This window comes from Ahaetulla prasina, chromosome 1 (genome assembly GCF_028640845.1).
Source record: "Ahaetulla prasina isolate Xishuangbanna chromosome 1, ASM2864084v1, whole genome shotgun sequence".
NCBI lineage: Eukaryota > Metazoa > Chordata > Lepidosauria > Squamata > Colubridae > Ahaetulla > Ahaetulla prasina.
In genome coordinates, this window is record NC_080539.1 from 334,569,872 (window position 1) to 334,714,050 (window position 144,179).

Here is a 144,179-nt window from a genome sequence, read left to right on the forward strand (position 1 = left end):
TTTAATCTGACTTAACTGATAACTTTTCATTCTTTCATTAAATAATAGTGTATATTGTCAGTTCTTAATGTAGTCTGGTGATGTATTCTGGACTGAGCTGTGAGGAACTAAGTTTAGTGCACAGCTGATGCATGGATTTGATGCTTAATTGCAGCTTGGATCAATCATTCACCCTAAAACACAATCCCTTATCTGAAAAATGAGCATATTAATAATCAACTTGATAGAATTAATGTGCAAACAAATGAGATGAGGATGCATTGTTGCCTATCCAGAAACTAGGGCTAACTCAAAGAATACATCAAGAGTAGAACTTAGCTATAACAGCTCTCCAATAGTTCTTAAACCTGCTTCCATTTGTTGAATTATCTATGAAAATGTTTGCATATTTATATCAAATCCCTAATTTTCTCTCCCAATATCATATGTCAGGGACATAAAGCTGTTGTACAAAATTGTTGCGAAATGGCAGGGTGAAGATATGTACAATGAATTGTATTCATATTTGTTTCTATCCCAATAAAGGAATTTTGTTCCGATAACTAAGCACGTAGGTTAATTTTTGTTCACGTTTTGATATTTGGACATACAAACTGTTCTGAAAGAAAGACATATATGTGTTTATGGTAGAAATGCACTTAATTCTGCTTATTTTTTTCATGATCATTTGTATCACAATGGAGCATTTTATTTTAGGACTTAAATTCTAATTGGACAAAAAGCATTTCAATGGGACAAAAAGCAATACAAGCACTTGTGGGTGGTTCAAAGGCCCTTTTTTATTTAAGAAAGTATATTTTATAGAAATCTAAATTTGCCTACTTGGCTCAGTTTTGTTTTTTAATCTCAGTGCGTTTCATTGGTTGGCACAAAAGACACTCTGTCTATATAAATAGCAAATGATTTCTAATGTTTATTTTCTACGATAAAGTAAAGAAGTGAAGCATCTTGGGTACTTTTTGTGTACAAAAAAGAATCCACAAATATTAATAGCTGAATTTTGTTGAACTTACTGGCAAACTTTACAAAATTAGAATCCTCTGGAGAAGTTGGAATCTCAATTCTCAAATATCTGGATGTTGGAGTAGACCTATCCTGAAGTTTATATACATTTTACACCTATGATAAAGTTTTCATAATATTAATATGTTGTATTTTTATTGCTGAGTTGCACATGTTGAGTTATTTTGCTGGATAACATTTTACACAGAACTAATGAAGTAAGTTATGTGAGGTAAATCCTTGTTGAGACATCCTCTGGTTTCTAGAAACAAGCAGGTTTTTTTTTAATTTCTTTTTGTCACAACAGTATACATAAACAATTGTCATAGATAAAACAACATATCCTGAAGAATATATATATATATATATATATATATATATATATATATATATATATATATATATATATATATATATATATATATATATGTAAAAAAATATGCATCAACTATATTAATTTGATATAATGAAGAGAACAATAGGACAGGAACGGTAGGCACTTTTGTGCTCTTATGCACGCCCCTTATAGTCCTCTTAGGAATGGGGTGAGGTCAATAGTAGACAGTTTTTAGTTGAAGATTTTGGGATTTTGAGTAGAGACTATGAGTCAGGTAATGAGTTCCAAGCATTAATAACTCTGTTACAGAAGTCATATTTTCTGCAATCAAGTTTGAAGCGGTTGACATTTAGCTTGAATCTATTTTTTGCTCTTGTAATATTGCGATTGAAGCTGAAGTAGTCTTTCACAGGAAGGACATTGCAATAGATGATTTTGTGTGTTAAACACACAGTTCCCCCATTCTCTATCTTCTCTGCTACATCTGCAGTGCTGTAAGACTTTCATCACTGTTGCAATTATCATGGTGACTTGAAACCACCAGTCCCAGAAAGAAGGCTGAGACTTGAGAATTGAAGGTGATTGCCTCTGGCCTGTTGTTCCAGTCCATTGACATTCTAACTAGACAGCTTTAATTTCCATATAGAATCCATATTCCAAGCCTTATGGGAAAAAGAAATGTCTTCCTTCTATGGAAAATTCTCTTGCACTTACACAAAATCTCCGAGATTAAATAATCTATCTTTTCCTCAATTGTCTTTTTCACAATTCCTCTTTTCATAGCTGCCTTTTTTTCTCTTTTAATAAAATATACGCATTCTAAAAAGCTTTATTTATTCGATAGTGATACAGTGTAGTGAAGAAGCAAAATCATCATGCTGTCCTAAGTCAAGTCTGCAATTTAAATGCAATTTGATCATGACATAGTGAGCTGGGCACAGCAGCACCCTTCTGAGCTTTGAACATTGTTTCTTCGAAGGCATAAATCTGTTTTGCAAGGTCTAGCGTTTCTCAGGCATCTGCTACATGGTGACAAAACCTAAAGAGGGAGTCAGATGTGTGCAGATACCGTGCTGGAGAATTTAGTTCAATCTGTAGTTTTCTTCTCTTTCCCCCATCCCTCACCCACCCACCCCCATTTCCTTAGAGAAATTAGCTATTCTATTCACTGCATAAATTTTCAGGTTTTGCTAGCACGACACTCAGGGTGTTGAATTTTTTATGACAAAAATGCTGTAATAATTGTTGAACAGATGTAAGTGTTGAAAAGTGGGCTTTGGCAGACCTCATGAAACCTCTATTAGCAATTTAACCCTGTCACTGCAACAGCACATAAGAGGGAAAAAAGAAGAGGCGGCCTTCGTTCAATGCCAATGAGGACAAATGGAAGACACTCCCAGTTAGTAAAAACTCATTTGAGCTTCTTCAGACGTGAGAAGAACCAAGATTCAGGAGCCACAAAATGCCAGTGTTTATGTTAACTTCAAAGAGAAATGTGTGCTGTTGGAAATAAGTCATTTATATAAGTCACTCCAACACCATCATTTGTGCTGAAACATACTGCTAAGGTGTATCACTAGTACAATGTAGATAAAAGAAGAGAGCTGCTTTGAAACTGAATATGTACCTTCAAAGATCAGAGGTTCAATATTATATTTATCATGGGTGAAAACACAACAATTTAGCCAACTTTACAGTGTTGCCTCATCTTTCCTCATGATTTAGTAAGTATTTCAAAAAGTTGTTTGTCCATATATAGAGAGAGTCACTGAGAAGTTGCCACCATCAGATACTTTCTAGCAAAAATGTCTACATATACATGGGTGTTAAACATATATTTCTCACATTCACATTTGCTCAACACTTTTTCTTCTAACACGAGGATCCAGTTTAATCCTATCAGAGGAAACTTGAAAACAAATCAGGACCAAATAATAACATGGATCCAAGCAAAAATTATGTAGAAGGGTTAAAAGAACAACCCAGACTCAGGATTGCAATATCATTAGGATGCAGAATCATAGGATTTGATATTAACCAAGGCATAAATCAGGATTTAAAATAAAAGAATAAAACTAAAGTTACAAAGTGGTAAAAATAAAATATTTCTTAGCATTATTTGGGACTGCTTTTAGTAGAAAGAATGCAAAACAATGGTGTAAAGGAAAAACAAACAAATAGTGTAAGAGATAAGGACTGTTGCTTGAAAAAGATTTTGAACATGATGGACAAAAATCAGTTCATAGCAGCAGTAGACATTTCTGAATTTATGTTTCATAATACCTGGGATTATGAGAAGTTAAGGCAAAAATGTTACAGGTTATAAAAATTATAGACCAAAACATCTGGAGGATACCTAGGTTGTTTTGTTTTATACATACATTCCTACCAGGGGTGAAATCCAGCAGGCTCTGGAGAACCGGTAGCGGAAATTTTGAGCAGTTCGGAGAAGCGGCAAATACCACCTCTGGCTGGTCCCAGAGTGGGGTGGGAATGGAGATTTTGCAGTATCCTTCCCCTGCCGCGCCGACCAAGCCACACCCACCAAGCCATGCCCACAGAACCGGTATTAAAAAAATTCGGATTTCATCACTGATTCATACATAGCTATGTTTATGCTATTGGCATTTGAGATATGCAACATTATGCAGAATGTAGAAAAAAGGTGAAAAAGTGTAATCTAAAATAAATAAAGGCATAAAAAAGGGAATCCAAGTGTATTTATAGATCTCCATACCTTTCTATCATTGCAAATCCTTATTTCTTCCACTGTGTCCATATGCCACTTTCTACATCATTGCTTGTTCTTTAAATTTCTTCCTTTTCTCTTTTTGAGGCCCTCATCACTCTATCTCCAAACAAATTTCTAGGTCTCCCTCTCCACTCAGGCCATTTACTCTTTCTTCATATATTTATTTTGCAATTTGTTTGTCATTCATTATTTGACCAAGTCATATCAATATTTTCTTTCATATTGGTCAATCATTGGTGTTTTCAATCTGCACTCATTCAACATTTTTAACAATTCTTCTCTTACCACACACTTATTTTTCTATTTTCATAGCCATCCCTCATTTTCATTTGGTAGAGGCATGCTCTTATAGATTAATATTTCCCCTTTTTGGAACAGATATTTACTCCTTGCAACACAATACACATTATATTTCTACTAGTATTCACACAACGTTTCTACCAGTATTTTTCTAGCCATTTTCCACATCTTGAGTGAGCATTTTATTAAGATACTCATATGCATGCACTTACTCTGTTTTTTTTACCATTTAAGCGCAACTTACAATCGCTCACTCCATTTTCCCTGTCAAAAACAGCTACTTGGTCTTTGACACTTTAATGTTCAGATCTATGTTCCTAATTGCACTATATGTATAATCTATCTAGCATTTGATGCAGATTATGTGGGTTCTCAGTCAGCAATATGGCACCATCTGCATAAAAAACACATATACTTTCATATCCTGAATCAAGACACCTTAATATTATCACATGCATCTTTAGACGCAAATGCTTTAAACATTTAAACCAGGAGAGCACAGTTATTAGATGCTGTGAGAAGAAAGTGGAGAAAAGTTCTGTTTATGTGAGAAGATTCATGACAGTCCACATGCGAAAGACATGAGAAGAAAGGTTTGAAGGTGTCAGCCTTTGACCTAAGCATGGTCAAATTACAGGCATGGCAGAGATTCTAGGAATGTTCTTTATTGTGATAGGGTAGTATACAAAATCTGGACAGCCTGTCTGTGTTTCTCTCTGTCCAATTCTACACCAAACCAAATTGAGGTAGGATTTTTATTTTATTTTAGGATTTTTCTCATGATATCATTATTCCCTGAACTAAGTAATCTCCTAAAAGCCCCCTTTAACCACTTGCTCATTTTCTTTATGCCAAATCAGGTCTAAATGCCTTTACACCAATTCCTCGTCATAATAGGAGCCATGGTAGCCCAGTGGTTAGAATGCAGGTATTGCAGGTAACCTCGGCTCATAGTCTGAGTTCGATCCTGATGGGGCTCAAGGTTGATTAAGCATTCCATCTTTCGAGATTGGTAAAATGAGGACCCAGATTGTTGGGGGCAATATGCTGACGTCATAAATTGCCCTGCTGTAAAGCACTACGGGGCATTATATAAGTCTAAGCGTTATTGCTATAATCATTCCCCTACTTTCTTGTGTGAATTCACACCAGGCAATTCATCAGTAACAATAATGAGATAATCATGTCTCCAGTAGTGGGTTTCAAATTTTTTTACTACCGGTTCTGTGGGCATGGCTTGGTGGTGTGGCATGCTTGGTGGGCATGGCAGGGAAAAGATACCGTCAAATCTCCATTCCATCCCACTCCAGGGGAAGGATACTGTAAAATCTCCATTCCCTCTCCAATCCAGGGCGAGGTTACTGCAAAATCCCCATTTCCTCCTGATCAGCTGGGACTTGGGAGGCAGAGAATAGATGGGGGCAGAGCCAATCAGAATTTTAACTACCTGTTCTCTGAACTACTCAAAATTTCTGCTACTGGTTCTCCAGAACTGGTCAGAACCTGCTGAAACCCACCTTTGCATGTCTCCCTCTCTCACTTAAAGATAGTCCATGTACTAACAAACTCAACAACTTTCTTGCTTAAGCTTGAAAATCTGCAAAGTAAAGAAACAGGCGGCGGAGATTCCATTGATGTTTTTCATTATTATAGAACCTTGAAGCCAGTCAGAATTTCTCTTTCTCCCATTTTATGCCACACAAAATCAAGATAGGAAGATTCTGAGTTTCTTTCTCATGCTTTCTCTTTCCCAGGATAGACTCCTCCTTTCTAAAAGTTTGTTTTAATGGCTCACTTATTTCTTCGCCATTCTCAAGGTCAGAGAATCTGCCTTAAGTAAGTCACTGCAATTCTGCTGGGAATTCCTCTTCTAGTTTTGAAGACTACTATTAAAGATGAAACATATCTTCCTGAAATCTATAGGGTTCTTGTTTTCCTGGTTTGCTAGCTATGAGGAACTTAACAATCATAAACATTTCTTACATTTATGCATGTTTAATGATCCAGCAGAATGCAGTTATCTGCTCTGCACATTCCCTCCCTAGAATAAGCTGCACATCACAAAATATTGTTTTGTGACTTTCATATTACGTGAAAGAAATGGCAGACTGAAGATGACTCTGTGAAAAATGGAGCTGACAACTGTAGGTAGAATGTAGAGGTGGCAAGTGGACTAATTTTACTCCAGAAAGGGAGAAGAGCTGCTCCTTGCAAGGAAGCTACATCGAACCATTTATTAAAAAAAAACAAAAAACAGGCTTAAGATCATAGGGAAAAACTACCTATTTATAACTGGTCTAGCTTTATCAACGTTCAGAAGATCAGATATGCATGTAGTGGATAAAGCTGAAACAATGGCATATTTTCTGTATTTCCACCATTATTCTCAGGATACCTGTTATATGAATAAGTATAATCTATCACGGTATTATCTTATACTTACTGTATTATCCTACACTTATTCTTCTATACATGTAATATTCATGAGAAATCATTTTTACGATTGTTCCTTGGAGCTCCAAGGTACCATTATGGTGGGAAGTAAGAGTGCTCTGTGACATTATGCTGGCCACATGACTGCAGAAAATGTCTTTAGATTGTGCTGGCTCAATGGCCTTGGAATGAAGATGCACACCGCTTCCTATGGTTGACAATGTGGACTAGTGGAACAAAATCCACAGGGATTCCTTTTTTTACTGGAGCTCCAGCCAGAGCCTGAGCCACAGAATGAGAAGGTTAGTTGGTGATAATATTGATACTGATTATATGCAACAGGGCCTTCTCTGTGGGGGCTCCCACACTCTGGAACGAGCTTCCCCCAGGTTTACGCCAAATACCTGACCTTCGGACATTCCGTCGCGAACTGAAGACACATCTCTTTATCCGCGCGGGGCTGGCTTAAATTGGAATTTTTAATGCTAAATTTTATTAATTTTTTAAACGGGGTTTTTAGTTTATGGCAAATTTTAATTTTCAGGCTAATTTAAATAAGTTTTTTAAATTGTATTTTAACCTGTATATTGTATTGTTGGTTTTATCTTGCCTGTACACCGCCCTGAGTCCTTCGGGAGAAGGGCGGTATAAAAATCAAATAAATAATAATAATAATAATAATAACCTCATCAGAGGTGGGTTTCAGCAGGTTCTGAACAGTTCTGGAGAACCCGTAGTGGAAATTTTGAGTAGTTCGGAGAACTGGTAGTAAAAATTCTGACTGGCCCCACCCCCATCTATTCTCTGCCTCTTGAGTCGCAGCTGACTGGGAGGAAATGGAGATTGTACCATATCCTTCCCCTGGAGTGAGAAGGGAATGGAGATTTTACAGTATTCTTTCCCCTGCCATGCCCACCAAGCCATGCCACGCCCATCAAGCCACACCCACAGAACCGGTAGTAAAAAAATTTGAAACCCAACACTGAACCTCATATAATATTGTATACAACAAAAGTCTAAAAATGACATACTGATATTTTTATTTTTTATTTAACTCTGATGAATAAATTAGGTTGGTTTTTTGGGGATCTGTAACATTGTTTAGAACTTATTATTTTAGTATTTTCATAATTTGCGTTTTTTTTCCTTTATAGTATTTGTACTGTTTGTCATATGATTTTCAGTGGTTTTAATGAGTTATTAAAAAGCTATCAATTATGAACACAAATCATAAAGCAGAAGCAGGAATGCAAGGATCATAGTACCAAGAGTCAAAAGTATTTTACCTTGTAATATTACAAAATTCATTTTAATAGATCTCTATGCCTAGATGTTGGCCATCAGATAATCACTGCATTGTTTACTTTGTTATATGAATATCTACCTATATCTACTTATTTATTTCTCTAGAAAAAAGGAATTATTAATTTCAAGGTGATTGCCTAATGGCAAATAATTTACCAGTATGGTTATGCAGAATTTCTCCAGTTCTTGAAAACGTTCTTGAAAAGAGATTAACAATTAAAAGATAAAGTGACCAGAATTGTAACAAGGATGCAAATTTTGAGGAGGGGTTTGAAGTGCTTCTATCAAGATTATATAGTGATGCTTGGTCAGGATTTGAGCCTTTGATTTAGTGGTGAATTTGAAAGCGCTTTTCTTTTATTCTTGATTTCATGAGAAGATATAATATAATAATATAATATAATATAATATAATATAATATAATATAATATAATATAATATAATATAATATAATATAATATAATATAATATAATATAATATAATAGAATATAATATAATATAATATAATATAATATAAAATAATTTAATATAATATAATATAATATAATATAATATAATATAATATAATATAATATAATATAATATAATATAATAATATAACAACAGAGTTGGAAGGGACCTTGGAGGCCTTCTAGTCCAACCCCCTGCCCAGGCAGGAAACCCTACACCATCTCAGTCAGATGGTTATCCAACATTTTCTTAAAAATTTCCAATGTTGGAGCATTCACAACTTCTGCAGGCAAGTCGTTCCACTTATTAATTGTTCTAACTGTCAGGAAATTTCTCCTTAGTTCTAAGTTGCTTCTTTCCTTGATCAGTTTCCACCCATTGCTTCTTGTTCTACCCTCAGGTGCTTTGGAGAACAGACCGACTCCCACTTCTTTGTGGCAGCCCCTGAGATATTGGAACACTGCTATCATGTCTCCCCTAGTCCTTCTTTTTATTAAACTAGACATACCCAGTTCCTGCAACCGTTCTTCATATGTTTTAGCCTCCAGTCCCTTAATCCTCTTTGTTGCTCTTCTCTGCACTCTTTCTAGAGTCTCAACATTTGTTTTACATCGTGGCGACCAAAACTGGATGCAATATTCCTTGGTAAGGCATTATAAAGTGGCACTAACACTTCACGTGATCTTGATTCTATCCCTCTGTTTATGCAGCCCAGAACTGTGTTGGCTTTTTAGCAGCTGCTGCACACTGTTGGCTCATATCTAAATGGTTATCCACTAAGACTCCAAGATCCCTCTCACAGGTACTACTATTGAGCAAGGTACCACATATACGGTACCTGTGCATTTTGTTTTTTTGGCCTAACTGTAGAACTTTACTTCTTTCACTGTTGAATTTCATTTTGTTAGATAGTGCCCAATGTTCAAGTCTGTCAAGATCTTTCTGTAACTTGAGCCTATCTTCTGGAGTGTTGGCTATTCCTGCCAGCTTGGTGTCATCTGCAAATTTGATGAGTTCCCCATCTATCCCCTCGTCCAAGTCATTGATGAAGATGTTGAAGAGTACTGGGCCTAAAACAGAGCCTTGGGGTACTCCACTGCATACTTCCCTCCATGTGGATGTAGTTCCGTTGAGGACTACACGTTGAGTGCAGTTGGTCAGCCAGTTATGAATCCATCTGGTGGTGGTGCTGTCTAACCCACATTTTTCTACTTTATCTAGATGATTAAGAAACTTTTTTGATGCCATATGGGAATGGGTTTCTCAGAAGTAAATACCCATTGAGAAGCCTGTCATGTTTGGCATTTCTGTTTTGGGCATGCTGAGTTGAATATCCTTGTAGAGCAGGAATGGAGTTGCTGCAGCAAACAGTAACCAGAAGGTGTCATTTTGTCCACTTTTGATATCTCTGGAAAAAGGGGACATCAAATATACTGCAGGAACTGAGGTTTTTGTGGTTGGCTTGTGACTGGGCATTAAGGGAATTCCATCAAACTCACAATCATTAATATAGCTTGTATGGATAAAAAGCTCAGTCAAGCCTCATTTTTTTATTCACTTTTGGAATTGCTTTTTAATTGCTTTTCAACTATTAAGAAAATTCAGATTGACAGGCTTTATATTTACTGGTGAGTCTCCTTCAATCCTTGGAGAAGAATAGCACTGACTGTGTGGCAAATGACCTCTATTGGAGCTGGGATGGGACTGATGCCTCTGATTTGGTTTTCCTTGAACTTCCAGCAGCTTTTATACCATTGATCAAGAAATCCTCTGGGCAACCTATGGAGTTAGAGCATCCTATGTTGGTTCTCCTCCTTTGTCTGAGGGCATGTTTTCATGTAGGCTTACTGAGTCATTACAATACACAATTAGTCCCCCCAAAAAAACAATCTTATTGTAACAGCTGAGAATTACATTCATTCCTAGCTGAATCCCAATTAGTTGCAAAAAAAAAAAGTCCTTCGGAAGAAGTCCTTCGGGGTAATCACCAACCTTTATCTTCTTTGACACCCTGCCAAAGGCCTTACTTGGCAAAGCCCCACGTTCAGAAACAAACAAGAGATGCCGACTGGAAACAGAGTTAGCAACGTTGCTTTCCTGCAAAAGGCTCAAGTGTCTTTGTTTCTCTTTTAAGCCTTAGGGGAGGGGCCAATCATGTCCTGGCCTTATTCCCAAGTTATCCCTTTTGCTTTAAGCTGCTCTTGCCTTCTGGCAGCTCTGATCATGCGTGCACTAGGAACAGGCTCCTCCTGTTCCTCTGCCTCTCTGTTGTCTGACTCAGGGGGCTCCGGAGTCCGCACATCACTCCCAGATGGCCCTGGCCCCATCTCTGCCTCTGATGCAGAGCCCTCGTACGGGCCTTCCCCAGACTCCAGAACTGGCCCATGTTCCTTCCCAGCATCCTCACTGTCTGACTCTGCTGCCAGCTCCACAGGATGCTGGCAGACCACAACAGGGTAGTTCCATTTGGAGTTGGCTGTGAGAAGAGATCACAGCTGAAATTCCTAATCTGTGAGATGATTTAGCACAGGGGCTACTATTATCCTGTGGGTGGAGTACTGTAATGTGTTATACCTGGAGCTGCCCTTGAAGACTATTTGGAGATTGTAGAAGATGACTTGGAAGCTAGGAGGCACAGAAAGTAATGGACATACCATTGCTGCTCCAGAGACTCTACTGACTGATAGTTACCTTCTGGGTATAATGTAAGGTGCACTGAGTCTGTCTGAATGACCATTTTTGTCCAATAGCTTCTGCTCAGCCATGCATTCTTCTGTCATGATGAGTGATCTGTGGAATAGCAGCCCCCAGATATCTTCTATATCCATGATGGCGAACGTATGGCATGCACGCCACAAGTGGCATGCGTAGCCATATTGGTGGGGACATGAGCTCAGCTCCAGGTATGCATGCATGCACTGGCCAGCTGATTTTTGGGCCTTCTGGACCCACTGGTAGTAGGGAAACAGGTTGTTTTCTGCCTCCGGAGGGCCTCAGGGTGATGGTGGGGAAGGCCCATTTTTCTCTGCCCCAGGCTCCAGAGCCTTTCTAGGAGCTTGGGGAGGGGGAAAACGGCCATCCTCACCACCAGAGGACCTCCGGACGCTGGAAATGGCCTGTTTGTCAAATTCCGGTGGGAATTTGTTTTTTTGCTCTCCCAAGCCTCCAGAGCCTTTCTAGGAGCCTGGGGAGGGTGAAAACAGCTCCTCACCCCCCCCCCCCCGGAGGCTGGAAACGGCCCATTTTCACCCTCCGGAGGGCCTCCAGTGAGGGTGGGAAAGGCTGTTTTTGCTCTCCCCAAGCTCCTAGAAAGGCTCTGGAGCCTGAGGAGAGAGAAAAACAGGCCTACTAGGCCCACCATGCCATCACATGCCAGGAGTGGGGAAGGGGTCATGGGGGGTCACGTGCACATGCACGGGGGTGGGCACATAGAATTATGGGTTTGGGCATGCAATGGCAAAAAGGTTAGCCATCACTGTTCTATATGATCCCTAGGTATTTTTACAAAATTTTTGAAAACATATTTTTCCTCCTAGGCTTTGGGTTAGGGTAGGTAGTGATCTTCTTTTAGGGGTTTATATGTTTGTTGAATGTTTAGCTCTGACCTAGGCTTCCTGAGTCAGTAAGATGCATGCATAGTCCCAAAAACCTCCTTTATTGCAACAGCTGTGAATTCTGTTCATTCACAGATGAGTCCCAGATAGCTATAAACAGTCCTTCGGGATAAGGCTGATAATCATCCACCTTTATGTCCCTTGACACGCTGCCAAAGACCTAATTGGCAAAGCCACTTGAGTCCAGAATCAAACAGAGCTTCAGATTTGAACTGAACAGAATTAACAGTGTTGCTTCCTGCAAAGCCCATGTGCTTTTGCTCCTCTTTTAAGTCATCTCCAAACCCTACTCCCGAGTTGTCCCTTTTGTTTTAACTGTTCATGTCTTCTGCCAGCTCTGTGCATGCATGCACTGGGAACAGGCTCCCCCTGTTCTTCTGCCTCGCTGAGGTCCAACTCTGGAGGCTCTGGAGGCAGTACATACCTACCAGATGGCCCTTTCTCTGCCTCCGATGCAGAGCCCTTGTCCAAGCCTTTCCCAGACTCCAGGACTGGGGCCCATGTTCCTCCCCAACCTCCTCACTGTCTGACTCTGCTGCCAGCTCCACAGGCTGCCAGCAGACCACAACAGGGTAGTTCCATTTGGAGTTGGCTGTGAGAAGAGATCACAGCTGAAATTCCTAATCTGTGAGATGATTTAGCACAGGGGCTACTATTATCCTGTGGGTGGAGTACTGTAATGTGTTATACCTGGAGCTGCCCTTGAAGACTATTTGGAGATTGTAGAAGATGACTTGGAAGCTAGGAGGCACAGAAAGTAATGGACATACCATTGCTGCTCCAGAGACTCTACTGACTGATAGTTACCTTCTGGGTATAATGTAAGGTGCACTGAGTCTGTCTGAATGACCATTTTTGTCCAATAGCTTCTGCTCAGCCATGCATTCTTCTGTCATGATGAGTGATCTGTGGAATAGCAGCCCCCAGATATCTTCTATATCCATGATGGCGAACGTATGGCATGCACGCCACAAGTGGCATGCGTAGCCATATTGGTGGGGACATGAGCTCAGCTCCAGGTATGCATGCATGCACTGGCCAGCTGATTTTTGGGCCTTCTGGACCCACTGGTAGTAGGGAAACAGGTTGTTTTCTGCCTCCGGAGGGCCTCAGGGTGATGGTGGGGAAGGCCCATTTTTCTCTGCCCCAGGCTCCAGAGCCTTTCTAGGAGCTTGGGGAGGGGGAAAACGGCCATCCTCACCACCAGAGGACCCCCGGACGCTGGAAATGGCCTGTTTGTCAAATTCCGGTGGGAATTTGTTTTTTTGCTCTCCCAAGCCTCCAGAGCCTTTCTAGGAGCCTGGGGAGGGTGAAAACAGCTCCTCACCCCCCCCCCCCCGGAGGCTGGAAACGGCCCATTTTCACCCTCCGGGGGGCCTCCAGTGGGGGTGGGGAAGGCTGTTTTTGCTCTCCCCAAGCTCCTTGAAAGGCTCTGGAGCCTGGGGGGAGAGAAAAACAGGCCTACTAGGCCCACCATGCCATCACATGCCAGGAGTGGGGAAGGGGTCATGGGGGGTCACGTGCACATGCACGGGGGTGGGCACATAGAATTATGGGTTTGGGCATGCAATGGCAAAAAGGTTAGCCATCACTGTTCTATATGATCCCTAGGTATTTTTACAAAATTTTTGAAAACATATTTTTCCTCCTAGGCTTTGGGTTAGGGTAGGTAGTGATCTTCTTTTAGGGGTTTATATGTTTGTTGAATGTTTAGCTCTGACCTAGGCTTCCTGAGTCAGTAAGATGCATGCATAGTCCCAAAAACCTCCTTTATTGCAACAGCTGTGAATTCTGTTCATTCACAGATGAGTCCCAGATAGCTATAAACAGTCCTTCGGGATAAGGCTGATAATCATCCACCTTTATGTCCCTTGACACGCTGCCAAAGACCTAATTGGCAAAGCCACTTGAGTCCAGAATCAAACAGAGCTTCAGATTTGAACTGAACAGAATTAACAGTGTTGCTTCCTGCAAAGCCCATGTGCTTTTGCTCCTCTTTTAAGTCATCTCCAAACCCTACTCCCGAGTCATCCCTTTTGTTTTAACTGTTCTTGCCTTCTGGAAGCTCTGTGCATGCATGCACTGGGACTCCTCTGCCTCGCTGAGGTCCGATTCTGGAGGCTCCAGAGGCAGCACGTATTTCCCAGATGGCCCTTTTTCTGCCTCCGATGCAGAGCCCTCATCCAAGCCTTCCCCAGATTCCAGGACTGGCCCATGTTCCTCCCCAACCTCCTCACTGTCTGACTGTCACAAGTTCCGCAGGCTGCCATCAGACCACAACATGTTTTCTACAATGATGTACACTGTTCTTCTATCATAGATTTGGTTTTTATTGTTTATAAACAAACAAATAATTTATTTATACACACACACATACACACACACACACACACACACACACACAATTCAATTGAAAATAAATTTTTGAAATACCAACCACATGCCTTGGAATGGAATGCAGATACCTTGTATTTCCTGGCACAAACTAAAAGAGCTGCTGACCTTTCGATCTACAAGCTCAATGTCCTAGCCCCTGAGCCAGCTTATAAATCCCAGTATAATAATAGTTAAGAATTTTGACTGCTCCATTTTGAAGTCACAATTTGGCCCAATGCTTTTCCAGATTTGAGCCTTAGTTCATTCTATGGTCAGGAAGAGAGTGTGTTTTTCCCCTGTCTATGTAAGGACTTTGTTTATAGTATTGTCCTTTCAATCTATCCTTCTTTCCTCTCAGTGGAAGAAAATACACCTTTAAATTCACTTCCTCTTTCTGTCTGACTTACGATTGATAGTACTCACTGTAAAGCATTTTGTGATAGTTTGTATGAAAGATGTTACATAAAATGAAATGGTATTGTATTTATGACCAGCACTATAATAACCGTCTATCAGCATTTCCATTATAAACCCTCTATTGTTGAAGGTTTTAAAACTCACCCATAAAAATTCACTTCAGACTGGAGCCCAGTGCACAAAAGCATAAACAAATCAGTTTTGCCATTTTTGAGTTACTGTTGTGCGTAAGAATGAATGTTGGGTACTTAAGACTGTTCTTGGCTACTGACGTTTGTAAGTGGCATTTTCAGAATATTCAAAGTCCTGTTTACAAAATGGGGTATACCTTGTGAAAGCTAGCACTTACACACTCAGTGGGTGACTGCACACCCCAGCAACCATTTGCACATGCAATTAACCAGTCTGATTGTATATGCTAGGATTCCTCTCCTGGTACATTTGAGTGCTGGAGACACATGGAAAATACTGAGTATTTTTTTTTCTCTTCGTTCCGAAGCCAAAGGGAAAGCAGAGACTGACACTGATGATCTGCAGTCCATCAGCTTTTGAAAATTAGACAACCATCAATTTGAAATATCTCACCATTTTATTTATTTATGTGGCTATGTGCGTGCATATGTGTGTGCGTATGTGTGTGTGTGTGTCACACAAAACATACCTTAAAAGAGAATATATTAAAGAAAGCTTTTGAAGTGGGCTGAATCTGTCAAGAAAATGACAGAGAAATCTCTCATTAAACTCTCCTTTTTGCTGATCAACCTGATCATTTCCTGGTCAAAACATCAGCACAGAGGCTCTTTTAAAATTTCATTTTATTCTTCTTCTGTTGCTATGTCAGATAATCCTTTTGTTCCATCTGCAAACACTAGGGGGTAAATTTTTATCACGTTGCTCAGGGATTTAGCCATAGGACTCCCATTAACGTTAATGGGAATCACGTAGCTCAAGTGCTCTGTGTTGCAATGAATATTTTACCCCTTCATTCAGAGCACTCAGTGGTTGAATTTTTAATTATATTTACAGATAAATTCCATAACCAAATAGTAGCTCCTGGTGCAAATTGTGTTATAAAAGGGAGTGGATCTCAAACTTCATTTTAATGGCAACCATAAGCAATTAGTTTTTCACTTCTGGCTGAAACTGTGTGGGTTTTTAAAAAGCAACCTATTTTTTTTTCTTTTAAAGGAAAAGGACCCATTTAAGTTTGTCAGTTTCCATGAGAGCTCCTGAGATTTGTAGATGTCAGTCTGTAGAAGCATATGCAAGCATGTTTAAGTATGATTTTTTTTAAAAATACAAATAGTTATGGTTTTGCTTGAAATCATATTACAACTCTCATACTTTACTACTCATGATTATTTTCTACAAAATACAGTACTCTACACTGTACAAAATATTCAAAGTGCATTAAGCTTCAATAATACAAGGTAAAGCATGACCTATGAAAGAGCCATCAATACATATATATATAAATCATAGCACCCAAAAGGCATCATCAGGTAAAATTAAATGCAAACTTCTGTAACCAAATTTTAGCCACCCTGTGAGATGCTTGAAGAGTTGGGCAGTTAGAAATTCAAAGCTGCTGAGTCTGAGTTCCCAATGATATTTGTGAGGTACTAAATGGACTGAATAGTCTTATGGAAGCTACAGATTCTATTGAGAAACCCGTGTAACTGCTGTGTTTGAGGTACTGCCTATAGTTTCATAAGCAAACATATATTTTCTGCTGAAGCAGCCACACCAGACCATCAGAGACAATTTGCGGGTGATCAGAGGACCTGTGTCAAAAAAAAAATAAAAAAAATTGTGAGTGCTTTGATATGAGCTGGTAGTGATAAAGTGGAAGAAGAGGTCACTGCTGAAGGATGGTATAAAGCAGAGGTGGGTTTCAGCAGGTTCTGACCAGTTCTGGAGAACCAGTATTGGAAATTTTGAGTAGTTCGGAGAACTGGTAAATACCACCTCTGACTAGCCCTGCCCCCATCTATTCTCTGCCTCCCGAGTCCCAGCTGATCGTGACGAAATGGGGATTTTGCAGTAGCCTTCCCCTGGAGTGGGGTGGGAATGGAGATTTTATAGCATCCTTCCTCTGCCACGCCCACCAAGCCACGCCCACCAAACCATGCCACACCCACCCAGACAACTGGTAGTAAAACATTTTGAAACCCACCACTGGTATAAAGCAAGTATAATTGAACATGGTAGGGCCCTTCATTAAGAACTACAGTGAGACAGTAAGGCCAGCAAAACAGACATGTTTTTTTCAGATTCTCTCTTTAAGAAGGTATCCCAGGATCTAACAGTATTAATTAATTTTGGCTTTGATTCCAAACTCTTTTGGGGGAAGGTTGTTGAGAAGATAGTCTTTGATAATTTCAGAGTCTGGAGGAAATGGGTTATTTGGGCTTGTAGTTCAGCTCTAGGCACAGCACCAAACTGACACAGATTATGCTTGTGGATCATTTCTGGCATCACTTTGAATTGGGATATTCTTTTGCAACTGCTCACAGCATTTACTTCTTTCAATCTGTGCTCTTAATATTGGTCCCATCAGAATTACTTACCCAAGCAGTACAACACTGAAAACTGAACCAGTTCATAAACAACATGCAAAGTTCCCTCTCTGTAGTAGTTTGCCGAAAAGATATAATGAAGCCTTAAACAAGAAATAGCAGGAAGAATGAGTGTAAGACTTACAGTCTTGTTACTGTGCCTCTTTTGTTACATGCCAAACAATTTATTTGGATGTGCTATGTTTAATACTGCATATATTTGTAAAGTGCCTTGGATCATTTGTTTGCATTTAGTTTCTCAGAAAAAAAAAAGATTCAGTTGGCTTTAATGTGTGTTGGATTTTATGTGTAGATGTGGAATATTTGGATCATTAGATCATTCCAAATTAATTCCATTTTAAGTGTCCTAAATGCATCTATGTTATCCTAGCCTGTCAATTAAAATGTTTTTTTCTTTAAAAGGCCTGATATCCATAGCCACTGTCACCAAACAATTAACAATGTACTCTAAAAAAACTAATTTTTATAAAGAGCCCATAATGTTTTTTGTATACATATAGCCCTTATTCATATTTATTTCTATCAGTTATGTGTGCACTTTCTTAGACAATTTTATCCAGTCATGGGAACCATTTAACAGTGATAAAATCCTGATGTATATTAACTTTCAGTGAATTTTTTTCTTTAAAATATGCTGAAGTGATATAATTCTATCCCAAATATACTAACTTGTGCAAACTTTTGTATTGAAGAATAACAGATGGCAGAATAAATAAATAAATATTCCTAATATTTATGCCATGGTGGAGTCATGTTTGGCTGACTGAGAAATCTCTGATAAATTTCTTTACATTTTTTTATTTAGGCCTTGTTTGATTGAGAGGGAGAAAAAATATGCATATTATTATGGGATCATATAGAGACAGGAATCAGTATACTTCCATGTTTGTGTGTGCATGCGCGCAAACTAAAAAAAAAATCTATTTATGTATGTCACATATTACTCATCAAATTAACTTTAATATTCATTTTGCTTTGTTTTATTGCTTCCTGGCCTTTGGGCTAAGATTATGTAGTGTTTTTTCCCCTGATGTACCACCCTATTGTTCCAAAAGAGCAGAAAAAGTGGGGAAGTGCTCTTACCTATTAGACTCAAAAAACATTTGGCACATACAGCCAATCTCTTAAAGAAAAGAATACCAGTTATTTCATCTTCCATCTTTCCTGAGGTAATCCATGAGATGCTACTGTTAAAATATAAATCGAACAAGAATGTCTCTTCTTCTCAAAATGTGGAGAGATGATTTTGCTGCTGGTTTGGACATAACTTTGAACATCATTTACTCCCCTAGCTAAGAAATATAAGTGTGGGAGAGAATCCCAATCTGATATAGCTTTTAAAGTACCTCATAAGAGTACATACTTCTGGATATCTTACTTTTGCAGTAGTATGCTGAATTTAAGATAGACGCAGTGGTTGTAAAATCCCTTATTATGAGATGTTTGGGATTAGTGTGAATTTACCGGTTCCTGTCCATTTTATAGTAAACTGGGGTGAAACAGAGTTTGAGTGAGGGTTAAAATGACCTTTTGCTTTAATGTGTGAACAGTATTTTTTCTTAAAGGAAAGGACTTATCTCCCAGATTTTAGGCCAATAAACATTCAGTGACTCATCATTGTATCAGGTGATGAGTTTGGACTAATTCCGTGGAAGGATTTTTAACAGTTCGAATTTAAGAAACTCAACTATAGGAGAAAGGCTAAACCATATATTATACATATATAATTCTACATTCACACACACACACACACACACACACACACACACACACAGAGAGAGAGAGAGAGAGAGAGAGAGAGAGAGAGAGAGAGAGAGAGAGAGAGACTCACACATGTATAATAATGCTAAACTAACTCAGGGAAGAAAAAAAGGAATTCATAGAACAATAGGAATTATATATTCAAAAGTAGCAGTTATGATAACATTAAAAGAAGAAAAGATGGAAAAATGCTTGAAATACTTGAAGGCAATACAATTAAGGGTTAAATAGGATTTGAGAAACACTCATACCTACAAATGACAACTGACAGTGGGCTTTTTAAACAAGTTTTAAGTCACTGATGATTTTACGGATCTGCCTCAGTCTTTTTTTTTTTTTAAAGCATTTGATGTTCTCAATATATATTATTTTCTCATGCTCATTTTTCACATGTTCAACTGAATTGCATTCAACATTTATAAACAAAAAGAATTCTTATGAGGCAGTCCAATGCTTTCACTAAAGGAATTTTTGTTGTTTTGTTAAAAATATTCTTCTTCTATGGAAAATCAAGCACTAAATATTGTTTGTGCATGATATTAATGGAAAGTGCCCAACAGGAAGATTTTTTAATTAATTTGGCACCTTAGATGAAATAGTGTGGCATAGCCATCCACTTGGAACAGTGTTTCCCAAACTTGGCAAGTTTAAGATGCGTGGACTTCAACCCCTAGAATTCCCTAGCCAGCTGACTTGAGTTTTCTTTTTTTTTAAATTCAAAAAGTTTTACAAAAATTCCCCCCCCTTTCCCCCCCTCCTCTCCCCCTCCCTTCACAACCCCCCTCCCCCCCCCCGACTTCCCGGAACGAACACAAGGTATAGTTAAAAATAAAACAAACATATGCTAAAAAATTTTCATCCCAACTTAATTATACCCCTACAATCATCAATTCCTAACTTCCCCCGAGTGACTTGAGTTTTCTGAAAGTTGAAGTCCTCACATCTTAAAGTTGCTGAACCTTTTGAGAGATTGATAGAAGAGAAACGCTTTTGAGAAATGCTGAGCTAGGGACAGGTGGCTCTGTCTTTTCTCTTGTATTTCCATTGTATAGATTTCCTTTCCTCAAATCTATTCCATCCCATTTGTGTAGAGATGTAAAATTCTGCTTTTAAAGTCTGCCTGTTGGTTGCTTGCTTTCTGGCCCACTCTCTCTCTGTCTCCCCCTCCCCCTCTCCCTCCCCCACTCTGTCTCCCATACTCAACGAGTAGCCCTTAATGGTACTACAACCACATGGAGAGAAGTAAGTAGCGGGGTACCACAAGGCTCCGTCTTAGGCCCAGTACTCTTCAATATCTTCATAAATGACTTAGATGAGGGAATATTTATTTGATGGTTATCACTCCTTTCTATTTTGCTTAATACTCAAGGCAACTAACAATAACTAAATAGATACCACATTGAGTACAAACCATTCATTTATAAGGAGACAAAGTGGTGATGTTGCTTCTTACTACTCTTTTTAGTGAAACAAGATCCTTCTTTCATGCTAACTGATGTTCTTAACAGAGGATATGTTCCCAAACAAAGCATTAGACTTCAGTGGGTAATGTTGCTACTATGCCCTTGCACATAAAATACACAGAAAGTATGATGGATGTCACCTTTGTGTGACAATATCATAATGCACATGTTGTCTTTTGTGCACCTTGTCCCCATCCCGTGGATGCCCATGTTGCAGCCTCTCTACCACTTCCATATTCTGAGAAAGTATATAAAGTTCTATTTGGGACCCATTAGCACCCTTGCAGATTACAAGAAGTTGGCAAATACCAAGCCAGATGCCTCTGGGCAACTGGTGCTCACAAGCACTGCACTGACAACATTGACCTATGAAAACAGTGAAGTAGGGAATGGAGAAAACCAGTAAACTATGACCAGTAAACTATGACCTAAACATATGCAGCTGATTATGTGATATTTAGTGATTTTTAAATATCATTGTTAAATCTTGTTAAGATAGTATTTACTTAACATTGTTAAGATAGTATTTACTAAGAAACAAGGGAAGGTTTATTTGTTTATAAGCAATTGCAGTGAAAATGGCTTGAAAACATCTCTTTGCATGTTCATTTATAAAGCACAGAAATTCTCTTCTTTGCTTTCAAGAAGAATAAAACATTCAGTCTCATGAATGGAACAGGCTTCTTCATGAGTTTAAACTTCATTAGCTTGGTTTAGGGCAGTGGTTCTCAACCTGTGGGTCGGGACCCCGTTGGGGGTCGAATGAGGATTTGCCAGGGGCCGCCTAAGACCATCGGAAATATGGGAAGTATACTTGCGAGTCAAAGAATCGCGCTCCAATGGTTGACTCCACAAGCCAGCTGCAGGTTCTTCAAATCGCTAGCCGAATTCGGCTTCAGGCGCAATGAATTAAAAAAGAGAGAAATCTTTGCTCTGATGTCTCCCTCTCAAGCCAGCTGCAATCACTCCCAATCGCTAGCCTAATCTGGCTTCAGGCGCGATAAACTTAATAGGGGAGGAGACTCCGCTTTAATGCCTCCGTCCTCAAGGCAATTGCAAGCAGTTCAGATCGCTAGCCAATACGGCTTCAGGCGCGATAAATTCAAAACGAAAATAATTTTACGGTTGGGGTCGCCACATCATGGGGAATTGTATTAAAGGGGTCGCCACATTGTGGGGAATTGTATTAAAGGGGTCACAGCACTATAAAGGTTGAGAACCACTGGTTTAGGGGAACTAGACTGCATGTTGTACAGCTCTCATCAGATTGACCCTTATCCCCAATGCTTTCCTTCCCTTTCCATCATTTCACAGGCATCTGTAGCACAGCAGCCTCCCATTCTTGAACAGAGAGCTGATAGAACTCATTGAAGGGCATAGATTGAACTAAGGAAAAAAAAATAAAGACGTGCTTTTATCTAAATGTTTGAAAGTAGGATGGTAGGGGTTAACTGTAAAGAAATTATTCCAACTTCTTCCTTTCCTTTCCTTTCCTTTCCTTTCCTTTCCTTTCCTTTCCCCTCTCCTCCCCTCTCCTCCCCTTCCCTGATATGTTGTTTATTGTGTGTGTGTGTGTGTGTGTATGTGTGTGTGTGTCTTTGTGTGTGTGTGTGAGAGAGAGGGAGTGAGAGAGAGAGAGACAGAAACAGAGACAGAGGGAGAGAGGAAGGGAGGGAGAGAGAGAGAAAATTTATTAAGTCATATTAAATAGCATGATTTACTTGTATAAATAGTATGCATCAAAACAAAAATAATAGTAATTCCTCATATTATTAGGTCTTATCTAGCACTCTGTAATATGAAAAAAGAACAAAAGCCATTCTGGATGCAGAAGAATAATATTCTTAAGTCAGATAATAAAATGATTCTAATTCACATATCAGCTTTTTGAATGATGCTTGAGCTTTCAAACAATTTCTGAATCTTTTTAAAATGCAGACCAATTCTGGGCTCTCAAATCATTATGGTTACATTGGATATTTTTGTTGTTGCTGTTGCTACTGACAATTTTCCTGAATTTGGATTTTAATTTTGCAGCTTCGAGCTGGAAAAATATGGTCAGATTTCAAAATCTGTCGAATTCCTGTTTCAACTTTACAAACAAGGTTTGTGTTGAGCACCAGCTGTCAATTATAGACATACCCTCTGGTATGCATAAAGCAGTTTAATTATAACTGATGCCTGTCATATAGTCCATTTTCATTACAAATTTTTGCAAAGTATGGTGCAATTTTCAGGAGAACAAACAACTGACTATTATTAAATGCAAGTTCTTAGTCCTGGCTGCTGGCATAGATGTTAATTTATAAACTTTCTCTCTTTCTCTCTCTCTCACTCTCTTTTCCATCTAGTTACCATAAAGCAAATAACCATCTATCTCTTTAATTAATTAAATGCAAAATGTCTGGATCAGAAAATGAACATTTCAATACTTTCAGACACACAATGGCATCATATCAATATTTAAAATCGTTTTATGCATGTATTCCAGGTTGTCCAACTTCATTAGGGGCATTCATCAACCTTCTGACTACAGTATATTCCCAATAGAGTTGTAGAGTTGTAGGCCTCAGGCCCTACCAAACAGAAATTTTAACTAACTTAACTTTTTAATTCATGTTATTCTGAAGTAATGTGAATATTATCTCTCTCTTTTTTTAACCTCTTGCCTGACTAAGACATTTAGCATGCAAACATTTAAATGTTCCCTAATTATGTCAGAATGTGTGTTAAAGATTATAACACAGGTTCTTCCTTTACTTTTCTCTATTACTGTTTCTTCTATTCACTCTACTCTTGTTTCTTTTTAAAATAATATTACAAAATAATAAAGTAATCATCTCAGGATTTCCTGTAAATATTTGATAATTGTTTTTGTAGCCCTCAAAAGTGTCTCTTTATTGCAAAGCAATTATATTTGATTCTGTTGCATTAATCCTTTGCTTTTCAATACAGTCCCCTTCATAATCATGTGTATGTGTGTATCTATAAATATGCATCTCTCTCTCTGTGTGTGTATATATGCGCTCCTTATACACATAGTGTGGTATCACCCTCATTTTATCATTTGTCCACCCATCCCACTCTCCCTGCAAATGCCTATGTCTATATATATAGACATGAATATGTAGAATATATATTTCAGTATACCAAAGTTATGAAAAGTACAACCAGAGGAGTTATGGGAAAAGTTAAGAAACATTGCAAAAAACAAAGCAGAAAATATATATATCCAAAATTTTAAAGAAAAAAATAGAAATTCAAAAGAAATTATCTTGATTGCCAGTGAAAAACAGAGAATAAAACCCTTAGACATAAGAACATATGATAACTAATGCAGACTTTCAATGCCAATGTCAAATAAGGAAGAGCAGAAAAAAGAAATAGAGGCAAAAAGAAAAAATGTTTTTAAGAAGAGGTAGATTACTAGACAGTTCAGCTACAGATAAGGTAAAACAGATGGAAAAAGTTATATGAAGATCAAAATAATTATATTGAAATTTTACATATGGGGTTATAAAATAACTGATACATCTAGAAAAATGATAGGTTCAGGAACTTAATTTCAAAGTGAGATACAGAACCCTATCTATTGGACCTGATGGACTATGTGCATACTTCTTAAAAAAACTTTCCATTAATATAGCAGAACGCCTGCTCTATCAAATCCTGTCAAGAGTGGCGTTCCTCAAGGCAGCATTCTTGGACCAACACTCTTCATACTATACATAAATGATCTTTGTGACCATATCTCAAGTAATTGTGTTTTCTTTGCTGACGATGTCAAACTATTTAACACCACCGACAATACAACTACCCTTCAAAAAGACCTTGACTTTGTATCTGAATGTCTAAAACTTGGCAACTCCAAATCTTAACCAGCAAATGCTCAGTCTTACATATTGGAAAAAAGAACCTAAACACTAAGTACAAGCTTTTTTGTTTTGTTTTTTTGTTTACATTTATATCCTGCCCTTCTCCGAAGACTCAGGGCGGCTTACAGTGTATAAGGCAATAAAAGCTTGATGGACATTACCTTACAGATGACCCCCACCCTGTTAAAGACCTTGGAGTTTTCATATCAAATGATCTAAGTGCCAAAGCCCACTGCAACTACATCACAAAAAAGGCTTTAAGAGTTGTAAACCTAATCTTGCGTAGCTTCTTCTTCAAAAACACTACACTACTAACCAGAGCATATAAAACATTTGCTAGACCAATTTTGAATACAGCTCGACTGTCTGGAACCCATACCACATTTCTGACATCAATACAATTGAACATGTCCAGAAATATTTTACAAGAAGAGTTCTCCACTCCTCTGAAAACAACAAAATACCTTATGCCACCAGATTTGAAATCCTGGGCTTAGAAAATTTAGAACTACGCCACCTTCGACATGATCTGAGTTTAACTCATAAAATCATCTATTACAATGTCCTTCCTGTCGAAGACTACTTCAGCTTCAATTGCAACAATACACGAGCACACAATAGATTTAAGCTTAATGTTAACCGCTCCAATCTTGATTGCAGAAAATATGACTTCAGTAACAGAGTTGTTAATGCTTGGAATAAACTACTTGACTTTGTGGTCTCTTCCCAAAATCCCCAAAGCTTCAACCAAAAACTCTCTACTATTGACCTCACCCCATTTCTAAGAGGTCTGTAAGGGGCATGCATAAGAGCACAAGCGTGCCTACCGTTCCTGTCCTATTGTTTCCTTTCATTATATCCAATTAATATAGCTATTACATACTCATACTTATATATATGCTTACATATTGTATAGTTATTACAAGCTTATGCTTATGTATACTGTGTGACAAAAATAAAAAAAATATGCTACCTGTTGAATAGAAAAGCTATAAGCAGAGATAAAGCACCTGTTTCACTGTTTACAATTACAGAAAAGATATTTAAAATGCTAATAGCCCTAAAACAACATATACAGAAGTAAAGTAAATAGACTAGAGATTGAACATTTTCAGTGTGTAAAATGATGTTAGAGAAAGAAGGTGCAAGAGAAAATGCAACTGTCAAACTTTAACTCCATTATTTTCTCATGCAACCAATTTTGCTTAATAACTGATAAAGAACATAACCATACACGAAGAGAGAAAAGCCAAAAGCCACTTGGAATAGGAAGGCAACCAAAGCTTTGGACTGGACTGTGGCTAAGTGTTCTCTGCCCTCTCGTGGATCCTGTCACTACCTGTAGTTCATGTAGGAGGTGAGGGAAATGAAAAGAGAGAAATCTAGAGTGCTGCTGAAGCTCAACAAAGGGCTTGACTGAACATTAGACAGACTGTTACTAAGGCCTATGTTGTGGTGGTAAGGATGGTGAAGTATCAGTACTTTTCTACCCTTATTGCGTCCCAGACTGGCATCACACAACCTTCTTTAGGGTGGGACATGCCCCCTTGGATAGAGAGGGCTTGAAGAACTTCTTGCAGAGATGTGTGGAAGAATTTGTGCAGCATCTGTTGGACAAAGTTGCTCAAATTCGTTCAGAGTTAGACACCAACCTCATTGCAGGTCCAGAGGAATAATAATAATAATAATAATAATAATAATAATAATAATAATAATAATAATAATAATAATAATAATAATAATAATAATTTTGTCAACAAATACAAGAAAACAAGTAACAGACATGAACACATGAAAAAAAAATGGCACACACACACACACACACACACACACACACACACACACACACACAGGATACAATTTGCTAAAAAATAGCCATAAACACATAGAATGATTACATATAATTGGGAACAGTAGGGCAGGGACAGTAGGCATGCCGGTGTGCTTATGCATGCCCCCTTATAGACCTCTTAAGAAACATGAAAGGTCCACAGTAGACAGTTTACAGTAAAAGTTTTAGAGAGACTAACAACAGGATCAGGTAGATTGTTCCAGACATTTACTACTCTATTGCAAAAGTCATATTTCCTACAATTAAGATTAGAGCAAACTGCATTGAGTTTAAATCTATTGATGGCCCTTGTATTATTATGGTTGAAATTAAAGTATTCATTTACAGGTAGAACATTTTAGTAAATAATCTTATGAACTAAGCATAGGTTGAAATGTAGACGATGTAGTTCGAGGCTTTCTAGACCTAAGATTTCAAGCCTGGTGGTATAGGGAATTTTATTTTGAGTAGAAGATTTGAGAACTCTCCTAGTAAAATATCTCTGGACCCTCTCTAATGTAATGATTTCTGAAATACAGTGATATTATCTGAGGAGGAGTCTTGCCCAGATTTTTTGGAATCAGTTTGAACCTCTTAGGCCTGAGGAAAAGGATAGATCCACAGGACTGTGAACTCAGCCAACGGCTCTTTAGAGACATTCTGCTTCTGGCTTGTTATGAGTAGGTTCTAGTGGTGAATTCTTCATTGAATGGGTGTGTGTGTGTTCCTTTACCTCTAAAAGGGGCCTTGGTTCAGTCTCTTCTCAAAAACCTATCACTGGATCCCACTATACTTGGATTTTATCCAGCATCTAACTTCCCTTTTCTGGGAAGTGGTTGCTTGGTAAGCTTCATAGGACATAGGACTTCATAGGCAAACCTGTTGCACAATTTTGGGGTCCTCCTGAACTTATAACTGCTTAAGAGTTGATAGCAGTCATGACTAGGAAATCCTTTGCACAGTTTGGGGTTGTGGTGCCAGTTACACTTGTTCCTGGATTGGGGGTTCTACTCACAGATACTCATGCTCTAGTCACCTCCTGATTAGGTTATTGAAATGCACTCTACATGGGCTTCAGCAGCAGCTCAGGTAACTATATATACTGGTACTTCTAAAACAGCACATATTATTCCTCTGCTCCACAAGCTTCATTGAGTGCCAGTGGCTTCTGTGTCCAAACGAAGGTGCTGGTTACTATCCTTCATGGCAAAAGAGTTGGGTTATTTGAGGAACTGCCTTTTTTCAACTCATATCTACTCATCTCATAAAATCCAGCAAGAGAGGCATACTGTGGATCCCAGGGAACTACACTTAGAGTATCTAAGGAACTGCACCTTTTTTGCCATGGCACATGAAAATCTCCCCTCTGAACTGAGGTCAGCTCCATTACTCTTTATTTTCTGAAAGTCCATCCAGAACTAGCTTTGTCATTAGACTTAGAGGGGGACTTTTCAGGGGACCAGTGACACCTTGAGATGGCTCTGTTGCTAATCAAATCTCTTGTGTGCCTATATGGATATTTGTATATGTTTCTTAATGACTGTGTTTATTGTTTTTATAGTTTGCTGTATGCTGCTCACAAGAGTCACTTCTTGTGAGAGGGATACCCCAGGGGTGAAATGCTCCCGCTTTGGATCAGATTGGCCAATCCAATAGTGATGTCGGCATGTGGCTAGAGAACTGGTAGCAAAAATCCCTACCCACCTGCCCATGCCCGCCCAATCGCCTGGTCGCCTGCTTCCCTGCTTGCCACTTAAAATGCTTTTAAAGGGTAAAAAAAGGCTCTGATGATTACAGCTGAGCCACCTGATCATCAGAACCTTTTTTTTTACTTTTAAAAGCATTTTTTTACAACCTATTCGGCTAAATAGGTTGTAAAAAATGCTTTTAAAAGGTAAAAAAAGGGTTCTGACAATCCCAGCTGAGCCGCCTGATCATCAGAGCCTTTTTTTACTTTTAAAAGCATTTTTACAACCTAATAAGTTGTAAAAAATGCTTTTAAAAGAAAAAAAAGATCATGTGCCACAGCTGATCACCCCCATGCACTGTTCTACTTACCCTATGCCTCCTTTTAGCGTGCACTGTGTGCATGTGTGCACACTTCACATTTGGTGCATGGTGCTCACTGCGCATGCGCAGCCAATGAACCAGTTCAGATTTCACCACTGGAATACCCACATAAATTTGATAAATAAATGGACAGACAGACAGACTTGAGAAAAGGCGGATAGGTTACTTAGGAAGGATATTAAGAAAGAACAAAATAATTTAAAAACTTGTTTGTGTAGGTCAAGCTAGATTTTTTTTAAATTATTTTGAGGAATCTTTAAAATAAACCAGATATTGCAGTAAGAATTGAATTTGGAGAAAGAGGGAGGTGTAGACTAAAGATTCAGACAAAGATACATACACACTTCATATCTGTTTAACTTTAACAATGAATATATTATAAGAATGGCAGGATTGGAAGAGATGAGAGCTCAAATCAAAACTGGATGTCAAAACACTAACAATTTGAGCTACAAAAATGACACTACTTGGTTGGCTGAATGTAGATTTAGAAGAGTTCATTAGAAAAGTAAAGAATAGTAAGTGAAAAAATCTGGTTGATGTTGAATGTGAAGAAGACAAAGATAACATCAACCATCAGGCCTAATGAATTCAGTTGATTGCAAAGATGTAAAAAAATAACTACATTAATTTTGTTAAGTGATGAATAGATAAAACTGGATGATGTGCTAGAGAAATAAAGAGGAGATTAATTCTGAGAAGGAACACAGTGACAGATTTGCCCAAGTTAATGAAAGATCAGAATATTTATATGATTTTTTTTTAAAAAAACCATATATTTGAAGCAGTGCTTTTCCCAGTGATAATTAGCAATAGCATGTAGACTTATATGCAGCTTCATAGTGATTTACAGCTCTCTCTAAGCAGTTTACAAAGTCAGCATATTGCCCCCAACAATCTGGGTCCTCAGTTTACCCATCTCGGAAGGCAGGGGTGAAGTGTAAAAATGTTTGCTACCGGTTCTGTGGGCGTGGCTTGATGGGCATGGCTTGATGGTGATGTGACCCGGTGGGCATGACCAACTTGACGTCACTCACTGTTAGAGCCAGGAGCTGCACATTTTGAAATACATTTTGCCCTTCTGAAGCCCCCAACCCTTTGAGTTTCCCTCTGCCACCCAAGTGAACATCGAAGCCTTCTCCTGCAGAAGCAGAATCCAGGCACAGAAATGGAAAAATTGGGGGGGGGGAATGGGGAGGAGAAGGTGTAAGAAGCAGAATCCAGGCATAGAAATGGAAAAACGGGGTGGGGGATGTGGAGGAGAAGGTGTAAGAAGCAGAATCCAGGCATAGAAATGGAAAAATGAGGGGAGAATGGGGAGGAGAAAGTGTAAGAAGGCATTTCCTTAGATTGCTGATGTTTGGTGTTCTAAGGAAATGTCTTCCAGCTCTTCAAGATTGACTTTAAGAAGCTGACAGCAAAAGTAGTGGCAGCGGGGGTGGGGGGGACAGGTGTGTGTGTGTGTGTGTGTGTGTGTGTGTGTGTGTGTCCCTCTGCAAGGACTTGGAGGCAGACACCGCCCCTCTTAGGAAAAGAGAAGGTGGCGAAGCCCTGGCTGTCACCAGGGAGAGAAGGACCGAGGAGGGACACACACACACACACACACATACACACACACACACACCTGTCACCCCCGCTGCCACTACTTTTGCTGTAAGCTTCTCGGAGCTCTTGAAGAATTGGAAGATATTTCTTTAGATGCTCCGAACAATGAGTTTGGCAGTGTGGAAGGCATTGCAGGGCTGAAGACCTTGGACCGGTTTGAGGGTGTGGCCAGCCAGCAATTGCTACCGGTATGGCGAACCATCCCCAATCTCCGCTACTGATTCTCCTGATCTGGTCTGAACTGGTAGCATTTCACCCCTGTTGGAAGGATGGAAGGCTGAATCGACTTGAGTTGGTGAGATTTGAACTGCTGAACTATAGCTAGCAGTCAGCTGAAGTAGCCTGCAGTACTGCACTCTAACCACTGCACCATCTTGGCTCTGTAATAGAGAATTGATATCTATTTGAGGATACATCCAAGAATATGGAATGAAAAAAAATTCTGCTGTCCTTTTTGATATACTAAACTGACTATAAGTAGGGTATACTTATCTTGACTAGAAAACACTGATAGTATTGATGTTCAGGTGACAGTTGGGTTATCATCTCATTGCAGAAACCTATGAAAACATTTTGTGACTTGTTCATTGATACTTTGAATAATATTCAGAATATGCTATTTTTTTTCAGATCTGGTATAACTTTTTATTGCTGCCTCTTTCTTTTCATTAATATTACTAATAATCTTCATCTTCCTAATCACTAAATAGCAGAACCAAGATGACATTAAAGATGAGGTCAGGGTAGAAAAAGATCCTTCAAGTCTTGTTTTCTGTTATTCCAAAATGCTTTTCATTTTGAAAATGATTGGGAAGTGTAAGCCTATGGATTAATAAAATATCCTGGAATTGTTTTATTAATTTGAAAAATAATCAAGAAATTATATTCCCCTTCCATGCATGGAAGGATGACTTCCTCGTTTGTTCTCTAGACCTTTGCAAGACCCCACTTGGTTTTGTTCTTGGTGACTGAGGGTGGTTGAATGAACCTGGTTGACTGAAAGATGTAGAACATGTCTCAACATCCTGGTAATATCTAGGCATTAAGACTTTTTCAATAGCAATGCTACTTTTTCCTACAATGTGGAATTAATTCTTTAAGAAACTGCCTTCATTGCTGGAGAAGCTGTCAAAATTGTCCACCCAATGTAGCTGCTATATTTTAATTCAAGTTTACTTTTTTTTCTCCTGGCCATTGTGGTTCTACAGACTCCCAGTGGTTTAAAATATATTAAAATCAAACAGAATATAACAATTAAAACAAATCAAAATCTACAATACAATAAAATATTACTTGGCAGTCCTCCACTGGCAATAATAAAATAAATCTCTGTAAAATATCACCAATAAATTCACAGCTATGTAGTTTTCTTGGCAAAAATTTACAAATGGTTAACATTGCCAAAATGCTTTCTTAGATTTTTTATTATTAATAATATTTTAGCCTTGGTATTCCCTAGCATTTTCCTTTCCAGGTACAGTACTATTATAATCAGACCTGACTCTGCTTTGCTTCAAACAAAAATCCCAAATAACAGCAGCTTTATTTTGAATCCACAGTCCTATAAATTACAACAGTCACATATATGGCTCGCATGTAGAGGTGCTACTTTTCACAAATTACATTTATCAGTGGTGAATCTCAGCTGTGAAGAGTAAAACACACTAATTAATCCTTGTTGGTTTCATGTATAATCTTTATTTCAATAATCCCTTCCAATTTCTCAAGAAATAGCATATTCACCATGATTACAATCTTAGAGAACTAGAGGATGGCTGATTATGTACTGTTGCAGAATCCTTTGTAACAGACAATAATCGTATTATTCTTTTTTTCACCATCCTGTTATTTCTCTTTGACTGCTCTGGGGAATAAATGAAATTGGTATATATCCCGTGTTTTCATTTAAGATCTCAGATATAAATGGAATTCTTTGCTAATGAGATGAGTGATTATGATTCATTCTTCTATCTGTCCAGTTAGCCATGGGTTGAACCAAGCATAAAATATAACAAAGGAAGAATTCCAATCTACAGTTAAATGAACCTAAAGTGACTTAGGATTCTGCTAAGAGATCTTGTTGGTAGTATCTTAAAATAAAAAGACAAAAAAGAAAAAAGAAACACTGGTAAGCATATTTGCATATGACTGTATCTACAATCTAATGACAATCTAACTCCTTATCTCATTTTTTCCTAAGAAAAAAGGAGACCCCAGCTTAGTTGAAAATTACAGACCAATCTCTCTGTGCTGCATCACTTGCAAAGTTATGGAATCAATCATCAACCAATCCACTACCTTCCACTTAGAAACAAACAACCTACTCTCTAATAAACAATTTGGTTTCAGGAAAAAATTATCATGTAACTTACAACTTCTCCACTGTAAAAACATATGGACTACAAATCTTGATCAAGGCAAAACAATAGATCCAATCTACATAGACTTCTGCAAAGCTTTTGACTCAGTAGTACATTTATTTATTTATTTATTTATTAATCGAACTTATATACCGCACCATCTCCCGTAGGACTCAGGGCGGTTCACAGGCATATTAAAACAGTACAATAAATAAACATTAAAACCCGATTAAAACTAGATAATATCATGGCCTGATCACTAAAAAATAAAAAACCTATAAAAACCCCATTAAAATATGCTAAAACCTTTTATCTTAGGCTAGTCCTGCACGCTGAAACAATAAAGTCTTCAGTTCCCGTCTGAAGGTCCGGAGGTCGGGTAGTTGTCGTAATCCTGGAGGGAGCTCGTTCCACAGGGCTGGTGCCGCCACAGAGAAGGCCCTCCCCTGGGGGCCGCCAACCTACATTGTTTGGTCGACGGCACCCTGAGGAGGCCCACTCATGATAAACTTCTCCTAAAACTAAAATCCTATGGCATTTCAGGACCCCTTCACAAATGGATATCTGCCTTGTTGTCTAACAGAACAACAAGTGGTCAAAATTGGCAATGCTCTATCAAATCCTGTTCCTGTCAAGAGTGGCGTTCTTGGACCAACACTCTTCATACTATACATAAATGATCTCTGTGACCATATCTCAAGTAATTGTGTTCTCTTTGCTGACGATGTCAAACTATTTAACACCACTGACAATACATCTACCATTCAAAAAGACCTTGATCATCTAACTGCTTGGTCTAAAACTTGGCAACTTCAAATCTCAACCAGCAAATGCTCAGTCTTACATATTGGAAAAAAGAACCCAAACACTAAGTACATACTTGATGGACATTACCTTACAGATGACCTCCCCCCCCGTTAAAGACCTTGGAGTGTTCATATCAAATGATCTAAGTGCCAAAGCTCACTGCAACTACATAGCGAAAAAGGCTCTAAGAGTTGTAAACCTAATCTTGTGTAGCTTCTTTTCCAAAAACACTACACTACTAACCAGAGCATATAAAACATTTGCTAGACCAATTCTTGAATACAGCTTGCCTGTCTGGAACCCTCACCACATTTCTGACATCAATACAATTGAACATGTCCAGAAATATTTTACAAGAAGAGTTCTCCACTCCTCTGAAAACAACAAAATACCTTATCCCACCAGACTTGAACTCCTAGGCTTAGAAAACTTAGAACTCCGTCGCCTTTGACAAGACCTAAGTTTAACTCATAGAATCATCTATTGTAATGTCCTTCCTGTTAAAGACTACTTCAGCTTTAATTGCAATAATACAAGAGAAACCAATAGATTTAAACTTAATGTTAACCGCTTTAATCTAGATTGTAGAAAATATGACTTCTGTAACAGAATCATCAGTGCTTGGAACACTTTACCTGACTCTGTGGTCTCTTCCCATAATCCCAAAAGCTTTAACCAAAAATTTTCTACTATTGACCTCACCCCATTCCTAAGAGGACCATAAGGGACGTGCATAAGAGCACAAACGTGCCTACCGTTCCTGTCCTATTGCTTTTTTTCTTCTTCTTATATATATATATGATTTTACCTCCTTATATTTCCTCATATATATGTTTATATGCTATATAATCTTTTGTGTGATGCTTATATATATTGTTGTGACAAATAAATAAATAAATAAATAAATAAATAAAATTGCCACCGCTTCTATCTCAGATAGTGAAAGTGAATAGTCATAAATGGTATATCCACATCTAACATATTGACTTTCCAATGAGAATGTTATTCAGGAAACAGGATTGTAGCTGTCAAAAACTGCTTTAATTCTCTCCACACTTTGAACTGCTCCCTTTACATGACCCTTGCAAACTGGTCTATATTCTGATGCTAATGTCCTGAATGACAATCCTGTTCTCGTGATTCTTTTACAATATCTTCTGGAAGATCTTAGAACTGGTTAACAAATGTTCACTATGAAAGGCCTCACTACATACAGTTCACCTCAGCTGATCAGTGGGGAATAACTTGACAGACTTGGGCTTTAATCTAACAAAATGCAATACAGTGATGAGAAAAGTAAGGTCTTACACATAGGAAAGAAATGCACAGATATAGAATAGGTGATACCTGGAACAACAGTAGCAATTGTAAGAGAGATCAAGTAAGTATCCTAGTACACTATCACTTAAGTATGAGTCAGCAGTGTGCTACAACAGCCAAAAAGGCCAATACAGTCCTAGGTTGCCTCAAAGAAGGGTTGTTTCAAGATCACATGAAGTGATAGTACTACTTTATACTGCACTGGTGAGATCACACTTGGAATATTGCATCCCATTCTGGTCACCATGATACAAAAAAGATGTTGAGACTTTAGAAAGAGTGAAGAGAAGATCAATATAGATCAGGGATCTCCAACCTTGGTCCCTTTAATACTTGTGGACTTCAACTCCCAGAGTCCCTCAGCCAGGAAAGCTGAAGTCCACAAGTCTTAAAGGGACCAAGGTTGGAGACCCCTGATATAGATGATAAGAGGATTGTTCTGACCTTACTATCACAATAGGTGTGGGGGCAGGAACCAGGTACTGAATGCTCTCCAGACGGTTAAAGGGTGAGGGGTGGAGTACCATATAGCTGAGCTTCAGACAGGCATATGCCTTCAGACAGGCATAACATTCTTCAGTGCTATGAAGTAAACCATAGGAACCGGTTAGGGAATCTATACTGTATAGATTTTTTTTTTTTTAGTGGAGATGAAAATAAGGCACAAGTGGAATAAGGACCCAAGCAGACAGCAGGCTTTCTATTCTCAATCTGCCACCCCTTCTGCTTTGCCATCTGAAACAAGTGCCATTCATCATTTGAGTTCATTATTAGAAGAAATTAGGATTTATTACATGGAATTATGGCCTATTATTTACCTGCTGAGCTATTAAAAGGAAGTTTTGGATCTGTTTGTGATGACCTGGCATTATCTCTACTTGCCTAATCAAAAATGGCTATAATTTTGGTAGGAATCTTAAATTATGGAATATATATATTTGAAGTGACTGGATCTGCAACTTCTGAGCTAAATTCCTTCAGGCCCTTCTCCCTTGCCCATTCCCTCCTGGAACAGATGTTGTGCACTAAGTTCTTTTTTCAAAATACACTGTAGTGTTCTTCCCCCACTTCCAAAAGGGCATATTTACTACACTACTTAAGTCCCTTAATGTAAACTGATGATTTATTTCTTAACTCTATTTGACAACTTTTTTTAAAAGGAGGAAATTTGTAACATTTTTTAAAAAACTTATTTTATGCTTTATATCTATTTTGCAAAACATGGCAACTCTTTAGATGTATGGATTTCAACTCCCACAACCCCCCAGTTAGCATGTTGCTTTATATTGGATATTACTATGAGAAGTAGTATTGAAACAACCCTCTGAGTATTATTTACAATGTCTCCATATTTCAGTCTTTGGCTTTGCCTAAGGATGAGATATGATGGCAGTGATAGTAGACGGAGGCCCTCCAATATTAGGGCAGATCTCTTTTGAGCTACACAGTCATAAACCTGGATTTGTAGGCAGGTCTTCTTGTCTGTTATTTTTTTTAAAAAATTCTTTTCCTCAAAAGTATTGAAGCAAGCTTGCAACACCTTATGTCTTATTAGCTAATATAACAAGAAGTTCAAAGCACGATAAAGGATTTGTATGAAAAGGGACAGCGAGGTGTGTGTGAACCTCTCCTTTAGCAAAAAAAAAAAAAAAATCTCTGCTTTTTATTCCTTTGATTAAATACTTCCCTTCCCCCTTTTTCTTACATTTTCCATTAAGATGTCTCCATGTCATTTAGGGTGTTAATTGAGAGGCGGTTTAAGCTCATCAAGGCGATTATAAGTGATAGTTAAAAATTTCTATATATGGCCTATGCTGGAATCAGCACAGTAGGATACCATTTTTCTTTTATCTAACTGACATTGGTAATAATAGATGAAATTATTACTAAAATCGCAGCTGCAGAGATGATATCATGATTTCTGTGAGTGTGTAATCTTTGATGAAAAATTAATTTTTGAGAAGGATAATTTAAAATGATTTAAATAGTATTATAACTGAAGTCCTTACTGGTAATTAACACCAATCTCATCAAAAGTGAATCCATTTTTGCAGCTGTTTCTAAAGATACCTAGGGTATTTGTAACTTCTTGAGTAAAATTATAGTGTTCGGACTTTATTTTTATTGCACAAAGACCATTAAAAGAAAAGGCTACTAATAGAAGTCTTTGTTCTCCAGAAGGCCAAATTCTATGTAGAATTTGAAAAAAAAAAAACCCATTTGCCATTTGAGTATAATTAGTTGTTTTCTGCATCTTGGATATATTACATGTCTGTTCCATGTATCTGTGAGCTATCTGTGTGACTGCCTGTATGTGTATATGTATATACATAAATACTGATATACACTGTATATAGAGAAAGGTAGCATACATAAGTATAGGTTAATGTCTATATGGTGGCCAGATATATAACATACATTTTGGAGATATAATGGGTTGAACAGATGGCTGATAAAAAATGCTTCTTCATCTTCATCAATGACTCGTCTTTCTTTGCATCAGCTTTTATCACAGTGGCAAAAAATACTCTAATGAGAAACAGCTGAAAATAATCCCTCCTTGGGCTCTCTCATCACGCTTTAAATGACAGAAGGGGGGGTTGTCTATATATACAGATCTGCCGGAGAAAGTTTTCTTTTTTTTTTTAAAGGAAATACAGTTATATCCAAATAGAAAAGAAATTTGAATGAGAATATGAGAGACCCTGAGAGTATGCCTCTCATCTTTGCATTTTACTTTCTTCTTCTTTTTAAAGTCCATACTGATTTTTGACAAGATATATAGTCATGGTGATTCACTCAAGCTGTAGAACCTGCCAATCAGTATTTCCTTTCCTTGGGTTTGATGAGGGAAGAAAGGAAGGCAAGGACAGGAGTTGAAAGAAGACACGACGACTCAGAGGACTGGTGCTTTGGGTATCTGTTCATTAAAACTGCAGTTGCATGGCCACTTTCTGCTGTTTCGGCACTTTTTATTATGCTCAAATCAAAGGGTGGCTTTTCTGCATTATTTCAGGGAGAAGAAAAGCATACTTCATAAACAAAGAGCCAGGCTCTGGAAAATCTCCAGTTAGAAATCACTGGCAGAAAACTGGTACCTATGGATAACCTTATTTTGATATGCAAGGAAAAAGCAGGTTGAAGATGGCAGCATTATGCTTGAGGAGTTACATGGAACCCACAGAGAATGCCTATGTAGTTACTATAAACTTTTTTAAAAAAAAAACAATCAACACACTAGTCCACAATGGAGGAATAGTGGCTCTCTGACAGTTCACTGGATTTTATTTCCCATTACTGTTTCCTTCCTTTCTCCCCTTCTTGCACTATAAGTGTGAACTGATAAAACACTACAAAAAAAGTTAAATTGTGATTATTTAATGCATAATAAGCTCAAAACTACTTTGATATGGAATTTTACTAACATAAAATTCTTTAGACTAGTTTGATATCATATCAATGCTCTTTTTAAGTTATGAGCTGCTAACGTGCAGGATTGCATGTATATATTTATAAACTTTATCAAGGAATCTATACAATAAAACCAGACTTGTCTTATACTGCATTTTCTCAATGGGCACATGAATAAGAATGAGGCAAAAAGCAGAAATTTACTGCTCATTTTGATTTTGGATTTAGATTTATGAAGAAAGGAGAGTGATTTTCACAGAAATATAAATCAGAGTAATAAATGTTGATCAGGAAAATATTTTCATCCACAGTAATTCATTCAAAACATGATGAACATATTTTCATTTTCTATGTAGATGGACTTAAAAGGGTCACCATGAGAAAAAGATGACAAAAACCTAAATTTCTCAGTCCTTGAACTTTTTTTAAAGTATTTGTTAGTTGAATTGAAAATGGGAGAGAGGGAAAAGCAGTGTAATGCAGAGGTTACTATCTAGTACTCTGTTTCTATCAATGTTAGCTAACAAACCAGATTCTTGATCAAAGATGTCTTATAAATTTGCAATTGTTAATGCTTATTTAATTTGTTAAATCTCCCAGAGTCACTTAGACAGTGAGATGGGCAGTGTATAAATTTGGTTAATAAATACATTTTGCAACAGAGATTCATCACTATTTGGATTTTTCAAGAAAATGAGCAAATCATTACGGTTTTCTCATCTACCATTTGTTATTTTGCCCATTGTGTGTTATATGTTTATTCCTAGTTCTGAGCTTTGAATTGCATCTCCATATTCTAACTTTTTCATAAAATTTGAGTCTTATTCTGATTGTATGTATGTATGTAGATTTTAAAACAGTGAATGAAATAAATCACAATAAAATACAATAACAAACATAGTTTAAAATAATTAGTTCAGTACACACTTAAGAATGCATTCTATATATCTGTTCGAAACTAACCTCTATTTTGACAAAGCCTGCTGCAACTAAGTAATTATAGAGTTGAGGTTTTAGTAATACAAGAGTGGTGCAATGAAATCTGCAGAGTATTTAAGAAAATAGCTCACTTTATTTCACTGATTACATCTGAATGCAGCTATATGTGCCCTGAAAAAATTTCTCTCACTAATTTAATTCATAAATACAAGTCAATGCCAGTATAGGCATACAAATGTAAACAAATTAAGGAATATCTCCAAATTTTTAGCTAACAAACAAGAATCTGCAGTGTGAAGGTTCCTTGAATTTCCCCACAAATTATAGAAGTAAATTCTAAAAAACTGTTTTAAAGTAGGGGAGAAAAAAACCCCTTCTGTTAATGATTTCATACAGCAGTCAGACTATGCTGGCCCAATTTTTAAAAACTTTTATATGTAACTTTTGAAAAAAATTCTCCAAATACCAAAACTCAAATAAAATGAGGTAAATGGAGTTGAGTTTCTTATGCTAAATAAGATGCTTTGCCATTGAAAATATGTTCTCTATTGGTTTTAAGAGTGAGAAAAATGTTTCACTTGAGAATATTGTTTAAATTGATCCACAACAGCATCTTCTCAAATTCTCTTCTATTGCAGGTAATAGAATAGAATTCTTTATTGGCCAAATGTGATTGGACACACAAGGAATTTGCCTCAGGTGTATATGCTCTCAGTGTAAATAAGGAGAATAAAATACATTCATCAAGAATAAAAATTTACACTTAGTGATAGTCACGGTTACTAATAAGCTACCAAATCGTACTAGGAAACAAATAAAAACAATATAAATTGAGACATACAAGCAACATGGTTATAGTAATAAGTGGGAAGAGATAGATGCTAGTAACGAAGAGAAGAATAATAGTAATACAGTCTTAGTAAATTATTTGACAGTCTTGTGGGAATTAGTTGTTAAGCAGAGTGATGGCATTTGGTAAAAAACTGTCCTTGTGTCTAGTTAAAATAATATTATATTTAATAACATTATACTTAATTATGTAGTAATATTATATTTCTTGAAAAAAAATAAGAATTTTAAAAATATCAAAATACTTTTATTGAAAAGTGGGAGGGGAACAAAACAAAGTAAAACCATTACCATTCAACATTCAGACATTCCTATACGGAAAAAAAAAGACAATTGTAAAGCATCATCAACCGGAGTTTGAAAGGTGAAATTGTAGGCATCTCATGAACATTAAAGGGAAACCACGGCAGACCATCTGCAGAGTCCAAGGGTTGTTGTGGAGAAGGCTACAGATGAAAACCTCAACCTTGAATCTGGCTCACCAGCCTGCACAGTTTCTTCAGCCCAGATGCCATTGGCAACCTGGCCATCACTTTTTGAGCAAATTGAATTCTGCAGCTTCAGACCAAGCACAGTAATCTAAATGAGAGGCTACTGCAGTACGAACAAGATTGCTTAACTCAGTTAATGGTTTTCCCAGATCAAAAACTGAGTCGGGGATTTTTGGTCTGCAGTTTGAATTGTCCCTTTGCACACTTAAATAGTATTCCAGCTGCTCTTTAGCAGAAATGAGGAGGCAGACAGTTATTTCCAATAATCCATTTTTATTGCTTCTTAAACTAGCTCCAAGCTGCTCTAAAAGTGATTGCAGAGACATCCTGCAAGTTCTTGGGTGCCTTAATTGATTGATTCCAATGACTGGAAGTTAGGGATGAAATAGATTAACTTTTCCTTTTCTGAGCCATGTCTCCTTCACAAATTTTACCTATAATTTCACTCATTTTCCATATTAATCTATGATTTATTTATATTCATTTAGTTTCTGAAATCCTCATACAAGTTATATTTTTTTTAAATTTGGATATTTTCCTCTCTAGATATACATTTAGAGCAGGAGTCACCAACCTTTCGGACCTCAGGAACCACTAAATTCATAATTTTTAATCCCGAGGACCACTAATATGATTTTTTAAAAAAGATAAATAATATTTAGTGCAATATAAAAAATGCAAATAATTTTTCTGCAGACCACCAAAATTTTCTTGCGGACCACCAGTGGTCCACGGACCACTGGTTGGTGACCACTGATTTAGAGAACATACATTCTCTAAAAAATCCACATGTACATATGGATTGGTAAATACTGTCCATATTTATATACTGGATACCTATCTTGATGCATTTAAATGACTGACAACCATAGCACATCATTTGGCTATATGTGAATCTGGTTTAATAGCTAACCCTCTGATCAGCACAATCATCAAAAAGATGGATATCAAAATGTATCATGTGCCAATTCAGAAAGATCTAATTTTTCAAGCATTCCTAATGATGTTGACACTACAAGAAAGTCCCAGGGCTATATTTAGGATGGTGTCAGTAGCCCATCTGGAATGCTGACCTAATGCACAAGCTGTCACTGCCCACTCAGCCATGAATTGTGGCCTGCTTCTCTTTGGAGCTTCAGGAAGGCAGTAATGCCAGACAGTAATGTATTGAATTCTACAGAATTGTTATTAGTTTGCAATTGGTGGACTAGGAAAAATGGGCTGTAACTTGACTTAAATTTGGTCATAGCCAGAGCATAGCAACAAGGTACAATAAAAAGCACAAGAATCAAGAGAAGTAGGTACTGTTTTAGGTTAAAGGTTAACTAGAAAAAGGCATTGCAGATAGTGAAGATAGAATTATCTCATGGTTTAGAGCAAAATTTGTGCAGCAGATACTGATAAATAGATGAGAGAGAGAGAGAGAGAGAGAGAGACAGACAGACAGACAGACAGACAGACAGACAGACAGACAGACAGACAGACAGACAGACAGAGACACAGATAGATAGATAGAATTTAGTACCTTCAAGTCAATCTTGATTCCAGTAGTTCTGTAGTTTTCTTGACAAAGTGTTTCAGAAGTGGTTTGCTATTACCTCTTTCCTAGAGCCAAGATTCAGCCAGTTCGTACCACTTCGGGAGAACCCATTGTTAACTTTCTGAACAGTTTGACAAACTGGTTGTTGGAAGAAATCATTAGTGCAGAGAACCAGTTGTTAAATTACTTGAATCCCACCTCTGGCCAAGATAGAGAATGACTGGACCAAAGTCAATCAGTTGGTTTTGTGTCTAAGCTGCGACTCCTATTCATGATCTCCCAGTTTCTAACTTGCTGCCTTAACTTCTATATCATAGTGGTTCTCATAGCTTTTAGATTTTTTTCCATTTTTTATATATGTTTTGTATATATTACACTGTCTGACTTAACTCAACATATTAAACCATAAACTTATCTTAACAAAATAGAAATGATATGTTGGGAAAACGTGCTATATGTAAGGAAATTATTTAATCTGGTCACAAATTTGATGCATATTTTGAGAATATAGCAGGTTTTCCTCAGTATATAGACTACAAATTGCTTAACTCCATTTTACCACTATAATATTATGCATATCCAACCTCTGAATTGCAGATATCTTTATTTACTCATTTTCTCTCTCTCTCTCTGTCTCTCAGTCTCTCTCTCTCTCTCACACACACACACTCACAGACACACACAGAGACACACTCAGAGACACATACACACATGCCATTTAACATAAAAAAGACACATACACACACCATTTTTATGAAAGAAATAGTAAAACATCACATAATAATCAACCATGTGTTTTGATCAGGGGTGGGTTCCAAAACCCGTTGCTACCGGTTTGCTTGTAAGAGTGTGGGTGCACATTTGCTCACATGATGCTTCTGCGCATGTGCAGGAACATCCAGGCGGGTGGGCAGAGCCTCCCACCGCTGCCAGTTCGCCTGATCTGATGCGAACTGGTAGCAACCCACCACAGGTTTTGATATCTTTGGGTTTAACATAGAAAATGTGAGCCTATCTTTGTAGTCAATATACTGTTCACCCATGAGAAAATTGCTCTGGATCCTGGAGAACCTACTTCTCTAAAATAACATGCAAGTAGTATCTCCTTTCTGATATTTCACTAACCATGCAAGGCAGAAATATAAATAGAAGGCAGAGACTTGGGAAGAGATTTCCGGGTGAGGTGCTGATCTCTTTAACAACATGGCCTTAGAATATACATTTAATAGAGAGGGACAAAACTGCAATTGCATTTGCTCTCATATTCCATTGCTTTCAGTTTCATCTTTCCATCCACAAAGCCTGCTCCGAGGAGTTAGGGGAACCTCTGGAACAATTTTTGAGGGGGCAGGAACAAAGGAATTTATCCCCTCTTAATTGTTTTTCATTTACAAGGTATTTTCTTAATTATGTATGTGTCAATACATACCTGGTTGTACTGGATTTCTTTGTAACAAGTAACTATATAAACAGATATTTCATGTCTATTTTTAATCCAGTGTTTTCCACTGGGAGAACTCAGAGTGGCATACATAGGAATTTTCCCTCATTTTATTCTCACAATAGCAATCTTAGCTAGAGCTACATCCAAATACCCAGTATATTCTTGGTTACAATAAGTACTAAACCCCTAAAATAAACTGGAGGCACAGTCTAAAATAATGTAAAATAGAAATAAACACAGACTCTTATCCATGTGACATAATATGAAAGAAATGTGATATAATGATATAAGCTCATAATGTATTTTTGAACTGTTGTATTTCATGTGTTTTATTGCTTCCACACTATTAAGACATGACTAAAAATATGCTATTCAGAAGATTTAAATTTAATAGTTCTACAATTTTTATTGTAAATAACTATATAAATAATATTTATAAAAAAAATAATGACACCTATTTCTATTATATATGAGGGAAGAAATGGCAGCTAGCTCGTATAGATTTTTTATGAGAGCTGTTTAAATAAGAAATATACTGAATATTTGGAGGAAATTGAGAACAAAAACCTGTCAATTTCAAAATAAGATGTTAAATAAAAATAGTGAACTTTTCATATTGATATCTTACTTCTACATTTATTTTCTTTTTCAAAACCTCTATATATTGTATTGTAAAATCAGATTGACTGTAGTGTGCTTAAAATGTATTTTGCTTTCTTGGTTTTTTTTTTTCTTGTTTACTTTAAGATACATACTAGAATTCTCCACTAATTATTTTTAAAGAGTTGATTAATCAACTGCCTTGGAGTTGATTAACTGATCAACTTCCTTTCGCTGATGGCCCAACAGGAAATTAATTGAAGGAAAAGTTTAAGTGCACCATAAATAAGCATACAATTCCAAAAAAGAAGGAAGGAAGGAAAGAAGGAATAAAGGAAGGAAGGAATGAAGGAAGGAAGGAAGGAAGGTATTTTCTATAAATGAAGAAATATTTTTTTCTGCACTTATCTTTAGATTTCTTTTAAAAAGTTGCTGATGAAACAGCAGCACTGGTGTATGACTGTAACATACATCACCATCTGAGGGACCGTGCTTGCCTGAATAATTCTCCATAGCCTCTTGGAACATTTCAAATTTAATCTGTATGGCATTGAATGTATTTGAAAAGTGAAAACCATTACAATGTAAGACAATGATGAGTAATATCTTACTACTCTATAATTGAAAACATCTGTGTGGCAAGCAAAGGACTTTTGGATATAATGGGATTATATGATTTCTTTCGGCATGATGCAGCTATATTTTTGTGCTAAATTGGTCTTTCGCTGCAGTCCCTCTTCAAAGTATAATCAGGCAACCCTGAGGTCATAGGAATTAGAGTTCTGTAAATAAATGTCAATAATCCCATTTATTTTCAGAAAAGTTTATTTTATAATGTGTTTCCCACCTCTCTGGTCATACAGAAATAAAACATGCCTTACTTTCTGCTTGTACATGGGTACAAATATCTTCATATGAAAATTTCAGTTTTTCATATGGGATAATTTGCACTATAAATAAAACATATATATTTGTGGGGTAATATCAGCTTTATGAGATAGTACAGACCATAATGCACTCAGACATACTGCTTCTTACTTTATTATAAGGTTACATCAATGAAAACCTGTAAGTCTATAAGTACATGTCTCCCCCCGCCCCAACCTTTACAGTCCATGAAACTAGGGAGGGTCCCTCTTTGACCATTATCCAATCTGCAGCTCTTCCACCTGTCTCCCAAGGTCACTCCCACTTACTATCACAGGGAGTTGCAATCCCAGAACAGAACAGAACAGAACAGAACAGAACAGAACAGAATAGAATAGAATAGAATAGAATAGAATTTTTATTGGCCAAGGGTGATTGGACACACAAGGAATTTGTCTTGGTGCATATGCTCTCAAATAAAAGAAAAGATACGTTCATCAAGAAACATAAGGTACAACATTTAATAGTAGTCATAGGGTACAAATAAGCAATCAGGAAACAATCAATATAAATCGTAAGATACAAGCAACAAAGTTGCAGTCATACAGTCATAAGTGGAAGGAGATGGGTGATGGGAATGATGAGAAGATTAATAGTGCAGACTTAGTAAATAGTTTGACAATGCTGAGGGAATTATTTGTTTAGCAGAGTGACGGCGTTTGGGAAAAAACTGTTCTTGTGTCTCATTGTTCTGGTGTGCAGTGCTCTATAGCATGTTTTGAGGTAGGAGTAAATATTTTCACAGCCCTCTTTTTGACTCGTGCAGTATACAGGTCCTCAATGGAAGGCAGGTTGGTAGCAATTGCTTTTTCTGCAATTCTAATTATCCTCTGAAGTCTGTGTCTGTCTTGTTGGGTTGCAGAACCAAGCCAGACAGTTATAGAGGTGCAGATGACAGACTCAATAATTCCTCTGTAGAATTAGATCAGCAGCTTCTTGGGCAGTTTGAGCTTTCTGAGTTGGTGCAGAAAGAACATTCTTTGTTGTGCTTTTTTGATGACATTTTTGATGTTAGCTGTCCATTTTAGATCTTGCGATGCAGTAGAACCTAGAACTTTGAAGATCTCCATTGTTGATACTGTGTTGTCTAGTATTGTAAGAGGTGAAGTATGGAAGGGTTTCTCCTAAAGTCTACCACTATTTCTACGATTTTGAGTGTGTTCAGTTCCAGATTGTTCCGGTCGCACCACAAGGCTAGTCATTCAATCTCCCGTCAGTATGTGGATTCATCATTGTCTCGAATGAGACTGATAACTGTTGTGTCATCTGCGAACTTCAGTAGTTTAACAGATGGATTGTTAGAGGTGCAATCATTGGTATACAGAGAGAAGAGAAGTGGGGAGAGCACACAGCCTTGGGGGCCCCTGTGCTAATTGTACAGGTATCTGATGTGATTCTGCTTAGCTTCACCTGCTGCTTCCTGTCTGTAAGAAAGTTTATGATCCACTTACAGGCGTGTTCAGGTACCTGTAGCTGGTTTAGCTTAGTTAGAAGAATGCCTGGAATGATGGTATTGAATGATGAACTAAAGTCTACAAAGAGGACCCTTGTGTAGGTCTTTGGAGATTCAAGATGTTGTAGTGCAGATCATATTAACAGCATCATCTGTTGATCTATTTGCTAGGTATACACATTGCAAAGGGTCTAAAAGCAGATCCGTGATGGTTTTTAAGTGGGACAGCACTAGCCTTGTTTCACCAAGAGATGAGGAAGTCAAAAAGATAATCTACAGAAGTGGATGAGTGTTATTGTGATTATTGATGATGATGATTCTTCTACAAAGATCACTAAGTAGAATGCTTACAGTAGTCCTCTAAAATCTTATTTGAATGAAATCTAGGGATGCATTGTGACTGCACAGTGAATCCAGCATAGATACTCACAATCTTACCCCTTTAGATGTTACACAAAGTGCAGAAATAGAATAAGGAACAGTAAATCAACGATTTTAAGATATGAGGAAAGAAAAGTTATTATAACTAGCTACGGTATACACAATATCATTTAATATCTTTCCATATATTTTTACCTTTGCGAACCACCCTTACTCACATTATGGCTGTGTTGTATGCTATTTGCTACATTTGTTCTTAAAGCTATTTATTTCTTCTGTTCTGAGGTTTTTTTCAACTGCATCTAAACCTAACTATATCAGTCTTCTCCTCATTCTCATTGTGATCCTCATTCTCTGGATAACTCCAAATCACCCAAATGTACTTTTTGTTTTAGCATTGGCCACTCACTATTGTATTCAATTCACATTTACTTTGGCCCCATTATATTTTAACCCTGCCTCTTCTGGTTTTACCTCACACTTCATAAGTAATTCATTTGTAATGGATTATTTCAGGAACTGTTAGAAGAAAACCTCCAGGCTTCAATGAATTCAGTGCTATTGCAAGCGGGCGAGGTTTTCAGTCATTTTTTTTAAACAAGAAAGCAAATTGTTTAACTATCTTGTAAATTTAAAAACACTAAAATGTGCAAAACTAATTTTTATAGCACTCCAATTTGGGGGGCATCAATTCAGAACTTTGCTGGATCAGTATCTTAAAAGTAGAATAACTAATGGATCAGACTTACTTGGTCTACTAATGCTGAGTGCTGAATTCAAATCTTAACTTCGAAGTTTCAATCTTTTGAAAAATAATAAAACTGCAGAATAAGCATATATATCCATCTGAATGATATATCATACCTACATCTCTGTCTCTATCTTTGTATCTGTATCTATCTCTCTGTATGTCACTATAATATTTTATTGCACACTAGACAAATTTGACATATACCCATATAAATTAATACTTTGATGTATTTAGTATTTTTAGCTAATTATACCTTGCAGTCTCATGTTAATTCCCATTTGAAATATTTGGCTGTATTCCTCCTAATTCATTTATATTAATGAGGGGAGGGTTCTCTGAGCAATAATCAGTTAAAAATCACGACAAGCTTTGTTAATAAATACCAGATTGCTATATGATACTATGTTGGCCGCTTGTCCTTAATTAGAAGGCTCTGAAAGAAATACCAAGAGGGAAATATTCATAAATTTTTCCTTTAAAGTCTAACTGCTCTTTCTGGTATTTACATCTTTGAAATGAAGAAAAATATGAGACTTTGAAATGAATTAATTTCTTCACTACTTAAAACAGCTTACCATTAATTAAGATACAGATCTAATGGCTGGTTTTTATTTATTTATTTATTTACCAACCTTGTATGTGGGGGAAAATTCTAGCAAAACTGTGTGAATAATGCTAAGGAAGAAGTAATTTAAATGTAAATATGATGGGGGGAATGATAAGCAAGGTAAACCCTATAAAACTTTGGTGAATGGACGGCTGGAGGAAGTAGTGCTCTGATTTTTAAAATGTCCTGTTTCCTGATCCCCACCCCCAGTTTGTATTAGGCCTTCATTGATGCCACTTACTTCTGAAATAAAGGGAACAGAATGCAATTTACATTCTTTTGTATTCATTGAATAGAGCTGTTTAGTTTTAGCTGTTTGCTTAGTTTTGTGTTTCTGGTCTTTTGCAGAGAGGTTTGCAATCTCTATCTACCTCGCTCCTAAGAATATAATTCCTTATTTGTTCAATCTAAATCAGTGCTTCTTCTCTACCTCAGTACCTTTAAAATGGGTATACTTGAATGTGAGTTAGAGTCCACCCATCTCAAAGGCACTGAACTTGAGAATCACTGACTGATCTAATGGTTAGTCTAATCCAGCATCCTGTTTTGCACATCACCCAGCCAATTCCTCACACATTTTCTTCCCATGAGAAAGATGCTTATTCTGAAGTGCTGGAGAACTTTTTTCAAAGTTCTTTCGGCAATGTTTGTAAGCTTGCTTGGTTATTGGTAGTAGTACAGGTGCTGCTATTCATATTTTCTGATATGCATTTTTCCAGCAGTGTCTACCAGAAGAGTAAACAAAGTCAATATGGCATTGCATTCAGTATTACTGGAAGCTGGCCTCTTTGTGTAGGTCAGGGTTGTCAAACTTGCGGACTGCAGGCCTGATGCATCACATGCTGGCCATGCCCACACCTGATTTAGCAAAGGGGAAGGGAAGTCACAATACATCGCATGATGCTGCCATGATAATTTGACTTTGACACCCCTGGTGTAGAGCAACCTCAGTGCATTTATACAGAGCTGGGAAAGAAGCTATAATAGCATTGAGGTTATTGGCACTGTTGCTTTCCTGTAGATTATCATGTATTTTTCCATTTCTTGCAAGCTTCCCTGGCTGCACACTCTTTCCAGCTTGGAAAAAAAAAAGAGAGGAAAATTCTCATGATGTGATCTCTTAAGTTTTAAATAAAGTTGTGGAGATCGAGAAAGCTATAAATGTCTAGAAAAATAATTACATAAAGACAGGACATATATATATACGCTGGCCACCTTCTAACAAAGTGTATGAATGACAAATTTCATCCAGGAAAAATTTGATCAAAATCTTTTGAATTTTGATTTTGTTTATTCCTGCCATTTATTTAGAGAGTGCTAAAATGTGACAGGTGACAGTCTTTTTTTTAAAGCAATATTAAAAGCAAATACTGATGTTCATGTATTAAACTGAATGAGGACAAATGCACAGTGTTATCGTTTTCTGGAAACCCCCAAAACTGGGCATGCAAGCTCATAACAATAGTATGTTTATTGTGTTCTGCCAATCAGTGATTCTATAAGATCAGGATTTTGAAATGGAAGTTTAGGAGCTTCTGCAGAAGTCAAAAAGTCAAGATGATGGGCCTGTTCATATAACTTAAGCTTTAGTCCCTTTTTACAAGGGTTGCACACATGAGGCACATAGGAAAAGGCCAACCTTTAATCACACAGTTGTCACTTTGATTTATACTTACCTTTCTCCTCCATGGGTGTCCTTAGATGGCTTGGTTTCCAAACTTTTTAAAGAAGAGGGATATTACAAATTGTCATTCAAACAATAAACATTCTGGAAGTGTGGCAGATATTTAAACGCAGAGCAAAAAAAAAAAAAAAAGCCAGTGTTTCCTTTACATGATTTTCATAGTGAAAAGATTCGTTTTAACTTCCCAGACATTTTCAATTTACAGCTTAGTAGTTTTAGGAATCCTCTGTTTTATCATTCTGATTTTCTGATTATTTTGTGATTGTGATCATCTCTTGACTTTTATTTAAAACTGCCACCATCCTCCCAGCAGGAAGGTTCTACCTTAATAGATCTGTGATTTCTCCAATATTTTAGGCCAGTGCCAAAGAAGCCCACCATCAAGGAACTGAATGACTACAGACCACTTGCTCTAACATCTGTAGTCATGAAAACCTTTGAAAGACTAGTGCTGTCCCACTTGAAAACCATTACAAATCCGCTATTAGACCCCTTGCAATTTGCATATTGAGCAAACATGATGCTGTTAATATGCTCTGCACTACAACATCTTGAATCTCCAAAGACCTACACAAGGGTCCTCTTTGTAGACTTTAGTTCGGCATTCAATACCATCATTCCAGACACTCTTCTAACTAAGCTAAACCAGTTACAGCTACCTGAACACACCTGTAAGAGGATCATAAGTTTCCTAACAAACAGGAAACAGCAGATGAAGCTAAGCAGAATCACATCAGATACCTGTGCAATTAGCACAGGCCCCCCTTCCACAAGGCTGTGTGCTCTCCCCACTTCTCTTCTCCCTGTATACTAATGACTACATCTCTAATGATCCATCTGTTAAACTACTGAAGTTCGCAGATTTCACAACAGTGATCAGTCTCATTCAAGATGATGATGATTACATTCAGACAGGAGATTGAATGACTAACCTCCTGGTGCGACCGGAACAATCTGGAACGGAACACACTCAAAACCATAGAAATGGTGGTAGACTTTAGGAGAAACCCTTCCATACTTCCACCTCTTATAATACTAGAGAACACAGTATCAACAGTAGAGACCTTGAAATTTCTAGGTTCTACCATATCGCAAGATCTAAAATGGACAGCTAACATCAAAAACGTCATTAAAAAAGCACAACAAAGAATGTTCTTTCTGGGCCAACTCCAGAAAGCTCAAACTGCCCAAGGAATTGCTAATACAATTCTACAGAGGAATTATTGAGTCTGTCATCTGCACCTCTATAACTGTCTGGTTTAGTTCTGCAACCCAACAAGACAGACACGGACTTCAGAGGATAATTTTTTTTTTTTTGTTTACATTTATACCCCGCCCTTCTCCGAAGACTCAGGGCGGCTTACAATGTATAGGGCAATAGTCTCATTCTATTTGTATATATTTACAAAGTCAACTTATTGCCCCCCCAACAATCTGGGTCCTCATTTTACCTAGCTTATAAAGGATGGAAGGCTGAGTCAACCTTGGGCCGGGCTCGAACCTGCAGTAATTGCAGGCTTTGTGTTCTTAATAACAGGCCTTACCAGGCAGAGCTAAATTTAGAACCACAAAAAAAGCAATTGCTACCAACCTGCCTTCCATTGAGGACCTGTATACTGCACGAGTCAAAAAGGGGGCTGTGAAAATATTCATAGACCTCTCATATCCTGGACATAAACTTTTTCAACTCCTATCCTCAAAACGACACTATAGAGCACTGCACATCAGAACAACTAGACACAAGAACAGTTTTTCCCAAACGCCATCACTCTGCTAAACAAATAATTTCCTCAGCACTGTCAAACTATTTATTAAATCTGCACTACTATTAATCTTCTCATCGTTCCCATCACCCATATCCTTCCACTTATGACTGTATGACTGTCACTTTATTGCTTGTATTCTTTAGATTTATAATAATACTGATTTTTTCCTGATTGCTTATTTGTACCCTATGACTATCATTAAGTGTTGTACCTTATGATTCTTGATGAATGTATCTTTTCTTTTATGTACACTGAGAGTGTATGCACCAAGAGAAATTCCTTCTGTGTCCAATCACACTTGGCCAATAAAAAATTCTAGTCTAGTCTAGTCTAGTCTAGTCTAGTCTAGTCTAGTCTAGTCTAGTCTAGTCTAGTCTAGTCTTCTGCAGAAATAAAAAGGGCTGAACTCAGAATAGCATATGTGCACTGCAGCATCAGAGAATGAGACTGCAACTCGCCACAACCTACTATAATATTTATCAGCTTGTAAGGAGGTTTTTTTTTTTATGTTTACCCATCATGAAACTGGCTGTGTCTGTCAAAGTGCATTATTTTGGTTGCAGATAAGTAGTTATTGAAAATTGTTGTTTGGGGTTGTTTTATATGTAGAGTACTTAAAAATGGATTCCGATACTTTTTTTTTGGCAGAGATGATATTCCATGGTGGTCAACAATGAAAACAAACCTATTACCCAGGCTTTCATTCACAGTACTTCTATCATGCTCTGATTATGGAATTTCAGATAAGCATTACCTGAGGCACGTGGAGGTAAATGTGATGCATAAACCAAGCAAAAACCTCAAAGCTACTCTTAAAATGCAAACCTGAATTGATTAAAATGGGATTGTGGTAATATGATCTCTGGTCTCAGTATAGAAATCGATTAAGGCTAATAGTCTGCAATCAAAGATATTTTAACAACAACAACAAAAATCTACTAAAGCCATTAAATAAAACACTCATGTTTTTAATGTGTTTCATTGAACTGCTGAGACTAAAAGCTTTGCTTCTCCCATGCAAATATGGAGGAGAATGAGGGTGGGGGTGGGAAATAGCACTGGAGTTATTCTAGTGCAAACTCCCAAATTGTTTTGCTTTGTGCATTTTTCTGTTAACCTAACCATGGCCCCAGTGCAACAAGTGCAGTTTTACAATGAGTTACTACAGACCGAGGAAGTCGTTTGGGAATCAAGGTCAACAATACATGTAGACTGAGCCACAAATCAGGCAAAGAAGAGACAGTTAAATAGAGGAAAGGGACACGGCTTTTAAACAAGCAGCTTTTGGACCTGAAGAATAACCACAAACACATGGAAATTCTTGCAATAGTATAATAAAGAAACAGATTGTACGGATGAGAATGGCACAAATTCAAAAGCCCTAGAATTGTGGTATATCGGAAGGGGGTGAAATACATGAAGTGGGATCAGGAAATCTGGTGTTCCAGAAAAAGCCATTACTGCACAGCTGAAAACCTGAAGAAGGGCATGCCACAATGCAAGTTTTTTTCTGCAGCTGCTTCCTGATTTGCTTGTTCCTCCTAGCATTTCCTCAAACCCCCCTTTTTTTTCTTCACACAGATGCAGGCAGGCAAGTCCAACATTACATGTGTGCTACTGTGATAAGAGTTTTCCATCCTTTTAGCCTGCAGCCGCACTTACCCTGCAACATTCTTCTATATGCTCCTCCTTGTCACGAGGAGCATATTTTAAAGATGTGGACGGGGCTGTGGGGGAATCACCAACTCAGTCCATTGATGAGAACTATTTTCCAATGAAGGGAGGAATCCATCTCTACAGCTCTGCTGTTTTATGGTGGAAAATATCCCCATGTAGCTACGATTTCCCATTATTCAGCTGAGACTTTATTAATTTCAGTAAAGAATGGGGATTCAACTCTCACCTTTTGGCAGCGATATTGGCTCCCAGCATCGCACATCGTCCTTTTTTTCCTGAATGTGCCACTGACTCATCTGCTTGCTTGCCTTGCTCTCTGCCCTTCTAGTTCCCAAGTCTTTTGTATTTCTCTCACTGCTCTCGCATTTGAAGAAACTATGTTGATTTTAAGATTAGTTCAAGCTACATCTGTACAGGCATCCATTTTCCCCTTATACAGTAGCTAAAGTAGAACCTGCTGTTGAACTTCCAAATCTAAATTATGTATTGACATGCTGAACCCTTATTTTGTAATCTACTTTCTATAATCTATGTTTTCATTCTTCCTGAGACCAAAAGGTCAATTTGATTCAGAACTAGTTAGTACTTGCAGGGGAAGCCACCTGGAAGCAGGAGAATTGTAGACTGGAATGGAGAGAGAGGGAGAGAGGCAGAAGGAGAGAGGGAGGGAGGGAGAGAGAGAGAGAGAGAGAGAGAGAGAAAGAGAGGGATGCAGAGGTAAATGACTTTGCACTGCTGAAAAAGAAAACTACATAATCACACGAAAACAACCTTAGCTCCAGAGAGTCTTTATCTTTTACATGAAATTTAAATAATAAACTATTCTAGATGTAACCATTAATAAAAGAAACTTATTAAAAAGACTCCCTAGGGTCACATCTGCTGTTTCCCTGTGTCCCAATACTCTTTGGCAGAGATCTTAGATTCAAAGATCGTAGTTTGAACAATTCTGCTTTGAATTGACTTTTCTATCTTGAGGCATTCACTCTCTGACTAGCAGCTTCAAAAGTTCCAGAAGTGACCACTCTGTGTCACTTTGATCTCCTGTGGCAATTCTAGGGAAAAGAAAAACCATAGAGTGTATATGTATGTGTATAAGTGTGTGTGTGTGTATGTAGTGTTTAATATATATAAATACAGGAAAAGACAAGGACTTGATGTGTTTAAAATTAAAAGCAGGGAAGCAAGCAGAAGGATGGCAAATATTTTGGCAACATGCTTATTTTTTCCTTGCTGTTTCCTTTATAGGCATCTCAGTGTTGTCAGAAAGGGCTACTCAATTTAAACAAGGCTGGTGAATCCAAGAGCAGCATGGAATGCTCCATTGAGCATAAATGAAGTTTTGGTGGGCTTAGCAATAACACCTAGACTTATCTATTGCTTCATAGTGCTTTACAGCACTCTCTGAGCAATTTACAGATGTCAGCATATTTCCCCCAAAAACCTGGTCCTCATTTTACAGACTTCAGAAAGATGGAATACTTGAGGGAATCAACCTTGAGCCGGTCAGAATCAAACTCCTGGCAGTGGGTAGAATCAGCCTGCAACACTTTATTCTAATCACTATGGCTCTTTTTAGTGAGTCTATTTTAGCAGAAATTGTTTCTCTAAGGGCACTCCTTTCACAGGCTCCAAAATCCAGCAAAGGAAGATTGGCTTTCCTCACTATAATAACATCACTGTGTCACCAGTCACTCTCCCTGTGGTCCTAAAAATCTTTGGTCAAAAAAGTTCTCAACTTCTGCAAAAGCCTAAATATTTTGTGGTCTGGGTATCTGCTTTGTGGGGCCAAAGAACATTACCTAGGGTAATGAGAAAAATAATAAAATGGAACTATTTTCACAAATAAAAATATTATATGTATGTGAGAATGTCTTGTTTCCCTTCTTCCTCTTCCTCTTCCTCGTCCTCACCTCATTTCCTTTAACTCTAATGGTATAATGGCATGATTTTTCTCTTTAATGTGCGCTAGAGATTTACACTTAGAGATTCTGAGTGACAAAGTAATTGGAAGAAAAAAGGTAGTGTCGCATTCTGAAGCAAGACTTCAGGAGATATTCAGTGTACGGTTGAATGTATACTTTGGAAAATATGGAGAAGGTATAATCTTTTAAATAATTTTACAGCTCTCAAATTATGCCATACTGTACTCATTGTCAGGACTGAACTAATGACACATACTATGAACATTTTGGCAGCCTCTGCTTCCCACCATCAACATGCATCCTTTTAAAAATTACTTGGGGGAATATTATCATCTTCTAATTGCCTTGCTCTCACTTGCTCTTTTTTTGGGGAGGGGGTCACTTTTATTCTGGAAGCATTTTATTGCTGTCAGCGCTAAAGAAGTTTATGCTCCCACACCAGGAATGTTCAGAAGGTCTTCCTTGAAATGCCATGAAAATGTACACAAAATGTTTATAACAATCATTTTTCATGCCCTGCTTACTGCCCAGGGCCCCAACACATCTCTTGGGATGTGCAGGGATCACTGCCATCACATCAACAAATGCTATCAAGGCCTTTGGAATGCCTTCTTCATGACCCACCTGCTAAGTCAATTTTCCATTGGGCATTTGGGGAGTACTGGTGTGCCAACATCTCTCTTCCTACCCAGCTGCATCTCTGATTGTACTTCCAGTGTCACATCTGCCATTCTGCCCTCACTGTTTTCCTCTCAGGCTGAGGCATCCGCAACGAAACACCATAGTGAGTAAACATCTTTGGTATCATGTCACAAGTTCCATCTTTCATACTTGTACTGCAGCATCACATGCAACTATGGAAGAGGCAGAATCTGTGTCATAATGCCTCGACATACTTTTTGTCACTTGCTCTCCCTCTGGAGTAATTAGATCTTAGGGATGTATCTTGAGAAGATCCTGTGAACATGGTGATGGTGGAGAACATTGGTGCATCTGCAGCACAGGAAATCACAATACCCTACTTTGAGAAAGGACCCTTAGACCCTGTGGTTCCATGTGGTCCTTTGTATGATACGGAAAAGGAACAGGAGCAAGCTTGAACATGATATTCCTCGTACCCAGTGGTGGGATTCAAGTAACTTAACAACAGGTTCTCTGCCCTAATGATTTCTTCTAACAACCAGTTTGCCAAACTGCTCAGACAGTTAACAACCGGTTCTCCCAAAGTGGTGTGAACTGGCTGAATTCCACCACTGCTCATACCCAATTTCACCACAATTCAGAAAAATCATCTTGCATTGTTAAACCTTTCTCAGGCCATAATCTTATGTTTTGGGTCTTGCAGTTTAGGAAATTAAGCACTTTCCTACTTGTTAGACTTAGACTGCAAACAGTATAAATTACTTTATGTACTAAATGTATAGGCTTCTTGCATCAAACCTGTTCAACATAGAGGCCCACTTGACATCAACTGATTTTTTTTTAGGCATGGAGTGAATATAATTTTATTTTCTTGAGCATTCTCCTGACTTTAATTTACATCTTGGAAAGAAGATGCATTTAAAACCCTAGATACATTTTAATGAATATTCAAATATTTTAATGAATATTCTATTGTGTTGTTTATTGTTATTAATTGAGCTATTTTATCTGCATTATGCAAAAATGAATGAGGTCACTGAAATGTATTAAAGTCCAAAGAAGGTTGCCTAAATGAGAAACACTTTTGCTTGTAAGCAATGGTAACTAATTTCCTCAAATCCTCTACTCTACAAACCACCCTGTTTTGTTTATCCATATTCTCCTAAACCAAAGGACTATTTTTCTTTCCAGGGTAGTAGAACCTTAATGGTATGGAGTTTATTTGAAAACCCATGCAATAACAACTAGGAACATTTTGTAGTAAAGCAAAGTCACCAAAAAAACAAGGTTTACCAGCCTTTCAGAAAGATAACAAAATAACAGAATGACAGAGTTGGAAGGGACCTTGGAGGTCTTCTAGTCCAAGTCCCTGCTTAGGCAGGAAACCCTACACCATTTCAGACAAATGGTTATACAACATCTTCTTAAAAACTTCCAGTGTTGGAGCATCCACAACTTCTGCAGGCAAGTTGTTCCATTGATTAATTGTTCTAACTTTCAGGAAATTTCTCCTTAGTTTTAGGTTGCTTCTCTCCTTGATTAGAATAGAATAGAATAGAATAGAATAGAATAGAATAGAATTTTTTTTGGCCAAGTGTGATTGGACACACAAGGAATTTGTCTTGGTGCATATGCTCTCAGTGTACATAAAAGAAAAGATACGTTCATCAAGGTACAACATTTACAACGCAATTGATGGTCAATATATCAATATAAATCATAAGGATTGCCAACAACAAGTTATAGTCATACAGTCATAAGTGGAAAGAGATTGGTGATGGGAACTATGAGACGATTAATAGTAGTGCAGATTCAGTAAATAGTTTGACAGTGTTGATGGGATTATTTGTTTAGCAGAGTGATGGCGTTTGGGAAAAAACTGTTCTTGTGTCTAGTTGTTCTGGTGTGCAGTGCTCTATAGCGTCGTTTTGAGGGTAGGAGTTGAAACAGTTTATGTCCAGGATGCGAGGGGTCTGTAAATATTTTCACGGCCCTCTTCTTGATTCGTGCAGTATACAGGTCCTCAATGGAAGGCAGGTTGGTAGCAATTATTTTTTCTGCAGTTCTAATTATCCTCTGAAGTCTGTGTTTTTCTTGTTGGGTTGCAGAACCGAACCAGACAGTTATAGAGGTGCAAATGACAGACTCAATAATTCCTCTGTAGAACTGGATCAGCAGCTCCTTGGGCAGTTTGAGCTTACTGAGTTGGCGCAGAAAGAACATTCTTTGTTGTCCTTTTTTAATGATGTTTTTGATGTTAGCTGTCCATTTTAGATCTTGCGATATGATAGAACCTAGAAATTTGAAGGTTTCTACTGTTGATACTGTGTTGTCAAGTATTGTGAGAGGTGGAAGTATGGAAGGGTTTCTCCTAAAGTCTACCACCATTTCTACGGTTTTGAGTGTGTTCAGTTCCAGATTGTTTTGGTTGCACCACAAGGCTAGTCGTTCGACCTCTCGTCTATATGCGGATTCGTCATTGTCTCGAATGAGACCAATCACTGTTGTGTCATCTGCGAACTTCAGTAGCTTAACAGATGGATCATTGGAGATGCAGTCATTGGTATACAGAGAGAAGAGAAGTGGGGAGAGCACACAGCCTTGGGGGGCCCCTGTGCTAATTGTACAGGTATTTGATGTGATCTTGCTTAGCTTCACCTGCTGCTTCCTGTTTGTTAGGAAGCTTGTGATCCACTTACAAGTCTGTTCCGGTACCTGTAGCTGGTTTAGCTTAGTTAGAAGAATGTCTGGAATGATGGTATTGAATGCTGAACTAAAGTCTACAAAAAGGACCCTTGCATAGGTCTTTGGAGACTCAAGATGTTGTAGGATGTAGTGCAGAGCCATATTAACAGCATCATCTGTTGATCTATTTGCTCGGTATGCAAATTGCAAGGAGTCTAACAGCGGATCCGTGATGGTTTTCAAGTAGGAAAACACTAGCCTTTCAAAGGTTTTCATGATTACAGAAGTTAAAGCAACTGGTCTGTAGTTTCTACCCATTGCTTCTTGTCCTGCCCTCAGGTGCTTTGGAGAATAGCTTGACTCCCTCTTCTTTGTGGCAACCCCTGAGATACTGGAACACTGCTTTCATGTTCATGTCACCCCTTGCCCTTCTCTTCATTAAACTAGACATACCTAATTCCTGCAACTGTTCTTCATATGTTTTAGCCTCCAGTCCCCTAATCATCTTTGTTGCTCTTCTCTGCACTCTTTCTAGAGTCTCAACATCTTTTTTACATCGTGGCAACCAAAACTGGATGCAGTATTCCAAGTGTGGCCTTAACAAGGCATTATAAAGTGGTATTAACACTTCATGTGATCTTGATTCTATCCCTCTGTTTATGCAGCCTAGAACTGTATTGGCTTTTTTGGTAGCTGCTGCACACTGCTGGCTCATATTTAAATGGTAGTCCACTAGGATCCAAGATCCCTCTCACAGTTACTACTATTTAGTATGGTACCACATATACTGTAACTCTGCATTTTGTTTTTCTTGCCTAAATATAGAACCTTAGTTTTTTCAACATTGAATTTCATTTTGGTAGATTAGCACCCAATGTTCAAGTCTGCTTAACTTGTTCTAACTTTTTAAGTTTCTTTTTTGGAGTATTCATACATTTTCAGTGAAAGCTCCAAAATCTTGAAATCATTTAGAATATTAACACTGCATGCAACTTGTACTTTTCCTTGTGCTTTTTAAAATTATTATTAGCGACTTTGAGCATAGTTGCTAGAAGATCAACTGACATCTTTAATAAACAAATAATATATTATAGGTGTAGATTATAGATGTATTTATAATTCAAATTGTACAAATGCTTTACTTGGAACCAGCCCTATACATGATTATTTAAAAGCAAGTGCCATTACATCCCATAGTACTTATTCTAAGCATTGGACTAAAACCAGCAGTGAAATCCACCCAGTTCTATCCCGCTCGGCAAACTAGTAGCGCTGATGGCGGGAGACTCCACCCACCCACCGGGATGTCATTACGTCCCGTTTTTTATCTTCTGCACATGCACAGAAGAGGCGCACATGCAGATGCTCCCATTCCTGAACTGGTAGTGAAGATAAATGGATTAAAGTTTTAGTCAGTGAACCACCAACTAAATCCTAAGGATTACTTTCAGGTAGCATCATAGAGCCACACATTCCTTTCTGTATACTTGGTCTGCTTCTAAAGTTGCATATAAATATGAGGCCAAAACTAAATATCAGTTTCTTATTTAATGGGGGAAAATGGGATGGTAAATTTCATGGTTCTCCATTCTGTGTTGCTCAGACCACACCTGGAAGATTGTGGTGAGAGATATCTGGATATCTGGAAACATTGGAAATGATTTAGCATAAAGAAAAGAGGATCCCGCCCAGGGAAAACAAAACTGTTGTTTCAAGTATCTGAAGGATTATCATGTAAAAGATGGTGCAGGATTGTTCAAAGTTGTTTCAGAATGCAGAGCAAGAAACAATGGTTTTAAATTATAAGGAAGTAGTTTTCAGCATTAATGATAAGAGCTAATTAGCAAAGGAATAAATAACCATAGAGCTGGTGAACGTCAATTGATTGAAGTTGCATAAAGAGAAACTGAATAGCCATCTGTTGAGATGGTTGCATTGGGCAGAGGGTTGCAGTGGATGAACTTTATGGTCTTTTACATTCTCTGATTCTATGAAACCAACTCCTTTATCAGCAGAAAGAGTGGACATTAAGTGGGGTTATTGTAAGCCAAGTGTTGACAGGCCTTACTTTTGAAAAGACAAAAAAAAAAATAATCCTGAGCATGGTGATGGGTGCTTCGTCTCCTCTTGATTATTGATTTGCATGGAGCCCACTGATTAGGTCACTTAAAATTCAATTACAAACCAGTAATTTGGTAAATGGAACGTTTGTTAAATGGAACATTTTTTAAAAAGAAAATAAGTAGAAAATAAGTCCCCACACCAAAATTAGGAGATTACAAACCTTTTTTTAATGTTAATTTCTAAATATGTAAATGCAGAAAATATGCACTAAGAGAAAAGCAGCTTTCATCTCTTCAGGCTTCAGTTCTGGGGAATTTTGGAAGGGAGAGAAATTAATAAAGGAATGCCTATAATCATATGGCTAAGGAACTGTTCCCTGAGAAGGAGATAGAATGCTTTCCACAATGAGTTCTATGAATACTGATTTTTGAATTTGCTAGTGAATTTTGTCTATAATTGCAAGAAAAAGCAATGAGAGCAAATGCTTAAGTAAGGTATTTCCAGTAATACATCTAACTTTGAACTGGACAAATTGACAACTTTCTTCGCTGAAGCCAAGCTGCTATAATGGAGGCCACCAAGCAGGCAAAATGGGTGAGAGCTTTAAAAAAAAAGCTGAAAGGGTGGGGTAATAACATGTCAAAAAATGTTTTTCTAAGGACTATATGTGAAGCTACTCACGTACATACAAATAGGTGAAAATTCCCTTTCGGCTTTATTTACCTGAGAATGAATTTCAGTTTGAAGAGGCCTTTATGTCGTTTCAGGCAGAGCACCTAAGATATAAGCAATTTCCAACAAGAGTACTACACATTTGTCTTTATAACAATTTGTATGTAACAGCTTTTATGCAAATGACACTAAAGTGGCACCTTTTTTTCTAAATTGGACATTTTTATGGTTATAATTTTCTTCTATAATAACAGCAAAAAATGGTTGTCCCAGTGGAGTTGAGCGATTCATCTCTAGTGCTGTTTTGTGAAGTTGGAATGACAAGGTTCTTTCATCTGCACACAGGATGGCAAAAAAGTGGAGAGTTTTTTTCCCTTCTTTTTATCATCCCTGTCTGATGTAGTGGAGGTAGTTATGAGTTACAGTTAGAACTCATATCTTCAGAATCACCTGCTACCAACTTTTCTTTCTTGTAACAATCTCTCGTACTTTCATTCCTATTAACGATAAACTGGATATGTAGAAATTTTCTGTAAGTTTGGGTTTGCCAGCAGATCATAGTTAGTGGGCTTTAGAATTACTGGGGCTGCAGGAAGTTAGGGGATCCAAAAAGCTCTTAGGAATTTTTGCTGTTAACTTAGCAGATGTTTCTGCTGATGACTTGACTGACTCTGAATTCACAGTATGGCCAAGAGAGCTGACACGATTACTTCTGCTACTGTTAGTAGCACCACTTGAACATTACTAGCAATAATTTTAATGTAACTTTAATGTGTTTTATTTCAAAATACAAAGTAAATTAATATATTCATCACTATTCATTTTCATTTATACCTTTGCATTAGGCATCCAGTGGTGGTTCCAATGGACTATGAACTGTAATAAAATAAAATAATAAAATAAAATAAAATAAAATAAAATAAAATAAAATAAAATAAAATAAAATAAAATAAAATAAAATAAAATAAAATAAAATAAAATATATGCATTCTTATTAAAACCACCATTTTATAGAAAGCAACAGTAATATTAATGCGTATAAGGAACCTATGGTATCATATTGTCCTTATTTCACATTTATCATTAGGGGGTATGCTCTTGTTGGACATAGCATAACTCAGTAATGGAATTTGATTGTACAGTATGTCGTGTGGAGCTTCAATTTTATATCTTGTGTTTCACCAATATTTCAAAGTAACTAAGATAAAAATCTGCCTTCAACATATTATTACAATTCTATAAGGCAGGTTGAAAGTGAGTGATACCTGGTAGCCAAGTTTGCAAGGTTTTTTTTTTCTCCTTTCAACAAGCAATAAAGAAAAATAATGCTAATAAATGCAAATGTGGTTTGTTTATTTTTAATTTAGTTTACTGATTTTATATGATACTGCAGCTGCTAATGATATTGGTTCATAAAATCAGAACCCACAATCCCTATTTTGTGTGCTTTAGTTTATGTGACAGTAGAATTAATCCTGTACTATAACATTCCTTCTTTACATATACTGTCGATATAGGAGGCATATCTCTGTGCCTTCTCTGGTATGAAGAGACTCTGTAGATCAGGGGTGTCCAAACTTGGCCCCTTGAAGAGTGGTGGACTTCAATTCCCAGAATTCCCCAGCCAGCATGAACTATAAATATGAGCAAGTTGCTGGCTGGGGAATTCTGGGAGTTGAAGTCCACCACTCTTCAAGGGGCCAAGTTTGGACATCCTTCCTGTAGATGGAATAATTCCATCTCTAAGAGGAAACAATGGGATAATTCTATTTACATGGCATCCAAGTTGGTGGTACAAAAAGGTCAAGATGGTGGCCACAATGGTACAACTAAAGTGCCACCCTTTTATGTTAAAAAAAAAGGTGGGCTTCTTTACTTTTGAGGAATCTCTCCTAGGAAAAAATCCAAATTATTGTAAGGTAATTGGCTTTAATTTATTTTCTTTTAAAATGTAAACTGAGTTCTATAAACTTGACTTAATGCATTATTATAACGAATAAATTGAGTCAGATGTTTTGCTTACTACTAAAGAGATTATTGGTTTTTGTCAGGCAGACTGGCAAGCAAGTAAGTAAGTAAGCAAGAGGTGAAGAAGAAGAGTGAGGAAGAGGAGGAGGAAGAGCAGAGGAAGATGGAGCAGTCATTACCCATGGCTGTGTAGCTGCGCAGAGGTACTAATTCAGTTATTCCTGAACAAACCACAGTGTTCATAGCCAGAGGTTCTCAATTTAACCCATTTCATAAGTTTATAATGTGCAGCATTTAGAGAAAGGATGGGCTAAATGCATGAAAAAAAAAAAAGATTTGTGAGCATTTTGGCAGAAGGATAGGTGAAAAATATAACAAAAAAGCCATATCAAACTGTTTACATAAACTTAAGAATGAGATGTATGTCACAATTCTCTGCTCTCTGCTTTTAAAAAATCTGGTAGAACTTTTGCTCTTTACCAAAGGTCTGAAAAGGCTAAATTATATCCCATTAGCTGTTAATTAAGAGTTTTTGTTTTGTTGTTTGTTGTTGCTTAAAACTGTTTTTTGAATGAATCTGTCATATAAAACTTGGCTTGCAGGTACTTCTGCACCAAAAATACCATTTACTGTTGAGTATATTTTACTGTGTTGTTATAGATCTTTTCACTCAACCAGCTGTCTTATGTGTTGAAAAGTCTTTCATCTTGTCAAACTCTTCTATTCTTTCTGCAGCTTTTGCGGCTATCAAGGACAGGATTAATCAATTGTACAATTCTGTCTCGAGACTGAAAATCAAGAGACATTACCAATTTCTTTCTTCAGGGCAACAGCCAGTCATTTCCAACCAAATCATAATATTCTGTTCTTAAAAATTAAGAAAGGAAGGATAGTGGCTGCTCAAATACTGTTGAGAGGATTCATCCCTTCTCCTATACTTTATTTTAGATATAAAAAAACCTCTAGGCTGGGAAACAAGATAATTCCAACACCAGAGCTGCCAGGACCTGTTTGTTTTTGTGTCTTCAAAAGGAGTCAAGTCAGTGTTGGCTCCTAGTGACTATCTGGACAAGTCTCTGCAGATGGCTTAGCAAGGCTTTTCTGAGTACTTTTCCATTGCCTTCTTTGTAGGGCTGAGAATGAGTGACTTCCCAAGGTTACCCAACAGGTTTAATGCCCAAGGCAATACTAGAACTCCTGCTTTCTAGCCTAGTGCCTTGACCACTCCATCAATCTGCCTCTCTACCAGCATCTACTAGCACCTTCAAAAACACAAACATAGGAAGTGATGTGGTATATCATCATCAGCCATTACAGGCCTTGGCAAAATGCAGAGGAGGCACTAGTATCTCCTATTCTGTCCCCCACCTCAGTCCGGGAGGCACGCAAACTGACTCAATTAGCCATCAATGTAGTCCACAGCAACTATCAGCTCTGGCAGCAAACCAGCGTTCGTCTGCCAAGGTTTTCTTATCTCCTTGATGCTGGCATCGCAGAGCTCGTTACTGGAGCAACCAGGAAGTCAGGAGCAAACAGCAATTCAGGCCAAATGCTCAGTCAGATAGTTCAGCTCAAGTGTTCTCCAGTCAGTTGATTTGTTCGTCACGAAGTAGTAGAGCAGCCCCTCCTGCTTTTATACCCTGTGGGGTGTAGCTCTGTGACTCAGCACTTTCCAGGCCTGCTCCATCCCTTCTTCTGTTGTTCCCACTTCTCTTGTCTACGAAACATGGGATCTAACCAGGACTAATTGTCCACAGCTGGGTCTGGGAGCATTGCCTGGGCGGGGGGAGATATAGGAGACAGAGGCCTCATTATTTCCTCCACCTGGCCTGCCTCTGGCTCCTGGAGCTGAGCCAGAGAGGCCGGCCCTGCGGAGGGGAGCCCTGACGGCCCTTCCCCCTCACTCTCTAAGTCACTCTCTGGCAGGGGGCCAGGCCCAGGTGGTGGTGGGGGCTGGAGTCACAACATCTCCATTCTATTACAGTCTTAGGGTCAGAAGAGAAGAGTTGAAAAGAATTATAAAAATGATAGTTATGTGAATCCAGGGATCCACTAGACTGAGTATTTCTTTCAAATATATATGCTTATTTGGAGAGACATACTGAATGTCATGGCATCTGTAACAGAGCAGGCCAGGAGGATGGGCTTGATATGAACCTTCAATATAAATCGGTAAAATGTAAAAATGCTGAAACCTGAACAACTTTGTAGCACAAAGTTTGGCCTTTTGTATTTGCATCCTGACCTCCAGTTAAGAGCAGTAAAGTAAGTTGTGAGAAAACTAGAACATGGCTGAAAGAAAACTGTAATTGAATTTGATAAAATACCAGTAAGACCCAGTGGAGGATGAATAATATATTTTATTTAAGCATACATGATTGCCCTGTCATAAGAGATCCTGAATTACACAATAGAAAGACCAGACAATCTGAAACTATCTGATGATCCTGGAGGGAAGGAAACATATAACAAAAAGCAGGTTGTTGTCTTTCCCTTGGTGCCAAAGGAATTAGTACTGTTTATATTAAAAGCTGCTTGTATCAGTAGAAAGGGCAGGCTTGGATCCTTCTTAGAAATGTTGAACTCAGAGGCACCAGATCGGCCTAGAGTAAGATCAACTCATGTTCTTATTGGATGCCACATTCTGGCTGTAAAGATCATATTATAATTCACATTGTGTTGTCATTCTTTTGTATCATTTTGGAAGGCAAATAACCTACAACCTTGTGGGGTTCAGGACTCTTTTGTGTTCCTTTGGTGAGGAACCCAGCAATTGCTAAAATTGATAGAGATGCTTTGTGTATTTATCTCCAATAGCTTCAGTTCATTATATTTTTTCCACAACAAACTCATTATATTAGGCCTGGAAGCCATCTTTTGCATTGGGCCTTTAGGCCTGCCACATTTACTGCTGTGGGAAACTGGGAAGGAGGATTGTATGGAGCATGGGTAATATATAGTCATAATAACATTCCTTTCTCAGGGAGTCAAGGACATCTTGCCCTGCATCTTGAGGGGTATGAATGGGAGGCATCTCCAGTTGGGACAGCGCATTGATTAGACTATGTGATGGACATGTGGGTGTTGAACAGGGACTTGGATTTTCTTTTGGGTGGGGGAAACCTGGAAGCTTTCAGATTCGGGTTTTCCCAGATGTGCCAATATGACATCTCTAATAAAATGGAACTTTGAGGAACTTCTAGCTTCAGAGTCTTCTTTCGTTGGGGGTGTTATTTTGAACCCTGACACATTACTGATTCCAATCTATCCTCTGTTCATTTAGATCATCTGGAAAAGTTCACAAAGTTTTACATATGAAAGCTTTGGGGACTAAAGTTGCTCCAAGTCTTGGGAATGCATTCTGCCTGAAATGTCTAACCTATATGTTTATTCTCAAAAGAAATCTTAATTGTTTCTTTGAGTTATGATGATTGCTTTTACACTTCATTTGGGGCATCTTCATTTCTTCCTGAGAGAGAACTTCATGAGTTCTCTATGGCCTCAGTGGATCCTTCAAGTACTATGATTCTCTTTTTAATCTCTGGTTCCAATTTTGTTTTTGCTTTTATTTTGTAGTCCATTGAGACACTTCAGTGGTTGGTGGAGTGACATGCTTCTAAATAAATAAATAAGCAAGCTAAACAAGCAAAAATGGGAACTGATTGTTTAACCATATCGGTCATTTGTATTTCACCCTGGTAACTTTAAAATATTTGAACATTTTTATATTTCTGTTGTTCAAAAAAGAGACTTTAACATTGGAAAAATATAGTTCTATTTGGGAAACCATAGTCAGTAATATAAACAACCATGGAGACAATGACCCATGATCCATGCATCTAATTCTGTCCACTTCTATGTCTGTTATCCACCAAGTCACAAACAATCTGAATTCATATCCCAACATAAAGCTCACACAAATGGATCCAAATAATTAATATTTGAGGTAGGCTCAAGTTACAGAAAGATCTTGACAGACTTGAACATTGGGCACTATCTAACAAAATGAAATTCAACAGTGAAAAAAGTAAGGTTCTACATTTAGGCCAAAAAAACAAAATGCACAGGTACCGTATATGTGGTACCTTGCTCAATAGTAGTAACTCTGAGAGGGATCTTGGAGTCCTAGTGGATAACCATTTAGATATGAGCCAGCAGTGTGCAGCAGCTGCTAAAAAAGCCAACACAGTTCTGGGCTGCATAAACAGAGGGATAGAATCAAGATCATGTGAAGTGTTAGTGACACTTTATAATGCCTTGGTAAGGCCACACTTGGAATACTGCATCCAGTTTTGATCGCCATGATGTAAAAAAGATGCTGAGACTCTAGAAAGAGTGCAGAGAAGAGCAACAAAGATGATTAGGGGGCTGGAGACTAAAACATATGAAGAACAGTTGCAGGAACTGGGTATGTCTAGTTTAATAAAAAGAAGGACTAGGGGAGACATGATAGCAGTGTTCCAATATCTCAGGGGTTGCCACAAAGAAGAGGGAGTCGAACTGTTCTCCAAACACCTGAGGGTAGAACAAGAAGCAATGGGCGGAAACTGATCAAGGAAAGAAGCAACTTAGAACTAAGGAGAAATTTCCTGACAGTTAGAACAATTAATAAGTGGAACGACTTGCCTGCAGAAGTTGTGAATGCTTCCAACACTGGAAATTTTTAAGAAGATGTTGGATAACCATCTGACTGTGATGGTGTAGGGTTTCCTGCCTGGGCAGGGGGTTGGACTAGAAGGCCTCCAAGCGCCCTTCCAACTCTGTTGTTATATTATATTATATTATAATATTTCTTGTATGGAGATAGCATATTGCATACTATGCTTGTTCATATGTGTCTTTATGTCTGCTTGATTTTTATTGCCCGCATAACAAACTGCTACCATGTTGCTGCACACAATCTCTTTAACGTCTTATACTGGTAGTCCTCACTTAACAACCATGATTGGGAACATGTAACTATGGGGATGATATGACAATTGTAAGTGTAAAGTTGTGAAGTTACTTGTTCAATACATTTGAATGGGTAACATTAAGGTACAACTACCTCTACATCAAATGAAATAATTATTTTAGATACTCTTTAATCTTTTTGTCAAGGTGGACAACCTGAGGTCCAGGACTATATGCAGCCCCACCCTATTTTTTCTTCCTTGAGTTACCTTTGGCCATTTTGCTGCAGACTAGTGGCATGGGTTTCCTGACATTTGTGGAAAATATTTAAAAAAATGATAATGTGAATCCTATTATAAGCATAAATGTATGTATATTAAAAACTCCTTCCACCCTGCACCAAAATAACTTCAATTGTTTTGTCTCTATCCACATCTCAAAATGTTACACGAAGCCTCTGGCTATTGAACAGCTGCCCAATCCTGCCCTATGATCAGAATCCTTGAGATATGATAATTCTTACATTTCTGGTGAAAAGCTCCATCTAGGTTTTCTATCATACTAAAACTCACTTGCCCCCACTTCCTGCTAATAGCTGTTCATGTAATCGACTGCTTGGTACAATTAGGTAACAGAAGCTTACATTTTTAAGCTTTTTTCCCCCTAATGTTGAATTACTTTGGATAGAGGGAGGTAAAAAAAAAAAATCAACCTTTAAGCCCCTTTGACATTCACAAAGTGCTTGAAAGTCAGCTGGGGTCTCAGCGCTGACAAATTTGCATCTCTTTGAATATGATGCTTGAAAAGCCAAGCAGCTAGATTAAAATTTGCCATGGAGAAAATGAGAATGGCTCCCATCTCTTGAGTCTATTGGGAGGATCTTTATGGTTGATTTACCTTTATAAAATAAATATTTCTTTATGTGTTTCCTCTAGTTTGTGTCCAGCCTTTCCTTATCATGCATGCTATAATTTCTGCCAGTTATATGAGCCCCATCGTTAGTCAACTGAGGTTGAATACAAGGTGAAAGCATATTTCAGTCCAATCCACATCTTCCTTCTATATTTTCTTATTAAAATTTGTAAGCAAATCTTGGAATGAACACCCGATCTGATTTAAAAAATAATTTACATGATTTTATGATGTGGGTAAATACTATATATACTTTTATATGTGACAGTTGCCAAAATCTGTTTGTAAGCAACCTGGTTACTAGGTTGTTCCTGGTTTGGTGCAAACCAGCACTCCATAATACGGATATGCAGAGTATTTCCAGACACAACAACATTTGAAGATAAGGATAATGACTGATTTTTATGTCCCTTGAGTATAGTCCCTATTGCAACATAGAATGATTGCCTAAGATATGAAGCAAACTCACTTAGAAAGCAGCACAAAAAGAAATACATGTTTCTTTGTTTAACTATTTTTCACCAGACCTGGGACAGATTACAGTCATTTTAAAGCCACAAAACTAAAATCGTATTAACACTCTGATGAATGTCAGGCAAACACATCATTGACATTCAAGTTTAGAATTTTGGATCACCAGTCATCCTGATATCATCTCAACCCAGCAATGGAAACAGAGTCCAAAAGATAAATACATGTTAATAGATACAGTAGTGGACCATAATTGCACCTGTTAGTCCCATTGTTAAGTTGAATATTAACATGGCATATGTTGCAGTTAGGGTACTAGACTAGGACCATCCCTAAACACAGAGCAAACTTAAGAATACAAGAAATTGATACTCAATCAGAGCAAAGGCCTATCTATGTATTTCATCTGTGTCATTACAAGTGACAGAAACTCCAGCTGATGCTGAAAATTATGCCAAAAAGCCAACCCCGCATATGCAGTACCTGTTTCATTTGCAAAAATAGAGGCTAGACACCATTGCATATTCAGAAGCCACATATAAGGTGTGATATCTCTCAAACACAAAGCTTAGTCAATTAATGGATCTGCTGAATGTGTTCAGCAGATAGGTGTATGTTTTATCCTGCCATACATTCCTTTACACACTGCTTAAAAGCTCAGTACTTGTGGATTTTAATGTTTGTAAATTATGATTGGGCTGATCACTTCGTACACACAGGCTCAAATATTGTGTGCATTTCATGGGAGTAGATGAAAGACTGGAAAAATAAGGGCTATGATTTCAAAGTTGAAAGAAATAAAAGAAGGGGATGGGATCAGAAGATCACAGAAATGTCTCAAGAACAGTGAGTGGGTTGTCACTGGGGACAGATTAAGATGGAAAGCATTTGGCCACATTGTCATCGGGAGTGAAATTCAACTCAACGTACTTAGCTAACTACCTGCAGGTCAGAATTCAGTAATCAATGAGCACTGATGCCCAACTATTTTGATAATTGAAGATAGCTCAAAACAGCATAAAATGCATATTGAGAAAGAAAGAGAGAGAGGAGAGAGAGAGAGAGAGAGAGAGAGAGAGAGAGAGAGAGAGAGAGAAAGAAAGAAAGAAAGAAAGAAAGAAAGAAAGAGAGCTGTAAGCTTATACATTAGATTTAAAACAAATTTTCATGCCGACTAATTTTTAAAGCAGATTACAAAGGAAAGCAGAACAATATGGATTACTGGGTCCATACACAAAACAGTGATATGTTCTGCAATAATACTGATTTATGCAGCATTTCTCCATACATAATTCTTATGAAGCTTTATCCAAGTGTTTGGATGATTGTATAAAGCTTCTAAAGGCAGTTCTGCAAGCCCTGTCCTTAAAACTATGCCACGGTCATTTACAAATACAGGAAATATTGAAGTAAACACTAAGTTTTATTTTGTGAACAATATTGAAACAAAATAATCTTTTCCTCTTTCAAAAATGGTTGGCTTCCTGGGGAGTGTTAAATGGCCTTCTTCATTTTTTCCTTTTTCTTTCATAAATGTGATTCATACATAAATTCAAAAGTTAATGTCACTAAGAGTTGTGTATACAGCAAGCTTCCCCTCCCACCTTTCCTGCCTGTAAAAAGCTGCCAGGTCTATGAGAGGCATGACTTACAGACAATCAATTATGCTTGGAATTTTCTTTATAAATTATTACATTTTTATGCAAATAGGACTATATTAAAAGCTATTTATATCTGGAATTATCAAGTATATACCATTCTTTTTTCTAACTTCTGGTTCTAGGTGCCAAAAGAATAGAGAGGTACATAAACCGCTATAGTGATTGAAATAATAAAAGAAAAGAAAAACATAGATATTTGAGTGTCATCTGGTTGAAAGGATTTATATATGAATATTTTTGAAGAAAACTGAGGAAAATGTAAAACTTGGCATTATTTTGAGAATCACCTAAGAGAACAATATTTCTTGGATTTCAAGAGAGTCAAAGTAATTTTCACTAAGTTTCTTCTGATGAAATCTAAAATCCACTGTAACAAAGAGTAGAAGATTCCAGTTATGATTCATACATTAAGTTGAACTATGGCTTGCTTTGACCATGATTTTGGAATAAGCCATAATGTTCCAATCTGGAAATCACTAAGTATTAAGTCATGATAACCATGACTGAGTTCACATATTCTCAAGATAAAATAAAGTCCACCACACTGTCATGTTGTGTGGTGTATGAATTCAGCAGTTTAACTGTGATGAGAAAGAGATCCAGTTCTAATAACCCCATTTTACCTTTACATACCAAAAAGGAGCATTTGTTGGAAATTCTGAGTTGAAAGGAATACTTTAATCCAGGGCTGTCAGACTTGGCCCACAGGCCGGATGGATCAAGCGCTGCCCAGGCCTATGCCTGGTTTAGCAAAGGGGGGGAAAGTTGCAATGTGTCATGTGACGATGCCGTGCGCCCTGAGTTTGACACCCCTGCTCTAATCTAATGCACTTCTCTGTCCAGGAATCTTCTCAGCTGGTGACCTTTCAGCCCATGCTTGAAAACCAAGCAATAGACCATCATCAACCAATCCATTACCCTCCACCTAGAAACAAACAACCTACTCTCTAACAAACAATTTGGTTTCAGAAAAAAATTATCATGTAATTTACAACTTTTTCACTGCAAAAACATATGGACTACAAATCTTGATCAAGGCAAAGCAATAGATGCAATTTACATAGACTTCTGTAAAGCTTTTGACTTAGTGGTACATGATAAACTTCTCCTAAAACTAAAATCCTGCAGCATCTCAGGACCCCTCCACAATTGGATAAAGCTTTCCTGTCGAACAGACAACAAGTGGTCAAAATTGGCAGTGCTCTATCAAATCCTGTTCCTGTCAATAGCGGCGTTCCCCAAGGCAGCGTTCTTGGACCAACACTCTTCATATTATACATTAATGATCTCTGTGACCATATTATAAGTAATTGTGTTCTCTTTGCTGATGATGTCAAAATATTTAACACCACCAATAATGCAGCTACCCTTCAAAAAAAACCTGTATTTGTGTCAGAATGGTCAAAAACTTGGCAACTCCAAATCTCAATCAGCAAATGCTCTGTCCTACACATTGGAAAAAAGAATCTAAACACTAAATACAAGCTCAATGGTCATTACCTTACAGATGACCCCCACCCTGTTAAAGACCTTGGAATTTTCATATCAAATGATCTAAGTGCCAAATCCCACTGCAACTACATCGCAAAAAAGGTTTTAAGAGTTGTAAACCTAATCTTGTGTAGCTTCTTCTCCAGAAACACTACTCTACTAACCAGAGCATATAAAACATTTGCCAGACCAATTTTGAATACAGCTCATCTGTCTGGAACCCATACCACATTTCAGATATCAGTACAATTGAACGTGTCCAAAAATACTTTAAAAGAAGAGTTCTCCACTCCTCTGAATACAACAAAATACCTTATACCATCAGACTTGAAATCCTGGGTTTAGAAAACTTAGAACTCTGCCGCCTTCGACATGACCTGAGTTTAACTCATAGAATCATCCATTACAATGTCCTTCCTGTTGAAGACTACTTCAGCTTCAATTGCAACAATACAAGAGCACACAATAGATTTAAACTTAATGCTAACCGCTCCAATCTTGATTGCAGAAAATATGACTTCAGTAACAGAGTTGTTAATGCTTGGAACACACTACCTGACTCTGTGGTCTCTTCCCCAAATCCCCAAAGCTTTAACCAAAAATTATCTACTATTGACCTCACCCCATTCCTAAGAAGTCTGTAAGGGACGTCATAAGAGCACATACGTGCCTACGGTTCCTGTCCTATTATTTCCTTTCATTATATCCAATTAATATAGTTATTACATACTTATGCTTTTATATATGCTTATATATTGTATAATTATTTCATGTATATGCTTATATATACAGTTGTGACAAAATAAAAAAAAATTGTTCTAAACAAACTATTCGATTGCTTAGCAGTTCTTACTGTTGGGAAATTCCACACAATCAGAATCATCATTCATTTAATCTCATTTTTGATGGATGAAACTAATTGGGTCCATTTCTGGAGAACAAAGCATGCAAAACCTATGAAGGAGATGTTTTCACTGTCATTCTTAGAATTATTGTAAACCATTGGGTATAAATCTTGGAAAACCCATACTCAAAGTATGCAAGTAGGTAAATAAACAAGAATGGTAGCATAAAAATAAGATGGACTATAATGAGAGATCACATGCATCAAGAATGTTTTCTAAAGTGCCTTGCTAATAGGGTACAAAAACAGCCATCCGAAAGCTAAGAAGGAAAAAAATACAGTTTGTATAATGCAAATTAGTACCATACAATTTTTACCTGAGATTTCCATAAGAGGTGGACTTAAACTGATGAAGCTGGACAACGTATTTTGTGAGAAAACCTTCCTCAGGCATGGCCACCCTTCTGCCTATAAGTCTATACTAGGGTCACAATAGGTGACTACATGCAGCCTCAGCTCTTGCTGCAAGTTCTTCTATAATCTAAGCCATAATATAGAAAAGGCAGAAATAACTATGGCAGAATCAATATCAATAGCAGAATCTTCACGAGGTTGCTCATTTGAAAATTTAAGGGTTTATCTGGAAATAGGACAAAACATTAAAATGCATGATTTTAATGATTGGTTAGTGGAGAAAGTTGTGTCAATATAACTGAATATGTCATTGTTGTTCTCCCTCTTCTCTTTTCTCTTCCATTATATCATCCTCTGTCCCATATAATTTGAATAGGAGCGCTGCTACTAAAGAAGGCTTAACAATATATATATCCACATGCTTACCTAAGTTCAGGTGATCTTCTGAAGACATGCTTTTGTCAGACATTACCTGCTAAGTAATGCCATCTTTCTTTTAGCAGACCCATAAGTAAATAAGAAGAGCTTGGCAGACTTTCCTCAGGATCTGTACCATATAATGCAGGTTGATCCATTAGTACCATACAATTTTTACCTGAGATTTCCATAAGAGGTGGACTTTACCCATAAGTATGATGAATGCATAATGCATTCAAATCTATATAGTCAGAGGATGTAGGCATCCGTACGTATTTCTACCTACCAAATTATTAATAATGCAGCATACAAATATAAGCATTAAAACAAAGGCTCCTTATTGTGCATCTTCATATGTTTTTAAGTCAAAGCAAGTGCACGGCGGCTTCATTAGCTCCTTCCAAAATTGCTGCAAAGGGTAACAATAGGACTGTCACAAATGCTGCACGTTCAAAAATCTAAATGGACATGTATATGGTATGTCTTTTGCCTGCCTCTTTCCTCTTTCTCTCTCTTTACCTTCCCAAAGGCACTATTTTATTTCAGAAGAAAACTTATGAAAATTGTTGAAACATAAACTACAAAGCATTTTTCTCCCCCTTACTTTTTTTATTGCAGCAGATAGCCCCCCAAAAAAGCAAAGATGTCAAAGGCTTCCAGTCTCCCCCTTTGACATTCACGCAGTGCTGAGAGTCAGCCCGGGTCTCAGCTCTGACAAATTTGCATCTCTTTGAATGTGACGCTTGAAAAAAGCCAGAGCTGCTAGATTAAATTTTTTTTTTCCGTCGAGAAAATGAGAAAAGCCTCTATCTCTCCGCCAAGTCTACTGGGAAGATCTTTATTCTGATTCTTGTTAGAATTGTTTATCACCCTGACAGACCAGACTGGGACGAGATAAAGGCGCTGCTCCATCACGGGGCCTGACAGTGGTAGGACATGCAGAGAAATGAAAGGAGCAGGGGAAAATATTATTAATAGATGCCGACTTGATTTGCCTCTATGGCATGTCAAGGAAGGGAGGTGTATGTGTGTGTGTTGGGCAGAGGGAGGGGGGGAAGCACCATGGCTTGATTGCAAGCCTATGAAGTTCTGTCCAAAAAAGAAGCTATTTTTCATTAAGTGATAGAAGGGCTTTTTCATGTTCTTTCCTGAGGAGCTGATAACTTATGCAGTTTATTCTAACCCTGCTGATTTCTGTCAGAGAGAAAAAAACTCCTGAAAGATGGCTCAGGCTCCTCCTTTTCAGGTGGGGTGGGGGAAAAGGTAAGTTGTCAGAAGCAATAGCAAAGCATCAGCGTCCTGGCCTTGACTCCCGCACAGTCCTTTAGTCCTTGGTTTGGGTCAGGAGGCTATTCATACATGTGGCAAACATATTTCATTTGCCTATATTAGGAAATGGTGCACAACCGTGTCTGCAGTTAGATGGTTGTGTGTTGGGTTTGTTGATGCATAACTATGTAACAAATATATCACACTTTAGTATATTTATTTATTTTATTTATTAGATTTTTATACCGCCCTTCTCCTGAAGGACTCAGGGCGGTGTACAGCCAGAAATAAAAACAGTAACAAATACAATTTAAAATAAACAGTTAAAAAACTTATTATAAAATTGGGCAAAAATTTAAAACATATTAAAAATTTAAAACCCATTAAAATACATCCAAAAAATTAAAATTTAGAATTTAAAATTTAAGCCAACCCCACGCGAGTAAATAAATATGTCTTCAGCTCGCAGCGAAAGGTCCGAAGGTCAGGCAATTGGTGCAAGCCAGGGGGAAGTTCGTTCCAGAGAGTAGGAGCCAACACAGAGAAGGCTCTTCCCCTGGGCGCCGCCAGCTGACATTGCTTGGCGGACAGCACCCTAAGGAGTCCTTCTCTGTGTGAGCGTACGGGTCGGTGGGAGGCATGTGGTAACAGCAGGCGGTCCCGTAAGTACCCAGGCCCTAAGCCATGGAGCGCTTTAAAGGTAGTGACCAGCACCTTAAAGTGCACCCGAAAGGCCACAGGCAGCCAGTGCAATCTGCGCAGGAGTGGTGTTACACAGGGGCCACGTGTGGCTCCCTCTATAACCCGCGCAGCTGCATTCTGGACTAACTGAAGCCTCCGAGTGCACTTCAAGGGGAGCCCCATGTAGAGGGCATTGCAATAATCCAAGCGAGAGGTAACAAGAGAATGAGTGACCGTGCATAAGGCATCCCGGTCGAGGAAGGGGCGCAACTGACGCACCAGGCGAACCTGGTGAAAAGCTCTCCTGGAGACGGCCGTCAAATGATCTTCAAACGACAGCCGTCCATCCAGGAGAACACCCAAATTGCGCACCCTTTCCACTGGGGCCTCAGTACACTGGTTGGATAACAAAATGTTTGCAAGCAAACAACCAGGCTCAGAAAACACCAAGGACTTCACATTTCAACCTGGGAGAAAATCCGAATAACCAAAGACCTATATATATATATATATATGTTTTCTGAGGTTATTCTGAGAAGCCATGAGATAGAAAAACGCCCACACAGCATGAACAAACGAGATGATACCTCCCGCCTACCAGCCATTTGGAAAACCGCCCTTATTGACAAACGAGTCCCTAACACGAGGAATGACACCAGACCCACACTCACGAGGTCCACACAAGATGTCACCACCACACATCCACCCAGAAAACAGACCCAAACCCACACTGATCATGAAGCATGACCAAGGACCAGAAGCTAGACCGCAGCTGCAACATTAGCCATTTCAAACCCCTCCAATCCATACATGCAGCAGACTGACACCCACTATGAAGATGTAGCACGACCACAAACACGAAGCCAAACAACAACAATGCAGCTCACCAGCTCAAATCCCCCTGCAACTTAGACTAATCTGAGCACAACCAAGCCCCCAACCAAACAGAACACACCCCCATCCAATCAGAGCACATCCAAGCTCCCACCCAATCACTTCAAACCCCCACTAGCAGTTAAAAAGGAAGAAACAGCTGCGATCACACATTGCTCCCAGAAGCACGAAGCTGAAGCCTGAAGATGACGAATGAGACTTCGTCGAAACGTCGCCAAGACACTTCCAATTTTACGCGGGAGAAAACCCAAAAACCAAAGACCTACATATATGTATGTGTGTGTATATATATATATATATGTAGGTCTTTGGTTGTTCGGGTTTTCTCCCGTGTAAAATTGGAAATGTCTTGGCAACGTTTCGACGAAGTCTCATTCATCATCTTCAGGCTTCAGCTTCGTGCTTCTGGGAGCAATGTGATCGCAGCTGTTTCTTCCTTTAACTGCTAGTGGGGTTTGAACTGATTGGGTGGGAGCTTGGCTGTGCTCTGATTGATGGAGGTTTTTGTGCTCTGATTGGCTGGGGGTGTGTCCTGTGTGGGTGGGGGCTTGGTTGTGCTCAATTTAGTCTGTGTTGCAGGGGGATTTAAGCTGGTGAGCTGCATAGCTGTTGTTTGGCTTTGTGGTGGTGCTACATCTTCATAGTGGGTGTCAGTCTGCTGCATGTATGGATTGGAGGGGTTTGAAATGGCTAATGTTGCAGCTGCGGTCTAGCTTCTGGTCCTTGGTCATGCTTCATGATCAGTGTGGGTTTGGGTCTGTTTTCTGGGTGGATGTGTGGTGGTGACATCCTGTGTGGACCTTGTGAGTGTGGGTCTGGTGTCATTCCTCGTGTTAGGGACTCGTTTGTCAATAAGGCGGGTTTCAAATGGCTGGTGGGCGGGAGGTGTCATCTCGTTTGTTCATGCTGTGTGGGCGTTTTTCTATCTCAATGGCTTCTCTGATTATTCTGTTGTTAAAGTGTTCAGTTTTGGCGATAGTTCTGGTCTTTTTAAAGTCAATATCATGTCCTGTGACTTTAAAGTGTTGGACCAGGGAAGAAGTTGGTTCCTCTTTTTTGAATGAGTTCTTGTGTTCTTCAATCGTGCACTTATTCTTCTGTTGGTTTGTCCAATGTATGTGGTGGGGCAGGCGGTGCATGGGATTTCATATACTCCTTGATTTTCTAACTCAATTTTGTCTTTGGGGTTTCTTAGGATGGTGGATATTTTTCTGTTTGTGCAGAATGCTGTCTTGATGTTGTGTTTGTGGAGGATCTTGCTGATTCTGTCTGTGGTGCCTTTTATATATGGGAGGAGGGCTGTGCCGTTTTCTTGTTCTCTGTCTTGGATTTTAGTGGGGGGTTCTTTTTGGATTAGCTTGGTAATCTTATTTCTTTGGAATCCATTGGATGTTTGTACGTTAGTGAGAGTGTCTAGTTGGGGTTTTAGGTGTTGTTCATCAGCTAAGCTTTTTGTTCTGGAGATGAGTGTCTTGGCTACGGAGTTGATCTGTGCTGGGTGGTGGTGTGAGAGTGCGTGCAGATAGCGGTTTGTGTGTGTTTTCTTCTGGTAGATGGTGTGTCCTAGGGAGCCATTGGGTTTTTGTAGACTAAGACATCCAGGAAGGGAAGTTGGTTGTTAACTTCTGTTTCCATGGTGAACTGTATTTTGGGGTGTAGGCTATTGAGGTGTGTGAGGAAGTTGTCAAGTTTTTCTTTCCCGTGTGGCCAGATTATGAAGGTGTCGTCTACATATCTGAGCCAGAGTTTGGGTTGTGATCAGATTTTTCTAGAGCTTGGGTTTCAAAGTGTTCCATGTAGAGATTGGCAATGACAGGTGAGAGGGTGATCCCATGGGTGCTCCTTCTACTTGTTTGTATTTTTGTCCATTATAGATGAAGTATGTGTTGGATAGGCAGTGGTTGGTCAGATCTAGGATGTGCTTGGGGGTTATATTTGTTTTGGATAGCTGTCAAGGCTTCTTTGATTGGCACTTGGGTGAAGAGGATATGACATCAAAGCTCACGAGTAGGTCGCTGGGCTGTAAGTTTTGTTTCTTTATGATCTCTATGAACTGGAATGAGTTTTTTACGTGTGAGGTGATGGATTCTGCATAGGGCTGTAGTTGTTTGGCGAGAAATTTGGCTAGGTTTTGTAGAGGTGAGCCTATGGAGCTGACTATGGGTCTGAGTGGGGTTCCTTCTTTGTGTATCTTGGGGAGGCCATAGAGCTTAGGGCATCTGGATGATTTCTCTCTGGGAATGATTCTTTGTTGGATTTCTTCGCTGATGGGGGAGGCTTTTATTTTGGATCTAGTGGTTTTTTCTAGGTAGGTGGTGGGGTCTGTGTTTAGGGGCTTGTATGCAGGGTCTTGGAGTAGGTTGGTTAATTTGGTTTGGTAGTCAGATGTGTTCATAACCACCGTGGCGTTGCCCTTGTCTGCTGGTAGGATTATTATGCTGGTGTCTTTTTTCAGGTTAAGTAGTGCTGTCTGTTCCTCTTTGGGTAAGTTGCTTTTGGGTGGCTTGCTGGTGCAGAGGATGTTGGAGATCTCGAGTCTGATTTTGTTAGCGTCATCGGGGTTGATTTTGGTCAGGCTGGTTTCAACTCCACATATAATGGTTTCGGTGGGTATATATATATTCTTCTATTATAGCATCTTTTTTAAAAAATGACAAATCTTTAGGTAGCTCCATGAGATCATCCTTGAAGGTTACATGAATAGTGGATAGAATGAACAAGGCTTACAAGCACCACCCAACCTAAGGGACCTACTTTCATCTTTCTGATCTAGGTGAGGTTCAAACTGTCACCTAAATTGGTAGCTCAGTCATTTACCCATGGCACTACTCCACTTCTTATCTGGATATGTGTTTCTTATGGTTGTGTATATGAGTACATTTGAAAGAAAATGATCACGTGCATTGCAAAGGTTTATTCTGTATGAACTCCCTTACAGCTCTATGCATAAAGCATCTGTATTTAACTTCCTCTTTTTTTTTTACTTTGCTTCCCCATTCGAATGGCAACTTCTGAACACTTTTGAAAGTATTACCAAAAATTTCCCTGAGGAAATTTTCCAGCCTTCTGGACAGAATAGAACTCTGCATTCTGTTGTTTAGTTCGGCAAAATAGACTCTAGAACAGTGGTAGTCAACCTGGTCCCTACTGCCCACTAGTGGGCATTCCAACTTTCATGGTGGACGATAGGGATTTTGTCTAATACTGAAGCACTTTCCTTTTTTTAATTTAATTGACTTTTTAGAAAATTTTCATAGCATTATTTAAAAACATTTTCATTAGGTTTTCATAAAATTCCCTGTGACAATTTGTATTTCTGAAAATATACTATTTGTATCGCCCACGCATAAGTTTAGTTCACGTTACGTAAGTGAAACTAAATGGCGCTATAGTGCGACTGCAAACAAAAGAGCCTCGTCCCAGAATAGCTTGCGCATCTTCCCCGAACCGGTGGGCGGTTAGAAAATTTTACTACTAACAGAGATACAAAAGTGGGCAGTAGGTATAAAAAGGTTGACTACCCCTGCTCTAGAACTTGTTGCAAAGTAGAGATTAATTATAAGTCCCATACAAAATGACCCCAAGATGAAGCCACTTGGAGAAAGTAGCACATCTGACCTTATGTATCTACAGATGCAGCAATTGTTTCTCAGGAAACTAGCACATTTTTCAGCAATCCCATACAAATGAATCCCTGTCACAAATCTCAGGGGTTATTTCTACAGACATATGCCCCTTGACTCTTCTACCTCGTGCCCAATCTCTCTTGAGATTTCCCTCCATACTGACTTTCCCTTTTTATCCCTAGTTATTTGATGGCAGAGCTTTTAAAACAGTTCAGTATTGCAGGTGCTAAGAGATCTGGGTTACGGCAGCAGCTTCTCCTCTCATCGCCATTGTGACCAGATAATTTTCAGTAGAGAATGAAAGAGGTGGAAGAGGATGTTCATAAAGAGACTGAGGTAATTGCAAATCACATCTGCATTTGAGAGTGGTTTAGATTCAGTTTATAATTAATTCTGATATTCCAGACTGGAAAAGTTAGTATTCTGAAACTCGCAATCTCACAGACTCATACAAATTTTGATTACTTATTTTAGAGCTTTGTTTGTAAGAAGAATTTTATATGCCTGCTATTTCTCTCTTTCAATGTTTACCAGGATAATGACATTCTGATGGCAATAATTTTCTCTCTCTATCATGCAGAGTACAGGTGCCTTAAATTCTGACATCTGACTACTGAAAAGCCTATTCTCTAAACAGTTAGGAGATTGTACAAAATGTCAATTGATTGAATGGGCATTCATTCTTTGAGTTCTTCCCTCAAATGTGATAACAGTGATATGAAACTGCTTCTCTACCTGTCCACAAAGGTCATTTGCAGAAATTACCAATGCCATTTCCATCCCATGTCCAGGGGCCTGAATGTTGACTGAAAAAAGGATTTCATAAACTGCTTCTTCTAAGGCCTCTATGCATTGCCTCTTTATTATCTTGGGTGGACTCAGTGGAAGAGATATTTGTTATTCAGGAACATCTAAAACAGCTTTGGATAAAGTACAGAGACTCCTTTATGAAATGCTAAAATCAGCCAACATACTTTTCAAACATCAATTCACTTGGCCCATCTCTTAACTCAGGATCTAATGGAAAAGGTTATATTTGCAGGATTAATTACATTAAGCGTGAGAGAAAGTATACTTCTAAGTTGTTGTAGGAATACAGTATTATATTACTGAAGAACTGAGAACTGCAAAAGAAGAAGGGGATGACAGAGAATGAAGTGTCAGGGTTCAAAGGAACATTCCCAATGAAATAAAATTCTGAGGCTTGAGGTTCCTCAAAGTTCCAATTTATTAGAGATGTCATGTTGGCACAGCTGGGAAAACCCGAATCTGAAAGCTTCCAGGTTTTCCGTACCCAGTTGACAGTTCACAGCCCTGCCCCACACCCACAAGTTCATCACATTGTCCAATCAACTCTTCACACTCAATTGGATACAATCTTCAGGCAGTCTCCATCAGACGCAGGATGTCCTTGAATATGGAATGTTGTTATGACTAACTTTCTACCGCTCCAACAACAATCCCCTTCCAACTTCCCCAGCTAAAATATGTGGCAGTTAAGAAGCAAAAAAGAAAATTGCCTTCCAAAACTGACAGAAGTGGCTGGATGGAGTCACTGAAGCAGTAGGCATGAGCTTAAATGGACTCCAGAGGATAGTAGAGGAGAGGAAGGCCTGGAGGAATGTTGTCTATGGGATCGCGATGGGTTGGACATGAATTTGCGACTAACAACAACAATAATTGCTGAGGAAAAAAATGTGTCTGCTGAATTAAGGAATATATGTCATGCATTCATAATTTTTTTCTGTGAGTACTGTATTAATTGCTGAATTTCATGAATTATACCATTCATTGTCATGTTAGTTATTAAATTAATTTTTGAGGAAGTCTGATTTTACAATTACATTTAGTAATATGTAAATATAGTTCTATTTCCCATATTTTTAAAGGTGGTTATTAGTAGTAGATGAAGTTTCACAACTTTCTTGAAAAGATTTAGACCTCCAATAGTATTCGGGGGGAAAGTTCTATATATGTTGGGTTTGTTGGTCAGAACATTGACATTACTACCCAATGGGAGAATCTTCCCTACTGGGAACTTTTCCTGTTTTAATCAGTTCAATAGTAACTATTCTATCTTGTAGAGATAAAGGTGGATCTGAACAAGCAGGGTTGATTATGTGCAATCTTATGAAAAATTAGGGAGAGTGGCTGTGGACTAATTAGAATAAATAGTTATCATACACAAAATTAATTAATTTGGACTGAATTACAGTGGACTCAGTATTATACAATTTTGAACACGTTTTTTTAAAAATATGTTAATTTACTAAACCAGTATTATGGACATCTCAGAGGTGGGTTTCAGCAGATTCCGACCAGTTCTGGAGAACTGGTTGAGGAAATTTTGAGTAGTTTGGAGAACCGGCAAATACCACCTCTGGCTGGCCCCAGAGTGGAGTGGGAATGGAGACTTTACAGTATTCTTCCCCTGCCATGCCCACCAAGCCACACCCACAGAACCGGTAGTAAAAAAATTTGAAACTCACCACTGGGACATCTTAATAGTAATGATTATTTCAGGAAGCTAAGCAATTTATTAAGCATTTCACCTTCATCCCAGTATTTTATGTTATATGATTCAATGAATATTCTGTTTCAAGGGCATAAAGGGAAGTAAGTTTATGATTGGCACTCATAAAATCTGTATATACTGTAATTCTGGGGGTGGGCATCTTGCATATGTGCTGAAAGGTTCCTGAACCCATTCCCACCCCCTTATTTCCTATTCAACTTTTTAAGGTTTATTTTTTCATGAAACAAAAGCAGTAACATGAGCTTTATATATGACTAAAGTCGACCAATAATAACATTGCATAATGACTAAGTATAAAGAAATATTCTTCAATTCTGGGAAATTCTTGACGCTCTTATAAAAACGGGCTCACTTTAAAAAGTTCTGTTTAAAAATCACCTAAAAGAAAATGGTATAATACTTTCCTGTAATAATTTATAATGTTATAGAGATATGAACAGATACAACTGTAATGCCTATATTACATTTTAATCCATTCAGCTAAGAATTGAGTTCCCAGAAAACAATCTAATTGAAAGCAATTCTGGTGTGGAACTGGGGACTGTGGAGGGAATAACTATATTCTTCTGACACAACATTCATAGTCTGTATACAGTCACCAAATTAAACTCTATTGTATAATTTTGCAATATTTTCCATACCCAAGAATTAGATTTATTAGATTAGATTTAGGTGGGTTGTTTTCTGATCTAATAAAGGGTTTAAAACTTGATTAATATCTTCAGCCATAATTATCCATTGCACAGCCAAAGTGAGAAAACATTCAAAACCTATGTGCAATATAACTGATAAATTGTTAGCTGGATCTAAATTAATGAATGCATACATTTATTAAAACCCTTAATCAGCAATATTAAAACAAACATCCATCTGGATCATTTATTTCTTTTTCCACTACAAATTTTGAGCACTTGTTAATCAGAATTATTACATTAGAAAATTTTTGCTTAGCTAAGAGAGCCTTCCTTTATCTATTATATGAGTTTTGAACGGCCCAATTTGGAAAACCTACCTGGTCTTTAACAGACACTTAAGGCCTTTTTTATGCTCCACAAAACTAATAAAAATGATATGTTGAACTACTCTTTAAAACATCTCTTTGCATGTGCCATAGCAGTATTCCTGTAGAACAAGAAAAGTGGTGGGATCCCATTTTAAAAAAAATGGGGTCCCGCCCCCAATAAAACAAATAAAAACAAAATACCTCATCCAACATAAAAGTATTAAAAAAGTACAAAAACTAAGGAAAAAAACCACCCAACAAAAATTCACTATGAATTCCACACCAGATGTAGCGAAATTAGAAAACAAGCGTTCAGCAGATGTAGATGAAGTCAGCCTATCTTGCCTAAAAAGAAGAAGCATTAAAAAGACATTTGAAAAAAAATAATATTCAATAATATTCAATATTAATTTGAATGGCCCCAAAATGATATACTTCTCAACAGTGACAGATCCTGAAACTTTTTCTTGTCAGTATCCAGTGATTAAAAAAAAATTACAGGAAAAAAAATAGATGTTCTGCCAATGTTTTCTGATTCTGCTGTTTGGTTTGTTTGATGATCAGTATAGCCGAATCTATAATCAACATTTTTAAACAGTTATTCATTTTTGTCTCATTTTTTTAATTTGATACAAGGGTTAAAATCAGGGTGTCACTAAGCAAGTGCCCAGAATTTAAATCTGTTAAATGAAAAACATCTTTGTTCTAAACTATTTTTTGTTGAACAAAAAGATAATAGGACAAAGTTGTTGTTGTTGTTTTTAATTTTATTTACATTAGTAGGAATCAAATGTAACAATATGTCTATCATTGGTATCTGTTACTTATCTGTTCAGGGGACCCTATAACCCAGCATATCTGATTTGTATCATGATTTGGTCTGCCTGCTTATGGCTAATTATACATTGTTGATGCATCTCAGAATACAAAGGGAAGGAAATTAAAACCATATATTAAGAACTTTTATGTTAATTAAGTATGCTAATTCAAGAAATATTCTACACGCTAAAATATAAAAATATGTTTCCTCCTACCTACTCTCTTTTTACCAATTATGATTCACATAATCCTCTCTTTTGAAGATGAAGAATTACTTCCCATTGATTGATAGACAGAAGAACCTTTATCCAGAAAGCTGCATTTCACTTTTATTTGTTCTGGTTATGGGACTAGTTCCAGAGGAGAGACCTATGGCTTTTTTCAAAATTAACTTTTAATGAGATATTTTGAGGTTCTCTCCAACTGGTAGCACAAATTCCCCAGCCTTAAACAGGGGCTTCCAGAGGCTGTGCATCTAGCCACATGTTACTTGCCAGCTCAGCAATACAGATGGATAGATTTATTTCTGTAGCTCAATTGACAACAGTGGGTTAATGTTATTGTAGATTAATGCGACTTTGAGACTCAAAGCTGAGTTATGCATCCCTGAAGGCCTCAATTTGCATATTTTTAGAAAGTGGATATACTTGGCAAGCTTCCTCTTTATTCAGCTACAGTTTTGGCACATGCCTAAATGCAGAGAGCATCGAGCAGCAATTTAACCTCGAAAAACAAATTGGGTAGGGTACCACTGGTGTCATTTAAAACTCATACATTTTAATGTCAATACCTTAGCAAGTCCAGCACTTTAGAATATGCCACCAAAAATGTTTTTCCCTGTATGTTTTTAAAGTTGATGCAGGTCTATTTGCTTTGTTAAAAATTACCATGTTAGGATTGCTTTTATATTACCCAATTTTGAATTTAACAAATATTTCCTTCATTGAGCAATTGGGTTAAACATTTTTAATACATTGAGTTTTTCAGTGAATGGTTTGTTTATTTAACAACTTGAGGGGCATGGATTTTTTTTAGTTTCTTTTAAAAAAAAATAGACTATTTTCCACAAGAAATAGCCCCCAAGAATAAGAGAATCATGCACAATTACCCCAAAGCTGCTTTTGCAAAAGGCAACTAGACATTCTTGGGGTTTGTTTGTTTTTTTCCAATTCTTCTATTCCACACCATTCAGTCAGAACTGAGGAAGCTTCTTGGATGAGAAGCAAAATGTTTTCAAGCAAGAAAAAAAAATCCAAGAAAGTCCAATTGCTTTTTGCAAAAAATACCTTTGGAATAATCATGACCTGGATGATTGAGAATTTCCATAGACATGTATGATTACCAAAGTTAAAAATACCACAAACACTCTGTACCGCCCAGAGAACATTTGGTGTGTAGAACCTTCAGAAGAGCAAGTAAAAGGCAGAATCATTACACAAAGGATAAGATATCAATCAGATATCCTGTTTTTAAGCTATACAAGGTTTATATGTCACTACAGTCAGCATGAGATTGGCTTGGACTTTAAAGGAAGGCAGCCAATGCTAGGTCTTCAAAATAGTTGTAATGAACTTCCATTAGGTAATTAATTCTTTTCCCAATCTAGCCTCAATATTTTGCACTGGCTCAACACAAGGCAGCCATAGATGAGAGGGCATTGTGCATGAATCACTGTTGTTGTTTAAAAATAACCACAGCTGGCAAACCAGCTAGAAAACTGGGAATCAGGGCTCCTATTTACAGAGGCTACTTGAACCTCCATTGATAATCACCCATCTAGGAGCACACACAGCCTCTGCAGCTGCTCCATCTGATAGGAATGCAAATTCATCTAGATTCATTCACTTCTAGATATTTTATGGTAAATGTATTAAATGTATCATAAATTACTTCAGTGCCTCTTTTAGGCTTCTTGAATCTAATAGGAACTCCTGACAATTCTGTGATTAATTTTGCATTGTGAGAACCCACCTGAGACCTTCTCTTCCTCTCTGTGTATCTGCATCTTTGTATGTGTATGACTGTCTGTCTGTCTGTGTATGTAGATACATAGTTAAAGAAGACAATTTTATTCCAACGACTAGCCTTGTGGTGCAACCAAAACAATCTGGAACTGAACACACTCAAAACCGTAGAAATGGTGGTAGACTTTAGGAAAAACCCTTCCATACTTCCACCTCTCACAATACTTGACAACACAGTATCAACAGTAGAAACCTTCAAATTTCTGGGTTCTATCATATCACAAGATCTCAAATGGACAGCTAACATCAAAAACATCATTAAAAAAGGACAACAAAGAATGTTCTTTCTGCGCCAACTCAGTAAGCTCAAACTGCCCAAGGAGCTGCTGATCCAATTCTACAGAGGAATTATTGAGTCTGTCATTTGTACCTCTATAACTGTCTGGTTCGGTTCTGCAACCCAACAAGAAAAACACAGACTTCAGAGGATAATTAGAACTGCAGAAAAAATAATTGCTACCAACTTGCCTTCCATTGAGGACCTGTATACTGCACGAATCAAGAAGAGGGCCGTGAAAATATTTGCAGATCCCTCGCATCCTGGACATAAACTGTTTCAACTCCTACCCTCAAAACGACGCTATAGGCAAGATTTTCTGCCTACTTGAAAGACTGTACACAAGAAAAATATATATTGGAATGGAGGAAGTGGATTGATTATATTCAAAATAAGTATCAGATTAAAAAATATCAATTAGTTTTTGAGTGAAGTTAGGAATTATTATGTATTAGTTTAAGAAAGAAGGGAATTGATAGTGTGATGGTGTGAAATGGAATATGTTTTATGTTATATTTTAGATTATGTTTGTTAGTTACAATCCCCTGTTTTCTGTGCGGGGAAGTCCGGGGGGGGGGGAAGGAGGCGGGGAAGGGGAAGACTATAAATTGATTGGTTGCCATTGTACAGGAATAATGGTAGAATTAAACAAGTTGGAATGGTGTAATGTCGGGACTGCTCGGCAAACACTCCCGAAGGGAAAGGGTAAGGAAAGAGGAGTAAAGAAGGAAGAAAGTAGGTAGGTAGGTGGGTAGGGAGGAAAGAAGGAAGGGAGAAGAAAGGATAGGAGGAGGAGAAGAAGGAGATAGAGGGTTAGAAAGGATGGTAGTGAGAAGTGGGAAAGAGGAGGGGAAGTAGGAAAGCGAGGAGAAGGTGGTGGGGGAAGTTTAAGAAGGATGAGAAGGGAAGAAAGGATTAAAGGGGGGAGTGGCAGTCGAGCAGCCCTGACTGAGTATAATTTGAGTATAGGACTGATTGTTGGATAAGTGATTGTATTGTACACTGGTCAAATTGTGGGAATTATTATGGAAAAATAAAAAATTTTTGCAAAAAAAAAACAAAAAAAAAACACGACGCTATAGAGCACTGCACACCAGAACAACTAGACACAAGAACAGTTTTTTCCCGAAGGCCATCACTCTGCTAAACAAATAATTCCCTCAACACTGTCAGACTATTTACTGAATCTGCACTACTATTAATCGTTTCATAGTTCCCATCACCAATCTCTTTCTACTTATGACTGTATGACTATAACTTGTTGCTGGCAATCCTTATGATTTATATTGATATATTGATCATCAATTGTGTTGTAAATGTTGTACCTTGATGAACGTATCTTTTCTTTTATGTACACTGAGAGCATATGCACCAAGACAAATTCCTTGTGTGTCCAATCACACTTGGCCAATAAATTCTATTCTATTCTATTCTATTCTATTCTATTCTATTCTATTCTATTCATCATCTATCAACAGAGATGTTGTTGGGATTTTAATGTGAAGCAGCAAGAGTAACAAATTCCACCAAGCTGGATGGAATAACCAAAGTTTAGAAAATAGACTCAAGATCCAGAAGGATCCTGACAGACTTCAATACTGAAGCATATCCAACAAAATGCAATTCAGAGGTGTTTACACTTAGGCAAGAAAATCAAATGCACGAATATAGTATAGGTGGTAACTGGCTAGAACAGCAGTAACTGTGAGAGAGATCTTATATTACCTCATATATATATATGTTTATATACTATATAATCTTTTTATGTGATGATTATATATATTGTTGTGACAAAATCAATCAATCAATCAATCAAGGTGTCCCAGTGGAAGGTTTGAAGAAGAGATTGGACGCCAATCTCATTTGTCCAGAATGGTATAAGGTCTCCTGTTTGAGGATTGGGCTGGAAGGTTGAAGGTCTTTTCCAACTGATATTCTATATTTTATATAAATACTTTGGCTCATAGTATGTCTTACATATATTGCTTGATTGCCCCATCTTCAATATGGGATATGAACTATCTTTTGAGAGCAGGAAGGGTTGATGTCAGCCTTTATTTATAACCTGTCACAAGTTTGATCTGTCTGTGCATTTTCCTGCTGTCATTTGAAAGCAGTATTTTCTTCTCCTGTTGCCTCAAGAGCCCTTGTCTTTTGCAACTGGAGCACTTTACTTCATAACAGGCTAAGTTATATCAGTTCCTTGGTTGCTTCAGAGGGGAAAGAGTGCCCCTTCAACTGAAGCAATAGTTGCCTTTGTCTATAAACTCTTCTAAGACCACCTCTTCAATGCTAAGATATCACAAGGAAGAAAAGTTATCTAGTATGTTACCGATTCAAAGTACAGCAGAAACATTGGTCTCATTTTTTCCCCCCACAGCTAGCTAGTTTTTCCTAGCTTGTTGAAGTGAGATAGAAGCTGTCATTAGGCTGGGCAAATGTCTTTCTTTGGCTGGTGAGCCAAGTAAGACCATACATGGCCAGAAAGTCAATGAGAATAGTAGCTCATATTCTCATTGTTGCCTGGTTAGATTATACCTCTGATGTTTTAAATTGTATGATTCATTGTGTGCCAGGTAGTGTAAATTTTTGCAATTGTGGAAGAATAGAAAAATGGTAAATAATAAGTAAGTACAAGATTGCCTGTTTGTTTATTTATTTTTAATCAGTCACTTAAGTAAAATAATTTCTAATCTACAGGGGGAAAAAATTACTGCCCACTACTTTCCTAGGGCAGAAAAATGGCAGCGTGCAACAACTGGAGAATCATTTGATGGGAGAATGTGGCAGACTGCGACCCAAATTGTATGCCATGCAAACTTGCCAAAAAAAAAAAAATCAATCTGTAAAGGATTTTTAGGCTGGGTTAAATTTAAAATGTCATGAGTACAGGACATGAGCACACTAAAAGAAATATCAAGGGAGACTTTGGAAAGCATGATTATTGAGTCAATAAATAAATGGTATCTTCATTTTCTAAGAAAGATGCAAATGATATACAAGAATGAGTTTTAAAAAGATAGGGCGTTCCCCCCAAATTAGCACTGAATGTCGAAGCAGCATTCAAATCCCCCTCCCCAGCTGTGAAGCTGTTCCCAACCAAGACAACAGTTCTGATAGTCACCCTCTGGCCAATTGCCTGATTATAGCTGGGACTGTCATGTCAAAGTATTTTCCAGAGATTTCATTTTGTAGATCATTTTTGATGACCATAACAAGAGATAAATATTCTTGCACATAAACACAATGTTTGGAATACCCAATTCATGTGTGTGCCCTGTTATTATTTTTCATAAAACATATTTTTAAAAAGCCTGTCTGTGAAGTGGCAGTATTTGTATCCTCTTCATAGAAACTAGATCCTTTTACTCAGAAAAGGAGTGCTAACTTTATTGTACAAGAGACATTTGTTTGATAAGCCCTCAAATTTGTGTTGATGAGTAAAAATCTGGAGGAAAATTTACTTATTCAGATGGAGAGAGAAAAAAATAAATAAGAAAATGTTCTTGGATTCAGTGAAATTCATGCTTCATTTATCAATGTAGGGGAGAATTTTAAATATGAGGGGAAAAAAGTCATTCAGCAATTTTTTTCATACACTGTATACCTGATTTGTCATCAAGAGGTGGTGGAGAAAAATGGCAGGGATTTATTTGACTTTCCTCTTGAGAAAAATACTCTGCATGCCTCTGCAACTATCGTAATATTATGTATTTATGGATATACATACTGTTTTTGAATAACAGTTATATAGTAGTGTGTGTGTGTGTGTGTGTGTGTGTGTGTGTGTGTGCATGTGTGTGTGTGTGTGAGAGAGAGAGAGTTTTTGTAGGTTTTCACAGGTATAGATATGTAGGTCTTGGCATATTCGGGTCTTTTCCCGTGTAAGGCTGAGAGTATCTTGGCGATGTTTGGACAAGGTCTCACTTGTCATCTTCAGGCTGGTGCTTACGGCTTTATGCTTGTGCGAGCAAAGCATGGTCAGAGCTGCCGTCTCTCTATAAATACTGGTGGGGAGGTGGGGAGTGCTGGCTTTGTTGCTTTAAGCAGGTTGGTTGGCTGTGTTGTTACATCTTGATTGGTTGGTGGAGTTGATGTGGTCCTGGTTGTGTGCCCATTAGTCTTCTGTGTTGTAACGACCTGGATAATGGGCTGTGTGGTAACATCCTGAGCTCTAGTATTGTGACATCCTGAGTCTTGTGCTGTAAACATCCTGGGTGGTTGGTTGTGTTGTAACATCCTGAGCTTTAGTGTTGTGACCTCTTGAGTTCTGCAATGTAATGTCCTGAGCATATGGATGTGATGCAGCATCCCAGGTTTTGGTTTGGCTTCGAGTTTGAGGTCTTGTCATGTGTTCATGGCGTGTGTCAGTTTGCTTTGTGTGGGGATCAGAGGAGGAGTGCAGCAGCTGCTGGTGCCAACGTGGTCTGGCTTCTGGATGGTGGTTGTATTTCATCTGTGGGATGGGTTTGGGTTTGGGTTTGAATCTGGTGAGGATGATTGGTGGTGGCATCATGTGTTATCCTGGGTCTGGTGTCAATTTTCGTGGCTGGGACTCATTTATTGACTAGGGCTAGTTTCCAGATGTCTGGTAGGTGGGAGGTATCATCACGTTTGTTCATGTTGTGGGGGTGTTTCTCTATTTCGATGGCTTCCATAATTATTCTCTTGTTGTGGTATTCAGTTTTGGAGATTAATTTGGTTTCTTCAAAATCAATTTCATTGATGCGGTTGTCTTGTTCTGTGTCTTGATGCGGAGATGCGGTTGTCTTGTTCTGTGTCTTGGTTCTTAGGGGGTGTCTCCCTTTGGATTAAGGCTGGTAAATGTTTACCAGGCTTAATCCAAAGGGAGACACCCCCTAAAAATTAATCCGTTAGAGATTAATACATTTGTGAGAGTGTGTAATTCAGTTTTCAGGTGGTCTTTGTCAGCTAGGCGTTTGGTTCTGGAGATGAGAGTCTTGGCTACGGAGTTGATCTGTGCAGGGTAGTGATATAATTGTGCATTTAAGTAGTGGTTGGTGTGTGTTTTTTTCTGGTAGATGGTGTGTCCTAGGGAGCCGTTGGGTTTTTTGTACTGGACAACTTCCTCGCACATCTCAACAGCCTACACCCCAAAATACAATTTACTATGGAAATAGAAGCTAACAACCAACTCCCCTTTCTGGATGTCCTAATCTACAAATTTAACTCCCCTTTCTGGACATCCTAATCTAGAATTTACCTTAATGATCATAAAGTGGAAATCAAGAAAGAACAAGATGCATGCCAAGGCAATACAATATCACCTATCCTTTTCTCAGCCTGCCTTGAAAAAGTATTTCGCAAACCAGACTGGGCAAAAGATGGAATAAAAATCAATGACTTCTATTTAAATCACTTAAGATTTGCAGATGATGTATTCTATTCTCACAAGACCCAGAAGATCTACAAAGACTCATGCAAGAGCTGCACAAAACAGGAGAATGGTTTGGCTTAAAAATAAACCTGAAAAATAGCCAGGTTATGATTAATAAATTCACCAAAGAAAGAAAGAAAAAATTCTGAGATCATCAAGACAGTAAAAGAGTTGAAATGGAAATAGTCTGGTCACATAGCAAGAAGAACTAATGGCAGGTGGACCAAGGCAGTCATAGAATGGATCCCTCTTGATAAAAAGCATCCATGAAAAAAAACTAAAATAAGATGGATCAATGATTTCAGTATTGTGGATCCAATTGGCAAAAGAAAGCTCAGGGCCACATTGGTTGGAAACATGTGGAAGAGGCCTTCATCCTGCAGTGGGTAGACAATGGCTAAAATGATGTTGATACGCAATTACAATGTATAGTTTATTTTAAAATTTGATTATATACTTTGTAATCCTAAATTATGTATTTGCAGATTTGTAGTCCACTTAGTCATCTGATTGGAGATTTATAGCAATGTAAATAAACAAATTCATAATATATTTCGTACGTGCTTATGATTTCAAGTTTTAATGCTGAATAATTTGTTAAATGAAACCTTACTTAATCCATCTAAGATATTGTTATGCCTCTGACCTTTCTTTCCCTGAGGTTGGAATCACCTGGTTTTAAGTGGGTTATGTTATTCTGGTTATGGGTGAATGGGTGCTTACATAATGTATGATCAATTGTTTTTGCTCCAGTAGACTCAGCATTCACTGTTCTCCCCTGAATTGCCTCCCTAATCTTAATATATAGGACATAAATGCCTTGGTTTTCTCCCTCCCTTCCAGTTTTGTATTAGCTATTTATAACACATTTCAGTACTTCAAAATACATTGTATGTATAAATTTGATTTATAGAGGTAGCAAGTATCTGAATATCACTGACCTGTGGGAATGAACAGCAGGGAAATGCTATGGTTATTCTCTATGAGTTGGAAACATATGAGAAATATTTGACTTCCAAACAGAATGTTAGTGTAACTGAAGCTTTGACTTGAAGTAAAGGGTATTCAAACAATAGACATACATCTCTTAATCTACTAAAGAGCCATTGATCACTTTAGTCATCCATACCAGCTTTCCACATGTTAATTCATGACTCACCAAAAAAAAAAAGTCTGAATGAAAATGTTAATGTTTTTACAAACATACATTTTATGTACTTCATCTTAAAATATGCATTTTAGTAAACATTTCAGCCTAAAATATCTTCTGTCTCATCTGTTTTTCGAGCCAAAAACCATAATGCAACATTCAGAGATGTGTGAAATTTTGAGGATAACTGCAGTCCAATACATGTTTTAACTCATGAAGAGGAAACTATTTAATTGGTTTATTTAAAATGTGGATAGAATTTTTAAAAATTGAGAATCTAGTGTTCTTACTAGTTTTATCATCTGATAAAACTATATATTGCAGATTAAAGTTGCATATATTTATACAAATAAAAATAAAGTTTATTGTTAGAATGCAAAATACATTCTAAGTTTATGAGTTTGTGTTACATACATATATGTAGGCAGACATGCATGCAAAAATACACTTACATACAACTTTATTTTCTTTTTTTGTAACTGCTGAGTTATTTATTTATAATCTTAATTCAGTAATTAGTATTCTCTGGGTAATTTACATGATATTTTAAAAATAAAATTACATAAGCACTAAATCAGTAAAACAAACAAAACCCCTAAGCAAATAATTAATCTGGAAGACTTTTTAAAATGGAGCTCTGTGCATAGTAATATGCAAATTTCTTACATTGACACTTACTCTCAAGTTAGTACTCTTCTGATCAGAAACTGAAATGCAGTTCTGCATGTCTTTTCAAACATAGCCAGATATTGATTTTCAATAATACTTTATGGGGGTCATTTAAGAATAGATATGCCTTATTAATAATATTTTTAATCAATATTGCACCCCCTAGTTCTTGGTCACCATGATGTAAAAAAGATGTTGAGACTCTAGAAAGAATGCAGAGATGAGCAACAAACATGATTAGGGGACTGGAGGCTAAAACATATAAAGAGCAGTTGGTGGAACTGGGTATATCCAGTTTGATGAAAAGAAGGACTTGGGGTGACATGACAGCAGTGTTCCAATATCTGAGAGGCTGCCACAAAGAAGAGAGAGTCAAGCTGTTCTCCAAAGCACCTGAGGGCAGGATAAGAAGCAATGGGTGGAAACTAATCAAGGAGAGAAGCAACCTAGAACTAAGGAGAAGAACAATTAATCAGTGGAACAACTTACCTCCAGAATGCTTCAATACTGGAAGTTTTTAAGAAGATGTTAGATAACCATTTGTCTGAAGTGGTGTAGGGTCTTTTCCAACTCTGTTATTCTATTCTATTCTATTCTATTCTATTCTATTCTATTCTATTCTATTCTATTCTATTCTATTCTATTGCCACACAACAGCAAATTTATTATTTGAATAGTTTATACAGTCTTTTTAAAAAACCATGGCTCTAACTTACCCGTGCAATTATTGTCTTCTCATCCAAACATTATATAAGTTTCTAACCACCAAGATCTACTTATTATTCATCACCTGTTTTTTTATTATGTGTCATTATAAATCATTTACAAATTATAATGTTATTATCCATATGTATCCCCTTATTCAGCAACTTCCCTGCCAACTCATATTATTAACTGAAGTCACTTTTTCTTTCATTACTTTTTTAAAAAAATAATCAGACAAGTAGGATGCTTGGACATACACTGAAAAAGAGACAAGTAGCTAGTACAGCAGTGAGGAATGTATAATATATTAATTCTAAACAGAGTATCTTTGCATATATTTTCCTGTTAATGCTTGTTATAAATTTCCTTCCTTCCTTCCTTCCTTCCTTCCTTCCTTCCTTCCTTCCTTCCTTCCTTCCTTCCTCCCTCCCTCCCTCCCTCCCTCCCTCCCTCCCTCCCTCCCTCCTTCTCTTCCTTCTTTCCTTCCTCCTTCCCTCCCTCTCTTCCTAGAGTTTCCTCTGCAACATTTTCAGGAGTGGTTTGTCATTGCTTTTTGCCTTGGGTTGAGAGAGCCTGGCCCAAGATCTTCCAACTAGTTCTACGTACCTGAAGTGGGACTAGAACTAAAGTCTACAGGAGGCAACATTCCAAATAATAGTATTTTTCTTCTTCTTCTTCTTCTTCTTCTTCTTCTTCTTCTTCTTCTTCTTCTTCTTCTTCTTCTTCTTCTTCTTCTTCTTCTTCTTCTTCTTCTTCTTCATCATCATCATCACCATCATCATCATTATCATCATCATCATCTCCAAGGGAGAGGCAATTGGACAGTAGCACAGAATGTTGGCAGCTATCTCAGTCTAAAGTTCCCTTCCTCCTGATCATGTGCCACCAGCCCTGTATTTTCCTATACATGAACACACACAGACCCAACACAAGATTAGACCAGAAATATACACAGAGAGAGATGTTACATGTGATTTCCTTATCAATAAAAAAAATAGTATGGCTGTAGTTATTAGAAAGGTGGGAAAGACTTCTAGAACCCATGCTTTGCATGCTTTCCTTATCTTGTATACTGACAGAAAAAAATAGGTATTAGTGGTCTCCATTCAGTGCTATCTTTCAAGCCACAATGTTAGTCCACTATATAAGCCAAATATTTCTATTTTTTTTCCTGATAGTAGACTTCCAATAGGCTAGGTTTTAGATATATATCAGCTTTTAGATATATAACTATCCAATTCATTGCTCTGACCCTGCATTGATAATCTGATTATATCTCCTGATCACTAGGCTGTGTAAAATCACAAGCTCCTCCCATATCCTATTAAGCATGGGTGGGTTCTACTTACCTTTACCACTGGTTCGCATCATGCCTGTGCGCACTCTTCTGCGGATGCACAGAAGAGTTTTGATGACATTTGTGTCAGTGGGCGGAGCCTTCTGCCAGTTTTACTACCGGTTCTATAGAACCGTCTGAACTGGAGGCAAACCACCTCTTTATTAAGGTAAAGGTAAAGGTTCCCCTCACACATATATGCTAGTCGTTCCTGACTCTAGGGGGTGATACTCATCTCCATTTCAAAGCCAAAGAGCCAGCGCTGTCCGAAGACATCTCCGTGGTCATGTGGCCGGCATGACTAAACAACAAAGGCACATGGAATGCTGTTACCTTCCCACCAAAGGTGGTCCCTATTTTTCTACTTACATTTTTTACATGCTTTCGAATGCTAGGTTGGCAGAAGCTGGGACAAGTAACGGGAGCTCACCTTGTTATGCAGCACTAGGGATTCAAACTGCTGAACTGCCAACCTTTCGATTGACAAGCTCAGCATCTTAGCCACTGAGCAATCGCGTCCCTACCGTATCCTACTAGGACTCCTCTATCTCCATCTCCGTCTCTTAGTCCCGGAACAATGTTGTTGTCTGGGGTAGCAGAAAAGAGATTTCTGGTTCTATACCCCCTTATAATAATGACCATCTGTGAACCTGAAGATAAGAAAACTATTCATGCAAGTCTGTCTCTGTCTGTATGTACCTATGCAAATTAATACACGCATATACATCTCTCCATACAAACACGTTATGCATATAGATGTATGTAAGTCAGAGCACTTTGAGTAAAATGACAGTATGATAATCAATGTGAAGTCTACAGTCATAACAGGAAATCATGCTATTTCTGCATAAAGGCTTTGTTTTAAAAGACAGTGTGCATATCATTGACCTAGATTCCATTTTCACATCCTCTGTGTTATTCTTGCCAAGAAATGCAGTATATACTAGGTAAAGGCAATATGTTGGCATAAGATCTAAAAATATGTATATCTACTGTATATCTCCATTGTGGTTTCCCCCCCCCCCTAATCAATTGTACAATGGGTTGCCTTCCTGTAAATAGGTCATTATAATAAGGTTGCAAATGTAATATAAACACAGACATTACATGTTTGGGTGCTTGCATATTATGAAACCGCTAGAAACTGATGAAATCCGATTATTATTTTTTTCTTTATTGAAAGTTGTGTCTGCCTGATTTCAAGGAATCCCAATAACTTGATGCAAAGAAATAAACTAGCCACTTTTAGACACATTCTGAGGTGTCAGGGTACAATGCAAATTCATCAAGGGGTTCATAATGGAAATGCAGGAAATAGATAAGGAGATTCCTTACAGGACAACTTTCTCATCACTCAGCAATCATTTCCTATTCCATGTTTTGAAGCATTGAAATATTCAAGGTTATAGGCTTTCTTTCTTTTTTTAAATACAGGACAATATCCAAGTGGTCTGGCCATTTTTTAATATCAGGATTGTAGCTTGCCATCCCAAAAGGGCATTCAGTATTTTTGTAATAATGGAGCTTAGTTTGACCATGACAGAAGAAACCTAACCTCCTCTTATGCCTATGGAGATTCTCAGTCATCCAGGTAATAATTGTCCCAAAGGTGTTTTTTCAAGAGACAACTGGACTTTATTGATTTTCTTTGGAGATGTTTCGCTTCTCAGCCAAAAAGCTTTTTCAGTTCTGACTGGATGGTGGGGAATGGAAGGATTTATATGACTTTTGTAACAGAGTTGTTAACGCTTGGAACTCACTACCTGACTCTATAGTCTCTACTCAAAACCCCAAAATCTTCAACCAAAAACTGTCTACTATTGATCTCACCCCATTCCTAAGAGGACTATAAGGGGCGTGCATAAGAGCACAAAAGTGCCTACCGTTCCTGTCCTATTGTTCTCTTCATTATAATATTATATGCATACTTTTACTTATACTTTTACTTATATATACTTTTTCTCTCATGATGAGTTATTTTTATGTTGATGATTGTATATACTGTTGTGACAAAATAAAATTTAAAAAAAAATTGGAAAAGCTCAGTAGGATCTTCAGCCAACACAACATCACACTTCAGCACACTTCAAACCCAAGAACACAATAAGGCAGAATCTTGTCCACCCCAAGGATAAAACACCCAGATACAAACTGAGCAATGTGGTTGTATGCAGTACAATGTGCAGATTTGTACATTGGGGAAATAAAACCACCACTTCATAAATGCATGGCACAACATAGGAGAACAAACCTATCAGGACAAAATTCAGCAGTCTATCTGCATTTAAAAGACAAAGGCCACTCTTTCAAAGTCCAAAAGATTGCTGATTTGAAAGAGGTGTCAAAAGGGCCATCTATGTCAAAATTGAACAACCCTCTCTCATCTATCTCCAGTCTTACAGCACAGTCCTTTCAACAGTTCCAAGAAGACTCCACACCTGTTTGCAATACCTGGGTGACACTGATGACAAGATAAATCCCCAGATGGCCTCAACTACTCTCTAATAGAATGCAAATGACCGGCTGTCTGCAAGAAGTATAAATCCTGTCATTCCCCACCATCCAGTCAGAGCTGAGGAAGATTCTTGGATGAGAAGCAAAATCTCTTCAAAGAAAAACAAGAAAGTCTTGATGCCTCTTGAAAAAGCACCTTTGTATGTCCTTACGAGAACATACACCAAAGAAATAAAATATCTGATTTTATGCATTATAACAGCTGCACAAATAATATATGCACAAAATTGGAAACAGGAAAAGATACCAACAGATGAAGAAGTAATAGGGAAAGTTTTAGAATGTGCCGAAATGGATAAGTTAACAAAAGAAATTAAAGAGAAAGAAGAGGCAGATTATTACAAAATCTGTAACAAATGGTATAAATGGCTTGAGACTAGAAATAAAGGAAAAAAATAAAGGGGAGAAATTAGAAATGTACAATATGTAGATAACAAACATATAAGAATTTAGAAAAATAAAGCTATTAGTATTAGGTAATTTAATGTAAATAAAGAAAATGGGATAAGAAAAAATAATAATAAATGTGATATGGGGGGGAAAGGTATAAAAGCGAAAGAAGACCACTAAGAAACATTGTTTAATATAGGAGATATTTATATGTTATATGTTGTGTGTTTGTCAGATGGTATGTCAGAAAAAACAATAAAAAGTTAAAAAAAACCTCCTCTTACTTTGATCCAGTACAAGCCCTACATTAGAAACAATTAAAGAAATATAATACCTGAAAAATTGTTTTTTTTAATTTCTTTTTGTCACAACAGTATACACAAACAATTGTCATAGATAAAACAACATATCTTGAAGAATATATATATATGTTTTCTGAGGTTTTCGTGGGTGTTTGTATGTAGATCTCTGGTTATTCGGGTTTTCTCCCGCGTAAAATTGGAAGTGTCTTGGCGACGTTTCGACGAAGTCTCATTCGTCATCTTCAGGCTTCAGCTTCGTGCTTCTGGGAGCAATGTGTGATCGCAGCTATTTCTTCCTTTTAACTGCTAGTGGGGGTTTGAACTGATTGGGTGGGAGCTTGGCTGTGCTCTGATTGGATGGGTGGGGTTTGTGCTCTGATTGGCGGGGGGTGTGTCCTGTGTTGCAGGGGCTGGAGGTGTGTCTTGTGTATGCAGCTCACCAGCTCAAATCCCCCTGCAACACAGACTAAACTGAGCACAAACAAGCCCCACCAACACAGGACACACCCCATCCAATCAGAGCACAAAACACCCCATCCAATCAGAGCACAGCCAAGCTCCCACCCAATCAGTTCAAACCCCCACTAGCAGTTAAAAGGAAGAAACAGCTGCGATCACACATTGCTCCCAGAAGCACGAAGCTGAAGCCTGAAGATGACGAATGAGACTTCGTCGAAACGTCGCCAAGACACTTCCAATTTTACACGGGAGAAAACCCGAACAACCAAAGACCTATATACAAACACCCGTGAAAACCTCAGAAAACATATATATATATGTATATATGTATATGTATATGTAAAAAAATATTCATCAACAATGAAGGGAACAATAGGACAGGAACGGTAGGTACTTTTGTGCTCTTATGCATGCCCCTCTGTATGTCTGTATGTCTTGAGGAGGAAGAGGCAGAAAGTGAAAGAAAGAGGGAGAAAAGCAAAGCAATGGAATAAAGGAGAATAAAAAAGAATCAGTTACTTCTGGGACAGAGGCAGTGAATGAACGCTAAAGGAATGGATAGAAAAAAGACAGAATGGATTTAATTTGTTGCAATAACTGAATGGCTTTCCATTGGATTCATACATGTTCTTCACTAAATTTCTTTTGCAAGAACCTACAAATATTTTGTTGCATTTTGTATATAGAAAGCTATATGGTTGCTATGGTAGGTAAAGTTAAAGGTTCCCCTTGCACATATGTGCTAGTCATTAGACTCTAGAGGACGGTGCTCATCTCTGTTTTGAAGCCAAAGAGCCAGCGCTGTCTGAAGACATCTCCGTGGTCATATGGCCGGCATGACTAAACACCAAAAGCGCATAGAATGCTGTTATCTTCCCACCAAAGGTAGTCCCCATTTTTCTACTTTTTACGTGCTTTCGAACTGTTAGGTTGGCAGAAGCTGGGACAAGTAACGGGATCTCATCCAGTTACATGGCACTAGGGTTTCAAACCATTGAACTGCTGACCTTTGGATCGACAAGCTCAGCGTCTTAGCCACTGAGCCACTGCATCCTTATGGTTGCTAGTTACTATTGCTAAATTATGATACTATTAATACAGTGAATAAAATAAAATTCTCTTTAGAAACATATAAAGCTCTACTAGAATCTAGAGCATTCCAAATAATTGCACTGGAAATCACCAAAATGGCACATTTACAAGATAAATTGAAAATTAATGTGCAAATAATTTCCATTACGAGCTAATTCTTATTATTTGAAGAATATACACAGTAAGGGGATCTCTGTCTTCTTTTAACAGGCAAGGATAGTTCCCATTAATTTTAATGGGAGTTACATTTGTACATCAAGGGAAGAATTAACTCGTGAGTTAAAGTTGATGAGAAGGATTGCACTTGTGGCTTTGATTTGAAAATCTCTTGATATTTATCACTTTTTAATTGTGCCTTTATAGTTCAAGTAATTTGCAACTCATTGTTATCCCTATTACTACATGACAAAGATAAATGAAATTATATAGTCCATGTCATGAATGTCATGATATTCTTAGCTGATTAAGCTGAATTGTAAGAGCAATACCATAATTAATAATCTATGCTGATCAAGTTAGTTGCACCAAAACCCTAGTGGTATCAGATTGTGATTATTATTATTTTTTCAAGGTGGCCAGTTTGTCTTTTTTCCCATCTCGTGTAAAGAATGCACAATGAATTATAGTAATGTATCAAGACTATTTCACATTTTAAGCACAGTATTTAGTTTGCATTTAATATATATTAAACCAATACCTAAAAATATTTATAAATCACTATAAATATAGCTGGAATGAAGGTCAACCTTCTTCAGGGCCAAAAATTCCTTTCCAGATATCCAGTACATTGATTAGGCTCTTAGTTCTATGGAAACTATAGCAAAACAGTTATGGATACAGAAACAAACTGATCTTTTCCACTTAAACTAAATATAAGTGGAAAAACAAGAAAATGAGAGAAACCACAACTGAAGATTCATCCAACATTGGAAAAGAGATATATTACTAATGATATCAGACTGAAAATTTAAACTTGAAAAATATGCAGCAATGGCAAAATTAACAGCACATGTTCACCATAGAAGTTTGAGTAAATTCAATGGTTCTCATATATATCTCTCTCACATATTATGCAGCAAGGCAAATTTAAACATTTAAAGTATGTTTTTAAGTGGGGAAAGAATTGATGAAAGAACTGAAATTAGAAATATATGGAAATTTTGTTTACAAATATTGCACATCAGTCAGTATAATGAAGGGGAACTCTCTCTCTGGGTGATTGGTTCCAAAGCTGAACTGCTCTTAGGAGTTGGTAATTACTTGGTAATTTTATATAATCCTTGGAATATTCTATCCTATAACATAATTCTATTATTTTGAGTTCTGCACTCACAATAATTGAGGCCTGTCAAACTGGCAGCCAGTGGGCTAGATACATCATGAGCCGGCTCCACAAAGGCAAAAAAAATTGTGATACATCACGATCCAGCCTGTGACATGATCAAGTTTGACAACCGTGCTCTAGAATGATAGAACAGATCTTGACTTTCTATGTGATATCCTTTCAGGTATTTGAAGAATGTTGACATACCTCTTTTCAGTATTCTTTTTCCTTTTTCCTATGGCTAAATACACAGGTTCTTCAGTCTCTCTTCATGGATCTTAGATTGTAGGATAAATTAATCTATATTTCCCTTTTCCCACTCCAAACTCAAAGTAGGATCTGACCAAAGTAAAATAGAATGGAATGATTGCTTCCTGCTATATGTTAATTACGTATCTGCTGCTGCAGTCTAAAATTTTATTTTCGTAGCCACATAACACTGTTAAGTAATATTTAATCTGAAGACTATTACTATCTTTTTGAAAACCAGTTTGGTGTAGTGGTTAAGACAGGAGACTGTGAGTTTTACTTCTACTGGCCTGAAGTCACCTTCTGCCAGTCACTCTTTCTCTCAGCCCTAGAAAAAAACAATAATATTAGCAATAGCGCTTAAATTTATATACAACTTCATAGTGCTTTACAGCACTCTCTAAGCAGTTCACAGAGTTAGCCTATTGCCTCCAATAATCTGGGTCCTCATTTTTCTGACCTCAGAAGGATTGAAGGCTGAGTCAACCTTGAGCTGGTGAGGATACACCTCCTGGCAGTGAGCTGAATTAGCCTGCAGTACTGCATTTTAACTACTGCACCACCAGGGCTGAATTGAAGTTACAAAAAGACTGCTAAATTTTTAAATAAATGCTATTACCAAGGCAAGTACAATATTTGTATATTAGACCTTTATTTTTTATTTTATTTTTACCTTCATCCCATCTTGAATTTAGTTTTTGCTTTTGATCATATTAGCCTTCTCTGTCATACATTATATAAAAGTTTTATAAGTGGGTCCAATCACACTTGGCCAATAAAGAATTCTATTCTATTCTATTCTATTCTATTCTATTCTATTCTATTCTATTCTATTCTATTCTATTCTATTCTATTCTATTCTATTCTATTCTATTCTATTCTATTCTAATTTATCTCTTATATTCATCCAAATTAATAATGAAAACATTGAAGAATAGAAATGGTGCCACAGTTGATAGCAACCTCCAGTGTGATGAGGAGCTACTGTGAGCATTCTTTGACTACTCTTAGTTAACATGCCCTCACATTTGACTCGTCTGATTGGATTTTAACTTCACTAATGCCACAGATTGGGAAGCCAAAACAAAACAAGAAGGTAGTTGCAAACACGTCCAAATGACTGTCAAACAGAATATCTTAAATATTGAATAGGGCCGTGATAGCTCAGGCTGTAAGAAGCCTGTTATTAGAACACAGCAGCCTGCAATTACTGCAGGTTCAAGCCCGGCCCAAGGTTGACTCAGCCTTCCATCCTTTATAAGGTAGGTAAAATGAGGACCCAGATTGTTGGGGGGGCAATAAGTTGACTTTGTAAATATACAAATAGAATGAGACTATTGCCTTATACACTGTAAGCCGCCCTGAGTCTTCGGAGAAGGGCGGGATATAAATGTAAATAAAAAAAAATTCTAGAGGAAATGAGCTCATCTAAAGATCCATAAAGGTAAATGCAGACTAATACAATTCATAATTATGAATTATTTTGATGGAGAGAGAATCCTGGAATAAACAGCTTTTTGTTGAGGAGGCTGCTAGAGATTTCCCACAAGTTCAACTATACCATCTTGGCACAATATCCAGGTCTGATATCTAACCCTAACACAGTGGTTCCCAACCAGTGTGCCGCGGCACTAAGGGGTGCCGTGAGATCTTTTGAGGGTGCCGGGAACTTTTGAGCTACGGAGATTTTAAATATCTATTTCCTTATAAGGGTGCCGGGAACTTTTGAAAGGCTTTCCAAGGGTGCCTCAAACAAGAAAAGGTTGTGCCTCAAACAAGAAAAGGTTGGGAACCACTGCCCTAACAGGTCCAGAAAAATCTTCTTTTTGCAGAGTCCTTTGAATTCTCCAGCCTCCTTTGAATATATAGGTTTACCACTTTCCACAAAAAGGGCCCCATGAAGACTTTTTGAAGAAAACATGGACAACTATTTCCTTCATGTCACATGGAACAATACTCTTCCACCCCAAAAAATAAAAAATTGTCACTGCTTGGACCCGGCTACAAGTTGCATCATAGGGAGTCTTGATCAGCCAGGAGGACATGGAGGTGGCAGAACTCAACAACTGAGGGATCAAATTCAGCTCAGATTTGTCAACAAGACCTAGCCTTCATCATTCTTTCTAAGGCTAGAACAACCAAATCTTCAATGATGATAATGATGATGAACTTATTTTGGAAGATGGAAATGTTTGGATTTTATTTCTCAGATTAAAAAAGATAAAATTCTGTATTTTGCTAGAATCAATTATTTCTGAGAACAGCAAATTAGACAAAAGAAATTAAATAATATTTTGTTCGTAGCTTCAAACTTCTTAACAGCTCGACAATTTTATGCTGTCATTCACTAGAACTGGAAATAAATGATATTTATTTCCAAGCAAATGCATTTGATATCAGAATACTGATACTTCTCCTCTGTGAAATATCAATGTAAGTAAAAATATAGATGAAATGAACTATAGCAAGAAACTTGCAGTGTTGAGTTTGTGTGCTGATCAGATGACAAATATATGAGATTGTTTTGAGTAATACCTGAAGTAGCATTTGAGTATGGTAGAATATGAAAATGCTTAGAAATATGAACATTTTTTATTTTTTATGAGAGGGTGGGAAAAATGCAGAAATATCAAAATCAGGGCTTAATGCCCCAATAAAAAACCATAAAAAGCCTCGTAATATAACCACTGTATATTAATCATTTCAGGGAAGACAGCTCAAGATGTATGATAGCTGTATGGTGACTATGCTTGTATATTCTGTTTAGATACAGATTTGGAAGGAAGAATGTTATTGAATCTTCAAGCTAGCAAGCACATATTTTTCTTTGTGTCCTTCCCTTTTTTTGTGAAGGATGAAATGTGATTAAAGATAGAGGGAAATGTATTTAGGATTTATTTCTTACACACACACTAAACATATACCATGGGATCTGGAACTCCAAGGAATTTTTAAAATAAATTTCCATTAAGAAAATAAAATGCACCTTATAAGAACCATTCTAAAGAAGAGTGTAATAATTGAGTAGCTGTTGAAGAATGATTGACTATACATATATGATTCCCATATTCCTTCTCAATAACACCTAAAATGTAACACATACCATAACATTATAGCATTTGAATATCAGGTTTCTTCACCTCTTCTTTCTTGGTTGTTGATTGGGTGACATCACAAGATGAGTTCCTTTCTGTTACTGCAGTTGTTGTTGTCATTGCTTCTAAAAATGATGATTAGTCTTCTCTCTAGAAAAGTTCTTAGGGTTCTCTAAAAATGGCAATCCTGAGAACTGATAGTGTTTTTTTTTTATTTGCATTTATATCCCGCCCTTCTCCGAAGACTCAGGGCAGCTTACACTATGTCAAGCAATAGTCTTCATCCATTTGTATATTATATACAAAGTCAACTTATTGCCCCCAACAATCTGGGTCCTCATTTTACCTACCTTATAAAGGATGGAAGGCTGAGTCAGCCTTGGGCCTGGTGGGACTTGAACCTGCAGTAATTGCAAGCAGCTGCTCTTAATAACAGACTGTCTTAGCAGTCTGAGCCACCAGAGGCTAAACATCCAGCGACTGGATGACAGTGATCAAGTGAAAGCTTTGATTTAGTTCCCTCCGTTTGAGGTACAACACTTCAACTGTTATTCTACACTGGCTCTCTTTTTTTCCCATATCATCAATAAATGGTAAGGATTTGTAAAATATGTAGATTTCTAGGTGAAAATATATCAGGAATTATTTGTGATGAGACATGGCCTACAATGTCCCTGAAGCAATCTCCTTTTTGTTAAGTCTTATAAATCTTTGTGATATTTTCTGGTCAGTTTTTTTTTTCCAGCGATCCAAAATAATCACCACCAACAAAAATGACATCTTTTTTCTCCCCCCCCCCCAAAAAAAAAAAAAAAAAACCAGGTGAAAAATTGTTTCTTGGAGTCCTCTGTGGAACCACAAACCTTATTACTAATGGAGCAGCAATATGTCCTATATTATTATTGACTGATTTAAAGAGATACTGGAATCTACTCTGCATCTACTGGCTTGACAGGATCATAAAAGTTTAGTGAGAAGAGATTATTTGGGCAGTTAGTAAAACTGGCTCCTTCGTTTTTCATGGTGCTCTTTACTGCCATCTGGTGTCCAGAAACTAAAAGGAAAATAGGGTGAATTATTAGTTAATTAGTCTCCAGTGGTGAGGAGAGATTCTACTACATGTGGTCTGCAGGGGTTTACGTTGAAAGAATTGGATTTGATTTGTCTTCAGAGCATTGACTCCCAAAAATGTTCACTTGTACCTAATTATTGAAAAACATTTGCAGAACCAGGGATTTCCAATCACTACCAGAACCATGTCATTTTTTGGTTCACTAGGATTTAATACCCATTTGCCACTTTTGAAAACTATATATTTTTATTACAAAGCCTTCACCCTGGGAAATCTTATGCACTTGCACCCATCTTCTAATAGGAGATCATTCATCAAATATAGCAGGGGTCTCCAACTGCGGTGAAATGCTCCCGGTTCGGACCGGATCCTGCAATCCGGTAGCGATGGGGGAAGGTAGTTCGGAGAACCGGTAGCAAAAATCCCTGCCCCCCCGCACTGCCCATGCCTCGCTGTTCCTCTTCTCTGTCCCTGAAGCACTCTGTGGTGATATAGCTGCAAACAGTCTTAAATGACTGCCGCAGCACTTCAAAGGGCCACACTACAGCTGATCAGCCTGTAGGCAGCTAGTAGACCAGTGCCTCTATTTTTAAAGAAGGTAGATTGGTGCCTGCCAAAAAAAGGCACTTGGTAGACTGGTGCCTCTCAGTAAAAGGCAATTGGTAGACCAGGGCCTCTATTTTTAAAGAAGGTAGATCGGTGCTTCTCAGTAAAAGGCAATTGGTAGACCGGGGCCTCTATTTTTAAAGAAGGTAGACCGGTGCCTCCCAAGTTTTGTATACTTTATTATTTTTATTATTTATTATTATTGACCATGCCCATTCAGCCACCTGACCACCAAGCCACACCCACCAATTAAGCCACGCCCACAGAACCGGTAGGGAAAATTTTTAGATTTCACCCCTGGTCTCCAACCTTGGCAACTTTAAGACTTGTGGACTTCAACTCCCAGAGTTCCTGTTGTGGCTCTCGCCCCCAAACCTGGCCCCATGCCCGAACGTGCCTTGGAGCCAGGTCTGCTACCGGAAAATGACTCGGAGCCGGGCCTGCTGCCAGAAAGTGATTTGGACAGTTTGGGGGGAAGGGCCATCAGGACATATCTCGGAAGCACCGGCCTCCCTGGATCAGCTCCAGGAGCCAGAAGCAGGCCAAGCAAAAGCGATAACAAGGCCTCCTTCTCCTGACTCTTTCCCCCCCAGGCCATGCCTGCAGACCCAGCTGACAGCAATCAGGCTTGGCTCAATCCCAGGTTTTGTAGGCAGGAGAGAAGAGAACAACAGAACAGGGGAGGGGCAGGCCTAGGAAGTGCTGAGTCATGGAGCCACACCCCACAGGATATAAAAGGCAGCAAGAGCTGGTGTGTCTCTTTGTATCAGGCAAATCCACGGATTGACTAGAGCTGAAGGTTGTGACTCACCAGCGTCTTGGCAGCCAACTAGGGCTCTTGGCAGACGCTGGCTCTTTTGCTGCCAGAGCTGATAAGAGCTGGCTAATTAAGCCATCATTCGGATGGAGATGAGGAGGACATAACAGTTCCTCAGCCACCAAAGCAAAGCTGACGCGGTGGCTCACGGGCTAGGACCTTGAGCTTGTCAGTCGAAAAGTTGGCAGCTCAGCGGTTTGAATCCCTAGTGCTGCCGTGTAATGGGGTGAGCTCCTGTTACTTGTCCCAGCTTCTGCTAACCTAGCAGTTTCGAAAGCACGTAAAAATGCAAGTAGAAAAAATAGGGACCACCTCTGGTGGGAACGTAACAGCGTTCCGTGTGCCTTTGGCGTTGAGTCATGCCGGCACATGACCATGGAGATGTCTTCAGACAGCGCTGGCTCTTCGGCTTTGAAACGGAGTTGAGCACCGCCCCCTAGAGTCGGCAATGACTAGCACGTATGTGCGAGGGGAACCTTTACCTTTAGAATTTGCCCTCAGATCCTGAAAAAGAATCTCTCTCTCTCTCTCTCTCTCTCTCTCTCTCTCACACACACACACACACACACACACACACACACACACACACACGTCTTCTATTGATCCTTCCTACATAAAGGAGAATGGCAGGTTAATAGTGTTACAACTAGAAATGGATCTGGAGCTAGAGGCAAGGTTTTCATGACTAAGGGAATCCCTAATTGACTTTTTAAAGAGCAGCAGGTGATATGAGTGAGTTGTGGCAAAAATGGCTGGTATTAACTCTTGGACTTCAGCCAACACTGCTGTGATGTTCACTCTTCATTTTAAAAATATAATAGAACCAGAGGGCAACTGGTCAGGAATGCTTTTGGGCACGGATGCTCTTTTATTATCTGGAGTTTTAAAATTCTTTCCCTGAACAACAGAAAAAGTGCTTATCCCCAAGTAAATGCCTTTAGTCTCAGGGCAGCAGAATCAAACTCTATTTTATCTGAGAATCTAATTAATTGATTTGGAACATTTAATTATTACTGTTAGAAAGTTAGTTTAGTTTTTTCTTTGTTATGGCATTTAAAAAGCATGGCATGAAGAAAGGAAAGGGGAAAAATATGCAGCACTTTCCAGCTGGTCTGCTGCTACAATTATATTACAATTAGTTCTTAGCACAGTTCCTATTTCAGAGGAAATGCTTTAAAGGCAGTTCTTTGGTGTTTCCTCTAAAGCAGTGAGATGTGAAATTTCCCATTGATGGGAACTTCTAGACCATCCCAGCTCATATTTCCAGAGAGCTTCCATCTCCTCCTTGCAGCCAAGATGCCATTGTGTCTTATTGCCATTCCCTTGTCCTTCTAAACTTCTAGAGAGGGAAGGACAACTCTCTAGTAGCCAGTTGCTCTTTAATTCCCACATAGATAAAAAGCTATCTCTCTGGAGAAGGTTCTGATACTAGAAAAGGGAAGAGAAGAAGTTGACCAGAAACAAGGTAGACAGAGTCAGTTACAGCAGCCATGAATGCACTAGTAGAAGTTTTGAAAGACCAGGTTAGGCCCAGATCATCATGGAGAAAAAATTATTTATGTGGTCACTAAGAGTTGATGACACATAAGCCATCCATCCAAAGGTCAATCATTGTGACTAAATTGCTGTCCAGCAACCTGAGAGATCAGAGTGCCTGCAGTGTAGAATATAAATCTGTAGGAAAGGTAAGAAGAACAAGTGTGGTAGTTTCATGAAAGTACCCTAAGGTTTGCTTTCCCAAGTATACTGTGGGATCCTTAATACTGATACAATTGTCTGAGGTAGCTCAATTATAAAGGACCTTCTGAAGGGAAATACAAATGCTATAACTGATGACTCATAAGTTTAGCATCATCCCTGGAAAGCATTATTAATCTATTCACAACCTTTCAGAAGCCCCACCCCCACATGCTTTTCAATAAGCATATTTTGGGTTTCTTCAACTTGCAGTTGCAATCTGTCCTGACATAATTTTCACATTTACACATTTCCCAGAGCAAAGCATGGCCATGGCATTTGTGTGTGTGATTGTTTAAATTCCAAAAAACATAAGTGCTTAACGGGAGACTCAGCATACTAGATTAGCAAAGCATATGATCAAGTTTTGCCCATCTGATATGAAAGGCACACGTTTGATGTGCGTGTGTGTCAAAATGTACCTGCTGCTCTTCGTCTGAAAGCGGAAATGTGCTGATGTGTTAGCCTCTCCAAATTTACCCCAGATTTGCAATTCAGAGAATTGTAAAGGGCAAACCATTGGCCATGATTATAAACATGCTATCGACTCTCCCAACTATTTTCTCAAAACTGCTAAGCTTCATGTCACCCAATACAATAAAATCTTTCTCATATCAATTGGAAGTGTAAAAATCCTTCATCAAAATTAACAAAAGTTGAAGCACTTCCTAATGACTTTGAATCTCTCATCTTAACAAGATCTCTTGCCACCGCTATCGTTCTTCTCAATTATATCTCATTGTACTAGAAGAATTGTTGTAATTATTGAACACATTTCAGCTATCCTTTTATTATGGTTGTTGTTCATTCTAGGAATGGTCTAAGACTTAACTGGCTGAAACTAAACAGTAATTTGATTTCCCAGTGGCTGCTCTGAATTCTGTGATGAAAGAAAGGTTGGTGATCAGTTTCCTAAACTTCTATCTTTCTCTATGTTTTTAGATTGCAATTTTCATAGTTCTTTTCCATTGGTCAAATTGGCTAAGCCGAATGAGGGTTGCAGTTCATTTTCTAAAAGCTCACACATCATTCATTCTTAGACTAAGTGAATAGTACAGCTCTTTATGTTGCCAGCAAAAAATTAACGCTTCTCATTCAAATTTGGATTTAGTAACCTAATGGTTATACTATACTATTGAGATTTTAAACACTAACTACTATATATTTAACCAAATTAACACCTTATGTTAAAATAATAATGTACACTGATCATGTTAATTAGAAGAAAAAAACAAAAATGTTAAAATCATCACAATTTTCATAGTGTTCAATAGCAGCATCTTACAAAAGAGATGTTCCAGCAGACGTGAGTAATACAAGGGTTGAAATGATGATATTTTGATTTAACTAGAATACATTTGGAAATTTTGAATATTTTTAATCCAGTTTGAAGCCGTTGCATCTTTATTAGAGGGACATCCTCTGGTGGAGGTAGGAGGGAAAAAATAACTTGAAGACACCAGACAAAGAGGCTTATGTGAAGGAGAAAATGCTCAGGTTTATAGTAAAAGATATGTTAACCCAATTTATACTAAATTGTTCATGATTTCTAGAGCAAGATTTTTGGTTCTGAGGAAGCCCCAGTATGGTGCCTCTTCAAAATTATATTATAGGAACCATGACTGGCATTTCAATTTTCCACCAGGTTCTCACAGCAGTTTCTCAACCTTGACAACATGAAAATGTGTGAACTTCAACTCCCAGAATTCCACAGCCAGCCCTGCTTTAGAGTGATGCTATTTCAGGTACTCTGATGAGCTATAAAAATTTGAAAATATACAATTTATTACTGGATAGCATAGAGCGAGGACACATTTGGGCTCTGATGGATATTTTGCTTGAATACATTGGCTAGTTGTGGATATCAGCCCAGTCCTACCTGTTAGCCTACATCGTTGCTTGTCACTGTGTAACCATGACCCTCATCAAGTCAAGAGAATGTTTCTCCTACTCTGGGGCATTTCATTAAGGTGGCATTAAGTTCAATTTTGATAACAGATACTGCTTAAAGAATGTAAGTTGCATATCTCAATGAAATTTAGGTTGATAAGATTGCTATCTTTCAAAGAAATTCAGAGCAGTGAACAAGAATTAAAAAAATCCAAAAGATTTATGTATAAATATTGAGGCCAGTAAAACTCACTTCCATAAATCAGTTCCATCAACATCCTGACCCCAAGTAGTCTCCACTGCTTTCCTGAAGACCAGTAGGGCATTGGAGCCATTGTATATTTGGGGAGGAAGCTGTTCTAGAGAAAACCTCTTCCAAAATCCCACAGATATCACTGTTTCACTGAGGGAACCTGGAACAAGCCCACTGTCCCAGATCCAGTGGGACAGAAAGAAAATAAAGACAGTCCCTTTACTTGCAGTGAGAATCTTAAAGTTGTTTGCCTCAAAGAGATTTTAATAATCAATTGTTGGAACAGGAAATAAATGCCCAAAATATATTGCACACTCCCCTCTTCATTTTTTTTTAACTTAAAATATTAATACACCTTGCTTCAGTTTGCTTTTCTCTCCAATGTTATCCCTTTACTCTGCCTTTCTTTTGCAATATACAATAGCTTTCCTAATCAGAAATTGTTTTGTATGTTGTTGTGAGAAACTGCCCTTTCCCCTCCCCCAAAAAATGTTTTGCACCAGACATCAATTGCTCCAAATAGTTTTCAAAGCTGAGTTTTAATCTGTTTTATCAATATTTAATGTCCATGTTCTGATCTTGCTTATTCATCTAAATAAGCTTCCAAAACAGTTCACAGAATCATTGATAAGATCTTCTCACACTTATGATACAAAAGACATGATCCTCCCCTCCCCTGAAAAAAATAAAACAGGAGAGAGGGAAATAAATTCAGGGGAGAGGGAAGCCCCGACAAGCTTCATTTTAAGCATTCAAGAAGTTTCCAAACCTTATTGAACAAGCATTTAGAAAAGTTCTTAAGGACCCTTATGCAAGCTTTAGAATGTTCTTGTTTGACTGAAGAATATTCTGAAGCTTGCATAAATGTCTTTAGAATTTTTCAAGAAAAGAAGATGAGAACTACATATATTTGGTTCCACCCATTACGACTTACTATTATTATCATTATCAGTAGTGCTAATAGTCACCAGTTTAGTCAAAGACCAGTTAGTTCCATGCAAGGGTGAAATCCTCTGAAGTCTGCTACCGGTTCTGTGAATCTGCTATCAAGCGCGCCTAAGGTCCACCTGCACAGCGCTAAAAAAGGAACATTTTGAAGCCTTCTGAGTCTGCAAATGAAAGTAGAACAGTGAGGGGGGTGGAATCTGCTTTGCCACATGATTTAGATTAGCTAGAAAGCAGGAAATCCGATGATTCTAGCTAATATAAATTGTGCATCACAGCTGATCATCACCCAGCTGATTGTCGGAAATACCGATTCGCCCAAACCAGGAGCATTTTTTACTACTGGTTCGACTGAACTGGTCTGAACTGGTAGCATTTCACCTCTGGTTCCATATATGTGTGCAGACTATTGAACAAACTTCCAGATTAAGTTCTTATGGAAGGAAAAATATAGTGGTTAATAAACAATAATTTAAAGTACCTGGAATGAATTATTTGCTCAAAATTAAATACTTGCTGTTTTGAGAGGTTGAACTCTCATTCAATATTTCCTGTTTCCAGCAGTTGCTCAAACTGTTCACAGTTGAAAGAAATAATAAAAGGGCAGTAGGTTTAATTTAATTTGTCCTTTCTCTAGATGCTCACAGGAATATCTGAAGACTCCTATGAAAATAGTGACAAACATTTCCTTATCTGCCTGTAAAAGAAAATGTAGCAACTGTTTGAAAGCAAAATAAATACATGTTTTAAAGGACAACCAATAAAGTGAATGCATAGGGATCTGAAAGCTGTAGACTTTCACATTCCATTCCTGTTATTCCATCTAATTGGGTTTTGGAAATTGTATAGCCATTCAAACCAGATAGTTTGGCTGGCTCATTCAAGTCATTTCCCAATTAAAATTGGCCTTTTAACAGGTTTGTGTGTGATGAGGTACACAGTTCCTAAACATTCCATTCCACTTTGTCTGAACTTCATCAGATTAAAAATAACAGTGTGAAAGCTACTAGACAATATAAATGAGATCAATAAATAGTGCAATCCATCTCAACTTCTTTTAAGTGTCCATAGAGGTATTTAACAGAACTCAGCACTTCCTGACACTCCGGTACAGAAACGGAGGACAGCAAAAGAAAACAAGGCACTCTTTAGTTATGTTCTTTGCCTCAGATGCCAGGCTTAGATTGGTAAGGGAATGAAGCAGAGAGAAGACAAAATAAATCCCTATCTTTCTAACAGTCATCTGAAAATGTAATTCAGTTTAGTATACTATCCTTCAATGGAAGCCCTAGGGCCATTTCCAAAATAATTAAACCATCTCTCAATTTGTATATGCCCTTTTACATTCTATAATGCATAAAGGTAAAGGTAAAGTTTCCCCTCGCACATACGTGCTAGTCATTGCCGACTCTAGGGGGCGGTTTCAAAGCCGAAGAGCCAGCGCTGTCCGAAAACGTCTCCGTGGTCACGTGGCTGGCATGACTCAACGCCAAAGGCACACGGAACGCTGTTACCTTCCCACCAAGGTGGTCCCTATTTTTTCTACTTGCATTTTTACGTGCTTTCAAAACTGCTAGGTTGGAAGAAGCTGGGACAAGTAATGGGAGATCACCCCATTATGCAGCAGCACTAGAGATTCGAACCGCTGAGCTGCCAACCTTTCAATCGACAAGCTCAACGTCCTAGCCCCTGAGCCACCGCATCCACACAAACAAACAAACAAAGTCAAAGAACAATCAGAAGAGGTTTCTGCTACAAAATGTAGCAGAATTTAGAATTTACTTTGCACCTTCCTGTTTTATAGATGAGACCTTAATGGTGTCTATCAATACATTTTACATCACTTCTAAGGACAGGGGAAGAACTGCTATCTGTAGCCCAAGGTATTTAATAAGCAGCTCTGTAATAACACAGGAGCAGGTTACATTTCAATAAAGAAAAGAAGTACACATCCTGTTGAACACTGACTCATCCAAAGACCACATATTTAAATCTGGATAAACTATGAGATATGCTTTAGCACCTCAATGGGGGAAGAAGCAGCAGAATAGAGTAACAATGATTTAGGGAGATTTGTATGAATTATTCAGGCCTAAATTGACAGATTGGCTATCTGTACGTCTTAAGCATTCATGGACTTGCCTTGGTAGATGCCAGGAGTTAAGACCGACTCAAATGCATTGTAAAAAAAAAAAAGTGATGTACACCAGGGGTCCCCAACCATGATTCGTTGCCCAGTACTGATTTCTGTTATGAACCAAGTCCTGCAACAGCAGGGGAGAGTGTGAAGCTCCATTTGTGCATGTGTGAAACCTGTTGTGGCCCACCAGCGATCAGCGGAGCTGGCAGCAGAGTCGGACAGTGAGGAGGTTGGGGAGGAACTTTGGCCAGTCCTGGGGGCTGGGGAAAGCTCAGATGAGGGCTCTGTATCTGAGGCAGAGAGGGAGTTAGACAGCAGTGAGGCAGATGAACAGCTGTAGCCCGTTCCCAGTGTGCACATGCATAGAGCTTCCAGAAGAAAAGAACAACTCAGAAAGCAGGGTCCACTTGGGAGTAAAGCCACACCTTGGAGGTGATTGGCTCCTCCCATAGGAAATAAAAGAGAAGTGAACAGGGAGTGGGCTTTTGCCAGGTTTGCCTTGTACTGCAGTTGGAAACAAGTTATGTGGCAGCTTGCCAAACAAGATAAGGTGTGTTGAGAAATATTCCTTTGCAAAACTGTTGACAAACCTTGCTGATTGTGAGTGAATGTAAAGTGAGTGAATTTACAGTCATGTAAATAAAGGAGGTTTTGCCGGGACCAATTCCTGCCTCCTGCTTGTTAAGGGAGCCTAGGTCCGAACAGTACAATCTTCTCCTTCCTGCCACCCATTTGCCGCCATTGCTGCTCTCGGTCCATGGTACCAGAAAGGTTGGGGACCACTGGTGTACAGCATCCAAAAACCCTGGGGTTGTGGCTGATTATAAGCCCTATAAACCAACAAACAGGTCCAAGTTCATTGTTCTTGTAAGATGGAAATGATGCAGGAGGATTTCTTTGGTTGATATTTTTTACTTTATTTTGCTAGATGATGATGATGATGATGATGATGACAACTATGGTGATGATCATGATAGAAATGGTGCATTGTGTAAATGCAGTTTGCTAGATCTTTCAGTTATTTTAGTTCTTTTATGGCTTGTCCTCCACAGCCATTATATGCTGTGATTTGATGCATTCATTGAAAGTACTGTGTGAAAGATGTGACTTTCAGGAGCTTAAAGAAAATGTTTAAGCATCTTCAGGGCTTAAAATATTTTGTAATTTTCCCCAAAATTGGACCTAGATGTTGGAACCATTGATACAAAAAGAGGTCTTGGAAGCCCACCAAATGGATGTTGGAGACCCACATGTGGTCCTTGGATCTCACTTTTTACATCCTTGATAGAAAAATATGCAAATGAACCGAAGAAACTCTCAAGTATCAGAATTAATGCATGCTCTGATTTCAAAATTAATTTCAGATATATTCCTATCTTAATCCAGAAAAGAATAGAATAGAATAGAATAGAATAGAATAGAATAGAATAGAATAGAATAGAATAGAATAGAATAGAATAGAATAGAATTTTATTGGCCAAGTGTGATTGGACACACAAGGAATTTGTCTTGGTGCATATGCTCTCAGTGTACATAAAAGAAAAGATACCTTCATCAAGGTACAACATTTACAACACAATTGATGGTCAATATATCAATATAAATCATAAGGATTGCCAGCAACAAGTTATAGTCATACAGTCATAAGTGGAAAGAGATTGGTGATGGGAACTATGAAACGATTAATAGTAGTGCAGATTCAGTAAATAGTCTGACAGTGTTGAGGGAATTATTTGTTTAGCAGAGTGATGGCCTTCGGGAAAAAACTGTTCTTGTGTCTAGTTGTTCTGGTGTGCAGTGCTCTATAGCGTCGTTTTGAGGGTAGGAGTTGAAACAGTTTATGTCCAGGATGCGAGGGATCTGCAAATATTTTCACGGCCCTCTTCTTGATTCGTGCAGTATACAGGTCCTCAATGGAAGGCAGGTTGGTAGCAATTATTTTTTCTGCAGTTCTAATTATCCTCTGAAGTCTGTGTTTTTCTTGTTGGGTTGCAGAACCGAACCAGACAGTTATAGAGGTGCAAATGACAGACTCAATAATTCCTCTGTAGAATTGGATCAGCAGCTCCTTGGGCAGTTTGAGCTTACTGAGTTGGCGCAGAAAGAACATTCTTTGTTGTCCTTTTTTAATGATGTTTTTGATGTTAGCTGTCCATTTGAGATCTTGCGATATGATAGAACCCAGAAATTTGAAGGTTTCTACTGTTGATACTGTGTTGTCAAGTATTGTGAGAGGTGGAAGTATGGAAGGGTTTCTCCTAAAGTCTACCACCATTTCTACGGTTTTGAGTGTGTTCAGTTCCAGATTGTTTTGGTTGCACCACAAGGCTAGCGTTCGACCTCTTGACTATATGCGGATTCGTCATTGTCTCGAATGAGACCAATCACTGTTGTGTCATCTGCGAACTTCAGTAGCTTAACAGATGGATCATTGGAGATGCAGTCATTGGTATACAGAGAGAAGAGAAGTGGGGAGAGCAAAAGAAGGAGTAAAAGTAATGAATACCCATGGAGCAGCAATATGAATATGGAATAGGAGAAATTGATTCTTGTACCAGCAAAGGAAGATTTTGCTGCTTTTACAAGCAGTTTGCTATCTTGTTTGGCAAGGAAAAGAGATTTCTTTTTGGTAACTGTTTATTTTCTTTTTTAAAGAAAGAAAGGAAGTGAACTTTTCACATTGCACACATTTTAAGCAGTGCAGCTCAGGCACACAAGTTACTAAATTTGCTGAAGTCCTCTGCCAGTACTCCTTGTGTAGTTTTAGTGCCTTCTGAACTGCCCTGGGAACTCACCCTCCCCATAAGATCTCTTGCTCAGCCCCTTCATCTGTAACCTTTCTGCAAGTAAATGCTAATTGAAAAAGAAGAAACGCTACTAATCTTGGAATTTAAATGCATTTAACAAAACCAATCTCAATCTAAATTGTTGTTTCGCCATTCCCTTTTCCCCAACAGATGTCGAGAAACTGCAGTTCCTATTAAGAACACTTGACTGTTTACTCAGCAAGAGAACTCCAGGCTCTGGCTGCATCAATCTAAATGCGTTTCAAGATGTCAGATCTTGAGAAGTCATGACTATTATGGCACTGTTTTAAAATAAAACCTTTCTATAAAAGAATGGTGGGGAACATTGTTTGCCTTTTCATGTTGTCATCCTTTTCTATTCCTGCCACCGGACTTGTTTTTAAATAGTAGCACCAATGTAGACTTTGCATCCCATTGATTTTATCCAGATACTTTTCTTTCTTAATTTGATGAATTAAAAAACTTTTTTTTCTGTCTGAATTTTTCATTCCCTCAAGATGTGAGATTGCCTTCATAATTCTGGAAGCTGAATTAGCTGAGATGGGAAGAAGCGGGAGGGAGGGAAGGAGGGAGAGAACCACTTTCAACCTAAGCTGTGCTCTTCATGGCTGAAGAGAAATATGAAGGTCATTTTCAGCCACTGACTGCCTTGCAAGTGTGATCCTAGAAGAAGAACCGTTATAGGTTGTTGTGTAACAAAAACATGGGGTCGTTCTGCTCCAATTGAGAGATACATAATCTTAAGAAATATCAGATTGCCTTTGAATAATTAGAAAGTTATTTTATGTAATGGGAGGTTGGGAGATGAAAAGCTTTGGATGTGGTTATTTGATTGAAGGAAAATTTTATTCTATGTTTGGTTTATGTATAACTTTACCAGCGGATTGACCCGGGAAGCCGGGGGTGGGGGAGGGGGGTGTTTTTTTTTTTTTTTGGGAGGGAGGGGGGAAAAAGGGGGAAAAATGTTTTTGTTTTTTTAAAACTCTTTCAATAAAAAAAAAAAGAGAGATACATAATCATGATAGGTGATAGGTAAATTCATGGGGTCTCACTTTAGAATTGGCTTAGTAGCCATGAGGTTTTTCACTGGGTATTTCTCTGGGAGATGTGCGGGGAATAGCATTGAGAATTCTTCTCCTGCCTTGTAATATTTCTCAGGATTTATATGTGATGGTGCCATGTACAAAATGAAAACATGAAATAAATAAAATAAAATAAAATAAAATAGCAATAGCAATACCACTTAGGCTTATATACAGCTTCGCAGTGCTTTCCAGACCTCTCTAAGTGGTTAACAGAGTCAGCACATTGCCCCCAACAATCTGAGTTCTCATTTTACCCACCTCAGGCTGAGTCAACCTCATTTTACCCACCTCAGACTGAGTCAACCTCATTTTACCCACCTCAGGCTGAGTCAACCTCATTTTATCCAGCTCAGGCTGAGTCAACCTTGAGCTGGTAAGAATCAAACTGCTGAACTACAGGCAGTTGGCGGTCAGCAGAAAAAGTTGCCTGAAGTACTGCATTCTAACCACTGTGCCACCGCAGCTCTTATGTGAATAAAATGAATAATTTTACATAAATAAACATCTCCAAATCAACAATTGCTTAGCTGGGTGGTCCAAATGTCACTCACAGCAATATGTTTTAAATAAAACAAGGAGAGAGTTAAATACTTTTTGGGTATCCATTATTGCAATCTGCATTGGGCATCATGAGGGAGATTAAAGTCATACAAAATAGTATGTCCCCAATTTCATTTGGTTGAATTTACATTCTTCTTTCCTCCCAAAAGAGCATGCCAATCCTGCTGGATGACTCTTCCCTGAGGTTTTTCCAATGATACTCCTCAAGATTGTTTGGAAGTGAATGATAAAACTCTTTTTTCCTCTTTTGCTGTCAGCCCTGATGCATGCAATAGCTGAAAACCATGGATCTGGAAAAATGGATGTGAAAATGAATGGGTGAATTTTCTCCTCTCCCTGTCATCAATTGGTGAAAACTGTATGGGTGAATACATGAATTACATGCATCAGTATGTACGGTAACCCCAATCAAATACATCCCTCCAAGTACATGCACACAGATCATAGTATTTTATGCATAAGATTATCAATATTGTCAGGAATTTACATTAATCTAATTATTAACCATGCACAGGAACCTATACATGTAGAGTTATACCCTCCTTCATAAATCCTGCACAGATCAATGGATGGAGCTGCTGTAACAGTGTTCTCCTACCCATCTTCTCCTGCTCCTACTGCTGAACGATAAATTGCCTTTTGATTTTGGCTATAAATATAACGATCATGACTAGTAACTACTGACAGTTTTATCCTCCATAAAATATTGCCATGAGCTTTTAAGAGAAACACTAGCATAATGGAATAACAATCTAACAATGATAAGAAGTACAAGCACTTCCTATAGTTATTTGTGGCACTGACTATTATAGCTTTGCTGTTTTTAAGATCCTTTCCCATTATGTACTGAACAATGTGCAAGTATCTTGATATGGCCACTTTGCTGTGATAATATTCAAAGAAAGGTCAAGAAAAAGTGCTAGCCCAGGTAAACATTAAGCTGAATGATCCAGGAACATGAATCTGCATGAGTGAATAAATTTAAGAGAGTGCATTACGTTTCAGGGCAGATTGACACAGTTATATGTTACCTGTTTTCCTGACCAAGGAGAAGATCTAGGATAAAACTAGAGTTTAGTCCTTTTGGTGTGTGGGGGATACTTCTTGAGAGTTTGTTTGCAAATAGATTTGCCAAAAGGGTGTTTCCAAATATATATATATATTTTCAGCTCTCAAAGTCACCTCTTGCCTTGTTTCTTTTGGGGGGACTTTTTCTGCTATTGAATGAACATGCTAATCTCAACAACTGGACTTGCATGAAATTTGATGCTCCATTGCAAATCTCTATCCTGCCCCTCTTGAAACTGTTTCACATCACTACCTGGCTATCCTCCAAAGTAATGGGTGATGAAGCTTATAAGAATTTAGAGTTTTGTCCTGGATTAAGCCAGAATACGGAGGAAAATAATACCTTAGTCCCAGTACAGCTAAGAATGACTTCATGTTGTCTGACTCACAGGCTGGAGATAATAACCAGATAAGATTATGGAGGGAAAAAGATATTGCCACAGCATCTTTATGCCAGGGTGCATGGAGACATCAATAAATAAGACCTCAATAAATAAGATCTTTTCCTATCAGTTTAAATGCCAAGCAGGTGGCATTTTCATTAGGAATTTATTTTGTCGAAAATGATTCTACACAGAGGCTGGGGAGATGCAGATTCAGACCAATGCTTAGTTAACGGAGACTTTGAACCAGTTACGTTCTTTCAGCAAAACCGACCCCAGAAGACTGGTATAGTGGGACTATCTAGAACAGGGATCTCCAACCTTGGTCCCTTTAAGACTTGTGGACTTCAACTCCCAGAGTCCCTCAGCCAGCAAAGGAAAGCTGGCTGAGGAACTCTGGGAGTTGAAGTCCACAAGTTTTAAAGGGACCAAGGTTGGAGACCCCTGATCTAGAAAACAAGATATTGCACAGGGGCATCTGCACTGATGCTCACTGGGACCCATATGGAGGGTGTGATGAGGTGATAGTAGCCCTGCCTGTTTTTACACCAGCAAGGCATTTCTTTACACTTTCAAGAATGTCTCCGGTCTCCCTTTTTATCTTTGGATTAAAATTGGCGTCCTTACCTCGGAAAGCCTTCAGATAAAAGATGTATTTCTGTAAAAACAGACACAAGAATCCCTATAACACCAACAAGGCTCACCATTATTTTATGGAATAAAGGGTGGATGATCAAGCCAGCCAGAGGGGCCAAGAGGAGAGTTTCTGAATCAGTGCAAGTTGAATCATGACATTTACCCTCCACAAAAACATTCTGGGAATGGGTGTCAAGAAAGTCAAGCTCATGCCCACAGCCGCAACTCTTTTAATGTGTAATACATGCAATATTACATACAAACACACACACTTTCCCAGATATCCCTGTCCTGCTTCCCTAAGGGATATGCCTTTCCCTCAATAACGACATGATAGCTTTGTTAGCCACCATCCCTTCACTCCTCTAAAAGCAACGGAATTTATTTATTAAAGATTTGGGGCAGGAGAGAGTTGGTTTTTCTTTTCTTTTTAAAAAAAATAGTTTACAGCTTATTAACTTAGATTGCTGTGAATAGCCCCTGTGGGTTTTTCTGCTGAGACAAGGAGCAGGATAACTGATTTCTCAAGGCCAATCTGGAAGACTTTAAAACACATTAATAGCTATCAGTGAAACAGCAGGAAGAGGAGGAATCATTTGTTGTTGTTGTTTAACTTTCTTCGCTTCTTGATCTCCTTATACGCTTATCCGTTCATTCAGTCAGTCACTCATTCATTCTTTCTTTCTTTTTGTCAGATTTTATGGTTGTTTTTCCAGCCAATAAGTGATGCACAAAACAGTTTAAATACAATAAAACATTAAATGTGTATAATAAAAAGCACAGTGATGGGCAGAGCAATTGTAAATGAGGAAATGGGGGAATGGGGTGGGAGTGAAATGGAAGGTTTGTCTGCCCCCTTTTAATCCCTGCCAGCTCCTATTCATACTTGCATAAATGCCTAGCAAACTAACAAGGGTTTTTAACTGTTTGCAGTCTGCATAGGTGCTTTCAGATAAAAAGAAAACGGAAGTTCAAAATGTTTGCATAGTATGTACAGGTCATCCAGTGCAGGTCACTGACTTCCGTTTCTGAAATCTAAGATTTTTCCAACGCCTAAAAACCTCTCATCAGAGATGAATCACCTACTTTCCTCTTCAGTAGAGAAAGACTTCGATTCAGGTAGCTTGGCCTCATGTGTTATCAGTTTTCCAATCTTTTCAATTAAATATTCTTAATCACACAAAAGACATAAAAATTGCATGCGTAGTTAAACAAAAAGTAAGTAAATAAAGTATAAGCAGAAGGAAGCAGAAGAATGAACAAAACTCATGTTATTCCCCAGTAGAAAGGATGAAGAAGAAAGTACAGTTGTAAAATTTATGAGAGAGGTTCTTCCTTAGATTTAATATGGTCATAATACATATCAATTCCAAGGAGATGTTGTAATTTCAGTAAACTGAAGGTTTGGATCTTCTGTTCTGTTTTAGATTTGCGTGAACTTAGCCACAGGCCTATAGCATTCTGCAATTTATTTTAGGAAGTAAGTAGAATAAAATTCACATGCATTTTCTTACCAGACTTGTTCTGAGCACACATTCTATAGCCATCTTATTCAAATACAAACTTTACTGCAAAGTGTCCCCAGGCTATGTACATTTCAGTATGCAAAATCTGGTCTGGACAGGAAGAAAAGGACAAAGGACATCTGGCAATTTTCCAACCATTTATAGGCAGAGAAAATGGGGGTCATTTCACCAAATGTCTTCTTATAGAGGAGAATTCTATAGTAACCAAAATGTTGGGCTTAGCTTTATAGAATAGCAATATCATGACTTTATTCTTTGCTATGTAATGGAATAATTTACTTATTTGACCTCTACTTCATTTGGCAATAATTACAGTGACAGTGTGACTGTCATTTTGCATCCACCATAACGCTCCATCTTTAGTATAATTCTAGGGAATCGTAGGGGGAGAACACAAGCATTTGCAGGAGGCAAAGGACAAAATGAATGTCCTGATGCAGAAACCATAACTTTCATATTTGTGTTAGGTATCATCGTCATCATTATCATATATCTAATGTATATGCTGCCCAACACCCAGCAACTCAGGGCAGTTTATACATAGTTTAAATAGAAGAAAAACATCAAAGGACAAAAAGAAAGGTAATGATGACACAATGACAAAACTGCATGGGACCAAAGAAAATCAGCCCTGCTTTATTCATCCTCATCAAAGGCACGGATGAAGAGCAAAGTTTTCAAGGCCCTTTGAAACATCAGCAGGGTCGGGACCATTTGGGTCTCATAGGGAACCCCATTTCGGAGGGGAGGTGCTGCTGCAAAGAAAGTGAACTTCTGGAGTCCTGAGATGCAGCATTATTTAACTAAAGGTACCTGGCGTATGCCAGAATAAATTGGCTAGGCAGATATTATGGGAATTAGTCATTTGTCGTGTGTGTTGTCATTTTTATGTAATCTCAATCTGCTGTAAAGCAATGGTGACTTCCATAAAAGGTATAGATAACATAAAATAAAAAGGCCTCATTTTTCAGAGGATATGTTGAGGGGTGTGAAAAAACAACAACAAGGGAACGGCTTCTGACTTCAGATGATAGTTAACTACTCTGTTAAAACTCTGCCAAATAGATATTATTCGGTTCCAGAGCTATCATTCACAGATGGGAATCATGGAGCCTTGTAAGTTTCTATTGATATCCAATTTAGTGTTTCCTCAGAAATAAGCCAAGTTACCCCCACTTCCCCCTTTAAATAGCTTAGCTTAATCTGATTTGGCAGAGAAGGGGCTTTTACACATTCAATAAGTGCACTCTGGAAACTGAGTGCTGCTCTCTGCTTATCTACAGCATTGAAGATGAAATACTTCAGAGAAAAGTCCAGTTGCTTTTCTTCTGGCAAACTATCAAGGCAGTGTTTAATATAAGATTTGTAGCTGAAAACCCCGATGGCTCACATCTCATTCACAAAGCCTATAGGCAAAAAAAATTAAAAATCATATATTGCTCCCAAGATAGGGAATGTATTCCTCCAGCTGTGCTAAACCCCCATCCTCTCCATCTTTAGGAAGGAAGCCAAGAACTTTCTCTTCAGCCAAGCCCTTTCAACTGGCTGTTGATTTTACTAGATATTTCAGTATTTTAACGGCATTATCTTCATCATCACCACTACTATCAAATCAGCCAGTTTGCTAAATATAAACATGACAATACAACTAATAAAGATTCAAATCAAAAATTCTCTTCCACTTAATGAACGTATAGTGAGAATTGTGGCTTGGCATTCTTTACCAAGGTTGCCATTCCTACCAATTGATTGCTCTTCTCATTTCCTTGGTATCAATGACAGATCACAAGGAAAGTTATTATTGAGCTGTTTATGTACTGGTTCTTATATTGGTTTATGATCACTGATTATTCTAGATACCAAGCTGGATATAGTATCACCTATTCAAACATATTCATAGTATCTTGGTTGAAATCTTCTACCAAACATACAATAATCAAGAAGAGACATCCTTCTCTCTAAACCAGGGGTCTCCAACCTGGGCAACTTTAAGACTTGGGGACTTCAACTCCCAGAGTTCCTCAGCCACGTTTGCTGGGAGTTGAAGTCCCCAAGTCTTAAAGTTGCCAAGGTTGGAGACCCCTGCTCTAAACTGACTTAGCTAGTTGTGCCTGACCACACTTGTAGATGTATTATAAGCTTTGTAACAGATAGGAAGCAGCAGGTGAAGCTAAGTAAAATCGCATCAAATACTCATTCAATTAGCACAGGAGCCTCCACAGGGCTGTGTGATTTCTCTATAACTCTTTTCTCTATATACCAATGACTGCATCTCAAAGGATCCCTCTGCTAAAAGTACTGAAGTTTGCACTTGATACAACAGTCATTCAGGTCTCATTCAAGATGATGATGAATCTGCTTATAGACAGGAGGTTGAACAACTGGCCCTGTGGTGCAGCTGGAACAATCTGAAGCTGAAAACACTTAAAACTGTAGAGATGAGAGTAGATTTTAGGAGATCTCCTATTCTAGGATTTCTTACAATATTAGACAATACAGTATCAAGAGTAGAGACCTTCATGTTTGTGGATTCTATAATCTCCCAGGACTTGAAATGGACACCTAACATTAGAACCATCATTAAAAAGGCACAAGAAAGATTGTTTTTCTTGCAGCAACTCAGAAAGCTCAGATTGTCCAAGGATTTGCTTATTTGCTATAGAGGAATTATTGAGTCTGCCATTTGTACCTCTATAACTGTTTGGTTTGGTACAGCAGCCAAACAGGCTTGCTGTACAGGTACAGGCTTCAATGGATAGTTAGGACTGCAGAAAAAACAACTGCATCCATCCTGACTTCCATTGAGGACCTGTATACTGCATGAACCAGAAAGGGAGTTGAGAAAATATAGACATATATACATATAGATATTTTCCCCTCCTGTTATCACTCTGTTAAAACACCTTATTCCCATAGCATTTTCTTATGCCTAAAGAATCCATGTCGTAGGGCTTATTGCTACTGCCCTTCTCATCTCATCTTTCTCATCTTCTCATCTTTCCTACTATTTTCTATTGGTATCTTATGATTTACCACTTGTTGTTTGTATTTTACACTTTATGATCTATGACTTATCATTTTGTTGTTTGTATGTACACTGAGAGCTTATGCACCGGAAACAAGTTCCTTGTGTGTCCAATCACACTTAGCCAATAAAGAATATTCCAGTTTCAATTCCAAGAAGCTTCCCTTGAAAAGCTATGTTATAGGAAGGAAAGCAACTTCATACCATCTATGGGTTTATGAGTGTATAGACAGGAAGATGTGACGGGGCTTTCACTGTGTGATTTTCTTTTTTCTGGGCAATTATCTAGAATATACTAGTAGAACATATTATGAAAATCTCCCATTACATAGAAGCCCAAACTATTCTATTAAAAAATGACATTGGATGTGTGACCCTTCCAAAGAACAAAAAAGATATTTCATCCATGTTATTATGGCAACAAATCAGTGTTCTCTCCAGCGCTGTTAAAATTCACAGTACATTTGCCAGGACTGTACCAGACATGCATTTTAGAGTCTGGTGATGTCCTACGGAAAAAGGCCATCAACAATCTATGAAATTCAGCGATGAATGAATATGAAATTTTATTACATTTGAAAACTAGCAGAAAACTGCCTGATAGATTTTCTCCTCTTTAGTGAACAGAATTCCCATTATGTAATGGCAGAAGAAAGCATTAAAGACAATTGTATATGAAGTAGCATTTGGTCAAATTCATTCATACTGTCTAGTCATTTCCAAATGGCATTCTATGTTCTGTGTTGTGTAGCAGCATCTAATATTTCTAAACATTTTTAGGCTTTTTGACATCCTAATGGTATACAATAACAGTATGCATCCTTTCTAGAAAAATGGATACCCTCATTTTTCTAAACATTTTGCCTTTACCTTTAACCATTTCCATTTAAATGCAAATTTCAATCATGACCACCTCTCTGTATTCTGTCGGTATGTATAAGGAGGAGGGTGAGAGGGAAGAATATACCTCAAATCCTAATTCTTTTTCCCTACAAAGAAAACTGTTTCCTTCAGGTCTGTAATGCCACATTTATCCTGCATTGCATGTAATTTTGCAGCCCATCACCGCGACAAGTTGAAAGTGCAAATTTGGTGTTAACAAAGTCTCACCTTTTAATTTAATTTAATTTTTCTTTGGGAACTGTCAGAGTTTTCAGTTGAAGTCAGGAATTCACATTAGTAGTTTCCATAATTTTGCAATACATCTCGATGACCTCTCCTTCCTCAGGTTGAACTATTCTGGTTTTGCAGTTTTAGAATTATGATGAGTCTTTGCAGATGTTTATACAATTAAAAGGTGATAATTTCCTTGGAAATTGATGATACATAAAGGGATTGTTTTAGTTGTAGTCATGGATTAATCAATTATAATTCCACTTTAAAGCAAATAATTAAATATCATGATTAAAGATAAAACAAGAGGGTATGAAATATACTGCATATCATGGCAGATTCTACTATCTCATTTCCTGGTTTTATGGCAGTTAGGTTATCAGTGCTTACTTTCAGATATTTCTATGCAGTAATTCTTCATTTGACTGTAACACATAAACATATTCAAATTCTTTATTGTTTGTATGCCTTGTAACAGAAAACACCACCAATTGAAATCTCTCTCTTTCTCTCTCCTTCCCTCCCTCCTTCCCTCCCTTCCTCCCTCCCTCCCTCCCTCTCTTCCCCCCTATGTGTGTGGTTTGTAGCCAACGATGAGCTGCTAAGAGAATGCCTGAGGCAGCATAGGAAGATCAAGCAGAAATGCCAACACAAGACAAGACCCTGCACAGGGTGTACCATCAACATAGAATTATGGTGGCAGAAATGATTGAGAAATCCTACCAGTGGCTGGACATGGCTGGACTAAAAGACAGAACTAAGGTACTGATCTTAGCTGCACACAAACAGGCACTAACCACAAGATTCACAGAAGCAGACATACCAGAAAGGCCCCGGTGCAGATTGTGCAGAGAGACCTTAGTGATACTCCAATAGATAGTGGCAGAGTATAAGAAACAAGCAGCAACAGCATACCCTGAACAGTAAAACCAAATATCTGGCATTGTATATAGGAATATCTGCACAATGTATGGGCTAGACAAGATGGGAGATTCCATAGAAGTAGTGGTTAATAACAGGGCTAATATCCTGTGGAACTTCCAGATCCATACAGACAGGCAAGTACTGGCCAATCAACCAGACATTGGAGCAGGGTTGAAATCCAGCAGGTTCTGACAGGGAGAACCAGTAGCGGAAATTTTGAGTAGTTCAGGGAACCAGCAAATGCCACCTTTGGCTAGGCCCAGAGTGGGGTGGAAATGGAGATTTTGCAATATCCTTCCCCCAGGAATAGAGAGGGAATGGGGATTTTGAGGTATCCTTCCCCTGCCACACCCACCAAGTCATGCCCACCAAGCCACACCACGCTCACCAAGCCACACCCACAGAGCTAGTAGTAAAAAAAAATGAATTTCAACACTGCATTGTAGTAGTAGACAAAGACCAGAAGACAATAGTGGTAATAGATATAGTAGTGCCAAGTGGCAGCAACAAACTTCCTCTTCACTATGTTGAAGTGTTGGATAATTAGCTATTTCTCAGTTAGTGCAGATATAGGTCTTCTGTCCATCCATAGTTTCTTCATATGTTTCATATATCTCCTCTGATTAGGTCTATTGTTGTAGCATTCCATTAGTTCTCTTATGTTGTCCATGAATTGGTTATTTCAATAGCCCACGACCACAATTGTTCCCCAACCTCTGGCACAAACCTTGTTAATCCAGGTGACATCCCAGCTGACATGGTTCTCTTAGTTCTTGCCACTCTCATATCTGAGATAAGAAGATGTAGCATTGGAGGTGGGGAACTAATGCTGGTAAGGACCTCTACTGGTTCTTACTGTCATGGATTCAGATTCTCAGTATGAAGCCACAAAATCTGTTCCAGATGAGTCTGTAGAATCTCAGACTCAAGAAGGACAAAGCCAATAATCACATAAGGCTGATCCATCAGAGCCACCACCAGAGCAAGTGTTATATTAAATATAACAGTATTTATCTAGACAATGCATCCATACATATTATGTGTTTCCTTGTGTCAAGTTTTTCATTTCACTCTTTCATATCCTCTTAATAGTCCAATTGACCAAATCATTGCTGCATGATTATTTGCTTAATATGATTTTTTCATCAACAGTGACACTTAAATTGTTAAGAACAGAATCTCAAGCCTTAATTCAATGCTGAATTTCATATATTCACTTTTATAGATTAGAAAACCGATGATAGCATATTTGGAAAGCAAGAAGTACTGTATTCCAAGTTAGCTTTATATATTCTGGATTCATTCCACTCTGTTTTAGATTATTATGTCTGTTGAGGAACTTCTCTTGATTTGTCAAGGAATTCTGGTTCAGGGCTGGATATTTTGAGAAATATTTTGAATCTGCTCAAACAGCAAACCTGAATCTGCTGGGTCCTACTTCTTATTACATACAATCTGAAAACATATCTCTGCAAACAAAGAGGTAGGTGTTGGCAAGAAGTATTTTTATAAAGCTGCTCCACTGTCATCAGCTATCTTTGTAAAGAACTCTTGGTGAACTTTTACACAATATTACTGGGAAGCAACTGTTGTAGCTACAAAAGGACTTCATGAGAATAAAACCTGAGCACCTCCTAAATTGGTTTGCCTATGGCTCACCTGAGTTTTATTTGAAGAATCTCCCATCCATGTCCAGTTCAAAGTTAAGAACCATCACAAAGGCAAAGCAGCAGGAGCACTGAAGCTACTCACCAACTGTTAGCATTTGAATAGCATACTTCAAGGAGATGCAGATCACCTAGTCAAGGTGTCTTTCAGTACTGTGTTGCTATGTAAGTAATAATAACACATTCTAAATATGCATTTGTAGATATAGATTATTTTATGCAAATTGAAATCTTTTTTTGACCTGATTTTTGTGTATTTTTAAGCAATATAATTCTTTGTTGTGATGTCAAAGCAGCCAGCTGAATGCAATGCACATTGACTTTTCATGGTGTAGATGGGAGAGGAATCAAAAATATTTTGGATACAGGAATTGGGATGGAAAGAAGTAGTACCTCTCTACCAAGTAACTGTACCTTTATGGTAAGGCAGATATAGGGGATATTTCAATGCAATGCAACCTTTTAGTAAGTCTCTTTCTGACAAATCATCAAGCACATATGTGTATGAAGGGCAGATTTGTGGTGAATTCTGTCTGAAATGCAGAGACAGATCACTTTCTCCCACCCACAGGTTGATAATTATTGCCTCATAAAGCAAGCAGGTTTTTACCATCTCCCCTATGGGTAGGATTGAGAAGTAGATAATCCACTATCAGGTCATTTTTTTATTTTTACTAGTGATTTTTTTTCCAGATAAGTGAAGAAAATTATAATAAGTACAATAAGTATACATTGATGCAATTCAGATAATGAGCCACTGAACTACTGTAAGTGATGGTTTTGCAGGCCCAATGCCATTCAGTGTCTAAGTCAGGGGTGTCAAAAATCAAGGCCTGCAGGCCGGATCAGGGGGTACTTAGATCTGTCCCATGGGGCCACCCTGGAAACAGTCAAGGACCAGCCCATGGTGCCTCTGTCAGTGAAATCAGGCTCCTGAGCTCCATTTTCAGCTGTGACGGCCTCCTGCAACCCTCTACCAGTAAAAACGGAGCTCAGGAGGGCCCTCCCGAGCTCTGTATTCACTGGCAGAGGGTTGTGGGAGGCTGTTGCAGCCAAAAATGGAGATTGGGACCCCATTTTCACTGGCAGAGCATTCGGGCCACTACAGGTATCAACACGAATGATGTTGAGCTGCCCACACCCACTCTGGCCATGCCCCCTGCCCCCCGAGATTAAACACAACCCTGATGCGACCCTCAATTAAATTGCGTTTTGACACCCCTGGTCTAAGTCCTTTCCAACAGCCATATTTAATGAGATTTGAGTCTATAGTGCCCTGAGTAGAACACTAATATAGCATGAGGCATTCATACTTACTTGCACAGCTCCATTCACATTATGCAAAGTGAATTTGAGCACAGCCACAAATGACAGATTGGCACTTTTGGGGGGGGGGAAGGTGGGGGAGAATCCAAATGCAGAGCTGAAGCGCAGGCGGCTTTGCCACCTGTAGAAAAAAGGGGTGGATTTGATTTCTTATTGATCATTCAGTATTCAGAGACATCGTGATGCATATATACCGGTTAAAAGCTGACACATGCATATGTAAAAAAGAAAGAAGCAGCAGTATTTGAAGATGAATCTAGGTGCAGCAACCCCACAGTGCCTGCATGTATGCATGCCTATTAGATAGCTACTACGGTACATGTGAACAATAGCCTGCTGTGTAATATACATGGCACATTGTCCTCATTCATTCTTCAGTCTGAACTGGGTCATCAAGCTAGACATAACATTGTCTCTGCAGCCCAGCTGAGTAGTAAGGAATCACCACAGTTTCTATGCCACCCATGGCAATGAACAAAAAACACTCCTCCCAAGACCAGCAGGAAACCTTATCTTTCCTCAACGGGATTCTGAGTGTCTATATATGATTTTGAAAGTAATAAAGGAAGAATGAGTGTGTGAAAGTCTGTATGTATCACTTATCAGCTGCGACCTATACCCATATATGTGACTAATGAAGGATTGAGGGGAGCATAGATGTCCGGAGGGGGAGGGGGGCAAAGAGAGTACACTTAAAACTTACATCATGATTTTGGGATGTAAATTTCTCTCAATATGTACTTGCTCTTGAAGATTCAACACAAGGACAAATGAATAGAACCTGCATTGCCATGTCATAGATTTCACCATGTCGGCATTCATTGTGGCTAGTTATGGATGCCTCTGACAGGCAGTAATGTTGAATGCTGACTGAAAGAACTTCATTTAGACTTCTCCTTGTCTGATACCAAAAAGGAAGACTGGAAATATCACAGAAGTTATCCAAAATAGGTAAATTGAAAGTTGTCCTCTTCAAGAGAAATGAGCTCACTGCCACCTCCTTCAAGGACGGTGGATCATCAGTTATGAAAGCGAGACATTTTTATATTAATGTTTTAAAGAATCCTTTGTTGTTAGATGCTAAGTTAATTGGTTTGGAAATGATGGAAAATAGAATGGGAGAGGGGAGGAATGTTTAAGATGTGAATATGATGATTATGGTTAATTTTTGGAATTGATTTGTTTAGGATATAAATTATAGGATTTTTGTTATTTGCTATTTGTATGGTATAAATCTATGGGATGATATTATTTAATTGTGAAAGATGGAAAGTAAAATTTATGAATTTAGATAATGTAGATGTAATGATTTTAACTGTTTACTGTTATATTGTGGATGTAGTTTAAATGATTATTTGTTTTAATTGACACATTTATAGATAGTAAATGTTATGAAGTTAAGCTGGAAATATTGTATTTGAGAGATTTTATTCGAAATGATATTTGATTGATGGAGTAGTATTGGAAGATTGGACATTAAATGTTATGACAATTGAAGAAATATATAAGTGATGAAAATTTGAATTTGAGAAGCTGGATTGTAATTTAAGAAATGGACTTATGAAATTTGAAGGAATATACAAGTGGGTGAAAAAATTTGAATTTTAGAAGATGGACTAATTTTTAAAATGGACTGTAAGAAGAACGGACATTAAATGTTATGGCAATTGAAGAAATATATAAGTGATGAAAATTTGAGTTCGAGAAGATGGACTGTAATTTGAGAAATGGACTTATGAAATTTGAAGGAATATACAAGTGGAAAAAAAATTGAATTTGAGAAGATGGATTAATTTTAAAAATGGACTGTAAGAAGAAGTAATATGTGAAGTTGGTATTGCTTCTTTTCTTTTTTTCTTTTTATTATTCTTTCCTATCTCTTTATTTTTATTGTGGGGATCTAAAGCTTTAAATTTTTAAAGGTGGGAGGTTATGTATATTTTGTATACTTTAGCTTGTGATTGTTGGTCATAATACCCGGTATTTGCTCTGGGAAGTCTGGGGGAAGGGGAGGAGGGAGGAAAGGGGGGGGAATGATACATGGATTGATTATTAATGTACAGTAATTTTTGAAGATATGAAATTAAAATTTAAAATGATATTGGGGATGCTCGACTGCCATTTCAGAAAGAAAAGGAGAGAGGAGTAGAAGGAGGGAAGAAAGTAGGTAGGAAAGAGTAGAGAAGGAAGAGGGGAATAAGAAGGTTAGATATGGTGGAAGAAGGAAGGAAGGAGTGGAGAAGGAGGAGAGGAAGTAGTAAAGTGAAGGAGATGAAGGATGTGAAAGTAGTAGAGGGTAGAGAGGGAGGTTGTGAAGAAAAGAAGTGGCAATCGGGCAAGCCTGAATCAGTAATAAATAAAAATTAATGATTAATGACGGATAATAGTTTGTACATAAATATGATGTTGGAAAATGGAAATAAAAATTATTTAAAAAATAAAATAAGGACGGTGGATCATCACCCTACTTCAAAGAAGCATTAATTGCATACCCCACCCAGCTGCCCAAAGGAGAAAGGAGGCGCATGGCTGCAGCCTTCCTATAACTGTAGCCTTCTGTTTAGAAATGGGGGCTTGGGGGGGTGGATTATGCTTTGGGATTTTGTGGTAAATATACATTAAAAATTATGTGAATTATGCAAACATATAAAACATAAACCTCTAAGAAGTCTTAAAAGCCTGGATAAAGAGACACCTGTTAAGTCCTTTCCCAAACTGTAATGGAAGATCTGCTTGTGCTTATACATCAGCAGAAGAGCTACCTGGACCTAGAAGATGTGATGATAACTCAATTCCTCATCACCATTCATCTGGACTATGGAATGTAGGGGGCTATCTTCAAATACCATTCAGAAGCGCCAGAATGCATCAGCCTAGTTGTGATGTGAAACCTGTGCTTTGAGCCTGGTACTGGCTCCCTATTAGCTTCCAAATGCATTTGCATTTGCATGTTGCTTTTGACCTTTAAAGCTCTAATGGTTGCCTAAGTTCACTCCCAGAAATATTTTCTTTGTCATATTTTGACTCACTTAATATGGACGTCCTTGGGAACCTGATCATGTCCTCCACTCCCTTATCTTCATAAAATAAAGGGGAATGGAGGCTTGGAGGGATACTTTTGTGGATCTACTTACACAATGGAACAGCATGTCCCTAGAAATTTGGACTGCCCTGTTATCTTTTTTCCCCACAAAATATTAAAAGCAGAGGGTTGTTTTTTTTTGAGAGAGAGACTTTAGGAGATGAAGTGTTTAATTATTGGGTATTTAAAAAACAACAACACATGTATTTCTATTTATTGTGCTAATCAAATGTATATAGCTGGCCATCTCAAAATAACAATTTCTGTATTCATTCACCATAGGTATTTTATCAGATTTTTATTATGCACATGTAGAGAGTGTTTTACCTTCTTGCAATCAAGTAAATAAATGCTTACATACATAGCTACCAACCTACCTACATCCAAAAATCTTGTTCCAAAAGAAAATCAAAACCCTGAAAAAAGCACAATTTATTGCTGACATTGAAAATGTCCTTTGTAGAACTTGAGAAAAAGTATGGGTCAGATAGTGGGCTGGAATAAAATTCCCTTCTAGGTAACTTGGATCTATGTCATGTACGTCTAAATACCTCCTCTGGAATTGAGGTTTAAATCAACAGCAGGTAGTAATGGCCCATTTAAATCTTGCTTCCCTATTGGACATCTGAGTGAGGAGGGTACTAACTGTATTCATTTAAAATTGCAACTTTGCTTACCTGGAAATTGTGAGAATGGCCAGGAGCAGTTCTTCCAGTTTTTGATTATATGCCAGTTGCATTCATTCTTGGAAGGAAAATAACCTAAAAATAGAGGTGTGTCCCTAGTAACTTCTAGGCCTGACTGTTATAATGTAACGTTGTCTTAACAGCTAATCTGCAAAATTAGAATATAACATAGCAGCCAGATGTATTTCTGGAAGAATTCAAAAGGTACTTTATTGGCTGCCAATTTGGTGTCAGGAAATCTATAATGTGACTATTAGGGATTTGGGTTTAGACTACTTGAAAAAAAAAGGCTCTTTTTTTATGCATGCCTCCCCTTCCCCTTTTATTCCTCGCATGGAAAGATAAACAGTGTAGAGTTTATCAGAGTATTATATCATGGATTTAGGATTGAAAGCTCACCAACATCCAGTTCCTGATATGTGGGTAGCCCTCAACAGCAATTGGGACTGGAATTGCCAGTTAAGCAAACAGTCTAAAAGCACAATGTCATGTGACGTGCTTTTTAGTCATGGCAATTCTCACACTCCCATATTTCATTGTAAATCATTAAGTAAGATGTCGTATGGTTGCCATTTGCAATCTCCTGCCGACTTCCCCATTGGCTTTGCTTGTCAGAAACTAACAAAAAAGTTGCAAATAGTGACCAAGGGACCAGAAGGATACTGTGACAACGGAACTCCGAGTGGTCAATGCCACTCATTCAGTCCTGTCACAACTTTGAAAGCTCACCGAATGAGTGATTATTAAAGCGAGTACTACCTGTATCAACTTGAAAATTTAAAAATCCTTCACAATTCACCTGATCTAGATGAATTGATCTGATCTAGATGCCCCATTCACTGACATCAGAACATACTGTATTTGTAATTTTATATAATGTTCTGTCCTCTTACACTATATCATATTTGCCCTTCTGCTTCCATTCATCATAAGCAAATTAAATCAAGACTGAATATAAAGTTGACTGCATAGCAGGTAATTATTTATTCCGACATAGACTGTAATGAAGCAGATCAGAGTCCTTGGTGGTCTCTGAGTTCAGAGACCACCAAGGATTCCACAGTTCAACCCTGAGTTACATATATTCTCTTCTATTGGAAGCACATCAATTTCTTCTCCTAGTAGTGATGTCTTACTTATAGCCTCCAGCATTTTTGGGCAAATTGTTTAGGTAGTTTTCCATTTGTGTGTACACACAAAATGTTTAAACCCAACATTGTTTCCAGTTTTGCAAGGGATTAAATGAGTTTTCAAGGACTGAACATACAGCATAATAGACCCAAGCATTCAAAATATAAAACCACCAGATCCTTTGGTTTAAATGTTGATTCAAATAAACAAAATGAATCCGCTCGTAAGAAATTTGAATATTTTCTTGGTAACGTCTTTCCATCTTAACTTTCCTGTCAGAAAGTCCTCGTGCTTTGCTGAGGATGTTAAAGCATGCCTGAGTACAGAAACATCTATACAGATTGATGTCTGCATGGGAGAGCAATCAACATCAGGGGCCTGGAGGAAACAATTAGAGGCCCTGGGTTTGATTAACTCAGAGAAGAGAAAACTATAGAAAGGAATCTCAAAGAGATATAGAAAATGAAGCAGAATTGTTCAGTGTTATTCCAGAAAATAATGAACTTAAATTACAAGGAAGTAGACTTTGGTTGAACCTCAGAAAACATTTCTTAATGTTAGGAATTGTTCAACGATGGAACAGACTGATTCAGGAGGTGGTGGCCATCCCCTTGCTGGAGTTATCTGAAGAGAGGCTGTATACAACACTGATCAGTTGGGATAGCTATAGTTGTGAAATACTACATGGGGTAAAGAGCTTCAGTAAGTGATCTCCAAGATCACTTTGATTTTGTGCCACTTGGTACACTCAATATTCTGATCTTACTCCTCGTCATCCATTAGGGTTACTAAGAAGATTTGCATGATCCACCTACTCGTACCTACACATTCAAAAGGTGCAGGAAGAAATTGTGCAGGTACCATGTAGGCTACACATGCAGCCTACATGGCTGCATGTGTACAGCCAGAAGAATGCTAAGGAGATATAGGTAGAGCCAGCAATTTAGATATCTGGAAAAGGAGACCCTTTCAAAGCAGGCTGTATGCAGAAAGACCCAAGTGCTTCCTTCAAATCCCAAATGTATAGTCTCTGAAAATCAGTAATGAAGGAGAGATACTCTGCAGGGAGTCTCCTTTGTTATGCACGCCACCCGTTCGTGCTGAACACTGGCATAAGATGCAATAGAAACAGGCAACTTCTTGTCATTCTTATACCATCACCCTACTCTGTTTCAGCGCAGACCTTCTCTGCCCTTCAGTGTGGCAAAATAGCAAAACAATTCTGGTTTCATCCATGGGGAAGGAGCAATATCCTCATGATGGTGGGCACAGCACTTGAATTAATGTCCCATCCTTTTTTGTATATGTGTGTATGGAAGGAGCAGAGCTTCAGTTCCAATTCTCTGCCTGCCATCTTGCAGATTTATTTATTTATTTATTTATTTATTATCAAACACAACAGTATATATAAGTATAAGCATGAAATAACCATATGAATTGGACACCTTAGGACAGGAACGGTAGACACGCTGGTGCTCTTATGCACGCCCCTTAAAGACCTCTTAGGAATGGGGTGAGGTCAATTGCAGATTGGGAGTTTTGGGAAGAGACTTGGTAGTGCATTCCAGGCATTAACAACTCTGTTACTGAAGTCATATTTTCTACAATCAAGATTGGAGCAGTTCACATTAACTTTAAATCTATTGTGTGCTCGTGTATTGTTGCGATTGAAGCTCAAGTAGTCTTCAACAGGAAGGACATTGTAGCAGATTATTTTATGAGTTATATTCAGGTCATGCCGAAGGTGGCGGAGTTCTAAATTTTCTAAACTCAGGATTTCAAGTCTGGTGGCATAAGGTATTTTGTTGTATTCAGAGGAGTGGAGAACTCTTCTTGTAAAATATTTCTGGACACGCTCAATTGTATTAATGTCCGAAATGAGGTGTGGGTTCCAGACAGGCGAGCTGTATTCGAGAATTGGTCTAGCAAATGTTTTGTATGCTTTGGTTAGTAGTGTAATCTTTCTGGAGAAGAAGCTACGCAAGATAAAGTTTACAATTCTTAAAGCCTTTTTGGCAATGTAGCTGCAGTGGGCTTTGGCACTTAGATCATTTGATATGAAAACTCCAAGGTCTTTAACGGGATGGGGGTCATCTACAAGGTAATGTCCATCAAGCTTGTATTTAGTGTTCTGATTCTTTTTTCCAATGTGCAAGACAGAGCATTTGCTGATTGAGATTTGGAGTTGCCAATTTTTTGACCATTCCAAGTCAAAGTCAAAGTCCCTCCATCCTCTCCCCTCTCCCCTCTTCCCAGTATGCCCCAAATATATTTTATTTTAAAGCATTGAGGCTGACTCTACTTAGCCACAACTATACACAAAAGAAGAGGGTATGCTAACGCTTTGGAATAAAGAGGAGTTTTGTTTCCAACCCTTTCAAAGAGGAGAATTCTTTCCAGACCATTATATACTGTATTTATTTCCTTCTAGCTGCAGATCATCTCCGGTTGAATGTCACAATGTTTAAAAACATTTTTCTACCCATATATATCTTTAAAAATATCAGTAATAATATATGTACTGGTGTGTGTATCATGCAGCATATTGTATATGCATGTTATTTATGTACATCTATACATACAACTGCAATGAGCCAATTTGCTTGACTTTATGAACCAAATGCTAGACCACATCTAAAGAACTGCTGAGTTGCAAAAAACCACGCACTCCATTTTCCAACTTTTTTCCCCTTCTCTCTGTCTCTCTCCTCTCCCCTCCACGCACATTGCATTTTCTGACTTGCCACTGGACTTTGTAAAATCTCCTTAAGGGGAATTTTACCACACAAAATATCTTTATTTCCAATATCTGTTTATGATACGTTTCCAATATCATAAGAAAAACACCTATCAAAACTGACACACAGACTAATTCATCAAACGTATAGCATTATCAAATAGATTAAAAAAACTGATGACAAAAGAAGTCATTCTATGTGTCCGTTAATTTGTATTCAATCATTAGATTTTTTTTTTCAAGTGAGGAATGGGAGTTTGCAAATGACCTAAACCAAAAATGTCATCCTATTTTTGCAATACTCCAGAAATTGGTAAGAGTTTTTATAGATATTACAAGGATGACAAATTCTAAAAATAAGTTTAAAAAAACCCACTAAGAATGTTTGTGCTGTAGAGACAGTGGATTCTGATGAGTGATGATAGGGACAATAGTGGATTTTTATTTAAACTGCTCTATCAGAATTAGCAATGAAGCTGAAATTGGTTGATAACTGAAACATCAAGCTTTTCATTGCTTCTGTGTGAATGAGCTGTGACAAGATATTGCCTCATCCCCAGATTATCACTGGGTAATAGAGGGCACCATATTTTCCCCCACCAAGAATGGAATGATGTTATTTCTTGTTATAGAGTAATTAAAATAAGACATTAAAAACATTTTTAACTGCCACTGGTGCAACTCGTCATTCAGTTCCTTAAATAATCAATAGAGCTAATGAGGGGCAAAATGTAGCAAAATGTATGTGTGTGACAGATTCCATTGCAATACAAAAATTCATAACTCTTCTACTCCACAGATTTGTACATCTTCTCTGGCCATTAAAAATATACGGCTGCATTTCAAAAAGTAGTTCTGCATTTCTCTAATCTTTAATTCACCTCGAATCCTACTGAACTGCCTGCCCAGAAATCAGTCCCATTAAGTTCAATGAATTTTTCTCCTAGATAAGAATAGATCTTACTTTCAAAGCCAAAAACCAAACAAACAACTGAATGTCATATCCTCTTGTGCAGATTAGTAAAACCTGTTATGAGAAAGAGCAGTGTAAAACTCATAAGAAGCAGTCATAATAACGATCTGATGTTCTCTGAAGTGCACACGTTTAAAGATTTGAAAAGTATTACTGGGAGATGGATGGACAGATAGTTAAAGAGATGATAGATAGATAGATAGATAGATAGATAGATAGATAGATAGATAGATAGATAATACATACTATATAAGTGGCGATGATAGTGATAGAGGTAGAGATATTAATAGATGATAGATGGTAGAAAGAGAGTGAGATAATAGATAGATGATAGATAGATAGATAGATAGATAGATAGATAGATAGATAGATAGATAGATGACAGTGATAGAGATCAAGAGACTGATAGATGATAGATGACATACATGACATAGTCCTGTCAACTTCAGCTTCAGCTACAACAATACATGAGCACACAATAGATTCAAACTTAAAGTGAACCGCTCCAATCTCGACTGTAGAAAATATGACTTGTTAATGCCTGGAATGCACTACCAGACTCCGTGGTCTCATTCCCAAATCCCCAAAACTTTAACTTAAAACTGTCTTCTGTTGACCTCACCCCATTCCTAAGAGGTCTGTAAAGGGCGTGCATAAGAGCACCAGCATGCCTACCGTTCCTATCCTAATGTTCCCTTTAGTTGTATTCGTTTTATGTTTTCAATTTATGCTTATATATATTATTTAATATATATTTGATGAAATAAATAAATAAATAAATAAATAAATAAATAAATAAATAAATAAATAAATAAATAAATAAATAAATAGAGAGGACCTTAGAGCAAGGTCCTATAAGAAGTAGAGATTTGACAATATCACAGCTCATTTGAATTGGTTTAGTTAGTGGCTGAGATAGCAATCTTCTATTAATCTAATAGAGAACAACTTAAACTAAAACTAATCTGTGGTCCTGATTTTATCTGCCCTTTTCACAAAAAGACTTCTGCCTGGATTTAGTCCACCATGCCTAATATTTATTTGCCTTGACCTGAATTTTCCTGGCTTTTTTTTTTAGTTTTCTGTTTCACTAGGAATGGATGTCACCATACTAGATTTTGTCTTGTTAATATTTTATTTCATCATAAAGATTATACTAAATCAGAAAGTATCTCTAGTTCAATAAAGTAAAATATAGATTTCTTTTTAAAAATGTCAACCCAGCTGTTTATGTACAGCTGTTTCAATAATAAATGTGCTTATATTATAGATTTGGTGATATATCTGGATAATCATAAAGAAGACATCTCCAAGCCAAGCTATATTTCTTGTGACTACATACTTGTTAATGCCAGGGATGGTGGTGGCAAGAAATTGCCTTTTTCTGAGATTCTTGTTAAGCCTTTCAATCTGATCTACAAACCTGGAATTCTACAATTGTCTCCCATCTAGGTACTAATCAGATATGTTACTTACATGCTAAGTCCAGAGAAATTGGCAATGTTTTACCATTCAAGGTCACACAAAAACTCAGCCAGAAGTAATATTTTGCAACCTTAGATTGCTGATAAATGTTTTTGTTCTGCATTTTAAAGCAAAATTAGCTAAAGTATATTTGTCTTTGAGGTCACAACTTTGTTAAGACGTCAGGAAGTGATGCATACTTGGCCTTTTCAATTCCCTCCCCTCTCTCTGCCAATTTCTATTTTGGTATCCAAAGGGGTGATTCACTTTCTCCATTATGGTTAGGAGGAAGATGAAATTACACAAATATATTTCGGCAAATGTATCTCACATTCAGAATATTTAGGAATATATTAAAAAATCATAACACAGCAGGATTACAGCAATAACAATTAGGTTTATATACCATCTCTTAGTGCTTTACAGCACCCTCTGGGCAGTTTTCAATGTCAACATATTGCCCTCAACAGTCTGGGTCCTCACTTTACCTACTTTGGAAGGATGGAAGGCTGAATCAACTTTGAGTCCCATCAGGGTCAAAGTCCAGGCTATGGTCAGAGTTTACCTGCAATACCGCATTTTAATCACTACACCACCAAAGCTCTTTATAGTATAAGTAGTATATAGTACCACTATAGTAGTGGTAGTATATATACTACTATAGTAGTATATAATAAAAGAAAGATACAAGAATAATTTATAAAAAATATTCTATAACATTGGACGCTCTGATAAAAATTGAACAGTTTACCAGACAAAATGTGTTCCAGGATAAAATCTATCATCTCTCTGTCTCTCTCTCTCATCTCCGTCCATCCATCTTCTATCTATCTATCTATCTATCTATCTATCTATCTATCTATCTATCTATCTATCTATCTATCTATCTATCTAATCTTTGGCTTTAAATTTAAGTAAACTTTTCTACATTATTACCAAGTCAATGAAAGATTAAGGAAGGAGGATGACAAAACAACAAGATTTGTAATTTGAATACATGGTCAGAGATCCTTTCCAGTCCCATAGCTATTCATATTGGGGGTAGAACTTCCCATATGAATTAGAAATGGGTGCATATAGCATAAAATGATATTTTATAATTATACAAACCCCAAATCTTGGAAAATTTTACAGTAATTTATGTTAACCCCAAATTATACCTAGAAACAACCTGAAAAGTGGTGCAACTAAGTTTTTAAAGTGTTGTTGCTTGTAACAAAGCACGCCCATTCATCAGTCAAAATGATGATATGTATCTTTATTAGTATTTTCCAACTCCTCAGCACTCTGATGTCCTGTATAAAATTAGCTGTAGACCCATTGGCCATGAGAATCATTTCTCTCCCTTTCTATTTCACACACACACGTTGGAGTCTGATTCTCTTCAATATGGGAAAAAACACCATGGGGGGAGGGGCACACATAAGTCACCACTATTTGCTTTGTGGCATTTATATTGTTTAGATCGAGAGGTGTTTTTTTTTTCATTTTTAGGATTTGGGGTTTTGTGTTTTGAAGAGGCTGGGATTCATGATCAAAATGGGTTTAATTTCCTGGAGCATAGGGAGTCCAGGAGCAGAGCCTTCTCCATCACTGCTCTGCCCTTTGGAACATTTTGACCCCAGGAGTGAGGTTGGCTCCCACCTTCCTGACCTTCCATAAGAACTTGAAGACCTGGTTCTGCCACTTGGCCTGAGGCTTCAATAGAGATGGATGATAAATTAATAACAGATCCCATGTCAGCTCCCCTGTTCAGCCTACTCCCATGATGATGAAGCTATGACATGTGTGCCACAGGTGGCACATGTAGCCATATCAGTGGGCATGCGTACCGGCCAGCTGATTTTTGGGCCTTCTGGGCCCACTAGAAGTAGGGAAACAGGCTTTTTCCTCCCTCCAGAGGGCCTGGGGTAGTGGGAAAGGGCCACTTTTCTCTCTCACCTGGCTCCAGAGCCTCTCTATGAGTCTGGGGAGGGTGAAAACAGCATTCCCCACTTCCCCGGGGGCCCTCCAGAGGCTTCTCTAGGAGTCTCTGGAGGCTGGGGACAGCAAAAAACATCACTTGCTGTTCAACCAGAAGTTGGCAAATGGGCAGTTTCTGGCCTAAGGAGGACCTCCAGGGCATTGGGGAATGCCGTTTTCGCCCTCCCCAGACTCATAGAGAGGCTCTGGAGCCAGGTGAGAGAGAAAAAAGGGCCTACTGGGCCATCGTGTGCCAGGAGCGGGGGGAGGGGAGGTCATGCACGCATGCGGGGGCAAGGCGCATAGAATTATGGGTGTGGAAACACACGCGTGTGACCCCCCCCACTCCTAGCATGCAAGGGCAAAAAGGTTAGCCATCACTGGCCTATTCCCTCCGCACATCTTTATTTATAGCTGGTAATTTATTTTTATAGTGTTTTACTCATGATATGTACATATTGTTGCATCATTTTATTCTTTTTAATTCTGTTAGCTTTCAGAAATTATTTTGTGG